We start from the raw sequence: 144179 nt of genomic DNA on the forward strand, positions 1-144179 counted from the left end.
AGAGTCTCCTTATCATTATGGGAGACCCTTAGAGGCAAAGAAGTCATTCGTGTTGACACCTCAGACCAAGTATAATGGCACTTTTGTCAAGGCTATAGTTCCCCTAGAGGATGAAAGTGAAAACAGAGCCATTGTTGCATGGCTTTATAGAGAGGAGACTCTAGTAGACTTAATAGAGCAAGCTCGAGAAATCACTCCTGAGAAATATGGGCTTGGTCTTAAGCTCATGAAGCATTTTGGCGACAAGGTAACTGACCCTATTGGGTGGAATAACAATGGCCTAATTGATCCTATCAAGGCCATAGCTCGAAGCAACACTGATACAACTGGCCTTGGATTTAAGAAGGTTCCTTTCCATTTGGGACCTAATAAATTCATACCAGAACCTAAGAGTTCATCTAGAAATGATTTACAAGCTGAGTTAGACACTCAAGAGGAACAATCTGACGATGACAATCCTTATCCTTATCCTATTCCTCATGATCTCACTAAATTATTTGCTAAGCCAGATGACTTTGTGCCATGTGTTAGCATTGTGGATGATACTAGTGATTCTTCTGAGGACAATACTGAGCACCCTAAAGATCATTCAGAAAAGGGAGAGTGTAGTCAGTCATTACATATTGAGTATCTGTGTAAGAACCTAGATGATGATGGCGAGTATTTCCCTGTCTCTATTGGGGAGTTCTATAGTCTCTCGCCATGTAGCACTAATTCTAAGGAATATGAATTTGACTCTCTTTCAAAAGAAACTATTGATAAAGACATTGACCAAGTTCATGTCTATGAAAACCAAATTGAAGTGGGTGAAACGTCTAGGGTTAGGTTAGATGGGTTTGATCCAAATAGTGTCCTAGAGTCATCAATTGATGATGTTAGTACTCAGAGGTGTTCAAACACATCTATGGATGGAGTCATTGTGGGTCTCAAATTTTTGGTCCAAGCACTTAATGACTATACCGTGAATGCAATTGAACCAGCCACTACTCTTTCACTCACACAGCCTAAGCTTATAGATTGGAACCCTAATGCATCTAATGAAGTCTCCACATTCCAAAATCACTATGCTCTCACCTACTACCTAAATGCTATCAAACCTATAATGTCTTCCACCAATGAATAGAGTGTCAACATGACTAAAGCTGATATCAAATATCTTATTCATACAATTAAAAAGAAAAAAGGCAAAAGGTTTGATGGTGAAAACCACATTGTGGCAGTGTTAAAACCCAAAAAAAGTAAAAACAAAAGACATATCCAAGGGTGAAAACCTCTCTGAGGTGCCTGCAGATGAGATATTTAATGTGCTTCCATGTCCCTTTCAAGAGAGATCATTAGTATTGATAGAACCAACACAGCCAATTAATCTAGGTACAGAAGAACATCCTCATATGATACATCTGGCACAATCATTGTCACCTGAAGAAAAGGAAAATTCATTGCCTTTTTTAGAGAAAAGAAGATAAATTTTTCTTGGACATGTCGGGACTGGATCCTAATCTTATCATGCATCACTTGTCCATAGCACTAGGCATCAAACTACTTAAATAGAAACTTTGGAAAATGCATCCTCACATTGCATTGCTTGTCAAAGCAAAACTGGAGAAGCTTCTAAACACTGGTTTCATCCACACAATTGATCATGTTGAATGGATATCCAATATTGTTCCAGTCTCCAAGCATGATAAATCTATCAGGGTTTATAATGACTTTCATGATCTCAACTTGGCATGTCCTAAGGATGATTTTCCACTTCCCAATATTGATATGATAGTGGACATGATGGCCAACTATGAGATGTACTCACTTATGGATGGGTTTTCTAGGTACAATCAAATAAAAATTGTGCCAGAAGACTAAGAGAAAACTATTTTAACATGTGCATGGGGAACCTTTTGCTGGAATGTAATGCCATTTGGCTTTAAAAATGCTAGCGCAACCTATCAATGAGTAGTAACTACAATTTTCCATGAAATGATGCATAAGACCATGGAGGACTATGTGGATGATACCTTGGTCAAAAGTGCCCAACAAAATACTCATCTGCAAGATTTAGGACCCATCCTAGATCGCATGGAAAAATTCAGCTTGTGGCTCAATCCTAAGAAATGTGCATTTGGTGTCACATCAGGGAAATTGTTGGGGTGCATCGTGTCCACAAAAGGAATTGAGGTGGATCCAAAGAAAGTTCAAGCAATAATGGATATTCCACCACCTCATAACATTAGTCAAATGAGAGGTCTACAAGGAAGACTCCAATCTATTCGTAGGTCTATCTCACAGTTGGCAGATAGATCACAACCCTTCACAAAGACCTTACATAAGGGTGTGAAATTCAATTGGAGCCAAGATTGTGAGCAAAGCTTAACACAGATCAAATAATATCTTGTCAATCTGCTAATCTTGATGCCCCCTATCCATGGGAAGCCTTTTATTTTGTACATTTCAGCAACTGAAACATCTCTGAGAATCCTATTGGCTCAGGAAGATGACGACAATAAAGAGAGAGCTATTTACTACTTGAGTCACACACTGATCTCTTATGAGAGGAACTACAACATCATTGAGAATGCTTTCTTGGAAATTTTCTTTGCTTCCCATAAGTTGAGACACTACATGCTTACCCATACTACATGGGTCATGACTAAAATAGATCCACTAAAGTACTTTCTTAGTAAAGTAGCTCTCATAGAAAGATTGGCTAAGTGGGTTATGATACTCAGTGAGTTTGACATCCAATATGTTAAACAAAAAGCTATCAAGGGACAGGCAATTACATATTAGTTGATTGATGCACCTATGCAGAGTCTCCTACCAATGAACATTTATTTCCCTGATGAGTCAATCCTAACACTCACACACCAAATGTGGGTCATGTTCTTCGATGGGTCCTTCATGCAACAAAGATCTGGTGTCGGATTACTCTTCATAACACCACAGAGATATTAATTGCCCAAAGCGTACAAGATTTTATTTCCTTGTACAAACAACATTGCTGAATATGAGGCTTTGATCAATGGCATGAAAATTGTAGCTAAATGGAGAGTGGATCAGTTAGACATCTTTGGTGACTCTATGCTTGTCATCAATCAAGTTATTGATGTGCACCAAACAAAGGATGAGAAACTAATTTCATACATGACTTGAAGAATTATTTTATGCACATTACCTTCTAGAAAGTTTCACAAGCAAATAATAAATTGGCTAATGCCATGGCTACTTTGGCCTCCCTGCTACAGATGCCTAAAAATGACCTTCAATGTGAGTTCTTGGTGGAAGCGTTACACTACCCAGCCTATGACACCCCTAATTCTAGGATGATCTATTCTATTATAGGACAAGAGTCATCCTGCTACCATCACATCTATTCCTATCTCTATAATCAAACCATTCTAGAATGTCTAACCTAGAATGAGAAATGTTATCTAATATGTAATGCTTCATGTTATGTCATTATTGATGACGATCTATATAGGAGAGATCTTGACGAAACACTCCTTAGGTGTTTAGAACCCAAAGAGGCTAAATGCACACTAATTGATGTTCACAAGAGCATTTGTGGATCTCACTCAAATGGCCTGACACTAGCTTAAAAACTCCTTAGATTTGGTTACTATTGGCCTAAAATGGAGCAAGAAGCTATCAAGTATGCTAGATCCTGCAAGCAATGTCAGCTTCATGTGAATCTAATTCACACTCCAACTAGAGAGTTGATTCCCTCTACTATGACATGGCCATTTCAATAATGGGCCTTTGACTTGGTGGGTTGGATTCACCCAACTTCTTCTAATGGACATAAGTTCATTATCACAGCTATAGATTACTTCATGAAGTGGGTAGAGGAAGTACCTCTCACAGTCGCTAATGGCTAAACTATAGCTCTTTTTATCACATACTACATCATCTATAGATATGGTGTACTATCCTCAATCATTACTGACAATGGAGGACAATTCAAGAATAAATACCTCAAGGAACTATGAAAGAAATTCAAAATCACACAACATTGGTCTTCTATCTATTACCCCCAGGGTAATGGCTAGGTTGAGGCATCCAATAAGGTGATTTTCAAAATTCTTCACTACATAGTTAGCAAATCTGGGAGAGACTAGCACCTCCAAATTAATCTAGCCTTGTGGGCATATAGGACAAGCATCAGGACTCCAACAAGCATGACTCCCTTTGCTTTGGTGTATGGAGAGGATGTTGTGCTTCCAATAGAGGTTGAGATTCCTACCTTGAGAATCTCTATGAAAGGCCTTATTACTGATGATGATTATAGAATAGCTTAGCTTCAAGAGATAGTTTTATTGGATGAATGTCAACAAGTGGAATGTGATCATCTATGAGCCTATCAACAACGAATGTCAAGAAGCTACAATTGGAAGGTAAGGCCACGTGACTTCTAGCTGGGCGATCTCGTCTTGAGAGAGAACCCTAAGAATCAATAGCAATGAGTATAAAAAGGGAAGTTTGAACCAAACTAGCTCAATCCTTACATCATTATTGTAGTATATGGATTTTGCGCCTATCAACTTTCCATAACCGAAGGAGAAGTGCTCAAGGAACCTATCAACACTTTCCACCTAAAGTGATTTTATAGTTGATTTGATATCAGTAGCTCTTTGTACATATCTATATGTCTTGAAAAAAATCATAAAAATCATAGAAAGTCCTAAAAAAAATTGTTACCCTAGTGAAAACCTAGAAATAGGTGCCTTGGTAACACCAAAAAAAATTGAAAAATCCAAAAAATACAAACAAAAAAAAAATCAAGAAAGGAAAAATACAAAAAAATTGAAAAAAAAAAAAAGTGCCATGGTGAAAACCTGGAAACAGGCATCATGGTAGAAAAAAAAATGAAAGCTCTGCCAAGAAGGTGAAAACCTAGTAAATAGGCACCTCTTTTTCCCAATGCTCCATCTAGCAGTGTATCTTCTGGCTCTCTATACAGTTATTTTACTGCTTTTCCTACTTTTTTCTCATGTATCCATGGATTGAGTCTTGTCACAGCTCCGGGGCATCCCCCTTTAGTGTCACTTTTTTTTAAGATTCTCTTCATAGAATCTCTTGTGTGACAATCACCAGTTATTTTGGCTATGTTTGCCTATTGTTGCCAATGTCACTCTTTTCAAGATTCTCCTCATAGAATCTCTTGTGCAATAGTCACTAGTCATTCTAGTTGTGTCTGCCTACTATTACTAAGTATCACTCTTTTCAAGATTCTCCTCATAGAATCTCTTTCACAATAGTCACCAGTTGTTTAAGCTATGTCTTCCTACTATTGCATTGGTCACATCTCTAGATGCTTTTATGGAAGATCTCTCTTGTGTCAATTCCCAGTTGTCCTGGCTGTGTCTGTCTACTATTGCACAATCCTCTTTTGACCTCAGTCACTAGTCATTCTAACTACATCTGCCTATTGCTGTCCCCCTACTGAAGATATTTCTTTCAAAAATGTTCTAGACACTAACACTTGACATCAATCCTATGACACAAAAATAAACTCAAAATGACATACTATTTTGGATATGCTAAGTATTTTCTTTGTTTTCTTTTTTTTCACTTTATCGTGTCCCTTCGAGCAACTCGATGATGTCATTTTTGATTAGAGAAGTAATGAATGGGGGCATGATCTTTTCTTTTCTTTCTATTTATGGTTTAGTTCCAATTAGTTGACAAATTCCTATAAGAGGGGTGTCCACTATAAGAGCCTCCATCTCGTATTAGATGATCAGGTGTACCTGGACTCTTTTTATATGAATACATCAATAATGTTGGTTCCTCTCCTTGTCTATTGGAGTGAACTCTTCATGCTATAGTACATACTAATACTTGTCCTACTAAGTGAATGTACGGGTCACTGTGAGTATACCTAGCACATTTTTGTCTCAGGTTATGAATGTAAGGGTCATTGCGGATAGAATACTTACTAAATACTTAGCATAAGATGGATCTCTTGTTTGTTTGGTGTGTCTTCCATGCAAGAAACATTCTATTCATCCTAACATTTATGTTTTGATGCTTATGTTAACTTGCTACAATAAAAGGGACAAATGTTCTAGTCATTATGGCTTCTTGTGCCTCGAATGCTTACATTTGATCCTGAAAAACTTACAATGTATGTCCTATTCATATTCCCATGATTGCAATGTCACTGGGAATTGTATGACATATGGGATTTCGTCCTATGCTCAGTGATGATAAATGGTCAAGGCTTGGTAGTCAGACCTAGGGTTGCATTGTGCATACTTCATTTTCATAAGCACGTGATTCCATTGCAAATTTGTTTCATCCTTCATGATGAGGGACTGTGGATCTCTACAAATGTACTAGGATTCTCCATGGCTACACAAGCATTTGGTTCTTTGGTTCATATTCACATGCTCCTCGAGGGAGTACCTATTACTGTGAAGTAAAAATATGCAACACTACATGAGATGTCAATTCATTTCTATATGCATCTCATCCATACACTCATATCATCTACACTACATAATCTCATCATATCAAATCAAACATGCATTCATAACATAACACATGCATCTCATAATCATCTCATAAACATCTCAAGTACATCAAAGTAAAGCACAAACATGGACAATGAAATGTACATAAGGATACTCAACTCAAAATCTTGTATATATGTATATAAAAAGTGTGTCAATACAAAAAATGGGCGCTACTTGAGCGCTATCAGTAAAAAATGATACAAAATGGTGCTGGCACACCAATGGATACATAGCTAGAATCAAAATTGGGGTAAGAGCATCAAAAGCTAGTTGTGAGCCACACCATCTCTCCTAGCAACTAGAGGAGAGGGAGGAGGTGGCATATCTGGTCTTGTTGGAGGACATGCACCCACAAAATCTTGGGCATACTAGGAAAATCATGGCACCTTCTAAGCCTCATCAGGCACAACTATAGAGTATGATGAGAAATAATAAGCCGCTCGAGCCATCTACAATCTGACCTCATCCTACAACATCTCTACCCTCCTCTTGGTTGTCTGTACCTACTCCCACAATCTTAGGATCTCTTGATCCCACTCAGCCAGTCATGCATCCCTCATAGCTACTACAATCTATAGCTCTTTGATCTGTCAAGAAGCCTACCAGATTTGCTTCCTCTATCATCGAAACACCTCCTAAGAACCTATGGCAAGTTGCTCTTGCATCTCCTCATCAAGCATCTCAAGTGTCTACTCATTCGGTGCTTGCTCCTCCACCCATGGCCTCTATCACCATCTCTACCCTCTGTTGCTACCCCCATCCCCTGGATCTGATCCCATCTATCATGTAGGGATCTCTACCTGCCTAACCCTTTGCCTCACCTCTAGTAGTGGGCCCTATGGTGCCTGTTGTGGGGGAGCCTACTACTATTGTGTTGGTGCCTACTGTGGGCCTGGCATTGCTCCCCCCAAGGGATCTGTGACCCATTGGAAGGGGTGACCAATAATATATGCCTAGTATGCTAACATTATTGGGACTCAAAATTGCCTTCCCGATTTTGAGTACCATTGAGAAATTGAGCCACATGAATGCTTTTTGATGAGTGTGTACCTGGCTATCAGTCTGAGGTGTAAGAGGTGTTTAATGCTTCTAGCACCTTTCATTTAGTATGCCTACTTTTTCCATGAAGTTAAACTATCATTCTGAGCCATTTCGTGAAGTCTTGTTTCGAGCATTTGTCAAATCTACATTTTCATCGAAGTGTCAAATAGCGACAGGAGGCTATGTTTGCAATTGAATATCTCACACCCAGAAATGTTTCAATACTTGCCACTTTGAGAGTGTTTAGTGTTTATACCAAAGAGCCTATGTTTCAAATTTGAGTTGTTTCGAGTTTGTTTAACTAGGTTTTGAATCCCTCAAAGTTGGTAGTTTATTGTTTTCATGCTCATGCACATTGCACATAATTCTGGGAAGCCCTGTTTGACGAGCTATAATTTTGACCTAGTTGACCAAAATGCTAAAATTCCTTTTGTGTTACATTGTAGATGTAAAAAGAAAATTATTTTTCAAGTTTTAGCTTATGATGAATCCATTTGATCAGTTTTCAAATGTGATTCCAAATGCAATTTCTATCTTTTACTAGTGTCATAAAGTGCAAATTGATTGGAACCCCTATTCATGATGTTATAACTTGATATCCATGTTTTCCTAGATTGAACGGATTGTACCACTATTTTTTCCTCTAAAAATACTCCAAGTGTGCTAATTTTCAAATCTTAATGAATCCATTTGCACACTTTCCCAGGTCCATTCCATTTACAAACAATTGGTTTCCTACCATTGTTTCAATCTATAAAATCCAAGTAGCCCACTTTGACCGTTTGCAATTTGTGCCAAGTTATTTTTCATGAGCCCAAATCATAGATCTATACTCTCCTCATGACAGAGAACCAACGCCCCAATTTTCATTTGCCTAAGTGTTTGTCTACCCAGTTTTCAAAGCCAAATCCAAACCTAGTTTGTTGTTTTATGATTTGTTTACTTGTAGTTGATTCTAAAAGGTCAACTTTGATGGTTAATATATTTTGACCTTGAATTCATTATGAGATGAGATTCAATAAGGTGCAATTATGTGAAACAAAGAGTCAGCGTGCCAATTTTCAAAGCTCGATCAGTTGTTCTGGTCAATTCTTAAGGCCAGTCAAAGGACCTCCTGGCACAAAAATTGGCAGCTTGCAGATAAGTGATAAAGTGAGTTTGAATTGATGGTTTAGTGATTGAACTTGATTCTAATCAGTTTGAGATGATTGGTGGATCAGTTTGACAGTTTAGTTGTTTAGAAACAAAAAAAAATTTAGCTAAACCACTTGGGGCTCGACTAATCACATCAAATTGATAAGACATTGGTGAAGATGTTTTAAAAGACATCAATATTTGAATTCTTTAATTGGAATATCTATAGGTCACTATGCAAACAAGATAATGAATTTTTAACAAATGAGACAACAAAAGAAATTGTGCAAGAACGGAAATCAGGATTTGATATTGTCAAGCAAATAATAGTGCCTGTTGTTCAGAATATTTTATTCTAGGTTTAATGCTTCACTAATGTTGGAAATGTTTTTAAAAAAAAAACAACAAAGGGACAACCATGCTAAGGAATATGCATCAAAGCTTGGAGTGGATGTTTTATGTCCTATAAGCCATACAATATTTAGTCCAAAGGAAATTATCAAAAAGAAACACTGACTCTATTGACACTCATTACCCTTGTTTTTGAAGACATTTCTCAGGAGGATTCTAGTCCTTTTCATGGTGGTGAAATAGAAGCATTAAGGAGATTAAATGAATTCCTACATGATAAGAAATGGGTAGCAGAGTTTGAAAAACCTAAAGGAGATCCAATTGCCTTCTTGAAGCTAGCAATGACTATTTTGTCACCATACTTGAAATTTGGTTGTCTTTCTTCAAGGCTATTTTATAAATGCCTACAAGAAGTGTATGGAAAAGTGAAGAACCACACAAGACCTCCAGTGTCCCTAGAAGGATAGTTGTTATAGAGAGAGTTCTTTTACATTGTGGCATATGGTACACCCAAATTTGAGCGTATGAAAGGGAATCCAATTTGCAAACAAATTCCCTTGAATGATGATGATCACCTTCTTGCTACTTGGAGAAATGCTAAAATTGGTTATCCTTGGATTGATGTTGTCATGGTTCAGCTTCAGAAATGAGGATGGATGCATCATCTTGCTTGCCTTGCAGTTGCATTCTTTTTAACTCATGGTGATTTGTTTGTGCACTGGGAGAAGGGAGGAGATGTCTTTGAAATACTACTTATAGACTCAGATTGGGCAATCAATAATAGCAACTAGATGTGGCTATCATGTTCAGTAGCCTTTTCTCAGTACCATCACATATATTTTCCAATTTCTTTTGCCAAGAAGTACGACCCCAATGGCAATTATATATGACATTTCCTTCTTGTCTTGAAAGATATGCCGAAGAGTATATATATGAACCTTGGTTTGCACCACTTGAAGTTCAAAGGAAAGAAAACTGTCATTGGCAGAGACTATCTTAAACCTTTGGTTGCCCATGTTGAAGCAAGCAAAAAAATGTAAAGAGAGGAGTGACCACATAAGAGAAGACACCATGCAGCATATGAAGAGGAATCTGCACTATAAAAGGAATAGTAGGAAGGTGTGGATGAGGGCGGCATGATAAAAGAGCCACAAAGAAAAAGAAGAGGTCTTTCCATGCGAAGAAGATGCCCACAGCTATAGGGAGATGCCATGTAAAAGAAAGCCCCTATGTTATTGAAGAAAAGGGAACCAACACATGTAAGAAAGGAAGTCTCCCATGGCAGGGTAAGGGGAGTTGATGTTTGAAGGAGCAGAACGAGGTCTAAAGAAGAGAGATGGTATGCTCGAAGAGGGTCCCCACATTTTATAAGGGGTAGCTCGTGTCCAAAGAGGGAATATTCATTCCTAGTGGAAGGTCTACGTCCAAAGCAGAGGCAGTATGTAAAGGAGGCCCAAAATATTAAAGAAAAATTCTTGTACAAAGGAAATTTCACACCCCCAATAGCAAGAAAATGGAAGAATCCGCAGTCATAAAATAAACCATCTAAAGAATGGAAACTACTAATATAAGTGAAGGTCCATGCTATCAATAATAGCCTAAAAATAAAAGAATCTAGTGCAAAGAAGCAATGCAAGTGAAGAACAGTCTAAAAGATATATCCCACATTGGCTAGGAAATGAAACTTTTTATTGTTTAAATACCTTTCCAAACAAAGGTATGTTGTCTAAGAAGACAACACCTTTTTCAAAAGGCAGCACCCATGTGGTGGGGTTGTGGATCATAGTTGGATCCAACTATGCTTAATTTTAAATTATGCCATGTGGCAAGATGAGCAGTGGGCGCATCCCTACAAGATAGACATGCATGAAGGATAAAAAAATGCAGGAATGTGAGACACCACCATGTGGTAGTGGGTCTCGTAGATGGTGAGGTGGCATTGTAGAGTAGGATTAGGTGAGAATTGCTCAGATCGTGACACATGTCACGATCCAATGGTATGTGCAATTTCACAAAACAAAGGTGTAGGGTAGTTAAACAATGTGAGAAAGCAGGCAAGTGCCATGTGGCAATGGGCCTGACTGGCAGTTAGAAGGTAGTGATGATTGAGCAGTGATGTGGCGATCAGATAGGCCAATCATGAAGTGCCACATGGCACTTGGTCAATAGAGAGTTGACCACAAATTTGGAGGAAAGGAAAAAAAATTTAAAGTCATAAAAAATTTATTATCTTAAATACCTTTTCAAATGGGTGCGCGTTCAATCTTTTTAAATTCAAAGGGATAATATTCTAAAGTTCGGACATTTAGAATACTTTTAATTTTTGAATTTTTAAATTCAAATAGTTGCAGATTTGAACTTTATAGCATGGGGGGACTTTTTTCATACTAAGATTCTAGAGGTTTCTAGTAAGCAAATAGAGCAATATTATATATCGCCAAAATTTGGAGAATCTGAATTTTCCAATTATGGAGTTAGTTTCTGCATAGGATGTAGTTTGTTCAAGTTATAAGAGGATTTCTCTCAAGTTTATAATTTGTAACTGTATTCAGGTGAGGAAGTTTAGAACTAATTATTGACATGTTAATGACATTAATGTGGGTAAGAGATAGTAAAAATATAGTTGGGGTCATCTCTAAGTCAGTTAAATGAAGTTTTATCAACATTCTTGATGCGTATCAAATATTTTGGCAATCAAAGGATTTCATCATTCAGCAAAAGATATTTTCAAATCAGTTATAGGATAATGATGAAACCAAATCAAATAAAAATGGGAGAAGGTAGAGAGAGGTTATTTAGTTGCATGAGATGGAATTCTAAGTGGACACATGTCACTCTAAAATTAGATCCGAAAATTCTCTCTTTCCTATATCATTCATTCTTTCTTTCATTTGTGGGGGTTGGCAATTTGCTCTGGGTAATACCAATAGGGTTTGAGTTCTACTATTGAAACTAGGGGTTGTTGATGGTTTTGCTTCCTATCTATTGAGCTGAGTTGTAGCAGTGAAGACCACACACCTGTTTATGTGCAGATTTTCATTTCATTGTCATGTATTGTTATTCTGATGTACTGGAATTTGATACTAGATCATGTGAATTGTTTAGAGTTTCATTTTGCATTACCAGTTTGTGTATTTAGTCTTTCCAAGGATAAATACAAAAAGGGATTTACATGAGTTATCTGAGTTCTCTTGTCATGTCTTCTAATTCTTCATGTGTTATTAACTTTGGGATTAAATGGATAATGTTCATTTGATTTAAGGCAACTTGGATGAGTTGTATGTCAGATCTTTGTTACTTTTGACTCAAGTAGTCAAGTAAATGCTTCATCATTCTAGTAGGGTTTCTAGATGCATGAAGGGGATAGTGCATAAGTATGGGATTTGGGGATTTCAGTTGATAAACTTTGTTGTAATGCAAGAAAGTTAGGTCATCCTACTGGTAATGACTATATGTTTCAATGGATAAGGAAATGATCACTAAATCAGATGCAAGCTGATATGAATGTCATTTGCACAAAATCTTTTAATCAAAATCAATTCAATTTTTCATGTTTTATAGTGGGCTAAAAGGAATTAACCCTCACTCAACTTGTGAATTTCATGGATTTGCATTCAACTACTATAGATCTATGTCATTTCATCAGTTATTAGGATATATAAGGGGTTTTTATTTGTAGTAAATAGATTTAGGGATATGTTTTGCATTGGTATGATATCAATTAAATCTGAGGTCTACCCGACTAGGTCTTGCAGTGCTTGAAGTAGAAGAAGGGTCTAGCCTTATAGTTGGCCCAAGATTGTACTCAAGTGTATCCATCATAAGAATTTGCTAGCCTTAGATGCATTCATCTAGTTCCTTGGTCTTTTTCAAAAAATTTAAATTAGGAGCCAACAAAATAGTGACTTTTCCGGGGAGTCTATGAAGAATTTCATTGGAAGAAGTATTGGAATGTCTGGTATAAATAGCACTGTCATGAAGTGTTTTTCATTATTTTGCTAAAGATTCATGTTCCCCTGTAAAGTTTTATCCATTAGCAGCAATGAATTTGAGGTTGAATATAAATGGTATTGTTAAAAGGTGTTCATCTTCAGTCAATCTAGCCGGTTGTTGTTTTCAAAGTCCTATTGTGATTTCAGAGTCAAGAAAGTTATGTTTTAGCTTTATGTAGAGATTTCAACTTCAAAATAAATTTGAAGAGATGTCTTCTATATGTTGTTGTTTCAAAACAATTTATGGTATCTTTAGGACTAATTCAATTCATGTCTTACTTAATGTGAGTGGCAACTTCAAATCAATCTCTGAATTAGTGTAGTCATATACATGAATTGTGATTAGTTACTACAGGAGGAGAATAGATCTGAACATGTTGAAACATTCAAAACTTTGGTAAGATTTGTGATGTGCTAGTTCAAAAGGTTCAGCAAAGAATTTGTGAGATTTTGGGTCTACTATTGTAAGTAGTGAATAGAGAACTTCTAGCCATTCAAATCTTGAGGTATTTTAGTTTTCATGATGCTATTCTTGTCATAAAAGAAAGTGGTATACGTATGTGTTTTCCATCAAGTGGTTTTTAGCACTAAGGGAAGGAGAATAGTTCGATAAAGTTCCATACACTTCATAACAATAAGTTTTAACTTCTTGTACAAAGTTTTGAAGTGTATTTGAAGAAATTTATTTGGTAGTAGATTGTAAGATTGAAGATAATGTTCTATGACAATTATAAGTCTGTCTTTAATCAGTTTAGTTTTGCAAGTGATGTTGCAAAAAGTTTTAGAATCAAGAATCAATTCATGAAGTGTTTTCTCTTTCCAAGGTCTTATAGATCTGCTACAAATTATGAGTATGAAAAGTTTTCCATATTGAAAGTCTGGTTCAGAATTCATAAATGGTAAATAGTTTTCAAATCTTTTCTCACTAAGTGTGAGTGGCGACTCTGATCTAAATCTCTTTACCAATGCATGTTTTGTCTTAATATTAGAGGTTTTCAGTATTTATGAGCAGATCTAGTTTGTTGGGAAAGAGGAAATATAAGTTTCTTGATTAAGGGTTTATGTGGTTATTTGTATCTGCTGATATAATTGATTTCAAAAGGTGAATCACTATTGTGATTTCATTTTCCTCTTCAAGGAGGTGGCAGCTCTACAAAGGATTCTATCTATGATGTGAAGGGTTTCATGCTTACACCTGTGCCAATCAGCAGATCTGAGGTTTCAGACAGCAACACATAAAGGTATTTCAATTTTCATACATTTGTCTCTCATGAAAATTGAATGAACAAAATGGTCGCCTCCATCTAGTGGTTTCAGCACTAAGAAAAAGAGGTAGGAGTTTTAAAAGTTTAAGATGTATTCTAAGTCTAGGTTTGAAAGTGATGTACCAACTCTTGAAAGTGTTTCTGCAAATATTGCTAGATTAAAAAGAAAGATTCATGATAAGACTGTCTTAATGTTAAGAAGTACGATTGGTGATATCAAGGATTTTAATGGATTCTGAATTTACATGAAGTTTAAGTTAGTACTTATGAATCTTGATGAGTTTTTTAGACCTGAGGAGTCTTCATGGCCAATGGTACTCTTAGAATTTTTTATGCCACATTCAGTTGATTGGCCAACCAAGATAAAATTAGATAAGATGTGTGAAATCCAAGATTTTATCATGGAGTTTGAAAATGTTTTGAAGGCTGATGAGTCTAATGTTAATGAATATAATGAATCTATTGAAGGTGATACTAAATATGAAGAGTCTCAGTTTTATGAATTACAGAATAGTAATCAGCAATTTGATAATGTGCATAATGTGGATTCATCTTTTTATGATGATGATTGTCAAAAAGAGGAAAAGTGTAACAATAGTAATAGTCCTTCTTCTAGTGATGAATGTAAATGTTCTAAGATACTGGTTGTTGAAGTATTGTCTAAGGAAGAAGACTTATGTGATGATCAAAGTTCTGATTTTTTAGAATATATTACTAACAAGTCTGTTGTTACAAATGTATCAAGCTATCCAGATAATGATCATAGCCAAGGGGAAGAAACTAGTAGTGAAATCTTGTTAAGTGTTGATGAGATTTCTAATTTGTTGGTTCATGATTTTGAAAGGTATGCCAACCTATCCAAGGATGCTTGTGCTTTGCCATGTTTTGCATTTCCATATGCTGAAGTCATTTCCCCTAAATTTGATGATGAAGAAGATACAGTTTTAGAATATGCTCTGTCAAGTTTGGGGGGTGTATGTGATGGTAATCTGTATATCAATGCACATGATGACTTTCGTGTTGAGAATGAAAATGCAGGGATAAGGTCTATTGGTGGTTCATGGTTTTCTTTTTTTCATAAGGACAAGATAAATTTAGATAGCTCATGTGATGAGAAAAGAAATACTAATGAAATGGTTTATCCTAGTGAGTTATTTGAGGGAGGATTTGATACGGATCAGCACATTATTAGAATGCAATTTCATGATAATTCTTGTGGCTTGAGATCTAATCATTTGTTGGAATATGAAGAAAATGCAGCATTTGTTCAATCTAATTTATGGTGTACTGATGTTGCAAGTGAGGAGAAATCAGATTTTCCATACTCTTCATATACAGAGGCACAAGGTGAGTTACAATCTGATCCATATAACTTGTTGAATGTAGTAGAATACCAAAATTTTGTGTTTCCAATTGAAGGAATCCATGGTTCAAATAGTAGTGATTAGTTTTAGTTTGATGTCGGTTGTTATGATCATGCCGATTCATTTTTTCATACTGAGCAAGATGAAGAAAGTATGTTTGATTTTTATATGCACTATGGAAGTAATGATAGCAGTTTTGTTTCACCTGACTAGTTCATGGGAAAATTTGATGTATGTGGTGAAACTGATGTAAGTGAGGATTTCAGTTTGCCTCAAGAGAATGTCAATAAAAATCAAGTCTATTATAGAGGTAAGGAGTTTTGAAACTTTTTGGTGGCCTGGGGCCATCACTTTTGCATAGTAGGAGTAGTTGTTTCTCATTTTCAATAAAGCTATTCGAGAGAGTTTTTGAAGTCAGGTGTGTGGTTTGCTTCCCCTAGAGATCTAAAATCTTACCATGCCCACAAGGGACATGCATCCCCAAATAGAGCCATTCTTGGGACTCAAAATTGCCTTCCTAATTTTGACTACCATTGAGAAATTGAGCCCCATGAATTCTTTTTGATGAGTGTGTACCCGCCTATCATTCTGAGGCCTAAGAGGTGTTTAATGTTTCTAGCACCTTTCATTTAGTATGCCTACTTGTTCCATGAAGTTAAACTATCATTCTGAGCCATTTCATGAAGTCTTGTTTTGAGCATTTGTCAAATCTACATTTTCACCTAAGTGTCAAACAACAAGAGGCTGTGTTTGCAATTGAATATCTTGCACCCAAAAATGTTTCATTACTTTCCACTTTGAGAGTGTTCAGTGTTTATACCTGTTGGTTTTTTAAAATGTTGGAGGGTTTTCAATTATCCCACTAAGAAAGTAATATATCTAGGGGTAGCTAACTCCCATTTTCAACATGCCATTTCTAACAACAGGCCAATTATAAGGCACAACCCTTCTTCTACTTCAGGCTCTGCTAAACCTAGGCGGGTAGACCTCAGATTCAAATGGTATTGTACCAGTGCAAAAACATATCCCTAAATCTATTAAGTAGATTAAAACCCTTATTTCTCCTAATGACTCATGAAATGAAACATATCTACAATAGCTAAATGCAAAGCTATGAATCTCATAAGTTAAGAGAGCGTTAAACATTTAGGTCCTTCAACATGAAAGGGAAAGAACATTTGATTATTAATGTTGATTTCAGAAAACCCTCATATATGTAGCAGTAAGTCTTAAATGATCCTATAACTGATCAGTGCCTTAACCATTGGGCAAATCCATGAATCACAAACATATATATGAATATCTGAGACATATGTGTATCTTTAGATATCGAATCTATCTATTCAACTTATAAATAGACATCTATGTTCAATTTAAATCTCATTCTTACCTGATATCCTCCTCAATAAATCTGTAACCCTATTGATTTCTATGAAGCATTTACACAATTCCTTGAATCATCAACAACAATGAAACAACATATAGCCTTAAGGGACTGCAACTATGACCTAGGCTCTTTGTTCAAAGGTCATAAAACATTACAACTCACTAAGAATGGAGACAAAATTCAACTGAAACTCAATCATTTGCTGCTCTTTGCATTTATTTCCTTGCAACAATACAACCAAATGCATGAAATGAAAACAAGAAAACAACTAACAGATCTGAACTATTTGTATATTCCCTCCTACTGCTATTCATACAAGAGAGAATATGTTGAAGAATGAAGGTGGAATCAGAGTTTTGGATCCAAAAAGTGGTTTCACAGAATGACTAAAAGTTTTCATGATGTTTTTTCACTGAATTCTACAAGTGGTGACCTGGAATACCTGATAAAACATACAAAAAAATCAGAGAGACAAAACCTCTTGTAGTGTGTACCAATGAAATCCTATGCAAAAACAAGCTCCAAAAATGGATGGCTCGTCTTTTTTCGATTCCAACGATATATTGGAGCCTATTTTTTAAGTACCAAAAACCCCCAGAATCATAGTTTGAAAATCACTCCTCTGCTATAAAAACTCAAGTGCACAACTTCAGATTTTCAAAAATTTAAAAATATTCCAATGTTTCAACTTTAGAAATAGCCCTCTTTTAATTTAAAATTCTAAACATCACCCATTTTGAAGAACATTTTGAATTCTAGCATTTAAAATATTTTAGTATTTTTCCCTACGCCTTCAAATTCATGGTCAACCCTCTATTGACTGGGTGCCACATGTCATTCTATGATTTGGCTTGCCTACTCTGCATCATCTGCCATGTGTCATTGCCATATCAACCCTCACTATGTCACTAGGGAGTCAATAACCTCAAGAAGCATACCATATCATGGACCTCCACCATGTGTCACTGTCGGATTGGATGCCTTGTTGCTTCGTCATCGCCCTGTCACTACCTACCTCGTCATCGCCATCGAGACCCACTGCCACATGTCATCACTACGTCAATCCTCACCATGTCGCTATGGTAATTTTCATGCAACTTTCTCTTGGTGAGATAGCGAGGACCGTCGAATCGAGAAGCGTGTCAACATCCCCTTCCATCTAAATTCATTTGTCTTCACTAGATTTCTAGATTTTTTCAGTAACTCACTATGTCGCTAGCCAAATTTTTTGGATTTTTTGGCTAGCAACATAGCAACTAGCCGAATTTTGACTTTTTTAATCACCTAGATTTGCTGATGTCATTGGTTTCTCACTTGCATCTTTGTTCAAAATTTGACACTTTCTAACCGACCATGAGCCCACCTTCTCAAGGCGCTGCATTCACAAAAGGCTTCTCTTTAAGCCACCTTCCAATGTGTAAAGATTTGTATTTAAAAACTTAAAAAACCTACCCATGAAGCATGTGGGATTAAACTTCTCCACATTCTCCCTGCGTAAAATGCTCTGCCTTCTTTTAAATCTATGAACTCTCTTCATCGAGCTCCCTTGTTTTTTATGTGGGTTACCCCTGAACAATGATGTCTTCCTATACAACAGCTCCACTTTCTGCTTTAAAATGTTTCCCTCTTCCCACACTTGCGTAGGTTTCCATTTGTGTGTTGGTTTTCTTTGCTAGCATTGACTGCCTACGATACTGCGAATGATCTTTTTGATCAATGGCTTTGCACATTCGCTATTCCTACGTCCCTCTTGCTTGCAGCGACTTCATTGTGCAATCACATGGGAGGTTCTTTTCTGGTCGCAACTAGTGCTTTACGTGGGAGGTTTTTTTTTAGTGATCATGTGGATCTCCCTCTAATGTGAGTTTCACCTCACTGTCAACAGCTTCTAATTTGGCAGCATTCTGTTACTTGTTCTTGGTGGCTCCTTTCAATGGTCTGGGAAGCTCTTTTTACCATGCAAATTTCTAGTATGAGGCTCTGCTTGAGCATGTCCCTTGCCTAGGAGTTTTCTCGTTCCTATGGCACCCTTTATCATTTAAAGTGGCTGCTCTGGACTATAAAATATCATTTTCCTTTACTAAGCGCAGATTCCTCCTTTTGTGTGCATGATCCTTTTAACAGTGGCTTTGGCTTCCTTCCTTATGCCATGGATTCAATGTTTAACAAACTGTGAGCTCTCTTTAAATGGCATGAGACTTTTTCATAAGCCATGCACTATTTCTTATTGCCAACCAGTGTCTCAAATATGGCTCGCTTTGTCTAGTCACTAATGCATCCTTCAAAATTTCAATTAGTGATTCACCTCCCACAACCATATCTAGCCTTTTAGCTGATGTCCACATTTTTTGCAGTGAAAGACTCTTCAAATATACAATGATAAGCACTTCTCACATCTCTTGATATCATAGTTTTGTCTAATGTACTTATAGCCTTTCCTTCATTATTATGAAGGGATTTGGAAAGATTGGTAGCTCTTTTCTGAATAGAAGAGATCAAATCTACAATAAAAAACTCTCTTTTAGTAATCAATTTCTTAGCATCCCTATTCTTATCCATTTTTTTAGGAATATTGCCATCAAAGGAAGCCTTTTCTAGAGTCACAGTTGTCAGAGAAAAGAACACCATGGCGGCTCCCTTTTCATCTTTTATGGCATGGGGTGCTATATAGATGTATGTGGTGAACATCAATATCATTTAAGAACTTTTTCAAATGAATCAACACATCCTTGATGGCTCCATATAGTGTATCATCATCTTTACCAGTCTAATGGAATCAGTCGGACCCCAAAATGGGTCCGGCTAAAAAAAAAAAAAATTGTCTTCAAACAACTGACTTCAAACTGATCTACTAACCTTTTAATATTGATTGGAAATGATTTCGAGCAATAACTTGATCATTAAAACTCATTTGACCACCTTTTGCAAACTGTCAAATTTTATGCCAAGAGGTCCTTTGACTAGCCTGAAGAACTGACGCGAACCTCTAATCAAATTCTGAAAACTGTGGCATTGACTCTCTATTTTACACACTTCTATCTCGTCGAATCTCATCTCATGAAAAATTCCCAATCAAAAGATATTCGATGTCAAAGTTACCTTCTCAGAATTACCTGCAAGAAAACATGTCAGAAAGTAATAAACTAGGTTTGGATTTGGCTTTGAAAACTAGGCAAATGGATACTTGGGAAAATGAAACTCGGGACGTTGGTTCTCTATCATGAGGATATTATGAATTTGGGATTTGGGATCATGATGAATAACATGACACATTTGGAAAACAGTCAAAGTAAGCTACTTGAAATTTGCAGATTGAAAACATTGACAGAAAACACTTTTTTCAAATGGAAATGACCTGGAAAAGTTTGCAAATGGATTTGTCATGACTTAAAAACTAGCACACTTGAAGTGTTTTCAAAGGACAACATAGTGGTACAATCTATTCAATCTCACCAATCACAAATTAGGAGTTATAATGTCACGAACAGGGGTGCTAATCAATCTACAAATGCTGACACCAGTAAAAATTTAGAAATTGTGTTTGGAATTGCATTTGAAAACTGATCAAATGGATTTTTCATAAGCTGAAACTTGAAACATAACAAGTCTTTGATGTCTACAATGCAACGCAAAAGGAATTTCAGTATTTTGTTCAACCATTCAAAAGTTATAACATGTCAAACAGGGCCTCCAAGAATTATGTGCAATGTGCATCAGCATGAAAATAGCAAATGACCAACTTTGAGGGATTCAAAACCTAGTCAAACAGACTCAAAATGACTTGAAATCTAAAACATAGGCTCTTAGGTATGGACACTAGACACTCTCAAAGTAGCCTATCATAAAACATTTCTAGGTGCGAGATATTCAATGACAAACACAGCCTCCGGTCATTGTTTGACACAGGTGAAAATGCAGTTTTGACAAATGTTCAAAATGGGACTTTACAAAATAACTCAGAATCATAGTTTAACTTCATGAAATACTTAGATAGGCTAAATGCAGGGTGTTAGAAACATTAAACACCTTAGGGGCCTCACAGGTATAATTGGGTATAATCTCATCAAAAAGCATTTATAGGGCTCAATTTTTTCATCAGTGCTCAAAATTCAGGCTACAATTTTGAGCACCAATAGTGGCTCTATCTAGGGATACATGTCCCTTGCAGGCATCACAAGATTTCAGATCTCTAGGAGAAGCAAACCATATACACCTAAACTTCAAAAACTTCCTCTTGAATAGCTTTATTGAAAATAGGGAAACTACACCTACTATATACACATGATGACCCCAGGCCACCAAACTTCAGCAAAATTATTTACCTCTGTCATATACCTAATTTTCATTCCTTTCCTCATGAGGTAAACTAAAATTACTTCTCATATCAGTTTCACCGATCAGATACACATCTTGAAACTCAACACTTAGTAAAACTGAATCTTCATTCTTACTTTCATAATACATATAAAAACTTGCTTCATTTTTAAACACTTGCTCATTATGAAAGTTATGATCAGCATGCTTGTACATATTAGACTAAAACTGAAAATGCTCTTCATAGAATGACTCATGCATGCTATCAACTTCAAATATGAATGCATCATATTCAACATGGGGAAAATGACCACTCATACCTTCAAATTGTGTATCCTTTTGCATAACTAGATGATACTCAAATAAACATTCTGATTTGTACTCACATATATCATCAATATCAGCATCTGAAACTAATCCATAATCTTCAAATGATTCTATGAAATCAGCAAGTGGATTAGTCATCACATTAGAATATCCATCATAAAATTCATTACAAGGTGCATGCTGATTTTCAATAACACTTTCATCAAACACCTTGTAATCCATATTGTGAAATGTAACATAACCATCATTTTCACTATCAAATTCGAAATAAGAAAAGTCTGATCCCTCATAGCAATAGGATAAAGTATCAACATTAAATTCATTCTCCTCTAAATCTGAACCATCCATGTGCTCTTCAAACATAGGGTTGATAACTCCATGTAGTGATCCCTTTTGAACATCTTGACAAAAAATGGGCTGATCATCATCAAGATTTTCATCATACAAAGAATTCGTATATACTTTTTAAAAATTACCCATTTTGTCTTCATGGAGATTTTCAGCATGTGAAGAAAAATCAGAACTACATGTGGACTCACTTTCTACTCCATCAATGAAGCATGTAGAATATAAATCAAAGTTACTTTCATTGTCTTCATGTAGTGATTCAAATGTCTTGCAAGAAAATGATCATTTATCTTACCAATAGGTGCTGATGTATTAACCTTAGAATTATTTGTATGTTTATTATCACTCCACTCATTCTCAAGACATTCATCTAGACAATTAGGTAATCTATCTTTATAAACAACCTCTTTATCCTCGTATTGTGTAGACAACTCTTCACAACTTTCAACATCTAGCTAACTTGCATAACTCTAAACTAGAAATTCACTTTTATATTTAGGAACATTACTCATACCTTTACTTGCATAAGAGCAATCACTTTTGTCATTTCTTTCTTGTTCCTAACTTGCATCTGATTCACATGAAGATGAACATACACTATGATTGTCCTCTCCTTGACTCGAGTAACAAATCTCATCATCAGCTTCATATGACACCTCTTGATAATATATTGGATCAACAACTTCATTATCACTTGAAAGATGACTTTCATCTTTATCATACTCATATTGATATGACTGTCTTTCAACTTCAAATCTAATAACACTTTCAACATGATGTAATCTATGAATAACATAAATCATTTCTTGCATATTTGGCTGATCAAGTGAATCCATATTACCATCTATTGCTAAGACATTAGAAATATATGCACTCTATTCTTCTGACTATGACTGAGATAAGTGTGATTCTTCTTCTTCATTTTGTATTACCTTTCCATGGCATGTTGGATCAGCAACATCAAACTCATGATCATGGAGACAACTCTCAGCTTCCTCACTTGCACAAAACTGAGATCTAGGTGTAGCAACTTCATTAGCAAAAGAATCATGTTTACAATCAACATTATAAGAACTTGCTAATGTAACTAATTCTTGATCTAAAATATCAACACATTTCTGAACCCTATCAAAGTTTGAGATACATCCTACTGCAATAGCATCATGAACATGTGTGTCATCATTTGTACCCAAGCTAACCTTACATATACACATATTCTGATCTGAATTTTCCACTTGTTTAAAACCAAAAACAAGGGTATTGATATGCTTATTTGAAACTGAAGCATCAACACCATGTTCAAATTTTCTTTCATGACCATAATACTGGCAATCATTCATAGAAAAATGACCTCTAATGAATCCATACTTCATATTATTCTCAATATCCCTAGCTTTCATAAAAGCCTAATATAATGTCTGTGGTTCTTTATCCCTTAGTAGATAATTTATTTTCTTGTCAAATGCATCAAAATATGTAGCTAAACACATTTGATCATCGAGTCTATAACTCTCAAGGATTTCATTCAAAACTCTTGCAAATTTGATGTTAAATTGAGAGACAAGTTCATCACTCTGAATATGAATCTTCAAGAACTTATCATAAGAATTAGATATGCTTACCCTTTCTCCAAATTACTCCATGAAGGCAAAATGCAACTCACCCCAAGATGAAATAGAACATGCTAGTAGGAAAGAAAACCAGTCTGTAGCATCACCTTCTAAGGTTTGAACAAATAACTTCATGTGAACGTCTTCATGAGAAATCTAATAGTCACCCATTAAATCACTGAACAACTCAACATGATAACTAGCTAAAACAATATGGTTCCTATTAAACTTAGGCAAACTTTTTCTAACATCATTGGGAATGACATTTGGGAAACCATGAATACCATTAAAACTTAATGGCATATACCGCTTGGTAGAAATGGATCTAGGAACTTCACTAACATGTTGCATACTTGATGAAATGAATCTTGACATCCTTTAAACTTAAAGCTCAATCACCAAGATTACTTTTAGTATTCATTAATTGCAGCAGATCTATACCCTACTACCAATCTCAACTTCAAAAACACTTCACAAACTTAAAAAACAACTAACTAAAACTTGATCTAATGAAGTGTATAAAACCTTAAAACTATTCTCCTCTTCTTAGTTTTGAAACTTCACTTGATGGAGAACACATATGTAAAACTTACTTTCTTTCATGACAAGAAAAACATCATGAAAATGAAATAACTCAAGTGTTGCTACATGAAACCACTAATCTATTGATTGGCCTAGTGTTGATCTCAATTCCTCACACCACTGATCATATCCTTTGTAGAGTCACCATCTCCTTCAAGAGAACTAAATGAAATCATAGCTATGATTCATTTTTATCATTCCAAAATCTTATGACAATAGATCAAACAACACTTCGAAACTTATTGGTTAGAAACTTATAAAGATCTCTCTTCTTTCTTAAAACTTAACACAACTTTTAGATCTGCCTATTTCAATTGAAAAATCCTGAAAACATTTATACATAACTGATCTACACTAGTACAGAGATCCTTTAGAGAGTCGCCACTCACAATTGTGAGAAAGATTTTAAAACATGATTCATAACATGACAAGTCTGAACTGGATTGTCAACTTGTAGAACTTTTCAAATCTTTAAACACTATATAGAGAGAAAACACTTTTAAAACAATTCCAACTCTAAATTACAACAGCACCTTGAAAAATAAGAACTAACTGAATTAATTGAAGATAAAACTTAGTGACAACAATCTACATTCAATCTTTCAAAATTTCTGCTGCAAATGGATAAAACTTCATTAGGGTGCATGATTTGGAGTAAAAAAAATAGAAGAACATCAGAGAACTTACTACTGAAACTTTTTAATGCACTTCTCCTGCTGTATTGAATCTCTTCTTTTCAAATTCTCAAGGTTTGTCTTAAATCTGATTCAATATAGTCCCCAGTAGAGTCACCATATTGTTGGTGTTTGAAAATGCTAGAGGGTTTTCAATTATCCCACTGAGAAAGTGACATATCTAGGGGCAGCTAACTCCCATTTTCAACATGTCATTTCTAACAACAAGCCAACTATAAGGCATGACCCTTCTTCTACTTTAGGCTCTACTAAACCTAGGTGGGTAGACCTCAGATTCAAATGATATCGAACCAGTGCAAAAACATATCCCTAAATCTATTAAGCAGATTAAAACCCTTATCTCTCCTAATGAGTCATGAAATGACTTAGATCTACAGTAGCTAAATGCAAAGCTATGAATCTCATAAGCTGAGTGAGGGTTAAACATTTAGGTCCTCCAACATGAAAGGGAAAGAATGCTTCATTATTGATGTTGATTTCAGCAAACCCTCAGATATGCAGCAGTAAGACTTAAATGACCCTGTAACTAATCAGTGCCTTAACCATTGGGCAAATCCATGAATCACAAACATACATATGAATATCTGAGACATATGTGTATCTTCAAATATCTGATCTATCTATTCAACTTGTAAATAAACATCTATGTTCAATTTAAATCTCATTCTTACCTGATATCCTCCTCAATAAATCTGTAACCATGTTGATTTCTATGAAGCATTTACACAATTCCTTGAATCATCAGCAACAATGAAACAACATATATCCTTAAGGGACTGCAACTTATATCCTTAAGGGACTGCAACTATGACCTAGGCTCTTTGTTCAAAGGTCATAAAACATTACAACTCACTGAGAATGGAGACAAAATTCAACTGAAATTCAATCATCTGCTGCTCTTTGTATTTATTTCATTGAAACAATACAACCAAATGCATAAAATAAAAACATGAAACCACCTAACAGATCTGAATTATCTGTATATTCCTTCCTACTATTATTCATACAAGAGAGAATATGTTGAAAAATTAAGGTGGAATCAGAGTTCTAGATCCAAAGAAACGGTCTCACAGAATGACTGAAAATTTCCTCCCAACAATGGTCTCACTGTAACAAAAATTGGAACCCCCATAATGAGAAAGAATGAGAAAGATATAGGTTAAAGGAATTCCCAGATTGAATTTGCAATCAACATGTGTCCCTTCAAGATTCTCCCTCATGAAGTTGAAAATAATCTTTCTACCTTCTCTCCTTAACTGCTAGAATCAAATCTTTTTTTTTGCCTCTCCAAATGCAAAATATCTCAATAAAGACAAATATCTGCTAATGAACCTAGATATGTGCCAATTTACCAAATTGAAGCCAAAAACATCACAAAAACTCAAAATAATCTGATACAATGATTACTGAACATTTTCATGATGTTTTTTTACTGAATTCTACAAGTGGTGACCTGGAATACCTGATAAAACATACAAAACAATCAAAGATACAAAACCTACTATAGCATGTACCAGTGACATCTTGTGCAAAAACAAGCTCCAAAATTGGATAGCTCATCTTTTTCCCATTCCAACGGTATATTGGAGACTATGTTTTGAGTATCGCAAACCCACAAAATCATAGTTTGAAAATCACTCCTCTGCTATAAAAACTCAGCTGCACAACTTCAAATTTTCAAAAATTTAAAAATATTCCAATGTTTCAACTTTAGAAATAGGCTTCTTTTAATTTAAAATTCTAAACATCACCCATTTTGAAGAACATTTTGAATTCTGGCATTTAAAATATTTTATTATTTTTTCCTGCGCCTTCAAATTTGTGGTCAACACTCTGTTGACTGGGTGCCACATGTCATTCTGTGATTTGGCCCTCCTAGTCTGCATCATTTGCCACATGTCATCAGCATATTAACCCTTGCTATGTCACTATGGGAGTTAGCAACTGCCATGTCATAAATGACATAGTGACTTTGCGACACGTGTCGCCCTCTGCAATGTCAGCACCTTAGGAAGCATGCCATATCATGGACCTCCACCACGTGTCACTATCGGATTGGATGCCTTGTTGCTCCGTCATCACCCTGTCACTACCTACCTCATCATCACCATCAAGACCCGCTACCACGTGTCGTCACTGCATCAATCCTCACCATGTTGCTATGGTAATTTTCGTGCAACTTTCGCTTAGTGAGATAGTGAGGACTACCAGATCGAGACACATGTCAACATCCCCTTCCATTTGAATTTGTTTTTCTTCATCGAATTTCTAGATTTTTTCAACGACTTGCTATGTCGCTAGCCAGATTCTTTTGGATTTTTTGGCTAGCGACATAGCAACTAGCCAAATTTTGACTTTTTTGATCACTTGGATTTGTTGGCATCATCAGTTTCTTGCTTTCTCTTTGTTCAAAATTTGACACTTTCTAACCAACCATGGGCCCACCTTCTCAAGGAACTGCCTTCACAAAAGGCTTCTCTTTAAGCCACCTTCCAATGTGTAAAGATTTGTATTTAAAAACTTAAAAAACCTACCCACAAAGCATGTGGGATTAAACTTCTCCACATTCTCCCTGCGTAAAATGATCTGCTTTCTTTTAAAACTGCGAACTCCCTTCATCGAGCTCCCTTTTTTTTTATGTGGGTTGCCCCTGAATAATGACATCTTCCTATATAGCAGCTCCACTATCTGCTTTAAAATGTTTCCCTCTTCCCACACTTGCATAGGTTTCCATTTGTGTGCTAATTTTCTTTGCTAGCATTGACTACCTATGATACTACGGATGATCTTTTTGATCAATGGCTTTGCACATTTGTTGTTCCTGCATCCCTCTTCCTTGCAGCAACTTCATTGTGCAATCACATGGGAGGTTCTTTTCTAGTTGTAATTGGTGCCTTGCGTGAGAGGTTTGTTTTTAGTGATCACATGGATCTTCCTCTAATGTGAGTTTCACCTCACTGTCAACAGCTTCTAATTTGGCAGCATTCTGTTACTTGTTCTTGGTGACTCCTTTCAATGGCTTGGATGGCTCTTTTTAACATGCAAATTTCTAGTATGAGGCTCTGCTTGAGCACATCCCCTACCTGGGAATCTGCTCTTTCCTGTGGCATCCTTTATCATTTAAAATGGCTGCTCTGGACTATAGAATATCATTTTCCTTTACTAAGCACAGATTCCTCCTTTTGTGTCGATGATCCTTTTAACAGTGGCTTTGGGTTCCTTCCTTATGCCATGGATTCAATGTTTAACAAGTTGTGAGCTCTCTTTAAATGGCATGAGACTTTTTCATAAGCCACACACTATTTCTTATTGCCAACCGATGTCTCAAATATGGCTCGCTTTGTCTAGTCACTAATGCATCCTTCAAAATTTCAATTAGTGATTCACCACCCACAACCATATCTGCCCTTTCAGCTGATGTCCACATTTTTTGCAGTGAAAGACTCTTCAAATAAACAATGATAAGCACTTCTCACATCTCCTGATATCATAGTTTTGTCTAATGTATGTATAGCCTTTCCTTCATTATTATGAAGAGATTTGGAAAGATTGGTAGCTTTTTTTTGAATAAAGGAGATCAAATCTACAATAAAAAACTCTCTTTCAGTAATCATTTTCTTAGCATCCCTATTCTTATCCATTTTTTTAGGAATATTGCCATCAAAGGAAGCCTTTTCCAGAGTCACAGTTGTTAGAAAAAAGAGCACCATGGCGGCTCCCTTTTCATCTTTTATGGCATGGGGTACTATATAGATGTACATGGTGAACATCAATATCATTTAAGAACTTTTTCAAATGAATCAACCCATCCTTGATGGCTCCATATAGTGTATCATCATCTTTACCAGTCTGATGGAATCAGCTGGACCCCAAAGTGGGTCAAGCTAAAAAAAAAATTTGTCTTCAAACAACTGACTTCAAACTGATCTATTAACCTTTTAATATTGATTGGAAATGATTTCAAGCACTAACTTGATCATTAAAACTCATTTTCCCACCTTTTGCAAACTGTCAAATTTCATGCTAGGAGGTCCTTTGGCTAGCCTGAAAAACTGACCCGAACATCTAATCGGATTCTAAAAACTGTGGCATTGACTCTCTATTTCACACACTTCTATCTCATTGAATCTCATCTCATGAAAAATTCCCTATCAAAAGATATTCACTATCAAGTTTACCTTCTCAGAATTACTTGCAAGAAAACATGTCAGAAAGTAATAAATTGGGTTTGGATTTGGCTTTGAAAACTAGGCAAATGGACACTTGGAAAAATGAAACTCGGTACATTGGTTCTCTGTCATGAGGACATTATGAATCTGGGATTTAGGCTCATGATGAATAATAGGACACATTTGGCGAACAATCAAAGTAAGCTACTTGGAATTTGCAGATTGAAAACATTGACAGAAAACACTTTTTGCAAATGGAAATGACCTGGAAAAGTGTGCAAATGAATTCATCATGACTTAAAGATTGGCACACTTGAAGTATTTTTAGAGGACAACACAGTGGTACAATCCATTCAATCTCACCAATCACAAGTTAGAAGTTATAACACCACAAACAAGGGTACTGATCAATCTACAAATGCTGACACCAGTAAAACTTTTGAAATTGTGTTTGGAATCACATTTGAAAACTGATAAAACAAATTCATCATAAGTTGAAACTTGAAACATAGCAAGTCTTTGATGTCTAAAATGCAGCGCAAAATGAATTTCAGCATTTTAATCAACTAATCAAAAGTTATAACACGACAAACAGGGCCTCCCTGAATTATTTGCAATGTGCATCAGCATGAAAATAGAAAATGACCAACTTTGAGGCATTCAAAACCTAGTCAAATGGACTCGAAATGACTCAAAATTTGAAACATAAGTTCTTAGCTATGGACACCAGACACTCTCAAAGATGCCTATCATGAAACATTTTTGGGTGCAAGATATTCAATGACAAACACAGCCTCTAGTCGTTGTTTGACACTGGTGAAAATGCATATTTGACAAATGCTCAAAATGGGACTTCACGAAATAACTCTGAATCACAGTTTAACTTCATGAAATACTTAGATAGGCTGAATGCAAGGTGTTAGAAAAATTAAACACCTTAGGGGCCTCACAGGTACAACTGAGTATAATCTCATCAAAAAGTGTTTATAGGGCTCAATTTTCTCATCAATGCTCAAAATTTGGGCTACAATTTTGAGCGCCAACAATACCAAAGAGCCTATGTTTCAAATTCTGATTCGTTTCAAGTCTTTTTGACTATGTTTTGAATCCCTCAAAGTTGGTAGTTTACTATTTTCATGATGATGCACATTGCACATAATTCTGGGAAGCCCTATTTGACGAGCTATAATTTTGACCCAGTTGACCAAACTGCTAAAATTCCTTTTCTGTTGCATTGTAGACATTAAAAACTTCTTATGTTTCAATTTTTAGCTTATGAAAAATCCATTTAATCAGTTTTCAAACGTGATTCCAAACGCAATTTCTATCTTTTGCTGGTGTCATAAAGTGCAAATTGATTGGAACCCCTATTCGTGATGTTATAACTTGATATTCGTGATTACCTAGATCGAATGGATTGTACCACTATGTTTTCCTCTTAAAATACTCCAAGTGTGCTAATTTTCAAATCTTGATGAATCCATTTGCACACTTTCCTAGGTCCATTCCATTTTTTAAAAATTGCTTTCCTGCCATTGTTTCAATCCGTAAAATCCAAGTAGCCCACTTTGACCGTTCGCCATTTGCGCCCAATTATTCTTCATGAGCCCAAATCGTAAATCCATACTCTCCTCATGACAAATAACCAATGCCCCAATTTTCATTTGCCTAAGTGTCCTTCTACCCAATTTCCAAAGCCAAATCCAAACCCAGTTTGTTGTTTTCTAAATTGTTTACTTGCAGGTGATTCTGAAAGGTCAACTTTGATGGTTAATATCTTTTGACCCTAAATTTTTCATGAGATGAGATTCGATAGGGTACAAGTATGTGGAACAAAGAGTTCGCGTACCAATTTTCAAAGCCTGATCAGGTGTTCTGGTCAATATTTAAGGCTAGTCAAAGGACCTCCTGGCGCAAAAATTAGCAGTTTGCAGATAAGTGATAAAGTGAGTTTTAATTGATGGTTCAATGATCAAACTTGATTCTAATCAGTTCGATATGATTGGTGGATCAATTTGATAGTTCAGTTGTTCAAAAATGAAAAAAAAATTAGCTAGACCACTTGGGGCCCGACTAATCACATCAGATTGATAAGACATTGGTGAAGATGTTTTAAAAGATGTCAATATTTGAATGCTTTAGTTGGAATATCTATAGTTCAATATGCAAACAAGATAGTGAATTTTTAACAAATGAGATAGCAAAAGAAATTGTGCAAGAATGGAAATCAAGATTTGATATTGTTAAGCAAATAATAGTGCCTATTGTTCAGAATATTTTATTCTGAGTTTAATGCTTCACTAATGTTGGAAATGTTTTTTTTTTTAAAAACAACAAAGGCACAACTATGTTAAGGAATATGCATCAAAGCTTGGAGTGGATGTTTTCTATCCTATAAGCCATACAATATTTAGTCCAGAGGAAATTATCAAAAAGAAACATTGACTCTACTGACACTCATGGCCCTTGGTCTTGAAGACATTTCTCGGGAGGATTCTAGTCCTTTTCATGGTGGTGAAACAGAAGCATTAAGGAGATTGAATGAATCCCTACATGATAAGAAATGGGTAGCAGAGTTTGAAAAACCTAAAGGAAATCCAATTGCCTTCTTGAAGCCAGCAACGACTATTTTGTCACCATACTTGAAATTTGGTTGTCTTTCTTCAAGGCTATTTTATAAATTCCTACAAGAAGTGTATGGAAAGTGAAGAACCATACAAGACCTCTAGTATCCTTGGAAGGAAAGTTGTTATAGAGAGAGTTCTTTTACATTGTGGCATATGGTACACCCAAATTTGAGCATATGAAAGGGAGTCCAATTTGCAAATAGATTCCCTTGAATGATGATGATCACCTTCTTGCTTCTTGGAGAAATGCTAAAACTGGTTATCCTTGGATTGATGTTGTCATGGTTCAGCTTTGGAAATGGGGATGGATGCATCATCATGCTCGTCATGCAGTTGCACGCTTTTTAACTCGTGGTGATTTATTTGTGCAGCCAATCTGTGCGTCTATCCATATGTGTGGATGAGCTCATCCTAGGTAATGGCTTGTCCAATAGCTAGCTCCCTCTAAAAAATGGCATACAAGGCCTCTATACCTTCTTGGGGCACTATGTCATATGATACTCTCAGCCCATGAAATGGTATGTGTAGGATCCTATATATGTGCTTGGGAGTCATAGTCATCTCTCCCTAAGGAAGGTGGAAGGTGTTCGTTTTTGAATGGAAATGCTCCACCAAGGCAATCAACAGGTCGTGATTCACCAATAATGTTGGGATTCAGCATAAAGAAGTGAGCCCCAGTCTATCAATATGTGTCATGTCTACTGCATCCAAGCTCTACAACAACGCCCCATATGACAGATAATGGGATCTGAATGAGATGTCACCAAATAACTCCTACACATACAAACAACAACAAAAATAAGAAAATGGTCAGTACTCGATCAACAAATTAGAACGACGAAGAAATGAATGCAAAAATCACGTTAAAAATGTAAAAAAATGCAAATTTTCACTACACTACTATCATGGATTTTTGCAGAAGGATGTATTTCTTCACATGAGATTGTGCATCTTCGCGCCAAAAAACATAACTTTGCATGAAGAAACGCACATCCAGGCGAGTGATGAAGACCCCACATGAAGAGAGACTCTCTTGTACAAAGAAATAGATTTTCATATGAAGAGAGAAAGTCTCGCATGAAAGACGACAATCACATATGCAAAATTCTCATGTTCTGCGCATGAGAAGTGGGCATCTCCCATGTGAGAACCCCCAATGATGCACGCAAAGATACGCCAGGTTGGCGAATCTTCGCATGAGAAGAGACTGCCTTCACACGAGAAAGGATAGTCTCATGCGAAGACTGATTGGGACTTCCTAAAAATTTGCTAAAAATACAATAAATATCTCAAAATGCATGAAAATGAAAGTACGAAGGACGGTTATCAATCACTCACTAGTGGTCCATAGTTTGTTCGTCGGTTGTGTTGTCGAGGGTGCTCGAAATGGTGATATCTCAAGTTCACTGCCATCTGCCTCTTAGAGCTCCTATTCATAAATGACAAAAGGTTCAAATGAATTGAAAATGACCCCTTGGGCCCTTATATAGGATTTGACCTAATTTTGTAAAGTACTTTGATTTGCACAAAAATCACCCCCTGGAAAATTTGACCATTCTGAATCCATTTCCGGGCTCAAATTCAAAACCTAACACACCTAAGTAGCCCAAAAACATGTTTTAAAATTTTGGGACCAATGCGATCGAACACTTGTGCAATCCAAATTTTTCTGACACTCACCAATTTTTGAAATCTATTCAACTCAAAATTCTTCAACCTTTCAAAATTTATTTTGGAAAAAGTCAACTGTGGTCAAATATGTTCAACTCTTGGTCAAACATGGTCTTCTAGACCTCAAAATCATGTCGAATTGACTCTAAATTTTCTTTTAATCATTTTGATCTCTTCTACATTCTGTTGAATCTTTGATTTCTTCTATATCTCTCAACATATTGCTTTACATCATATTTCTGGTGTGTCATCTTTCAATTTTGCTCCCAAGGGGGCAAGATGATTACATCATTGAACTGGAATTCCAAATCAATATGAATCCTTATTGCTCGAGGCATGTCATTCCCATCTTATGTCCTCACTCAGACCATCTTGTCACTAGGGGCATCTTGTTCCCCTCTCTCTGGCATCTTTTCCATCTATCACATCTTGTAAAGAATTCGATGGACGGGTATCGAGACAATCTAAACCTCGACTCTTGAGGATCAAGCCTTGTTCTAGGGATGATTCTATGACTCATAATTTTGATCTTGTTGTCTTTTATCAATCTCAGGTATCTAGATGTTCCATCTAGATCCTTAAAGATTAAGCTCCGTTCTGGAGATAGTCTTTTAAATGCTATCAATTTCAGGTATCTAGGTGTTTTATCTAGATCCTTAAAGATTAAGCTCCGTTCTAGAGATAGTCTTTTAAATGCTACCAATCTTAGGTATCTAGATGTTCTATTTGGATCTTTAAAGATTAAGCTTCATTCTAGAGATAGTCTTTTAAATGCTATCAATCTCAGGTATCTAGATGATCTTGTAGACACCTAAATCTAATTATATCAATAAGTAATTTTATTTAGTTTTCTCCTAAGACATTATTGATTAAATATTTACTATTTAATTAATTAATCATCATCCCTTAGTTAATTTATTTATTTAATTAACTATATTTTAATTGATAAAATCAAATGATACCCAAAATCAATTTATCAATTAAATCCCCATTCCTCTATTAAATTGGATAAATCATCAAATCTATTCAATTTAATTTCATGCTCCCATTTTATAGAATAAATAATTTCATAAAATTTCTAAAATCCTAAAACCCTATCCTAAATCCTAATTCAACCCATTCACCCATACTAACCTCACTTAGCCTCCTAACTAACCCATCCCATCAAAGCTAAATCACTTACCCCCTAACCTCCCTTCTAAGCTAATCATAAACCCCCTTCTAATCATGTGCACAACCATAAACATGGGTTAAGACTTGCTAACCCAAACCAAAGTCAACAAATATCTTCTCCCCTCACCCTCTAACATTTATGACTCTTACACCTTTCCCATCCTCACTCATGACTCTTAGATCTATCTTACATACTCAACCACCCTCATGAATCCTTTCACCAACCCATTTCCTATCCTCTCACATGCATTCTCCTTGTCACATTTGTCACCTCCCCATTGGTGCTAAACAAGCACAATCCTTGTGCTCCCTTTTGAGTGCATCTTGACCCTTGCTCAACATCTCATCATCTTTGCATCCTGACCATCCATCTCTCTACCCATTGGCCTATAAATTGAACACTCTTCCTTCACAAAATCATCCACCTTCCATGCAAAGTTATAATGTTATTTTGAGAGCTCATAAACTACCAAAATACCATTATAATGTTGGAATCACTCCATGAATCCATTTTTGAAACTTTGCTTCATTCACTCCATCCATCCATCTAAAGCTTGAGCATATCTTGTGAGCATACACATCTTAAATTAGGGAAAAATCCATTATATCATATGTTATACCATTAGGAGCCTACCATTCTTGGTTTGCTTCCTTTTGTTGTGATAACAATCAGTCCTATCTTAATTTTTTGCTTATTTGGTATTGTTAATATTTTCCTTTGATAGTTAGTATTCATATTACAACACTAAATTAGGTGATATAGTTCTATCTAGATCCTTAAAGATTAAGCTCCGTTCTAGAGATAATCTTTTAAATGCTTATCAATCTCAAGTATCTAGATGTTCTATTTGGATCCTTAAAGGTTAAACTTCATTCTACTAGAAACCTTTAGAATGTTTGTCATTTTGGGTATCTAGGTGCTCTACTTGGATTCCTTGGGATTAATCTTTGTTCTAGGGATAGTCCTTAAAAGCTTATCAATTGGTCTCCATATCATCAAACTTCGAAACCAATCTCAACTTCACATCATGCTTCCTAATTTTATTTGAATTGAATGTGTTGCTTGCACATTCATTCAAAGAGGGGAAAAATGTAATACCCCAAAATTGGCTCATTGCGATGATCACCAATTTTGGTCTATTTTAATCAATCCTAAAGTCCTATCTCATCAGGCAATTCTCATTCTGATTGTTGCTAATTGACTTAATTGTCAAATGTAGAAAACTTCAATCTGCATTAATCATACTCTCTATTTAATTCCTAAAGTATCAACTTGTATTAGTCACATTAAACCTATTGATTAAGATTTAATTCAATTTAAAATGTTCATACTTTTATTAAATTAAATTATCACCTAAGGCTAATGTACTAAGGGATTAAATTTATTTAATTTAATAGTTATGCTTATTTTAATTAATTGAATATGATTATTCAATTAAATAGAAAATGCATTATGAGATCATATCTCACTTTATTAAATTAAATAATATCTTCAAAATCTTCTCTTCAGTTCTAAATGGAAACTTTGAGTGAAATACTTCTCAAAATGGAATCAATCTAGTTAACTCACTCTCACACTTTTGACAAGTTCAATTAACAACTCATCACACTTAGATTTGAAACAATTCACTTCACTTGCACAAGGAAGTTTCCATCTTTGACTGAATCTTTGCTTCAATCTTGACCATCAATCTAAGTTGATCTCAACCATTGATGGATTCCAAGAATTCTATTTAAGAGGCTCATAATTCCTCATTACAAAGGTTGAATTGAATTGCTATTGAATCTCTGTTGGATTACTTACTCATTTTCTTATTATCATTATAGCCTTTTGTTGCTTAGATTCAATATCATATAGTTTGTAATACGCATACGTATAGCTTACTTTGTTTTATATGTTCTTAGATTACTTGCATCTTTCATATAGAAGTAATTGCACATCATTTAGATTCAATTACACTCTAAAACCCTTTGTTCTAGAATGGTCTGATCACCTATACCTCAAATCTGAGAGCATAAGCGGGTAAAATCCTTCTAGATAGAAGGCAACAGGTCATCTTGTAGGTCTCCTCTTGGGTGAACAATTTCATGTTCATTCTAAAATGAATTTGCACATAAAGACTATGTTGAATTGTGTGTGTTAAACAGAGGCCACATTCCATGCATACACAGATCACCTCTGCACAATTTCTAATTGACCCTTCATGATCTAATGTCTCAATGTTGTATCCTTCTCTACATCCTCTATTCTTTTCTAACTAGTTTTGTAATTCACTCTTACTTCTAATGTCACCTTGAATGCTCTGCTAATTGTCTTGTTCACTCTTCCAATTCATTCATTTACCTCTTGTAATTTATATAGAGTTTATGGTTGCACCCTCCTTAAGAAGACTCTGGTGGCTTAGGGTTAGGTATGAATCTATGATTGAGATTCATCCATTTTGCTACTTAAACCTTCCCATTATTTGATTGGTTGCATGTAATTACATAGGGAATCCAAATATAGATTCATCCTTATCTCCAAAAGATCATAATCTAGCCTTAAGTCGGCTCACAAATGGTTTACATAGTTGTTTGTGCCATTTCAAACAAATATGTCAAAATAGTGTCACTCAGCATATGAAGTCATTGATGTCTGGCATGCACCATATTTATACTTTTGACTCAGCACCTACATTACTCAGCATCCACTATTTACTCGGCTCCTGAATCACTTGGCATGGTCTATCTACTCAACACTTGAGTGACTCGGCACTCATTGCAACTTGACATGGTCTAATATTTACATGTTGTGCTTGGCATGTATTACTAGTTCAGCATGAACTAAGTAAATAGCTTAAGTGTGTTGACACTCACTTGTCAAAACCAATCTGAGATCAACAATCTACCCCTTTGAAATGAGTGTCAAAAAAACTTGAATATACATAATCAATCTTAATCTTCTCAAGCATAACATATCCATGACTCGACTTATATAAAAAACTTTCAAAATTTCAAAATTTTGTAATAACCTACATACCTAAAAATTGATAACTCCCCCTAAGTTAATGTGTCTAATTTGTATCCAAAATCTGTGTTGCTCTCTAACTTCAATGCATTATATCCAATATGCTCTGTTTTGGCTAATATTTGTATCTATTTACTACTTTACTCTCCAAAAATGTATATCACCCCAATGATATAACTCTACTAGTATGCTCCCCCTTTGTTCATACTCCCCCAAATATGTTTCTCATATTATATATCTCCTTTTCTTTTATTTTCCCCATTGTATATTTCTCCTTATTCTCTTTATTCTCCTTCTTTTTTTATTCTCCCCCTTTTTTACACTTATGTCAAATGGGCTATACACTTATAGTGCGTTTGTACAAAAAGGAATTATGGACCTCCATTATGATTTTGAGGGCTACATCCCAATTTTCATATGCAACATCCAATGACTTGATTTGGATTGCAAGCTCGACAGCAAGGTGCACTAGGCCATGTAAGGTAGAAAGATTGGGGTCTTTCTTCAGTAGAGTCTCAACATAACCTAGTTCCTTGTACAACATCTCCATGTGTGGGGTAAGGGATGCTTGTATACATGTCAATTTGGTTCTTATGCTAGCCTCATCTATTTTTAGTAAAACTAATTGACTTTGTGTCTAAAGTAATGTTCCAAAATGCTTCTCACTTTGAGCTAGGTTCTGAGATAGCTTAGTACCTGATATGTTAAGGTTTCTCTCCAGACTCGAGATATGGCTCGTGCTCTCTTGAGTGAAGAGTTTAGGATCACATAGCTTTGTGTACAATGAGGATATATTCTCAAGTACCTTCTTCACATCTTCAACCTTAGTTGCCAATGCAACGTGAGTTAGTGTTATTTCACTTGATATTTTCTCATTCACCTTTCCCTAGAACTTCTTCTCAGACCATTCTAAAAGTTTTGCAGTAGTATCAAGGTCTTCATTACTAACCTTTTCTACTATATCTATGAGTTTCTCTATAAATGGATTGGTCTCTTCAATATTCGATAGGTTGAATGCATCTAAAAATATGTCTTTAGTATTTTGGAGTGCTTGTTTCTACCTATGTTCTCTCCTGACCATTTCTTGATGCTTTTTATTTTCTAAGGCCTGTTGCAAAATGCCTATTTGTTCCAATGTCATGGTGTCATAGTAAAAATTTGGAATTACAATTTCTTCATCAAGGCTTATATCTCCATAGTGAATTACCTTATCAACCTTTGATGAACTAGGGTTTAGCACTGAGATTTGCAATGGTATGGCTTCTATGCTCGGCTTCTTGAGCACCTATGTAGAAGGATTTCCAGATGTTGGTAGAGTTACCAATGCTTAGATGGCTTCCTATTCCTTCACCTTAAGTGTTTTCTCATGTTCTTCAAGCTTTCCCTAATCTATTACTATGACTTGAATAGCACCTTGTTCATGTGCTTTAGGTACAGATGAATCTATCTGTCCTATTTTCTATTGTCCTATAATATATTTTTCTTTTGCTTGCTTCTTCTCAATACTATCAATTTTAACATGTGTATCAACCTTAGTATATGTGCCCACTATTGTTTGAATTGAAGGTTTCATACTAGTAACTGAAGGTATGATAGAAGGTGGTTCTTGTGTATTCATTTTTTCCCTTGTGACCTTAGTTACTACCTTTTGTGATTCTTCTACACTAACCAAAATTGGATTTTTGAAGAGTTTTGCTTGGAGTGTAGATTGATCTAGAATCTTTTTTAGATCTTCTATAGTAAGTGGATTTATGTTTTAAACTGAAGCATCAAAGACATCCTTTATAGTTATGTTCTTTGTAGTTTCACTTGTGTCATGAGAGGGATTGACACTCAGCACTTGTATGTCATGCACACTCTGTTCATCTTACTACTATTTAGTTGTCGTCTTGTCATCAGTTTTCTTTTCAGTTTCCTCCCCAACTGTATCATCTTTTTCTTTTTCATCATCATTTTCATCATCTTTATCATCAATTTTACCCTCTGAAGGGTCAGCTTCTCCTTGTTTCATAGTGGTCAACCCATGATTTCTTGACCACATCTTCAATATTATTTTGAAGAATTTTGAAGTCTTTATATTTAGGTGTAAACCTAGCAGCATATCTTTTAACAATCTTAGCAATTTGTCCCTTTCTTAGCTCTGGCATCACTTGAGCTAATGTGGTTTCTCCAATATGCTTTTACAAATTCAAATAGTAATGACACTTTTTCTCAACAATATCATATAAACCTTTTGGTTTTGTGTTGGAAAACTCTAGTGGAGTGTTCTTAAACTTAGACATTATGGCATATAATGACTCTTCCACTTGATTCTTTTCTTCTTTTCCAAGTTTGTCAAAATCAATGTGTTTCAAACCATATAAATCTACATTTCTTTTAATATTTTCACTCAAATTTCCAAGATCAAATAGGGGATTATGACTTACCAATTTAAATTGGTTAGTTTTTTTTGCCTTTGTCACTGGTTATGTCTTAGCATTCCTCTTATTTGGCTAAGTAGGAATAGATGCTTCCTCGGATTCTTCTCCCTTGACACCTTGTGTTTCCTCCTCTTCCTTATCCTCTCCTATGCCTTGAGTCAATGCAAGAGGTTCTTGTGCTTGTGCTTATTCTTCCTTTTCATCCTCTTCTTCTTCTTCTTCCTCCTTTGCACCTTCTCCAAATTTGACCTTTCATTTCTTCACTAACATATCCTTCTTCTTGAGTGTAGAGGTTGTTTTCAATTCCATGGTAATCTTTGATTTTACCATCTCATAATTTCCAAATATCTTTGCACTTTTATCAATTTCCTCTACTAGGAGTGTTGTTATGGTTTTTGAAGCTTCATCAACATTAATTTCATACCCAAGTTTCCTTAACCATCTAACCCTTGGTGTGGCAGCTTGCACAAAAGTGTAATCAGCATCAATAAGAAAGCATATATCTTTATAATGTTGTTCAACAAAATAAAATGGTATCCTCATTCTTTCTTTCATTGATTTATTAAAATGGGGTTGCAAGCTTTGGGTTTAACCATGGAGGAAACTTTGTAGTTAAGCGTGCTCAAGCTGGAGTAGTACTGGGATGGGTGACCTCCCGAGAAGTCCCAATTCTTCACCCTATGAGCATCACCTAGATCCAATGAGTGCTAAGTGTTACATTTATTCTCATGAGAGATGGGTTCATGTTGAATCACTACTCATGAAACATGGGTCAATGAGTTTGACTCAAAATCACAAGTTAAATCCTGATAGCAATATCACAATTCTTAAAATCTTTAAAATAACTTGTCATCAAAGTCTCAAAATTTTCTCCCATTTTCTCAATGAATTCATTGATCTACACTGCAATTGACCTATTGATCTTCCACCCTACAGTGCCAAAAGAGGGAAATGTGTTATGTACATAGAAAAATATGCAAACTAGAATTGAACCAAATGTACATTGTGCACTCTTTGTTTTCCTAAAAGCTCAAAGATTTTCCATTAGTTGTTGTAGTTATAGCTCTACCAAATCATAAGTATGATCTTTCTTTACAATCTTGTAGCCAACATCCATAGCTATGTGAAGTACACTATTAATCTACTAGATTGATAGAATTTATGAGAGATTACCCTTATAGCAAAGTTTAGCAATGGATCAATGATAGTGTCTATAGTCATACCTCTTTTATTCCAAACTGCTCCAGTGTTCTTCTTAATTACTTCCTTGGAGTCACTTCTTATTGTCTTTGGTTGATCTAGGTTTGGATAACTAGCAACCATATGAATTATTCTCTTTGTGATCTTGATAGGTTCTCCTTCCAACCATAAGAAACCATCATGAATTCTGCTTAGAACAATTTGTATCCACTTAGTTTTAAACACATTTCAAAATTCTAGGGCTCATGTCAAACCCTTTTTCTCAATGATTTTGTATTCCTCCTTTAAAACACCATTCTCACACAATCTATCATATGCATCTCTAGTATCCATATCTCCTATACTTCCTATTTTGCAATTGTAGCACTTTCTACCATCTTGTACCATGATAACATTTGGTGGGACTGTTGATAATGCACCAAAAGGATCTTTTTTATAGGCAATGCTAGGAATGGCCTTAAATATTGGTTGTTTCACTTCATCACTAACAAGCTAGACATTCAAAACATCTTTCCCTTCTACATTTTTTTAACTAGATGCCATTTTGTCAAACTAGGGTTTGTGCAAAAGTAAATTGTGTAGCTCGACTTATGATAAATAGCTTGTGAAATATTATGCTAGTATGAGATCATTGCTAAAATCTTTTCAAATGCTTTGGATAGGTTTTTGAATCAACTTCTTCTCTGCTTGCTATTGCTCGAATTCAAAATGATGAATAATGAGAAAACATCGATCATATACCTTTAAAAAACCTTGCATTTAATGCTTAGTGCTTGCACAATTGTAAGCTCGGCATCAATTATTTTCAGGTTCACTCAACATCTATTGGATGTTTCCATCACTTGGTTAGCATACAAAGGAAACATTTTATGCTTGGAAACAACATAAAAAACTTAGAATTTTAACGTGAACTTTCAAGAACATCTTGCATCTTTATTCATGCTAATGTGGTCTTTTTAGTACTATCTCCTTATGGAGCTGATGTATGATATAACACTTGAATATTAGTTCCTCAGACCTCTTGATTGTCTAGTTTGATGAGGTGTGATCACTTGACCCATTGGGTGAAGTGATCCCTTTTCCATTTGATGTGCTACAAACATCTTTCTTTTTCCATGTCTTGTTCATCTCATCTCCGATGTGTTCAACATCTACCTTGTCTTTGCCTTTATCAAATTCACAACTTGGTGCCTTTGACCTAGTTGGACAATGCTTACTGATGTGACTAGTCTTGAAATAGCTAAAACATGTAGTTTGACTCAACCACATTTTTTAGTTACCATTGAAGTGTGTCCTAATACAATTCTCAGGAATGTGTCCATATTCTTAAAACATTGACAACTATATCTTGTATTATAATCCCAATTATAAAAGTTTCCATTGTTTCTTACCTATGTTGGCTTCTTTGATGACCGCATGAATTTGGATCTACATTCAAAAGTTCTATGTCCATACTTCTAATAGTTGTAGCAATATCCTTCAAATATTTGTGTATGCATGGTCCTAGTTCTGCATTCATGTGCCTAATGACCTTGCTTATTGTACTTATGACAATGAATCATGTTCTTAAGCTTGACATTCTAATTTTTATTCTTGCTCCTACACAATTAGCAACACATCCTTTCTTACCATAATTATGACAAGTAGGTTTGGAATTCTTACCTTTGATGTTCTTTTCTTTAGCAACCTTGGATAATTCTCCTTCTTCAGTGCTTATGTAGCCTAGTCCTGATGTATTATTATTGGATCTAGGGGATCTCAGCAATTGCTCAAAGTATTTGATGGCCTCATTTGGTTTGTTGAGACTTTCAGAAAATTCTTTTTCTCTTTTTAGATCACTCTATAATTTTACATTTTGCAACTTCAGTGTAGTTATCTCAATGTCCTTGACATTTAGTTCATAGTTGGCATTCATCATTTGACTTAGAGTATCCAATTGCATGTTAAAAATCTTAGTTAGCTCTATTGACTTTTCTTTCAATCTATTTATCAAAATTATTTTGTCTTCTTCAATCATGGCTTTCTTCTTTTATTCAATCACCTCACATAGCAGTATAGCTTGTGATTCTTGCTCTAACTTGAGATTTTTTATTTCCTCAGCTTGGATTCTATTCTTTTCCATTAAATCTGCAATTGCTACATCAAATTCATTAAAATTACCATTTACAAATAGTTTGGTGGTGTCTATCTCTTTTTATAGTGTTTCAACCTCTACAATAGCAATCTCTTTCCTTCTCTTCAAAGATTTATTTAGTTCCTATCTTGCCTCATTCAATTGATGTAGTATGAGATGTATTTCAATCTCTTGGTTCTCAATAGTCTTTCCTAGCTTGTAGACTTCCATTTAAAGATGGTGAATCAGGAGTTTAAAGTTGGACCCATAAAACTTTCACCATTCATTCATCACATGCATTATCAAATAAGCTGAAATAACATTTAAAGCGTATGCATCTAAATCATGTAAACATGTAATCAATCACACACATAACACCATATATGATTATCCAAAAACCCTCCAAGTGAGAAGGTGAAACTAGGTTGGGGATGACACCCACAAATCTTCACTGTTGTACTAATAAAGTGTATCCAATGAAGGTTACAATGATTTGACCATGAATCATGGTCTGCCCTATTAAAGGCTTACAGAGACTATTAATTCCCACATTGTTAGAGGATTTCAACACCCTGTTAGAAGTGTGCATGGTTAGAGGACTTCAACTTATAATTAAGTAAGCAACCTATTAAAGGATGTCATACAACCTATTAGGACTACTCTATTAAGAGATTTAACTGAAATCACCTATTAAAATGTCTCAGCATAGATCCTATGATTGGAACTTGCTTGCTTGATAATAGATCACCTCTACACAATCTCTAATTGACCCTTCATGATCTTATGTCTCAATGTTGTAGCCTTCTCTCTATCCTTTGTTCTTCTCTAACTGGTTCTGCAATTCACTCTTACTTCTAAGTCACCTTGAATGCTCTGCAAACTATCTTGTTCACTCTTCCAATTCATTCATTTACTCCTTGTAATTTATATAGAGTTTATGGCTTTGTCCTCCTTAAGAAGACTCTAGTGGCTTAGGGTTAGGCATGAATCTATGGCTGAGATTCATCTATTTTGCCACTTAAACCTTTCTATTTTCTGATTGGCTACATGTAATTACATAGGGAATTCAAATATAGATTTTTCCTTATCTCCAAAATATCATAATCTTACCTTAATTTGGCTCAAAAATGGTTTACATAGTTGTTTGTGCCATCGATGCTCGACATGCACTGTATTTCTGCTTCTAACTCAACACCTATATTACTTGGCATCCATTGTTTACTTAGCTCTTGAATCATTCAGCATGGTCTATCTACTCGGCACTTGAGTGACCTAGCACATGAGTGACTCGACACTCATTGCAACTCAACATGGTCTAATATTTACATGTTGTGTTTCACATATATTACTAGTTCAGCATGAACTAAGTAAATAGCTTAAGTGTGTTGACACTCAATTGTCAAAACCAATCTGAAATCAATGATTTTTGTATAAATAATGAAAAATATTATTAATAATCTAATTATAATAAATTTAATTGATTAAAATAAATATTTTTTATTTAATAAAAAAATTATTTAAGATATGATATTTTTATTGATTGATAATTGATAAGCTTGGGCACTCTTCCTCTCTATTAATATATCAAAAAATGTACATCATTTTGCATGGTTATCTTGTTGCCAAATCTTAATAAAATGACTAGGAAACACCATCTATCTACCCTATTTATTGATCCCATGGAAACAAAATGGAGTTAACTCTCAAACTATTGATTTTTCTTATTAACTTTTTATATTACCATATATGCCTACTCCATAAAAAATAATAGAGAAAAAGGTACAAAAATTAATCTATAAACTATATCTAGAGACATGTTAGTCTATCGGTATTGTGAGTAACCTTCCATTCCCATTTTTGTCTTTGATGAGTTTCTTCAACCCTTAGAATCATATTGATGCCTAGAATTACTCCCAAGTGATTGACCTTATAGGAAGTTCAATGGATTTGAGACCTATGTGTTCTAGTTGAATGACCTCTAGAATTTAGAAGCAAACTCTTAATTTTATGGGAAAAGGATAAATAAATCTTACTTGAAAATATCAAGGCAAAATGCTAATCTTTTAGACTACTTTAAAATTCACAAAATCCCTCATATAGTGAAATATCAAGATAACCCTTTAAACCTTTTAAACTATATAAATAATAGTCAAAGATTTATGCACAACTATTTAAGCATCAGACATACAAAGAAAAACATCAAATGGTGACCATATACATAAAATCCCAACGTGGACTACTTAGAAGTAGTCAAAATTGCAAATGATGAAGTCACAAAAAGCACATAAAATATTCATGGAAGACAATAAATCCTAAAAAAAAAAGAACTAAAAAAAGGCATATATGATCATTTCATTGATTCAAAATGGCCATTACAATTTTGAGGCTTTCCTATAATAACCTCTTTTTACAATACTGAAATTCCTCCCTCAAAATACAAAAAAATTGGCAATATATACTAGCTAGGAAGTGGTGTCGTAAAATCACTAAAAATGGGGATAGATAGCACATAATGTGTTCATCTCTACAAGAACTAAGAATTTGAGATCTCTATCGTTGGTTCCAAAAAAAATGATAGCTATCCCTAGATCCACTAATAAAATTGGGTCCTCCATCATTATGCTCAACCACCACCCCTCTATAAATATCATAGCTCAACTACCATATCCTCCACAATCATGGTGATAGATCTATTGGAAGCTAAGTTGAAACTTTAAAAAAATGAAATTGTGGAGATGGATACATGAAAAGTAAATGTGAAGTTTCTCATGTTTTAAAACTTTAGTCTTATAATTCTCTTTGAGAGGCCCACATGTACATCTTTAAAATATCTTGGGACCTACCAATAGAAAGAACTTGGCATGGAAAGAGTGGGAAATATGACATTAAGGTGTTGAAAGTTACAGTCAAAGAAACATGAATGCCCTCATATGAAAGAACATAAATAAAATAAGTAACTCTAATGACATACATGCAAACAATTGATGATGTGGTAAATGAGATGAGAAGACTTGGTGGAACACTAGAAGAAAATGATGTGGTTTAAAGATACTCAAAACCTTTGCAAAATCTTATAGCTATAAAGTCTCTATCATTAAGGAAAATCATATATTGATTTCATACTGTGGTGAATAGATGTATGGTGCACTTATTGGATTTGAGATGAGAGAATTTGTTACTACCAATGCAAGCCAAAAAAAACTATTTTAAAAGTTATGAAACTAAAAATGGAGGAAGAATCAAACATGAAGATAGTTTAGATGAGAGAAAAGTTCAAACTTTGTAAGAAAGAGGAGCACCAAAATATATAGAGGTAATTTTTACTTTTCAAATTTTTCATGAATATTAAAAAATAGATCATTATTCATCTAGGTGTCTGAAAAAAAAATCATAGCAAAAGATCAAGGAATAAAAAAGGATAGTTCAGTAGAAAAGCTTAGTATTTTAGAGAAGATGCCAACATTTTTTTATGATGGGTCTGATTATGAAGAAAATGACCAATGTTTACTTTTGGAAATGAACGAAAAATGGATGACCCTTACTGCCAAAATTTTAAGTATTCCAAAAGTAAACACATGAAAAGGTATTGAAACTTTCAATTCTACCTTACATGTAAAAAATGACAAATTTAATGGATTATTGAGAGTGGTTGTTTGATTTATATGACTGGTGATGAAACTTGAAAAATATAATGGATTCTTTGATACATTTGGAGGAGATTAAGGAGATACAATAGTTGGAATCATCTCTATAAATTTTGATGGAAAACATAATACTAACAATGTTTAGTAAGTGAACGAACTATCATAATCTCTTGAGTGTTGGACACATGCATAAGAATGGATATAACCTGGTACTATAGGAAAAAGTTGGTGAAATAAGGAAGATATTCAAAACTATAATTTTTGCAAGAAAAAAGACCATGGAAAATATTTAACAATTAAAGACTGCTAGTGGATACTATTTGATGTCTCATATCAATGAGAGTTGGTTGTAGCACTAGAGAATGTGTCATATCTAGTTTGACAATACGATGATGACCAATTTGTTATATGTTAGTAAGAGATATATCAAAGATAAAAAGACCTAGTAATATCAATTGTAAAGAATGTCAGTTTGATAAATAGACAATGACAACTTTCAAGGAAAAGAGAAAATATTACCATTGGAATATTAGAATTGGTACACATTAATTGATGCAGACTTACCAAAATCAAAAGTATAAAAAGAGAAAGGTATTTTATGCTCTTGATTGATGTTTATTCTAGAATGACTTGGGTTACTTTCTTAATAGAAAAAACTTAACCATTAGAAAATTTTAATATATTAAAGGAAATGGTTGAGAATGAGCTAGATAGAAGAATCAAATGCTTGAGATCTATTATAGGAGGATAATTTAATCTAGATGAGTTCAAGATTTCTTTTGAAAATCATATAATTAGGATCCATTTGTCCACTCCTAGAACAACACAATAGAATGGTGTAGTTTAGAGGGTGAATAGAAAAATAATAGGAAGCATTAAGTGTTGACAAGTGATTGAAAAAGATCATTTGAGTAAGAAATATTGTTATTGTTGTAAGAAATGTTTTTGATAATTGTTTTGTCACTGATGTCAAACTTGTTATATGTTGGTAAGAAAATTACTTATATGTTTCAAGCAATATCACTTAGTTGATTGATGAAAAGGATTTGATCAACAAAATGTAACAAAAGTACCTAGAGGAAAGGTTGAGTTATGATTATGTATTGAAGTGCAAGAATCAATTAAGATAGTGATAACATAATGTATTGATGATCTACTTGAGGTTACGAAATGTTTGGCTCCACTTAGAAAGATTAGATGAAAATGGTTGGACAAAGTTCATTTGTTAAGCTTGATTGAGTTGATAGAAGGTGCCAAGTAAAGTTAGTGCAAGCCGAGTAAAAAGTCAATTGGAGCCGAGTGAAAGCAATTTCTAATGGATGTTGAGCAAACTAATAGGTGCCAAGCAAGTTAGTAGATGTCGAGTGATTTTTAGTATATGTTTGGCACTAGTAAAATATAGATGATGTTGAGTGATTTTACAGTAGATGCCAAGTAACATAGTATGTGTCAAACATCAATAAATTGATAATGTCAAGTTGTTGCATTATGAAAAAGATCAAAGATTTGCCAAATAATAGCCAACAAGTTTGTTTTCTTGGAACTTGTGAATCAGAAGGAAGATAAGATTAATGAGCTAGAGGCACAAAATCTTATGTAAACCATTTTGGAGGTGAATTCAAATGAATTCTAGAAGAAGTTTCTAGAGAAGACAAGATATGGGATAGATACATTGTATCCTACCTAATCCATCGAAAACCTTAATTCTTGAGATGGATAATGAAAAGGAAAAAGAGTTCTAATTCCTTATATCTAGGGATGCTTGGTCATGAAGCAAAGGTTGAGAGGTCAAAGAGTTTTTGGATGAAAAAATTTGACAAGGTGAAGAAAGAGGGTTTGCTTCATCAAGTGACCAAAGAGGAGAAGTCTGCAATGGTGAGCTAAGAAAGAAGGCTAGAGAAGGATGAATTCTTGAAGGGTGGACAAGCTATCAAAATTACAAAGATAGGAAGCCAAGTAGAGTTAAGGAATGAATAGTGATCTAAAATATGCAAATAAAGTTGTAAGTTGTATCAGATCAAACTCTACTATTACTCTCTAACAATTGCATTAGATTAGGGTAAAATCCTTTGGAGAAAGGTTGACTTAGCGATCATTAGAAAATACTTTAACAAGGTGGCATTCCAAGTGAATGGCATAAAGTCCTCTAACAAGGCTCACTTTTTAACAGGGTGATTGAAATCCCTTAACCAAGTCACATTTAATAGTGTGTGTTGTAACCTTTAATAGGGTTGGCCTTTAACAGGGCATCACTTCAGAAGAGTGAGAAAGGAGTAGCATGTTACTAGTGGTTTTTCCCAAATTGGGTTTCCATGTTAAATTATTATGTCAAGTGTATTGATAGATGTGTGTTTTATGTTTTACATTTCTGCATGTTAGTTTAATAGTAACATATCAGTTTTGGTTTACACACAATGAATGCATGCATGGTTAAGAATGTCATGAGGGTTCACTAAATTGTGGAAAAGTTTATTTAGACATCTGGACCTTTATTACCTGATTCACCCCCACCCTAGTTAATCTAAAAGAATTCCAAAAATTTGTATCAAAGTGCAGTTGCTTAGGAGAATTAGTTTCAAGGTACTAAAAGCATAAAGATCAAGATGTCAAAGAGAGAGATACCCAAGTTGAATAGAGATAACTTTCCTGCATGGAAAATTTTGATGAAGCTACACTTTGGAGGACTTGGAGATTATGCACAAATTTGCATTACAATAGAACATGTTGATCTGGCAAGAGCCCTAACTACTAAAGATTTGAAGAAAAAGAAGCACAATCAAGCTATGTTGGAGATTGTCTCTGCCCTAAGCTATATTGAATTCGATGACATCAAGGAACTTAAAAATGCAAACAAGATGTGGGATGCCTTAAACACCATCTATGGGAGGAGACAAAAATTTTGAAAGAGCCAAGTCAAAAAGTGTAAGAGGTAAGTTTTGTTGGCACTCAAAATTGCATTCTCATTTTGAGCATTTATTTGAAATTTTGAGTCAAATCAAGCCCCATAAATGCATTTGTACCCAGCTATAACTTTGAGCCCCATGAGGTGTTTAATGCTTCTAGCACCTTCCATTCAGCATATCCACATGTTCCATGATGATAAATTATCATTCTGAGCCATTCCATGAAGTCTCATTTTGAGCAATTTCTAAATCTGCATTTTCACCAAAGTGTCAAACAGTGATAGAAGGTTGTGTTTGCAACTGAATATCGCACACCCAATAATGTTTCATGACTTACCACTTTGAGAATTTATAGTTTCCATAACTAAGAACCTATGTTTTAGATTTTGAGTTGTTTCAAGTTCGTCTGACTAGGTTTTGAATCCCTCAATGTTGGCCAGTTACTGTTGTCATGCTGATGCAAATTTGTTCTAAATTTTGGGAAGCCCTGTTTGATGAGTTATAACTTTGACCCAGTTGACCAAAATGCTAAAATTCCTTTTGCATTTCATTTTAGATGTCAGAGATTTGTTATTTTTCAAGTTTCAATTCATGACAAATCTGTTCGATCAGTTTTCAAACGTGATTCCAAATGCAATTTCTATCTTTTTACTGGTGTCAACATTTGCAGATTTGTCAGGACCCATGTTCATGATGTTATAACTCCTAATCTATGATTAGTGAGATTGAATGGATTGTACCACTGTGTTGTCCTCCGAAAATTCTTTAAGTGTGCCAATTTTCAAGTCTTGACGAATCTATATGCACACTTTTCTAGGTCAATTCCATTTGAAAAAACTACTCTTCTATTAGTGTTTTCAGTCAGCAAATCCAAGTAGCTCACTTTGGAAGCTCGCCATTTGTACCCTGTTATTCTTCATGAGCTCAAATCACAAATCTATGCTATCCTCATGACAGAGAACCAATATCCCAATTTTTGTTTCCCCATGTGCTCATTTGCCTAGTTTTCAAAGCCAAATCCAAACGAGATTTAGCATTTTCTAACATGTTTACTTGCAGGTAGTTCTGAAAGGTCAACTTTGACAATGAATATCTTTTGACCTTGAATTTTTCATGAGAAGAGATTTGACATGGTACAAGTGTGCAAAACTGAGAATCAGTGGGTTAGTTTCCAGAGCCTGCTTAGGTGTTTGGGTCAATTTTTAAGGCCAATTAAAGGACCTCCTGACGCAAAGTTGATAGTTTGCAAAATAGATGTAAAGTGAGCTTCGAATTCATTTTCAGTGGTCAAATATATTTTCAAGTTAATGCTAGAAGGTGAATGAGTCAGTTTTGCATTTCAAGTGTCCGAAAATGAAAAAAAATTAGCCGAACCCACTTTTGGGCCTGACTAATTTTTACCAAATTGATAAGATGAAGAGTAAAATGTTTAATAATGAATTATGAGGAATAATGAGTGGATCAAGAGCTGAATATGTAGATGAGAGACACCATGGTCAACACTCAGGATGTGCTTCTAGTTTTCAAAGTGGACCTCTAGACTGGCCTAGTACTGGACATATAGGCTTCAGTGATATGTGTGCTCCTCAACGGGAAGGGTTGATGTCCTATGAACAATTCATACAAGAGAGGGTGGAGGGAAAATCTATTTCTAGCATGACAAGAGGATTTATGGATAAGAATCACCTATTAGAGACAAATGAGGTAAAATATCAGGAGGCTTTATCAGATACAGAAGAAAAGCAAAGTATCATCCATAATGATGGGGAAACTTGTGGTCTAAATGATCAGACTCAAGTGAAGCAAGAGATTACAATTTTTTAAGAGTCGTGGGGAACAAGGACTACATCTAATCCACTTGTCACATTAGAATACCATGAAGAAGGTGAGGGTCATCTTCATTTGGAGACTTCCAAAACTCTAGCCTTATCATTTGTGTCTCATACTACTACATTTATTACTACGCACCCAAAGGATTTATCCTTTTCTGCGCATTGGAGGAAAATTGAACCATTATTAACAAGGATGGCACTTGCAAAACCCAGCTAGCATTTAAAAAAGAAGATTATTGCAAGGAATGCCATGATCAGGAAGTTGACTGGATAAAAGTAAAAAGAACAGGTTGTGGTATGATGGAAGACAATAAAATAAAAGGAGACCATCATAGAGAGAGCAGAGAAGCATATTGAAAGAGCAACCCATGTCTTGAAGAAGAGGGTGGCATAACAGGTAAACGAGGAAATCTGCAGCTAGAAGGAGAGGTCAGCGTGAAGTTAGAGGAATGACGCCAAGGCATAGAGCATATTAAAAGACATCCACGTAGTTGAAAGGGGTGTACACATTGAAGAAGGATTTTGTCACGCAATGGGCAGGGGAAGAAGCCTGCACAAATGAAGAAAAGGAGGCACTAAAGAGAAAACCACCATCTCAGAAGGAAAGCGCCATGCTAAAAAATGCCAAATTAGGAGAAGCGCAAGCAATCTGCGCCATGAGCAAGGTGTAGGGAAGAAATGTGTCAAAATGTTATATCCCACATTGTTTAAGTGGCAAGTTTTATAATGTTTAAATAGCATCGTACTTGATAGCCTTCTCGTCTAAAAGCCACAGACTTTTGAAGCCGCAGGCTTAGGTTGTGGGGTCCACTCATGGTTGGCATGTGAGTTGAAATGTTCTAGTGAAAGAAATAAGTGGTTTAGAGGGAAGCCATGTGGTGGTTCATGTGTATGGGCGTAAGAGCAAGCCATGCATATGAGCATAAGGTCACACCCAACATAAGAGCAGAGAGAAAAATCCAAGGCTCCACGAGGTCACGCTCACACGTATGGGTGGAAGTTGATATGTTGAGGCTTTTCGATGCTATGGGAAAAGTTGCCCGTATAGACGTAAATCAAATTTTTGAAAGTTCTGGGGTTATTCTTAGGCATGAGAACATAAAGAGCATTGGTTAGCATATGGTCATGAATGAAAATTTCAAAGAGCCCGATCTTACGCTGAGGTCGTAAAGACGTAAAAGAAGCCTCTCGTATGAGCATAAGGGCTCGAAACGTAAGAACGTAAAGATCAATTCAAAGGCCTTCGGTGCTACGAGGAACAAATTAAGGAAATTAATTGATGTTAAAATATTAATTAATTTTAAAATTTCTCAAGATATTGCACAGCAAATCAGGAGTTGGCAAGTGGCGAATTGGCAGATAATATTGAGTATAAAAATGAAAGTTCAAAAAAGGTTTCAAATGCATGAAATTTCAAAATGAAAAATTTGAATGATTTTAAATTTTTAAACATTTCAGACTATATAATTTTTTAAATTTTTCATTTTTAAAAGCTCTGATATAGTCCAGACCTAAGTTTTTCAAATGGCCATAACAAGGGCTTTTTTGTCCGAAATATGCCTTATCATATACCATTGGAATTGGGGGAAGTTGAATTTTCCAAATTTTTGATCAGTTTTTGCATAGCAATCCACCAGTTCAAGTTATAAGTAGTTTTACAAATTTTGGGGCATTCTCAGTAAAAGGGGCAGAATTCATCATGAAGCATCAGAGTTTGTTACAAGGCAATTTTGAAGGCTTGGTAAAGTCTGGATGTGAAGAAAATCAGTTATAGATTGTTTCCTTGGCTTTTAGAAGTTATTTTTTAAACTGATTTTCATTTTACCGTGAGTAAAAATCAGGAATCAAATCAGTTGTTGGTTCAATCATACATTTCAGATATTTGATGCTTTTGGAGCCATAACTAATTGAAGATTTGATTCAGCAGTTGAGGGAAAAGGTTAGAAAGATTTTATAACCTATTGAGAAGGTTTTCCAAGTGGATAGATGTCATGTTCAGATTAGATCCAAGAATGAACTCTTCTCTTATATCTTTCTTTTTCTCATCTATTGTAAGGGTACCAGGTTTTGGATCTAGTTTTGATGTGTTCCCATACTATGATACCACATATTTTTCAGTAGAATTCTCTTGTATGAATAGTAGTAGGAAGGAATATAAAGATAGTTCATATCTATTAGGTCTTTTCATGTTTTCATTTCATGCATTTGGTTGTATTGTTTCAAGGAAATAATACAAAGGAGCAAGGATTTCATTAGTTTCATTCTAATTCTCGTCTCCATTTTAGTGAATTTTTGATGTTTTATGATCTTTGAACAAAGAGCTTAGGTCATAGTTGTAGCCCCTTAAGGCTATATGTTGTTCTATTGTTGCTTATGACTCAAGTAGTTATGTAAATGCTTCAGGGAATCAACAAGGTTGCAGGTTCATTTAGAAGGATATCATGTAAGAATGAGGTTTGGATTGAGCACCGATGTTTATTTACAAGGTAAATAGATAGATCATTTATCTAAATATATACATAAGTATCAGATATCCATATGTATTTGATTCATGGATTTTCCCAATGGATGAAGCACTAGTCAGCTATAGGATCATTAAAGTCTTACTGCTGCATATCTGAGGGTTTGTTGAATTCAACATTATTAATCAAATGTTCTTTCCCTTTCATGTTGAAAGACCTAAATGTTTAACCCTCACTCAGCTTATGAGATTCATAGCTTTGCATTTAGCTACTATAGATCTATGTCATTTCATGAGTCATTAGGAGAAATAAGGGTAAAATCTACTTAATAGATTCAGGGATATGTTTTTGCACTGGTACGATATCATTTGAATCTGAGGTCTACCTGCCTAGGTTTAGTAGAGCCTGAAATAGAAGAAGGGTCATGCCTTATAGTTGGCCTATTGTTAGAAATGGCATGTTGAAAATGGGAGTTAGCTACCCTTAGATATGTCAGTTTCTCAGTGGGATAATTGAAAACCTGGTAACATTTTCAAACACCAACAAGTTTGATGACATGAGAATGGAAGAAGGTCAAAACATTGCTCAATATGTTGCTAAAATAAAAGAGGTTATTAGTGCTATAAAAGGTGCAACTGGTAAAATACATGATGAAACTATGATAAGTAAAGTCTTGATAACATTGTTGCCTATGTATGTCATTAGAGCATTTGTAATTCAAGAGTTAAGATGTATACCAGAAAATGATCTGACCCTTGAAGGTATAATGGGTAGACTCATTGCTTTTGAGTTATCTAATTTTGACAACTACAGACTAGAGCATATTGAATCAGCTTTTAAAGCCAAATTGTTACTAAAATATTTTAAGGAGGTGAAGAGAAAGAAGAAGAAAAGAAAGATAAAGTATGCATATAGTGACAGCAGTACATATGAGGAAGACATTGAACAATAGGAAGCATTGCTGGCCAAAAGATTCCACAACAGAAAAGGTAAATTGCCTATCATTTATTTTAATTGTAATGAAGTTGGCCATATTGTAGCAAGATGTACACAGAAGAAGAACTTCAAAGAAGGGAACAAGTATAAAAATAGAAGAGAAGATGATGGAAGAGACTACAAAGATAAAGGTAAGAAGTCATGTTGAAAATAACTCTAATGAAAATATGATGAAGTGGTATATGTTTTAATGAAGGATGAATCAGATGACGATGAAGCTACTACACTTATGACTTGTGTGAACAAGAGTGACAAATGGATCATAGATAGTAGATGCTCAAATCACACAACTGGAGACAAAAGTAAGTTCATTACCTTAACTTGTTGTGATGGAAATGTTGTAAGATGTGGTAATGATGCACTATGTTCAATAAAAGGAAAAGGGTTTATTAAGCTTACAAACAAGATCTCATGTGACAATGCTTATTATGCTGAAGGATTGAATTATAACTTGTTAAGTGTGTCACAATTGAATAATCTAAGGTGCAAAATTCAGTTTGAAATGATACAAATGGAAACTTGACTGGAAAAGGTGATCAAACTAGGAGTAATCTATTCTATTTGGATATAGAAGATGCTACTTGTCTTATTGTAAAATTTGATGATGTATGGCTTTGGCACAAGAGATTATGTCATGTTAACTTTGATAATCTGATTAGTATGAGTAACATGAAAAGAGTTAGAGGTTTTCCTAAACTGAAGAAACCAGAAAATGTAATGTGCAAACAATGTCATCTAGGCAAGATGGCAAAGTCAAGCTTTAAAAGTAAAGCCTATACCTCTAAGGAAATACTTGAAATTGTTCATACCGACTTGTGTGGACCTATCGAGGTGCAACGCTACAAAGGAGACAAGTACATTATGCTACTTGTTAATGATTACTCTAGGATGATGACTATCAAGTTTCTATAATAGAAATCAGATGCTTTTCAAATGTTTAAATGGTACTTCGCAAGAGTTGAGAAGGAAATAGGTAAGATCTTGAAATGTTTGAGATAAGACAAAGGAGGTGAATTCACTTCACATATTTTTGAAGTGTTCTGTAATGACAGACGAATCAAGAGATAGACATCAACACCAAGAACCCCCTCACAATATGGAATTGTTGAAAGAAGAAACAAATCTATAATGGACTATGCTAGAACACTAATGATGGAGAAAAATGTTTCCCTAACATACTAGAGAGAAGTTGTAAGTACTGTAGTATACACTTTGAACTGTGTGTAAGTAAAGAAAGGTACTCACTCAACACCTTTTGAACTGTGGTATGGTCATCCACCTAATGTGAAATATTTTAAGATATTTGGAACCAAATGCTATATTCTCAAAGATGTTAGGAGTGGAAATTTTGATGCAAAGAGAAAAGAAAGTATATTCCTTGGTTACTCCACAAGAAGTAAATCTTACAAGTGTTTAATTACTAACACTAACAAAATTGTGGAAAGTACAAATGTGAATTTTGATGAGTTTACAAAAGCACATGAAGCTAAACTTGTAAAAGAACTAGAAGACTACAAGACATTTGCATACTACTATGAAGGAATGCCTACTGAAGAAGATATTATAAATCATGCAGCAAGTCAACAACAAGTTTCAACTACTGGGTCACATCTTGTGAATGTCAAGTTGCATTCAAATGCCAAGTTGTAAAATGAGGAAAATACATAATCTGACTCTGAGATTGGCACACATGAAAGAGATGTTGAAATACCTGACAAAGTTGCACATAGTGATATTGAAGCTGAGAGATAGGATGTAGCCACAAGAAATGAGCCTAGACTATCGAAATATGTTAAAAGACACCATCCTGCAGATTAGATCATTGGAGACAAAGATGCAAGGCCAATGACAAGAAATAGGTTGAGAAGTGAATCATGTTTGTTAAGCATGAAAGAACCTAAGATAGTGAGAGATGCATTGGAAGATGATAATGATACAAGGCTATGGAAGAAGAGATTCAACAGATAGAAAAGAACAAGACTTGGAGCCTAGTTCGTAGACCAAAAGACAAGAATGTGATTGGCACAAAATGGGTATTCAAGAACAAGCTAGATGAGAATGGTGAAGTAACAAGAAACAAAGCAAGACTAGTTTGCAAAGGATATGCTCAAGAAGAAGGAATTGACTCTGGTGAAACATTTGCCCCTATTGCAAGAATGGAAGGAGTAAGAATTCTACTTGCTTATGCTGCTTACAAAATTTTCAAAGTTTATCAGATGGATATCAAGTCTACATTTTCGAATGGAATATTAGAAGAAGAGGTCTACATAGAATAGCCATAAGGATTTTTTGATAAGAACAATAAGAACATGGTATATAGACTGTACAAAGCACTGTATGGATTGAAACAAGCACCAAGAGCATGGTATGAGAGACTTCATACTTATCTTGTCAAGATTGGATTTGAAAGGATAGATGATAACAATAATTTGTACATGAAGAATGAAAAAAGAAAATAGTATACTATTATCTAAAAAATTTTTTGATGACATTATATTTGGAGGACAAGATGTTTTATGTAAAGATTTTGCAAATCAGATGAAGTAAGAGTTTGAAATGTCAATGTTTGGTGAGATCAAATTCTTTGTGGGACTACAAGTATATCAAATGAAATATGGTGTATATATCACATAGTCAAAATATATCAAGGAGATATTGAAGACTTTTGGACTTGAGGACTCAAAATCGGTAAGTACACCTATGGTAGCAGCACTCAAACTATCAAAGAATGATGAATCAACTAAGGTCAATCAAATATTATATAGATCCATGATTGGAAAATTGAAAATATGTAGTACACAATATACCTGATATTGCATTAGTTGTGGGGATAGTTGCTAGATTATCTGCTAATCCTAGAGAGAATCACCTGATGGTAGTGAGAAGGACAATGAGGTACTTGAAAGGAACAGAAGAGTATGGCTTACACTACAAGAAGAATGAAAAGTTTGAGTGAAAAGCCTACACTGATGTTGATTGGGCTAGAAATATTGATGATAGGAAGAGCACCAATGAAGAAGCTCTCTTCTTAGGTAGAAGACTTATTACATGGACAAGCAAAAAGTAGATTTGTACTTCCCAATCCACTGTTGAAGCAAAGTATGTTGTTGTTGCTATCAATTGCACAAACATTGTATGGATCAAACAACTACTAAAGGGAATAAAGGAAGAATTCATTGAACCAGTGACACTTTATTGTGATAATATAAGTGTTATAAATATATCAAAGAATCATGTCATGCATACAAAGACAAAGAACATTGCAATAAAGTATCATTATGTAAGGGAGTTGGTTCAAGACAAAGAGGTAAAGATGGAATATATCAACACAAAGCAGCAAATTGTTGATATCTTCACAAAAGCATTACCTAAAGATATTTATGAGTATCTAAGAGATAAATTAGGGGTGATACCCCTATCAAAGGCTATGTAAAAGATAGAGGGAGTACCTTGCATCTATTAAGCTAACATTCATTTCATACAAATTGATGCAATGGATCTTACTTTAGCAAGTTGTCTAAAGTAATTACAGAGCTGGAATTTCAAATTAGTCACAAGCAAGGTGATAGAAGGAGAAAAATTGAAGAGCCTACAAAAGCCTATGTCTTCATATATAAATATGCCAAGTGTTGTGTATATGTTTTTGGCATTGTGTCAAAGAGGGAGAATATGAAGTAAACTGATCAAATGCATATTGATCAAAGAGGGAGATGATAAAAGTAGAAAATCAAGTCAAAGGGAGCAAGTACATTGGATGAAAGTATAGTGTATAAGAGGAGCAATGAAGTGAGAATACATCATCACAAGATCAGAAAACTAAAAGAAAGAAAGAAAGAGGAAGGAAGTAGAAAAACAAAAAAGGGAGATATTCTAATATTCTATTGATCCATGACAGAAGAGAATGTTATATTTTGTAACCTAAGAGGGATTTGTTGATAGAGGGAGAAGTCTTATTTGCAAGCTTTCTTTTTGGTATTGCCTTACTATTTTAACCTAGTTAGTTCATCATTTGTTTGACTGGTTGATCAGTTTGGTTTGCCATCAATGCCAAAGAGAGAGATTGTTGACAAATGATTGAAAAATATTATTTGAGTAAGAAAGATTGTTATTGTTGTAAGAAGTGTTTTCAATCATTATTTTGTCACTGATGTCAAACCTACTATATGTTGGTAAGATAATTGCTTATGTGTTTCAAGCACTATCAATTAGTTGATTGATGAAGAGGATTTGATCAACATTATTTGTTTGACTAGTTGATCAATTTGGTTTGCCATCAAGGCCAAAGAGAGAGATTGTTGACAGATGATTGAAAAAGATCATTTGATTAAGAAAGATTGTTATTGTTGTAAGAAGTGTTTTCAATCATTTTTTGTCACTGATGTCAAACCTGCTATATGTTGGTAAAAAAATTACTTATATGTTTCAAGCATTATCAGTTAGTTGATTGATGAAGAGGATTTGATCAACAAGATGTAAAAAAAGTACCTAGAAGAAAGGTTGACTTATGATTATGTATTGAAGTGTAAGAATCAGTTAAGACAGTGATAACATAATGTATTGATGATCTACTTGATGTTACAAAATGTTTGGCTACACTTAGAAAGATCAAATGAAAAAGGTTGGACAAAGTTCATTTGTTAAGCTTGATTGAGTTGATAGAAGGTGCCGAGTAAAGTTAGTGCAAGCAGAGAAAAAAGTCAGTTAGAGCAGAGTGAAAGCAATTTCTAATGGATGTCAAGTAAAATAATAGGTGCCAAGAAAGTTAGTAGATGCAAAGTGATTTTCAATATATGTCAAGCACCAATAAAATCTAGATGATGTCGAGTGATTTTACAATAGATGTTGAGTAACACAGTATGTGTCGAGCATTAGTAAATTGATAATGTTGAGCTGTTGCATTATAAAAAAGATTGAAGATTCACTAAAAAAAAGCCCACAAGTTTATTTTCTTGGAAATTATGAATCAGGAGGAAGATAAGATTGATGAGTTGCAGGCACAAAATCTTATGTAAACATTTTTGGAGGCAAATTCAAATGAATTCTAGGAGAAGTTTCTAGAGAAGATAAGATATGGGGTAGATACATTGTATCCTACCTAATCCATAAAAAACCCTAATTTTTGAGATGGATAATGAGCAGGAAAAAGAGTTCTAATTCCCTATATGTAGGGATGCTTGGTCATGAAGAAAAATTTGAGAGGTCAGAGAGTTTTTGGATGCAAAAATCTGACAAGGTGAAGGAAGAGGGTTTGCTTCATCAAGTGACCAAAGAGGAGAAGTCTACAACGGTGAGCTAAGCAAGAAGGCTAGAGAATGATGAATGCTTGAAGGGTGAACAAGCTGTCAGAACTACAAAGATAGGAAGCCAAGCAGAGTTAAGGATTGAGTAGTGATCTGTAATCTACAAGAAAGGTTATAAGTTGTATCAGATCAAACTCTACTGTTACTCTCTAACAATTTATCACATTAGGATAAAATCCTTTGGAGAAAGGTTGACTTAATAGTCATTGGAAAATCCTTTAATAGGGTGGCATTCCAAGCGAATGGCTTAAAGTCCTCTAACAAGGCTCACTTTTAACAAGGTGATTGACATCTCTTAACCAGGTCACATTTAACAGTGTGTGTTGTAACCTTTAACAGGGCATCACTTTAGAAGAGTGAGAAAGAAGTAGCATGTTACTAGTGGTTTTTCCCAAATTGGGTTTTCACATTAAATCAGTGTGTCAATTGTACTGATGGATGTGTTGTGTTTTATATTTTACATTTCTGCATGTTAGTTTAACTATAACATATCAATTTTGGTTAACACACAATGAATGCATGCATGGTTAAGAATGTCATATGGGTTCATTGAATTGTGAAAAAGTTTATTTAGACATCTTGAACTTGATTACCTAATTCCCCCCCCCTCCCCCAAGTTAATCTAAAAGAATTCCAACATTAAGAACCATGAACAATGAAGAAAATCTACTGGAAATAAGTATTGACTTTAACATACACTTTTAGTAGAGTTCAAATTAGAAAGAATTTTAGAAAAACATCATGTGAGGAATGATGTTGAATAAATGCCCTATAAAATATTTTTTACAGTAATTGGAAGAAAATATTACATTAGAAGAGACCTAGAGATGAAGAGAATCTAGGAGAATTCTGTTGCTAGTTGTCATATACCTGTTTTAAGATAGTATTTTAATAATAATAAGATAAGTATCAAATAAATAGTGATAATAAAGTTATATTAAAACTAATACTAAAATATAAAAAATAGGAAATTATTATTATTTAATCTATATTATCAAATAAATAATATTTAGTAGGGTATTTTAAATAATTAAAAAATAATAGAATAACAATGAATAAATAAAGAAATTAAATTAAATTATACAAGAGACAATATTGTAAAAAGTAACTTTCTAAATAGAATTTAATAATACATAATAATAAACACAAATAAGTTAGTAAATAAATAATATAACATAGAATAATATAAACTAACTAAAGCTAATGAAAAGTCAAGAGATATTTAACAAATAGACATGACTCCTTAAAATTAAGATATAAAAGGGAGGAGAGTTTATTTTAGAGAGAGGGAAAAAAGAAGAGGAGAAGACAGGAGTTCTAAAAGGAAAAATGGAAGAGGAAAGTAATATGAAGCAAATAAGGAAGTGACTTTCTAAAAAGGTATCAATGATATTGAAAGGATGTGAACCTTCGAAGGCCCCATAATTATGAATAGTTGTGACTCTTCAAAAATGTTGTTATTATAAAGTATTGGGAAATTTCCAAAGGATTTTAGTTATGAAGTGTTGTGACTTTTTGAAAGGATTATAACTATAAAGTGTTGTGACTTTTCAAAGGATTTGTATTGAGAAAGTTTGTTGGAAAAGAAAGAAACAAAAAAGTATATTTTATCCTTTCCTTATAATTAGAAAAGGGAGAATTTTAGAAAGTAAATATAGATTTGAGATAATATAGAAGGAATAATTCATTGAAGGGTCAACTAATGATAGAGCTACATGGACCAAGAAAAAAGGAAGGTAGGGAAGGTATGTTTATGGATTATATTTGTTTGATTATGTTTATGAATTTATTTATATTAATAAATCAAACATGTGGATAATTTATGCATATACATATGTATCTGTAAAGATGGAATTTGAAATGGATAACACCCATGACTTAATGGTTAAAGATTTAATATCAAGAGAGTCCCTTTTTAGGGAAGAGAGTGGTCTTAATATGGTTTATGATTTAAGATCAAGAGAGTCCACTTGGGAAAAGAGTGATCTTAATGTGGTTATAAGGCCAGAATATTCTATAGATGTTAACATATGCATATGTGTCAAGGGCCCTAGATAGAGAATGTCTCTTCTAGGAAGGACCTTAAAGGGAGCATTTCATAGAAGACAAAGAATTAATCAAGGATCTAAGAATCCTTAAGAGGGTAATTAATCTTGATGTTGAGATGTCTTTAAGGTTGGCTTAGGATAGAGGGTAGAATAGTGAAATATATTTTATTGTTGTATAAATTCTAACATTGGTTTTACAAGTATTATTGTCCTCCCTAGTGGGGACATTACATGACTGTAGATAAAGGAATATTTCTTGGATATTCTACAAAGACTAAAACTTATGGATTCTATTAAAAAAAAGATATGAAGGATAGTTTAAAGTGTTGGCCCCAACCAATATTAAGTGGGGGGGTGAATCAGTAACCACTTCAAAACTACTTATTCCTTTAGCCTCTTTAACTATGCTTGATAAGCCACTTTACAACTAAAACTAACATAAATGCAGTGAACTAGAAACAAGTAAGTTCACAAACAAAAGCATTCATCAAGTTTGTGCATAAAGATTTTTATACATGGAAATACTTGGTTAGAGGGTGAAAATCGTAGGGATAATATACCCACTAGCCCTTATAATGCATGTAAGGGGTTTCCTTGTTAAGAGCTACACATAATTATCCTAAAAATGCATCTTGTTAGGAATGTCTATAACCTTTCAGGGTTACAAAATATTTTGAAAGCTACCTTGTTAGAGGATTTACAAATATCCTTCTAAGAGACACCTTGTTAGAGGATTTTACAATATGCTTACTAATGAAGCTTTCCTTATTAATAGCTACAAATAAATGCAATGGTAAGAATGCTTACTTCTAGATTTAGATCTTAGATGTGGCACTGGCCCTCCGTGTAGATCTTTGCTCTATATCTTTGAAGATGGATTGATCTTCTCATTCACCTAATGAGTGCTCTTATCTAACCTCTTTTATTGGTTGTTTGTAATAGCCTAACATTGTATTATCTAATTTTGCAACTTCTATCCTTTCGAGATCTTGGATGTTTGTGGTCTTTTAAACAAACGTTCTTCTTTCTCTCTCTATTATCTTCTCAATGACAACTTATTTCTTTAGCAACAACAATAGCTACAACATTCTCCTTTTTTATCACTTGTATTCATTTTGCATTGGTATGGCATAGTTATCCATAATCAAATTATTCTACACAATTTCAAATCCAAACTTAGAATTCCATTGGTTGGTCCTATTGGGACTCAAAATCAAAACCTTGATTTTGAGTACCATTGAGAAAATTAACCCTTATAAACGCTTTTTAATGCATATGTACTTGATTGTACTATTGAACCCCAAGAGGTATTTAGTGTTTCTAACACCATGTATTCAATATGTCTATGTATCCCATGAAGATAAATCACCATTTTGAGCCATTTCGTGAAGTCTTGTTTTGAGCAATTTCCAAATTTACATTTTTGCCTAAGTGTCAAATAGCGATAGGAGGCCTTGTTTGTAATTGAATATCTTGCACCCAATAATGTTTCATGACTCACCACTTTGCAAGTATTTAGTGTCCATATGAGAGAGCCTATGTTTTAGATTTTGAGTTGCTTCAAATCTGAATGACTATGTTTTGAATACCTCAAAGTGGATCATTTATTGTTGTCATGTTCATGCAAAATATTTAGAATTTTGGGAAACCCTATTTGACTTGTTATAATTTTGACCTTGTTGATTGAATTGAGAAAATTCCTTTTATGTTGCACTTTAAAGGTCAGAGACTTGCTATGTTTCAATTTTGAGTTTATGATGAATCCATTTGATCAGTTTTCAAATGTGATTCCAAATACAATTTCTAACCTTTTACTAGTGTCAAGAAAGGTAGATTGGTCAGTACCCCTATTCATGATGTCATATCTTGAAATCTGTGATAGGTGAGATTGAATGGATTATACCACTATATTTTCCTCTAAAAATACTTTACATTTGCCAATTTTCAAATCTTGACGAATCCATCTGCACACATTCTGTAATGGACACCCTTGGATGTCCCAACTAACTAAACCAAATTGCTGAAAGGAATTATGTCAAACAGTTTGCATTCAACTTCTTAAAACCTCTTATAACTCTGGAAATCAAACGTTTATTTGTTTGTTGTGTTTCGTGCATGGAATTGGTATCATACAACATAAACAAGAAATAAACTACAATAATATGCAAAGTGGAAATGAACTGCTGCTAATAAAATGTTATTTTCAGAATTCATAAAACCAAATACATAGCAGATTTATCAACTCACTAATTACTTCAACAATATTGTCATAATACTCCAGCCCATGCTTACAAACTTGCTGCTACAATACTTTGTCCTCCAATCAGTCCACTACCTTCATAATACCATTCCCTCCAAGTGGCATAAGCGTCGGACAAGTAGTGAAGAAGATATGAGCAAAATATCAAATCTGCCTGTAGCTGGAAATGCAACTAAACTGCCTGATAATGAAGCCAATAAGAAAGAATTCCAAAGGCCAAACCCCAAGGGAATGACATCTAGAATGTTACAAAAGAGGATAGATGTCCTCAAATGCCAAGAACAAAGCTGCAACTCACACACCAATTTCTTCTCATATTCAACCTGCCTAATGAAGCCACAAATGCTTCCTTTTATTCTATTCCCACGGGTCCCCTCAACTAATATGGGCAATGTGGGATAAAAGATGTGTAATATAAAACATATATTAAAATACCCCTTATGTCTCCCTTGGGTACACATCACCATAAAATATATATTAAAGTAACACTTTAATATTTTACAATTAAATTAGACGTTACTTTAATAAAACTTCAGGCATTAAAATGTATTAGCAATCGGACTCCGAATAATGCGAGTGATAGCTCATCGGAAAACTCTCACCGAGGAGTATCGAGTCCCATCACCAAAATTGACCTGCACTGTGTCCTGCCGACTTACTAAAAATAGTAAGTATGCCTGAAACTAAGTAAATCAACTTCGTTTTGGCCCAAACTGGAAATGACTAGGCCAAAACACTCCAAGATCCCATTAAACCCTTCGTTAGCCCTCGGGACCATGTAGAACAAGGCTAACGCTCACACACTTGGTCAACTACTAAAATGGGGACATTACAGTTCGCCCCCCTTGAAATTGCTTGTCCTCAAGCAACCTCAGTCCAGCCTGCTGAATAACCTGCTCACTCTCCCATGTAGAATCTTCCTCCGGCAGGTCTTTCCATTTGACCAAATACTCCTTCACTATCCTGTTTCTAAGCTTCCTCTCTCTGGTATCCACAATAGCCTCAAGTACTAACACAAGCTTCCCCTCCTCATCCAAAGGGGGTAAATCTGCAGAAGGCACTACACTCTGACCAATGGCTTTCTTAAGCCTAGACACATGAAACACAGTGTGCACTCGATTGCCCTCTGGAAGCTCAAGCTCATAGGCGACTTTGCCCACTTTGCGAATCACCCTGTAGGGACCATAAAATCTAGGTTTCAACTTTTCAGCTTCGCTCTTCTTGAGCGATGACTGTCTATATGGTTGTAGCCTCAAGTAAACCATATCCCCTACCTCGAAGCTACGCTCTATTCGGTGCTGATCAGCATACAATTTCTGTTGATTCTGGGCCTGTTGTATATTCTCTTTGAGCACTTTCAGGATGTCCTGACTATCCTGCAATAAGTTTTTGGCTTTGGGCACTCTACTGTCCCCCAAAACTAAATCCATGAAGCTAGGTGCTTCATAACCATAGAGTGCCATGAAAGGAGTCATCTTGATGGACATATGATAAGTGGTGTTATAACAATACTCTCCCATATGCAACCATCTGATCCAAGCCTTTTGTTGTGTAGTTACATAGTTCCTCAAATATCCTTCCACCCATTTATTCACAATCTCTGTTTGCCCATCTGTTTGCGGATGATAACTAGTGCTAGGTGTAAGATCTGTACCACACAACCTAAACAACTCTTGCCAAAAAACACTCATAAACTTACTATCCCGGTCGCTGACAATGAATCTAGGCAGCCCATGTAACCTGAATATCTCTTTAAAGAAAAGATCTGCCACCTGTGCTGCTGTGTAAGTGGACGGAATAGCAAAGAAGTGAGCAAACTTCGTCAAGCGGTCCACCACCACATAGATGCAATCCCTTCCCTGCACTCGTGGTAAACCAGTGATGAAGTCCATCGAAATACTTTCCCATTTCCTATCAGGAATGGGCAAGGGCTGTAATAAACCTGCAGGAAATGTGTGTTCTCCCTTATTCTGTTGACAAACCATACACTCCCTGACATACCTCTGAACATCATCCTTGAGCCCTTTCCATGAAAACCGCTCTCAGATCTGCCTGTAGGTCTTGAAGACCCCCGGATGTCCTGCTGTGGGTGCATCATGAAATGCCTTCAATATCGCCTCTCTCAAATGTGATGACGGAATCAAATAAACCCTGTCTTGAACTCTGATCAATCCATCTATCACCTCATAGCGATCATCCTGTATGGTACCTGAAATCAATCCAGAAGCCCAAGCATCTCCGACATACTCTGCTATAATTCGATCTCTCCAATCTCCTGAAATCTCTGCCAGAGCACATAAGTGAGGTCTCCGAGATAAGGCATCAGCCACCACATTTTTCTTACCTTTGACAAACTCTATGTCAAAGTCATAAGCCTGCAATTTAGTCACCCATTTTTGTTGCCGGTCATTAAGATCACGCTGGCTCATGAAGTATTTAATACTGTTGTGATCAGTCTTGATCACAAAATGTCCACCTACCAAATATGATCGAAATTTGGCCAATGCATGCATTATGGCCAACATCTCCCGGTCATAGACAGAATAACTTTTCTCAACTCCTCGGAGCTTCCTACTCTCGAATGCAATGGGATGCTTCTCCTGCATCAATACTGCTCCAATCCCATCACCTGATGTATCACAATGAAGCTCAAAAGGCTTTGTGAAATCCGGTAGAGCTAGAACTGGACATGAAGACATTACCTGCTTGAAATGCTCAAAACACCTCTGTGTTGCCCCTGTCCACACGAAGGCTCCTTTCCTGGTAAGATCTGTCAAGGGTGTAGCAATCTGTGAGAATCCCTTAACAAACCTTCTATAAAAACCACATAAACCAAAGAATCCCTTAAGCTGTGTAAGGTTTGTGGGAGTAGGCCACTCTACAATAGCTCTAATCTTTTCGGGATCAACCTGAACGCCATCTGCACTAATGATATGCCCCAGGTAAAGGAGCTCAGTCATGCCAAACTCACATTTAGATTCCTTGGCATACAATGACTCTCTCTCCAGAATAGATAACACCTCCTCCAGATGATGTAAGTGCTCCTCCCAGGTCTTACTGAAGACCAAGATGTCATCAAAGAAGATCAAGACAAATCTCTTCAGCTGCTTCCTGAATACCTGGTTCATAAAACTTTGAAATGTAGCAGGTGCATTGGTTAGACCAAATGGCATAACCATGAACTCAAAGTGGCCATAGTGACATCGAAAGGCTGTTTTCTCAATGTCCTTTGCTCTCATCCTGATCTGATGGTATCCGGATCGCAAATCAATTTTGGTGAAGAAGCATGCCCCATGCAACTCATCAATCAGCTCATCAATCCTAGGAATGGGATACCTGTTTTTAATTGTTTTCTTATTCAGTGCCCTGTAATCGATGCACATGCGCATTGTCCCATCCTTCTTCTTTACCAATACTACTACTGAAGCAAAAGGGCTCTTACTTGGCCTGATATGCCCCATCTCCAACAAATCCTTAATTGCCTTCTCTATCTCATCCTTGTGTTTCTTAGGATGACGATAGGGAGTAATCATAACTGGTTTGGCTCCCTCCTCGAGCTCAATAACATGTTCCATCCCTCTGTCAGGAGGAACCCCATGAGGAATATCGCTAAATACTTTAGCGTGTCTATCAAGTATCTTCTGGACATCTAGTGGATGACTCTTTTCTTGTGGCTCTGGTGAAGTTGGCATAATGTGGCACTCTGCCGCCCACTCTATGTCATCATGACGAAAAAGTCTCTGCATTCTCCTCAAGGACACTATTCTGCAACCTCCATCTGAAAGCCCTCTAAGTACCACAGTTCTCCCCTCATGCTGGAATCTCATCTCTAATTTCGCTAGATTGAGTGTGAACTCAACTAGTGAAGCCATCCATGTCATGCCGAGGATGACATCATAATCTCCCATGTCCACAACATAGAACTCATCTTCCAACTCGTAGCCATCTCCAAACCTGATGCGAAGATTAGATATCTTCCGAGTGCATAATAACTTATCACCGTTAGCCACCATGACTCTAAACCCATCATGCTCCTCTGTCTGTAACCCTCTCCTGGCTACCAACTGTGCATCTATGAAGTTATGTGTAGCCCCAGTGTCAATAAGAGATATCACTTTCTGCCCCTGGATAGTACCCCTGACCTTAAATGTGATTGCCTTTTGGGCCCCTGTCAAGCATGCCAACGATCTATCATCCTTAGGAATGTTGCTCTCCTCTATAGTGTTACCCTCATCTGAATCGGAGTGCTGATCCTCCCCTTCTGACTCTGACTCTTCTGCTGAAAAATACTCCATTTGATTTGCCTTAGCCTTGAGAGAACATTTATGAGATAAGTCCCAAGGCTCTCTACAATGGAAGCACAGCTTCTTCTTTCGAAGTTCATTCAAGGTTTCATTGTCTAGTCCTTTTGATCCTTCTTTGGGTTTGCTATACTCTTTCTGAAATGATTTTTTGTCTTTGTCCTTGTGGTAGGAAGAATCTGTTGAATGGGTTTTTCCTTTGTATACCGAAGGGGCTAAATCTCGTGCCTTTTTAGTTGCTTCAGCTAACGTGAGTGGATCATGTCCCTTCACCCAACCTCGTAATGGATCAGCAAGACCATCACAAAATAACACCACCAATCTCCTAGGAGAGATATCAGTAACAAGTACAGACAAGCGCTGAAACTCGGCAATGTAAGCATCCACAGAACCTGACTGTTTTAACTGTGCTAGCTCCTTGAAATGTAACTCGGGATCCTTAGTGTCAAATCTCCCAATCAATGTTTCGGTGAATTCCTCATAAGATGTAATCTGATTATGCCCCAAAGTCACCATGCCATGATGCCACCATTCATGTGCAACACCATCCAAGTGCATAGCCGCATACTTGATAACCTCCTCCTCAGGCATAGGATTAAGCTGCAAGTATGTATCTACCTTCTGCACCCAAGCTCGTGCAGTCATCTTCCCTGAAGCATCATAATAAGGTAAAGAAAGTTTTCCAACTTTCTTCCTTAGCTCAAAGTTTTGATTCCTCCCTCCTACTTTAGGCATGTGTCTCATCCTCAAGTCCATATAATCTCTAAGAGAAATATCCACCTGAAACTCTGGTCCACTAGCCTCCCAGTCCCTCCTAAACTGATCCTGTAACTCGGTAATCTGCGGTTCATTTACTGGATGAACCAGATCTCTGGGTGGAAAAGTGGGTAGAAGAGGTCTCGAGCTCACAGTCCGTGCTGGGCATGCAACGTGTCTAAAGTTATCAGCCTCATTCCCATTGTTGCCGTGTCCATTATTACCATTAATGTTATTCTCAGGACCATTGTTGTTGCCTTGGCCTTCATGGTTATTGTTTCCCCCGTTGTTATTGTTTCCCTCATTGTTATTGTTTCTGTTGTTGGCATCACCTGGATTAATATTGACACCCATCTGTCTAGCCATGAGCTACAACATCATGTCCATTCGCCTATTCTACTCCTGCTGCATACGCTGCCCCTGCTCTAATGTATCCAGTAACTGTCAGAACAGTACCTCCCCTTGATCTGGACCAGCATTTCTGCCTCCGCCTAATCCTGTATTCCTGTCATCTCGATCACCCATATTATTGTCCTGATCACAGAATATCTCCTCTATGTCTGTATGGTTGAATTCAATGTCCCCCTGCACGGATGTACTAGACTGTTTGCTTTGCAAGTCTGAAATCCTATTTTGTCTTGCTCTGGTATCGCGGAAATTATAAGACCCCTGTCGCATGCTCAAACATAAATGCTTAGCCTGTGTTTTTTTTACTTACTTTTTCCCTCTATCCGGCTGTTCCAAATTCCCTATAAGACCTCCACAGGATGGCAGGACTTATAGCTCTGATACCACTGTAATGGACACCCTTGGATGTCCCAACTAACTAAACCAAATTGCTGAAAGGAATTATGTCAAACAGTTTGCATTCAACTTCTTAAAACCTCTTATAACTCTGGAAATCAAACGTTTATTTGTTTGTTGTGTTTCGTGCATGGAATTGGTATCATACAACATAAACAAGAAATAAACTACAATAATATGCAAAGTGGAAATGAACTGCTGCTAATAAAATGTTATTTTCAGAATTCATAAAACCAAATACATAGCAGATTTATCAACTCACTAATTACTTCAACAATATTGTCATAATACTCCAGCCCATGCTTACAAACTTGCTGCTACAATACTTTGTACTCCAATCAGTCCACTACCTTCATAATACCATTCCCTCCAAATGGCATAAGCGTCGGACAAGTAGTGAAGAAGATATGAGCAAAATATCAAATCTGCCTGTAGCTGGAAATGCAACTAAACTGCCTGATAATGAAGCCAATAAGAAAGAATTCCAAAGGCCAAACCCCAAGGGAATGACGTCTAGAATGTTACAAAAGAGGATAGACGTCCTCAAATGCCAAGAACAAAGCTGCAACTCACACACCAATTTCTTCTCATATTCAACCTGCCTAATGAAGCCACAAATGCTTCCTTTTATTCTATTCCCACGGGTCCCCTCAACTCATATGGGCAATGTGGGATAAAAGATGTGTAATATAAAACATATATTAAAATACCCCTTATGTCTCCCTTGGGTACACATCACCATAAAATATATATTAAAGTAACACTTTAATATTTTACAATTAAATTAGACGTTACTTTAATAAAACTTCAGGCATTAAAATGTATTAGCAATCGGACTCCGAATAATGCGAGTGATAGCTCATCGGAAAGCTCTCACCGAGGAGTATCGAGTCCCATCACCAAAATTGACCTGCACTGTGTCCTGCCGACTTACTAAAAATAGTAAGTATGCCTGAAACTAAGTAAATCAACTTCGTTTTGGCCCAAACTGGAAATGACTAGGCCAAAACACTCCAAGATCCCATTAAACCCTTCGTTAGCCCTCGGGACCATGTAGAACAAGGCTAACGCTCACACACTTGGTCAACTGCTAAAATGGGGACATTACACATTCCCAAGTCCATTCCATTTGAGAAAAATAATTTTCTACCATTGTTTCTAGTCTACAAATTTTGAGTAGCCCAATTTGACCACTCGCCAAATGTGTCATGTTATTCTTCATGATCCCTAATCATAGATCCATATTTTCCTCATGACAGAGAATCAACACCCTAGTTTTCATTCTCCCAAGTGTCAATTTACCTACTTTTCAAAGCCAAATTTGAACACGATTTATTGTTTTCTGACATGTTTTCTTGGAAACGATTCTAAGAGGGCAACTTTGATAGTCAATATTTTTTGACTAGGAATTTTTCATGAGACAAGATTTTTCAAGGTAAGAGTATGAAAAACAAAGAATCGGTATGTCTAATTTTAAAGCCCGGACAAGTGTTAGTGTCAGTTTTTAAAGCCAGCCAAAGGACCTCCTAGCACAAAGTAGACAAGTTGCAAGAAAGTGATAAAATGAACTTTTAATAATAGAGCAATGCTCAAATTTATTTTGACATAGTATTAGGCAATTAGTGGACCAATTTGAAGTATTAGTTGTTTGGAAATGAAAATTTGTTTTTTAGTCAGACCCACTTTGGGGCCCGACTGAATGGTATCATACTAATAAGGTATATTGGAGATTAAAAATCTTCTAAAGGAGAGGGTTATAGTGATTGTAATCACTATAAATTCCAATATGGGTGCACATCATTCATGAAGTATATGAAGAAGAGAGTAGGAGATAGGTTTTAACCTTGCAGGAAAATAGTCTAATAACCACAACATTTGAACAAAAATCTATTGAAGTGTGAGCTATTGCTTGTCACTATCTAACTAATATCTCTCGCTCTATAAAGAATCTTTGCACTAGTCATACAAATGAAAATGTTTTTTTTCCTTTGTTCAAGTTGTTAGATAATGAGACTACATCAGTTTAGATAGAAACTTTGGGTGCTATTAGCAATATTGTGTTAGATTTTACTCCTCATAAAAAGATTATCTTGAAGTGTGGTCATGTGAGCTAGCTTATTCAACTAGCTAAGTCAATGGACCCCATGCACTTTGAGAAATTTGATGTACTTGGCTAATATGCCTATAAATTAGAAGTTGATGATTGAGCGTACAACTTCTACATTGACAAGCTTGATTCATGATCATGAAGAACTTGTTTAGGAGCAAGCATTGGCATTTGTATGCAACCTGGTACATGGAAGTGTTGAACCTCTTCAACTAGTCTTTGTTGAAGATGGGGGATCTTAAACTTAGTTTTGAGCTTACTTGAGAGTGTGACAAGACCAGAATTCTGTATGCAGGGGACATACGTTGAAAGAGCAACCCATGCCAAAAGGGAGTTTTAGTTGAAGTTGCGGCATGCAAGGATGTGGCATTGAAAAGAAAGATAAAAAGGAGATGCCATCTATAGGGGAAGACCACCACAACTAAGATGGAAGTAGAGGCAGCATTAGAGAAGCCAGACTTAATGCAAAACAAGGGAGATCCACATTGGAAGAAAAGGGAGGAAGGTCACTGCATGAAAAGAAGGTAGTCAACGGCCTAAATGGAGGAGGATTGAAAGGCCATGTCAAAAGGGCAAGGAAGCCCACAAGCAGAGGAGCTCACACTGAAGTAGATGAAATATTTATATGCTTATGTGGTAGGGGTCCATAGAAGCAGCATTAGAGGAGTTGAAACACATGGCACAGCTGCATGCTTAAGAGGCAAACCATGCTTATTGATGATACAATTCCTAACGCAACTATTAAAAAAAGGGAGCAATGAATATGAGGACTATGTTAAGGGTAGCGAATGGAAGAGGAAGCCATAGTATTAAGAAGGAGTGACTTATAGCCATGGGGTGGCTAAGACTTGGGGGGCAATAGGTTAAGGAAGATACCAGTCAAAGAGGAGATCCCTATGTTAAAAGACTAAGCCATAGCTTATGAGAAAAGCAAGCAATCGATGTGTGAAGAGTAGAAGCCATGGAAGGAGGAAAACCAATGGGGAGGCATCATTTGCCTTGATTGAATCTACAACATGAAAGAACTTCATGCATGTCTGAAGAGGGAAAAAGTGCCCAAAGAAGTAAAGAACTTATCCCACATCCACCGAGTTTGGGAAAACTCAAAGTGTTTAAATATAAACCCATATATATCATAGGTTTTCTAACAAGAAACCACTTTTTTGAGAGCCACTGACCCACATGGAGGAGCCCACCCGAATAGATGAAGACATCAAAAAAATTGAAACAAATCGACGAGCATGATGACATGGCAGGATCAGATCCAAATGCACAGGATTGTGCCACGTGGCCGCATCCAATGGTGGGTGCTTCCCCACTTCAAGAAGTTGCTCGAAAGATAAGCAAAGAGAGGAAGCACCTAAGCACCATGTGGCAGCAGGCCCAGTCCTTGATGACTTGGCAGGTGCATGACAGGGTGCTAATTGGATAGTTCAGGCAACCAATCAGAAGCTACCATGTGGCAGTTCCTGGCAAGCCAATTAGAGGTCACCACATGGTGCCTAGTGGCAAATGAGTGTGCAAATGTTAGCTAATCAGATGCTGCCATGTGGCAGCCCAGTCAAGGAAAGATTGACCCGAATGGCATAATGAGGGCAAAAATAAAATATTTTTAAAATGTCATTTTTAATTATTTTCTCCAAAGGTAACGTACATGTTTTAAATTGAAAAATGGTTTATGCTAAAGTTTAAACTTTGGAATATTTTAACTTTTTGAAAATTCAAAAGTGCAAACTAGAGGCCATGCTAGGGGCACATTTTTCAAATTGAGATTCAGGGGGTTTTCGATAAGTGAACATAGGCATATTATATATTGCCAGAACTAGGAGAAGATGAATTTTCTGATTATGGAGTTTGTTTTTGCATATGAATTCACTGGTTTGAGTTATAGGCATAAATTTAAAATTTGGTCCTTCTGAGTGCAATGGGAAAAAATTGAAAATGCAGTTACAAGCTTGGTAAAACCTATTCAAAATGTAGTTAGGGTTGAATTTGGTTACCTTCAATCAGTTTAAAATCAAGTTTTTACTAGCATTTCATGAGGTTTTCAAATTTTTGGCAAAAAGAATGGTTTTCATCATTGAACAAGAGATATATCAAGTCAGATACAGAATATTGATGAGAACTAAATCAGATCTCAGGGGTAGAAAGATGAAAAGAGGTTTTACAATAGCAAAGGATGGAATTTCAAGTGGACACATGTCATTCTCAGATCAAATCCAAGAATTCTCTCCTTCTGTATCTTCTTATTTCTTATCCATTGTAAGGGTTGGTTGCATTTTTTCACTGTGAGACCATTGTTGGTTGGTAATTTTCAGTATGACACCACTTTTTTGGATCTAGAACTATGATTCCACCATTATTATGTAGCATATTTTCTCTTGTATGACAGTAGTAGTGAAGATAATATAGAAAGTTTAGATCTATTAGGTGTTTTGTATGTTTTGATTTCATGCATCTAAATATATTGTTTCAAAGAAATGAATACAAATGAGTAGAATTTCCTTAGTTCTATTTTGATTCTCATCTCCCATCTCAGTAATTTGTAGTCTTATGTGGTCTAGGGGCAAAGAACTAAGGCCAATTTTCATCCTTTTAAGGTTGTATGTCATATATGTTTTGTTGTTGGAGAAAAGGGCCAAGTAAATGCTTGATGTGTTTGACAAGGTTGATGGTTATTTTGAGAAGGATATCTCATGAGAATGAGGTCTTTATGAACACTAATGTCTGATTCACAAAGTGATATGATAGATCTGATGTCTGGGAAGATGAAAAATTTCCTTGATATCATAGATATATGCATTTGATTCATGGGATTGCCCAAAAGATAAGGCACTGATCAGCTACAAGATCATTTGTTCTTATTGTTGCATATTTGGGGTTTTTGTTGAAATCAACATCATTAATCAAATATTTTTCCCCTTTCATGTTGAAGAGCTGAAAAGGATGCCCTCACTCAGCTTGTGAATTTCATAGAGTTGCAACTTGCTATTGCATATCTTTGTTATTGCATAAGTATTAGGAGATATAAGGGTTCTATTTGCTTTGTTAGATTCAAGAATATGTTTAGCACTGGTACCATATTAATTGAATCTAAGGTCCACCCACCTAAGTTTTGCAGAGCCTAAAGTAGAAGAAGGGTTTAGCCTTATAGTTGGCCCACTGTCTGAAATGATATGTTGAAGATGGGAGTTAGCTGCCCCTTAATGTATTTTGTTCTCATCAGGGTAATTTGAAACTTGTAGCATTTCAAAACACCATCAAAATGGTGACTCTAGTGGGGAGTCTATGAAGAAATTCATTGTTAGAAGTACTAGAATCTCTGGTATAAATAGCATTTTTAGAATCTGTATGATTGACAAACCTTGAGAATATGAAAAGATTCAATATAGTAAGAAGAATTTGCTATAACAACAATGTCATGAAGTGATTTCCATTTCTTTGTTGAAGATTCATGTTCCCTAGTTAAACTTTATCCATTTGCAGTAGTAACTTTGAGGTTGAATGTAAATTGTATTGCTAAAAGATGTTCATCTTCAGTCAATTTAGCCAATTGTTGTTTTCAAAGTACTATTGTATTTTCAAAGTTAGAATTGATCAAAAGTGGTTTCTCTCTTTGAAGTGTTTAAAGATTTGCAAATCCCATAAGTTGAAAGTCTTGTTCAAATTTATCATGCTATGAATCATGCTTTAAATCTTTCTCACAATTGTGAGTGGCAACTCTCTAAAGGATCTATGTGCTAGTGCAGATTGGTTATATATAAATGTTTGCAGGACCTTTCAATTGAGTTGTGCAGATGTGAAAGTTATATTAAGGTATAAGGAAGAAGAAATAATATATGGATTCTTGATTGATAGAGTTTTGAAGTGTTGTATGTGATCTATTGTCATAAAAAAAAAATTGAGTGTAAGAATGAATCACAATAGTGATTTCATTTGGTTTTCCTCAAAGAGATGGTGGCTCTATAAGGATTTGATCAATGGTGTAAAGAATTGAAGTTTAGACAATGCCAAAATAGTAGATCAATGGTTTCATGCAACAACACTAAAGGTATTTTTTCACTTTCATGATACTTCTTATCCATGAAAGTAAGTTCTACATGTGTTCTCCTTCAAGTGGTAATTTCAACACTAAGTAGGAGATTGGTTTGATTTATCTCAGTATACTTTATCAAGAATAGATTCAACAAGTATTTTGTATTTTGAAGTATGCTCGGAGTTGAAATTGGTAGAAAGAATTTTAGATCTACTACAAGTAATGAATTCTGAAAGTAATTATGGTGAATGAATTTTACACTTGTTAGAAATGTCAAATTTCCCTTCACCTGATATGCAGTCCATGGATAAGAATTATAAATATGTTTCTACCAAGAGATATATGCCATTAAATTTCAATGGCATTCATGGTTTTCCAAACCCTATGTCATATAATCTCATAAAGTATTTGCCTAAGTTTAGTGGAAACCACAGAAATTCAGCCAATCATCATGTTCAGATGTTCAATGACTTGATTGGTGATTTTGAAATTGCTCATGAAGACGTTCATGTGAAATTGTTTGTTCAAACTTTAGAAGGTGATGCTAGGGATTGGTTTTCCTTTCTACCAGCATATTAAATGTCATCTTGGGATGAATTAATTTCATCCTTCATGAAGCATTTCAGGGAAAGAGTAAGCATCTCTAATTATTTTGATAAGTTCTTGAAGATCCAAATCAGGAATGGTGAACTAGTTCCTGAATTTAATATCAGATTTGCAAAGGTTTTAAATGAAATTCCTGCAAAGTATAAGCCAAATGATCAAGTGTGTTTAGTGGTTTATCTTGATGCATTTGATAAAAGGATGAGTTACCTATTGAGAGATAAAGAACCTAAGACTTTACATCAAGCATTCATTACAAAAATAGAGATTGAGAATAACATAAAGTACAGATTAACCAAGAGTCACTTCTCTAGGAATATTTTTCGGCAAGATGAGGTGCAAAAGACAAATCAATCTCACAAAGAGTATTTGATTCCAAATCAGAAAATAGATATGATTGCTGTTGTATGTCATTTTGTTGAAAATTCAAAATTAAAGACATGTGAAGATGAAGTTTCTTTGTTGTAAAGAAGATACTATTCCATTCTTTCTGAATTGAATGCACATGTTTGTAGTATTACAATAGTAGATGACAGAGTTAGTTTACTTGATCAATTAGATATGCAAGATATAAATTTAGTCATTCCTTCTCCTATTGGTGATTTTCATTTTGTTGAAAACATAACTGATCATGAAGTTGAAAGGTGTTCATCACAGTATGAGGATGAAGAAGCATCATGTGAAGACAATGATAAGAGTTGTTACTCAAGTCAAGAAGAGGACAGTGATAGTACATGTTTGTCTTCATATGAATCTGATGTAAATTGGGAAGAAGAAAGCAATGGCAGAAGTGAGTGCTCTTATGCAAGTAAAGATATGAGTTCTTTTTCTGAATCTGAAAGTGAAATTCCATTTCAAAATTGTGCAAATCAGCTAGAGGTTGAAAATTTTGAAGAAGATTTTTCTACACAATATGAGGACAAAGAGATTATTTGTAAGGATAGATTACCAAATTGTGTACATCAATATCTTAAAGATGAGTGCAGTGATAATCAGCATACAAGTGATCCAAAGGTTAATGCATCAACACCTATGGATAAAATAAAAGATGATTGGTTTGCAAGACATTTGAATCACCTTAATGGAGACAATGCAAGTAATATTGATTTATATTCTACATGCTTTGTTGATGGAGTAGAAAGTGAGTTTTCATATAGTTATGATTTTTCTTCATATGCTAAAAATCTCCATGAAGATGAAATGGGTAGTGATTTTAAAGTGTATACTAATGTCTTATATGATGAAGATCTTGATGATGATCAGCCTATATTTTGTCAAGATGTTCAAAAAGGATCATTACATGGAGTTATCAATCCATTGTTTGAAGAGGACATGGAATGTTCAGATTTAGTTGAGGATGAATTTGAATGTGATACATTATCCTACTGCTATAAGAGATCAGATTGTTCCTCTTTCGAATGTGATAGTTATGATGATGATGTTACACCTCATGATGTGGATAACAAGGTGTTTGACGAAGTTATTAATGAAAATCAGCATGCACCTTGTAATGTGTTTTATGATGAATACTCTGACCTGATGACTAATTCATTTGCTGATTTTAAAAGACCATTTGAAGATTCTAGATTAGTTTCAAATGCTAACATTGATGACATGTGTGCGTACAAATATGATTGCTCATGTGAATACTCTCTGGTTATGCATAAGGATACACAATTTCAAGGTATATGCGATCATTTTCCCCATGTTGAATATGAAGCTTTCATAATCAAAACTAATAGCATGCATGATTCATTTGTTGGAGAAGATTTCTAGTTTGAACCTAATATTTTTGAGCATGTTGATTAGAACTTTCATAATGAGCAAGTTATTGAAGAAAGTGAATCTAGTTTTTATATGTGTTATGAAAGTGAAGATGTAGATTCAGTTTGGCCAAGTGAGTTAATTCATAATGCTAACTTGATTTTTTCTCAATGGTACTCAAAATTGGGGTTTCAATTTTGAGTCCCAACAATGGCTCTAATTGGGGATGCATGTCTCTTGTGGGCATGGCAAGGATTCAAATCTCTAGAAGAAGTAGACCACACACTTGATAGCAAAAGCTTCTCTTGAACAGCTTTATTGAAAGCAAGAAACAACTACTCTTACTATGTACAAGAGATGGCCCTAGGCCACCAAACTTTAGCTTGTACATAGTAGGAGTAGTTGTTTCTTGCTTTCAATAAAGCTGTTCGAGAGAATATTTTGCTACCAAGTGTGTGATCTGCTTCTTCTAGAGATTTGAATCCTTGCCATGCCCACAAGAGACATGCATCCCCAATTAGAGCCATTGTTGGGACTCAAAATCAAAACCCCAATTTTGAGTACCATTGAGAAAATCAAGCCCTATAAATGCTTTTTAATGCATATGTACCCGACTATACTTTTGAGCCCCAAGAGGTGTTTAATGTTTCTAACACCATGCATTTAGTACGTCTATGCATCCCATGAAGATAAACTATCATTTTGAGCCATTTTGTGAAGTCTTGTTTTGAGTAATTACCAAATTTGCATTTTTGCCTAAGTGTCAAATAGTGACAGGAGACCTTGTTTGCAATTGAATATCTCGCACCCAATAATATTTCATGACTCTATTTTAGGAGTGTTTAATTTCCATACCAGAGAGCCTATGTTTCATATTTTGAGTTGTTTCGAATCTGTTTGACTAGGTTTTGAATCCCTCAAAGTGGGTCATTTATTGTTGTCATGCTGATGCAAAATGTTCAAAATTCTGGGAAGCCCTATTTGACTTGTTATAATTTTGACCCAGTTGAGTGAATTGAGAAAAATCCTTTTATGTTGCATTTTAAAGGTTAGATATTTGCTATGTTTCAATTTTGAGCTTATGACAAACCCGTTTGATCAGTTTTCAAACGTGATTCCAAATGCAATTTCTAACCTTTTATTGGTGTCAAGAAAGGCAGATTGGTCAGTACCCCTAGTCATGATGTCATATCTTGAAATCTATGATAGGTGAGATCGAATGGATTGTACCACTATATTATCCTCTGAAAATACTTTAAATGTGCCAATTTTTAAATCTTAACAAATCCATCTGCACACATTCCCAAGTCCATTCCATTTGAGAAAAATGCTTTTCTACCATTATTTCCAGTCTGCAAATTCTAAGTAGCCCACTTTGACCACTTGCCAAATGTGTCCTATTATTTTTCATGAGCCTTAATCGTATATCCATATTATACTCATGACCCCAATTTTCATTCTCCCAAGTGTTAGTTTACCTAGTTTCCAATGTCAAATCTGAAGGCAATTTATTGTGTTCTGACATATTTTCTTGTAGGCAATTCTAAGAGGGCAACTTTGACAGTCAATATCTTTTGACTGGGAATTCTTCATGAGACAAGATTTGACATGGTAAGAGTATGTGGAACAAAGAATTAGTATGTCTGATTTTAGAGCCCGGTCAAGTGTTAGTGTCAATTTTTAAAGTCAGCCAAAGGACCTCCTAGCACAAAGTAGATAAGTTGTAAGAAAGTGATAAAATGAGCTTTTAATAACAGAGCAACACTCAAATTTGTTTCAAATCAGTATCAAGAAATCAATGGACTAGTTTGGAGCATTAGTTGTTTGGAAACAATTTTTTTTTTTTAGTGAGATCCACTTTGGGGCCTGACTGAATGGTATCATACTAAAAAGGTATATTGGAGATTAAAAATCTTCTAAAGGAGAGGGTTATAATGATTGTAATCATTATAAATTTAAATATGGGCGCATGTCATTCATGAAGTATATGAAGAAGAGAGTAGGAGACAGGTTTTAACCTTGTAGGCAAAAAGTCTAATAACCATAGCATTTGAACACAAATCTATTGAAGTGTGAGTTGCTACTTGTCACTGTCTAACAAATATCTATTGCTCTGTAAAGAATCTCTACACCAATCTTAAAAATGAAAATGTTGTTTGTCCTTTTGCTCAAGTTGTTAAATGATGAGACTACAAAAGTTTAGGTAGCAGCTTTGGGTGCTATTAGCTATATTGTGTTAAATTTTACTCCTTGTAAAAAGATTTTCTTGAAGTGTGGTCATGTGAGCCAGCTTATTCAACTAGCTAAGTCAATGGACCCCATGGTAAGGTTGCATGCAATGGGGGCTTTGAGAAATTTGATGTACCTGGCTGATATGTATGTAAATAAAAAGTTGATTATGGAGCTTACAACTTCTACATTGACAAGCTTGATTCATGATCATGAAGAACTTGTTCAAGAACAAGAATTGGCATTTGTACGCAACCTGGTACATGGAAGTGTTGAATCTCTTCAACTATTCTTTTTTGAAGATGGGGGATATTCAACTCAAGATAGACCAGAAGTCTATATGCAAGGGACATAGGTTGAAAGAGCATCCCACGCCAAAAGGGAGTTTTAGTTGAAGTCGCGGCATGCAAGGATGAGGCGTTATTCAAAGAAAGATAAAAAGGAGATTCCATCTACAAGGGAAGACCACCATGGCTAAGATGGAAGTAGAGGCAGTGTTAGAGAATCCACAGAATGGAGAAGTCAGACTTCGTGCAAAACAAGGGAGGTCCACATTGGAAGAAAAGGAAAGAAGGTCACTGCATGAAAAGAAGGTAGTCAATGGCCAAAATGAAGGAGGATTGAGAGACCACGTCAAAAGGAGTAAACCATAGTAAAAAGGCAAGGAAGCTCACAAGTAGAGGAGCCCACGCTAAAGCAAATGAAATATCTATATGTTTATGTGGCAGGGGTCCATAGAAGCACCATTAGAGGAGTTGAAACACATGGCATAGCCGCATGCTTAAGAGGTAGACCATACTTATTGTTGATACAATTCCTGACACAACTGTTAAAAAAAGGGAGCAATGAATATGAGGACTATGTTAAGGGTAGCAAATGGAAGAGGAAGCCACAATATTAAATAAGAGAGGCTTATAAGCATGGGACGGCTAAGACTTGGAGGGCGGTAGGTTAAGGAAGATGCCAATCAAAGAGGAGATCCTTGTGTTAAAAGACTAAGCCACAACTTATGAGAAGAGCAAGAAACTAGCATGTGTAGAGCAGACACCATGGAAAGAGGAAAACCAAGGGGAGGCATCATTTCCCTTGATTGAATCTGCAACATGAAAGAGCTTCACGCATGTCTAAAGAGGGCAAAGGTGCCCAAAGCACTAAAGAGTTTATCCCACATGCACTGGGTTTGGGAAACTCAAAATGTTTAAATATAAACCCATATATATCATAGGTTGTCTAACAAGACACAACTTTTTTGAGAGCCACTGTCCCACATAGAGGGGCCCACCCGACTGGATGAAGAAGTCAAAAAAATTTAAACAAATCGACAAGCATGATGACATGATAGGCTCAAATCCAAATGCATAGGATTGCACCATGTGGCCGCATCCAATGGTGGGCACTTCCCCACTTTGGGAAGTTGCTCGAAATATAAGCAAAGTAAGAAAGTGCCTAAGCACCACGTGGCAGTGGGCCTAGTCCTTGATGATGTGGTAGGTGCGTGACAAGGTGTTGATTGGATAGTTCAAGCAACCAATCAAAAGCTACCACATGGCAATTCTTGGTAGGCCAATTAGAGGTCGCCAAGTGGTAGCCCGATCAAGGGAAGGTTGACCCAAATGGCATAATGAGGGCAAAAATAAAATATTTTTAAAATTTCATTTTTAATTATTTTCTCCAAAGGTCATATACATGTTTTAAATTGAAAAATCGTTTATACTAAAGTTGAAACTTTGGAATATTTTAAATTTTGTAAAATTCAAAAGTGCAAACCAGAGGCCATGTCAGGGGCACATTTTTCAAACTGAGATTTAAGGGGTTTTTGGTAAGTGAACATAGTCATATTATATATCACCAGAACTAGGAGAAGATGAACTTTCTGATTATGGAGTTTGTTTCTAACAAGAATTCACTAGTTTGAGTTATAGGCAGAAATGTAAAATTTGGGCCTTCTCAGTGAAATGAGAAAAAATTGAAAATGCAGTTACAAGCTTCGTAAAACTTGGTCAAAATGCAGTTAGGGTCAATTTTGTTACCTTCAATTAGTTTAAAATTAGATTTTTACCAGCATTTCATGAGGCTTTCAAATTTTTGGCAAACAAAATGGTTTTTGTGATTGAATAGGAGATATTTCAAATTAGCTACAAAATATTGATCAGAACTAAATCAGATCTTAGGGATAGAAAGATGAAAAGAGGTTTTACAATAGCAAAGGATGAAATTTCAAGTGGACACATGTCATTCTCAGATCAGATCTAAGAATTCTCTCCTTCTATATCTTCTTCTTTCTTATCCATTGTAAGGGTTGGTTCCAGTTTTTCACTGTGATACCATTGTTGGTTGGTAATTTTCAGTATAAGACCACTTTGTTGGATCCAGAGCTGTGATTCCACCATTATTCTATAGCATATTTTCTCTTATATGACAGTAGTAGTGAAGATAATATAGAAAGTTTAGATCTATTAGGTGTTTTTTATGTTTTGATTTCATGCATTTGAATGTATTGTTTCAATGAAATGAATACAAATGAGCATAATTTTCTTAGTATTCTAATTCTTGTCTCCTATCTTAGTAATCTACAGTCTTATGTGGTCAAGGGGCAAAGAACTAAGACCCATTTGCATTATTTTAAGGTTGTAAGTCATATATATTTTGTTGTTGAAACAAAGGGCCAAGTAAATGCCTGATGTGTTTGACAGGGTTGCTGGTTATTTTGAGAAGGATATCTCATGAGAATGAAGTCTTTATGAACACTGATGTCTAATTCACAAAGTGATAGGATAGATCTGATATCTAGGTGTATGAAATATGTCCTTGATATCATAGATGTATGCATTTAATTCATGGGATTGCCCAATAGATAAGGAACTAATCAACTACAGGATCATTTGTTCTTATTGCTGCATATTTGGAGTTTTTGCTAAAATCGATATCATTAATCAAATGTTTTTTTCCCTTTCATGTTGAAGAGCTGAAAAGGATGCCCTCACTCAACTTATGAATTTCATAAAGTTGCAACTTGCTACTGCATATCTTTGTTATTGCATAAGTATTAGGAGATATAAGGCTTATATCTACTTTGTTAGATTCAAGAATATGTTTAGCATTGGTACCATATTAATTGAATCTGGGGTCCACCACCTAGGTTTTGCAAACCCTGAAGTAGAAGAAGAGTCTAGCCTTATAGTTGGTCTGGTGTTTGAAATGGTATGTTGAAGATGGGAGTTAGCTACGCCTAGATGTATTTTGTTCTCATCATGGTAATTTGAAAACTGTAGCATTTCAAAACACCAACAAGTCCATTTGTAAGAAACCTATGACCCCTACTCCTAGGATCAAGACTAGTAGCCCCTTCTAGTCTATCTATGAACCAATGACAGCCTTTGTCCTTTCTTGTGTGCATCATTTTTATATTTGCACATGTCACATCCACTCTACCCATTACTCACATGTCACATCCATGGTGACTCACTTCATTGGTGACCTAGTTTAGACAACTTATATGTACTTGTCTTCCTGTGTTGACATGATGCATGTGAGTGCGTACTAGTTTTCTACCAATAACCTCGGCTTCTTTTTTCTTTGTCTTCCTTCGACCATTTGTCAAATATTTTTCTAATTAATGACATTGGTCATAATGACAAAACTCCTTACAACATATTTCTTACAACCTTTATGCCAAAGAGACTTGGAAGGTCAAAATGAAGTGCAAATATGAAAGTTCATGAACATATTCTGAAGAACATAGAAATAGAATTTATCTATGAATTAGATGAATCTATTGGTAAACATAGGAGGAAAAGGTTTGAGATTTTTTTTTAAAAAAATTGACGAGAAAGTTGTTCTGACAACTAATCCTAAGACTCCTAAATGTATACACTGAAATCATTCAAAGAACAAGATATTTGGAAACAAGAATAAGGGAGTAATAACAAGAAGAATAGATAATAAACAATGCTTGATAAATGAGATGAATGTTCAGTACTACATAACTACAGATGAACCAATTGTTGGCATCTTTAACAAGGAACCACCTTAGGATGCTTTTGAGTATCTGGGAGATAGGTTGGGTGTGACTTCCCCTCATCATCAAAATGAAATGCTTAAGGCCCGTTTGGTTGCTCGAATAGGAATAGGAAATTAGGAATATATTTTCTATTTTCCATTTGGTGTGTTGTTTGGAATAGGGAATAGAAATACATATTCTCATTTTGTCCCCAAAATGAGCTTATTTACATTCCAAAAAATCGTTGTTATTGGAATAGCCATTCCTATTCCCAATATGCATTCCTCATCTCAATTCCTATGCTTGCAACCAAACGAGCCCTTATGGATGTACACTAGTTCAATAATTTCAATGCATATTTTTCACTTTGGACTAATGATTTTGGATATTTCTCAGGGGGGACTATTTATTATTTTGAGTTGACTTGTATATCTTAGGAGGAGCTAAGAAGACTGAGTGATCTATCTGCATATTTGACCTTTTTCTTTGATGTCAAAGGGGCAGAATTTTGAAATTACTAACAAGATTATTGGTATGTATACATATATGTGTACATAAATACGTGTGTGTGTATACATATACATATATGTATATACATGTACATATACATGTGTGTGTGTGTGTACATGTGTGTGTGTACTTGTGTATCGTTCTGTAAGAAATGCATGCTTCACATTTCTCATTGTGATAGTTTTGGATGATGTAGTTTTAGAAATGAACTATTAATGCTCTTAACTTCATTTATTTTAGATGGTAGAAGATGTTTTGTTTCATAGACTTGGTTTGAAAGTTAAAGGATATTCTTGCTCTAGGTTTGGAAGATCTCAGGTGTTTACACTTTGTTGGATTTGAGTTTCATATATATATATATTGGTAGTGGTTTTGCAAGACATGCATACTTCACATTTTTTAGTGTGATAGTTATGGATGACGTAGTTTTAGAAATGAACCATTAATGCTCTTAACTATATTTATTTTAGAGGTAGAAGATGTTTTTTTTAAGAGATTTGGTTTGTAAGTTAAGGATATTCTTGCTGTAGGGTTGGAAGATCTCGGCTGTTTACTTTTTGTTGGATTTGAGTTTTTACATTTCTTTAAATATCTATTTATTATTATCATTCTTCAATAGTATGTTGATTTCAAGTTAATAAGATTAGATAAAAATAATACATATTTCAACAATTTGAACTAAAGATTGAACTTACATCAAATCTTGAAGGGTAGAACTTTGTTGGATTTGGGAAAATATCAGAATCATAATGAAGACCCCAATGATTAAGGGAAAGAATCCAGTCTTTTTGAATAGTAAAACCTGTGAAATCCATAAATATATATTTATTTTTTACTAGAGGTAGCAACTTCATATCATAGCTACTAGGATATGCTTATTTATGATTAATTTTGATCCATCTAATGAATAAAATTCAAATCTACCTTGCAGAGAAAAGTCTTGAAGAACGGTGCGAGTACTCCATTGAACTGGGTTTGACATTCTTAATGTCTCTAATATAACCTGTACAATTGTGAAAAAAATAAGTTCCAAATTTTATTTATTAATTAAAAAGTTTTTAAAATAAAGTGAAAAATAGGACCTGTAATTATTTGCAAAATATGTGCAACCATGAAAAAGGCCCATATACCTTTGTAGTGTAGGGCATTTGGTGAATGTCATTCCATGTCAATTTAGTCACATCTGATCCAATCTTGTTCTCCTCAATCCTCTTGTACTCTTCCTGATATTTGGGCAAACAAAAAAAATGTCTTTAATCAATTAAATAAATATGAATTCTCAAATAGAGATTCTTCCATGTATATAAGGATACCATGAGTTTTTCTCTAGCACAAGGATTTTCTTCTAGAAATTTCATTGACCACATGAGAGCTGCTCCTGTTGTGGCAAATCCTGCAATAAGAAGAGCAAGACAATTGTCTTTGATTTGCATGTCAGTCAATCGCTCTTCTTCAGGAAGCCCATCTTTAGAAATCATTAATTGAATGAAATCTTCCTTAGTTTCCAGTCCCTTTCTTCTCCTATCCATAATGTTTTGCAGCAGCCGCATAAAATTATCTCTGGCCTGCAAATCAGAGTACCAATTTGGCATAATAATATAAGCGTCCACTTTCACTAGAAGGATGTCTTGTACTCTTCAAGAATTATAAGGTTATGTATGTGTTTATAATTATATACACACCATATATACCTTCTATGGAAACTATTATAGATTAATTTTGATATGAAAATATACAAACATGTATCAGGTTATCAAAGTACCTTGCATCCTTTGTAATAACTTGTTCCTGGCACTCTAATGGCAAAGCTGGTTGTTGCATCCAAAATATAAAGGAAATTTTTGTGCATCTCAGATAATTCTGGTCCTCTTTCCATGCTTGCAATTATGTGGCCTATAACCTCAAAGGCAAACTATAAAACTCCAAAATCAGGATACATCTCTCTGTATTTTATGTTAATTTTAATTTTAATTTTAATTCTGAAAGAAAATAAGTAGAAAATAGAAATAGACAATGCTGAATAGAGAATGTGTTGTTTTTGAATTTTTTCATATGTCTGATTTTAGTATCAATCTTTTGGATTGCATTCTATTGACTCTCTTCACTCAGATAATGGATAATAGAATGTGATTTGAAATATCGATGTTAAAGATTCCATTCATTATTTTTATTCTGATAATAGATTATAGAACATAATTTAAAGATACTAATCTTACACACAATTGAATCAAAAAACAAGATTTTCTTTCTATAACACATTATAGAAATATCTTTACACTAAGTGTTAGATATTTATTCATTAAGATAAAATTTAACTAATATAAGAAACATAAACCAAGAAGTTCAAAAAAATCAATCAAATGAACAACACAAAATGCTTTGTATTGATACACTCAAGCAATAATACTGTCCAAAGTAGAATCTAAATTACTTACACTTGAAGTACCATCTATTGCAGAGACAGTTTTCCCTGACCATCCATTAAGTATCTCAAGACAAATGGTTTCAATTCTCTCAAAATTCTTCTTTAGATTATCTCCTGAGACTGGTTCTCCCACTAACCTTCTCAACTTCCTATGAAGATCTGGTGCTACATAAGAGACATTGTTACCCCCTAACATCTCTTTAGCAGCTTTGCTGCCTCCAAAGCAGAGCAAGTTGTTGTTCTCTGATGAGAAAACAAACTTCGCTACATCTCTGGTGGATGTAAACACCCAAGTTCTCCCAAGAATGTTTGTAAAAAAGATTCTACCATACCTGCAATGCCAACAGCACATAATATTGTTCACAGGTCCATTTAGTAAAAATAGATTAAGAATATGATGGGGATTTTAGAATCAAGTTCACATGAAAACTACTATCCGGATAACACCATGGTATACCACAAATAAAGACAACTTAAAAACTATAGATCAAAAATAGTTCATAGCATTTGTTTTACGCTTGGAAACAAACTATTTTCCAATCCACCTCATAGGGTGACAATCCCTTTAAAGGATTATTAAATCTGTTGAAAAGTGTGAGTCTACATAATCATAATAGTTTACAGAGTAAAATAGATTATAAATAAAAGATAAAATAATAGAATAGAATATCATTTCACAAAATAAGGATTTATGCAGTAAACTTTGACAGCATATCATGTAAAAGCTTATAGAAAGACCTGAATATTCTAAAGGAAAAATTAGATTATTCACAGAGGTTCCATTACAAATTGATTTTCCTTTCAAGAAAGGTTAAATTAGTTTTTATCCGTATCCTATTTCTATAGAACCCATTTTACAAAAGAAACTATTATCCCAGTCCACCTTACGAGTGTGACAATCTCTTACGTCTATTTGATATATGTATTTGGAAAAAGGCATTTAAACTAAAATTGAACTATCAAATAGCATTAAATAAGATATGAATTTATATGGTGAAACTTTGATGATATACCAAAGAAACATTTATGAGGCAAAGATGTCAGTATTCTAATTACATTCAAGCTTAAAAATTACAATCTTTACATGATTTGATTTTTCTTTAAATACAACAAAGATGGAGATAATATCTTCCATATAACAGGCATTATCATTTTAGAGCTTGAGTATAATTGATTAAAATGTTGAGTTTTCATTGTGGAGAGCTAAATTTAATTTTCCATAAAGATATCTAATTTAGAATTCTAGGTTGCCTATTCATCTTCCATAGTTGACTTCTAATATGGAGGTGGTTAATGTGAAGAAATTTCCATGATTCATCATTTAGAACAATACAATTGTTTCTGAATTTTTATTGTGTACAACATTTTTACATCAAAGTTTCCAATCACACTCAGACTCCATAATCTATCATCAGAAAAGAGTTTCTGTAAGGAGCCTTGATCTTCTTTAAATGATTTCAGACTGGTTTACTCATAAAAAACATATATTGATTCTATAATAATATTCAAAAAATAAAAATAAAAAAATAAAAGTCTGTATATAATTAAAAAAATAATCACAACCACCAAACATTAAAAAAAAAAAAAAAAGATTTTTGATTATCTCTAACGATCCAGCCAGAAACCACCCAACCTCTTGGCACGGCTCTCTGTGAAGCTTTGAACTCCCAGAGGATTTTTGAAGGATGCAAAGAAGGAAAAGGTTTCACCAACTATGGGAAGACCCATGTTTCCTGGAACAACTCCTGAACCCACATCTCCTTTTGCTCTTCTTCTCAAATTGAACAAGACACAGAAAACAATAATACATGTTAGAGTAAAAATTATCTGCAATAAAATGAACTTCCACATTTCTGCCATTTTCACTTGTTCTGCAGATTTCACTCTGCACACATACGTACTAAATATGTAAGGTAATCAATTATAAGCTTCTGTGAATGATTTCATTCATATAAGACATATTCAGCATTTCTAAGTTCTACGGCCAGTTGATACCAACATGACAGTTTTTGGTTTATTCTTTTTCTTTTTGCAATACTACTGATTTAAAATACATATATTATTCAGTAGCATCTCAAGGCTTTGTATTGAGCTTAAGAAACAAAGGCTAAGAAACAGTTGAAATTGTCAGATTTAGATAGAACTATGAAATCATCAATACATTGAGAAAAGTACATCAAGAAAACACATATTTTACAATTATCAATGTATACAAAACATATTTTATAATTATTTCTGATAAACAATTGAATGAACCCACACTAAGTGAGGAATTATTTGCTTGTTTATTTTTTCCTTTGAACTAATCAAAGCATTACTGCCTCGATCAATATCACAATCATAGTTATCCTAATCATGGGAAAAGAAATGGCTGTTAGCTCATCGATGAGGCATTTTACCAGTAACATATTCAAATTAAGTAATTTAGATGATTAGGACTTTATAAAATATATTGTATAGTATATATAAAATTTGTTTTAAAATCATTTTCACATTATTGATGATTATAGAACCATGAACATAAACAAATAATATTTGATTTAGCGTGTCATAAAGAAAAAAATAAAAAGTGAACTGTAGATTAAAACAGCAATAAAATAAAATAGTCTGAAAGGCTTCTAAGCTCAAAAAGACATAATACTATCAATAATACAACGACAATGCAGATAGGGAAATGTTAAAAGACAGGTGTTACCAGTATTTATTATTTTTAATGGGCACGTTCTGTATGACATACGGTTATAGTTTACTCTCACAGTATAATATCAATGGCATTACTGGTTGTAATTTGTAGTAATAATATAAATACTAATTAGTTCAAGAAAAAGTTGGCCTTAGGAACATAACATCAAATGACATCACGAATGACTGAAGTGGTTGTTAAATTTTATATTAAAATAGATAAAATGAACATATTTATAAAAGAAAAAAAAATTGATTTTTTTTAAAAAAGTCAATAAGTATAGAGTAATACTATCTATGATTTATGTATTGAATTATATTTAAAAATTGAATATTATATTTATTTATTTTTATTTTTTTTTACTCTTTTAATGCGCCGGGTAATCTATGATTTATGTATTGAATTATATTTAAAAACTGAATATTATATTTTTATTTTTTTATTTTTTTTTACTCTTTTAATGCGCCGGGTAAACTTTTTAACGTGACCGGTAGCACTAGCGCGACACACCCACTGGTACCACGGGGACAGAGAAGACTAGAACCCGTGACCAACCCCCTACAACAGAGAAGATTTAGCCAATCGAGCTAGGGCCCCCACCCCTAAATATTATATTAACTTTTTATATTTAAAAAAAATTGTATATTTTTATTTTTAAATATTTTATATTTAAAAATTATTTCTAATTGAATTTTTAATTTTATTTTTTTAAATTAGATATAAGAAAAAGTCGACTTCTTCAAAATAAATGGCTTAAAAACTAATGTTATGAATGATGAAATTTTAAAAAGTAAATTTACTTATGACCTATGCCTAAGTAGTGAGATAAGGCACATATTGAGGTTGTAATATCATAAGGATTTAATAATGGGTCAAAGGTTAAGTATGCTATGGGGTCACAACTTACAACTTATTATTAAAAATAAAAAATTATATAAAAATTAGAGTAACTAAATATATTATTTAGCTTAAAATTGATTTGACCTTATTGATTGGATTGCTAGTTGTTGGACATAGTTTGTGTGGGTTTTTGGAAATCTTCTACAGTCAATTTTGGATTGGGGTTTTTTATTGTTTGCATGGTAGGGCCTGGGATTTCTTCTGCATTGGTGAGAACAGATGGTTCTTCTCCAACTATGCATGCAATGCGATCTGAATCGTTTTATTCAAGGGAGAGCTCCAAGTTGAAAAAAGTTAATGGTTGTTTTCCGCGTAGCCATGATCGCCCTGTTCTGGTTATTCCTCCAACGGCTGTAATAGAGGACATTGAATATTGGACCAAGCATGCTTTGATATGCAAATTTCTTGAAATCTGAATTTTCCTATCCACTCTTGAGGCATGGATCCACCGCTCATGGCAGGTGGAAGGCGATATGGAGATTATGTTGGTAGGGAATAGTTATTTTTTTGTTGTATTCTCTTGCATGTCTGATTGTGATCGTGTTTTTGAAGGAGGCCCTTATTTCTACAACCATGTGGGGTTATTTGTCAAACCCTGGCATTCAAGATTTAATTCTGCTGAGGATCTCCCTTCAACAGTGCTAGGTTGGGTTCACTTGCCTCGCCTTCCCTTGGAATTTTGGCGTGAAGACATCCTTCAACAAATTGCTACTTTGTTGGGGAAGCCGGCTGCGATCACACATCAATCCCTTGATAAAAAGGTTATTTCTTATGCTAGAATTTGTGTTGAAATTAATTTGAATAACCCATTACCAGATTCTTTGGAAATTTGTCTTGGGGCTTCTTCTTGGGTGTAGTAGTTAGATTATGAATCCCTCCCTTTCCGCTGTCGGATTTTTCATGAGTATGGTCATTTACAGCGTCAGTGCCCCCATATCTTGACTTTCAAAGGAGTGAATGGTTCTACAGCTGGCAATGCTCGTGGTTTGGCAAATACTACAGGGAAAGGACAATCTCAAATGGATAATACTACCAAGGGGATGAATCTGCAAGATGCTACAGGTAAGGGTAATGCTCAAATGCAGGATAAGGATGGATTTACCCCTGTTTGCCCTTGAGCTAAGGGACGTGGTCAAAAGAGGCCTTTGAAAGAAAGATTATCTTATTCAGGTTTTAATCGCTTTGAGGTGCTGGATAGTATGGTTCCAGAGGAGGGTATTCCTCCTCCTATCTCTTTTGATCCAGTTTGCCCAGATGAGGGATCTGTTCCTAATGATGCTTGTGGGGCATCCCAAGTTGTAGTATATCAGAACTATGAGGTCCCTGTAGCTCCTGTGACAGAGGCTCTGGTGACTCCTGTGGTGTTGGAGGATAATTATGTTGTTCTGGCTGACTTGGTTAAGGATGTGCTACCATCAGGTAAGGGCAAGGGATCTCCTCTCCCCTTGGGGTTGATGCCTCAACCCTTTAAGCGGGTTTCTTTTACTCCTCCTCTAAGGAGTGAGCGTAAAACAGACCAAGAGAAGATTAAACTCACAGGAGATATATTGATTGAGTCTAGTTCAGTGAAACTTTTGGATTCTCATTTTCCCAATTCTACCCAATGATGATTATTCTCTCATGGAATGTTAGGGGGTTGAATAGCATCCCTAGACAAAAGGCTATTCATAACTTGGTGGTTGATCATAGTCCTGATTTTTTTGTATCCAAGAGACTAAGCTCTCTGTAGAGTCTATGGTCCAACATGCCTCTAGTATTTGGTCTTGTGGCCAATGCCAATGTGTTGGGGCAACAGGCAGTGTTGGTGGTTTAGCTATATTTTGGGATCCTCAAAAAATTTCTCCCCTTGGTTGGGTGTCTTCTCGCTCATCTCTCTCTATGGTTGCTTCTGCTCTAGACTTAGGAGAGGTAATCATGGTTACTAATGTGTATGCACCTGTTGATCTTGCGGGAAAGCAGGAACTTTGGAAACATATTCAATATGTTAGAAATTTTCATCCTTATCACCCTTGGGTGTTAGCAGGGGACTTCAATTCAGTTTTAAGTCTGGAGGAGAAGCATGGTGGTTTGGCTAGATTGGGGCATTTTTCTGCTCTTCTTTGGCAACACATATCTCTTTTGCATCTATCGGATGTTGAGCCTTCTAATGGTCTCTATACTTGGAATAATCGCAGGACTGGTGTTGCTCCTATCTTAGAACGTCTGGATAGATTTCTTTTTTCTTGCTTCTGGGTTAGTGTCACCCTTACTATCTCTTCAGAAATCCTTGGTTGGAGGGGGTTCAGATCATTGGCCAATCAAATTTTCTACTATAGGGGCTTGTGTTCCAAAGCATCCTCCTTTTAAGTTCCAGTTGATGTGGCTTCCTGACTCCTCTCTTCGTGATTTTGTTTTCTGTTGGTGGAAAGATAGTGCTCTTGCATATGGTACTGCAATGTTCTCATTTTCTAAAAGGCTTCAATATGTTAAAAGGCAGCTCAGGATATGGAATAGGCAATGCTTTGGGAACCTTCACTTTATGAAGAGGCTTGCTCAAGAAGATCTTGATGTCATCACAAGGGAGATTAGAGATCGAGGTTTCTCAGAGGATCTTGGCAAGGCTGAATCCCTTGCTTCTAGAGCTTTAGAAGAATGGGAAATTCGAGAGGAAATTTTTTGGAAGCAAAAGGCTAGAGTTGATTGGCTCTAGGAAGGTGATTGAAACACTGCCTTTTTCCATAAAACAGTGCAATCTCGTCAAAATCAGAGCATTATCTCTTCTTTGGTTAATTCTCAAGGTATCCAACTGAATTCCTTGCCAGCTTTGTTCCAAGAGGCTACTTGGTACTTCTCTACCCTCTTCTCTGAGGACTCTCCTCCTGCTGATATTGAAGAAAATATTATTTTGTCCTGTATTCCTTCCCTTATCACTCAGGAAATGAATGATTATCTCATGCGTCCAATCTATTTGGAAGAACTAAAGGAGGTGGTCTTTGGCATGCCTAAGGGGAAGGCTCCTAGTCCTGATGGCTTTCTAGTTGAATTCTTTCAAGAATTTTGGGACATCATTAATCATGATTTGTTGGAGGTGGTTAAGGAATCCTATGCTAGCAAGCAGATGCTTTGAGCTTTGAATTCTACATTCTTAACTCTTATTCCTAAGATAGAGGGTGCTAATCAATTGGAGTTTTTTAGACCAATTGCCTTATGTAATGTGGTTTACAAAGTTATTACTAAGTTGATTGCTGAGAGACTGAAAAGATGGCTTCCCATTATTATATCATAAGAACAAGGTGGTTTTGTTGCTGGCAGACAAATTTTGGATGGGGTGGTTATTACTACTGAGGCTATTCACTCTATGGCTACTTCAAGAGAGAGAGCAATGTTTGTTAAGCTGGATATGGCTAAGGCCTACGATAGAGTTAAATGGAGTTTCCTAAGGAGTATTCTTCTTTCTTTTAGATTTAGCTCTGACTAGGTGAGTTGGACTATGAGTTGTGTTACTTCGGCCTCTTTTTCTGTTCTTATTAATGGTCAACCTTCTCAACTATTTGGTGCTTCTAGAGGCCTCTGCCAGGGTGACCCTCTCTCCCCATATCTATTCATCATCATGGCTGAAGGCTTGGGCAAATTCATTAAGTATCAGGTGTCCCAGAATTCTATTCAAGGCTGGTGGTTGGGTAATGGCTTACCTTCTCTTTCCCATCTTCAATTTGTTGATGATTTTGCTCTTACGGGTCTTGCTAGGATCAAGGAAGCTGAAGCCTTTCGACATGCTTTGGACGTTTATTTGGCAACTTCAGGCCAGAAAGTTAATGAGCACAAATCTTCCATTTACCTTTTTAACACTCCTGATTCTATTCAGCATACGATTGTTGGTATCCTACAGTTTTAGATTGGGTCACTTCCTTTGACTTATCTTAGCATTCCTATTGTTGTTTCTAGGCAGCCACGTCTCTTCTAGCAAAATTTGATTACCAAGCTTCGGGATAAGGTAAATCATTGGACTCATAGATGGCTTTCTACTACTGCCCAGGTTACTCTTCTTCAAGCTATTATCCAAGCTCTTCCTACTTATAGAAGCATGGTTCAGGCTACTCCTATTTACTTTCTCAAGGAGTTTGATGCTCTTTCTCGACAATTCCTTTGGAGTGGTAATTTGCGTAGTACTAAATGGAGCTTGGTTAATTGGGCAACTGTTTGTAGGCCTAAAAAGGAGGGTGGTCTTGGTCTTCAATTTTCTCTCTTGAGTAGTCAAGCTTTGGCTGCTAAACTTTATTGGCAATGGTGCTTTGGACAACATCAACTTTGGGCTCGTATTATCACTCATAAATATTTTCATGGTGCTGATCCTTGCTCTGTTTTTGCACTTCCTCTTGAAGGTTGTGGCTCAATGGTTTGGCATACTTTGATGACAGGTGCGATGTTGGTGAAGAGGGGTCTGTTCTGGATATGCAAAGGAGGTTCTCAGGCTTTATTTTGGTCTGATCCTTGGGATGGATTCCCTTCCATTTTATCCATGTACCCTCATCTTCAGTCTCTTTCTGACTCTTTTCTTGTCGGTGGATGGGATAAAGTGGCTCATTACAAGACTCCTTATCAATTGGGACCTGTTGTTGGTTATAGATGGAAGCATTCTTCTGATTGGCCTCCTGGAGGTACAGACAGGGATCATCAGGAGCTTTCTCAAATTCTAGCCTCTAGAGAGTGTTCCTCTTTGCTTGGTCCAAATGTTTTTGCTTGGGGTGGTACCTTGTCTGGTAAATATCATGTCTCTGTTGGGTATCAGGAGATAACTAGACAATTATTTGGGGATGTTGAGGTCCCTTGGTGGAAGAAAGTTTGGAATAAATTTTCTTGGTCCAAGTGCAATATTTTCATGTGGCTAGTGGCTCGGAACTGTTGTCTTACCTGGGATAATCTTTGTAAATGAGGATTTCAGGGCCCCTCTTATTGTGTTTTGTGTGGTAATGGAGAGGAGTCTATCTCTCATCTATTTTTCCATTGCTCCTATTCTACTTAGATATGGCACCTTTGGTGGAGCGCTTGGGGTTGCTCTTGTAGGCATGCTTCCTCTTTGCCTGAGTTCTGGGCTCGTTTGGGCAGTGCTCCCTCCAAGTCTTCTTCTCTCCATGCCACTTGGATTGTTGGCCCATCTTTCATGCTTTGGCATAGTTGGTTGGAGAGGAATCGTCATATATTCCAAGATGTTAGGCTTGGTGTTTTGCATCTTTGGTGGAAGATATCACATTCTCTTCAAGAAACTATTCATGTGAAGTGTGAGTTTGATGGGGGTATGGATCTGGTTGATCTTGCTTTCTGTAATCGCCTCAATTTTCATCTTTAGGATGGGTCTGCAACTCAAAGGTTTCCTTCAGCTTCACCATCAAAGGAAGGGTCAGGTTAACCGGGATGGGCATTGGACTCCTCCTTGTGGAGTTCTGAAAATTAACAATGATGGTTCTTCCCATGGGAATCCTGGCCCTGCTGGTATTGGGGGAGTGGCTCATTGTAGTTCTGGGGATGTTAAATTTTTCTTCTCAGTTCATAAGGGTGATTACACTAACAATCTCATGGAAGCTCAGGCTATTTTATATGTTGTGGAACAGTGTTTCTTGCAGGGATGGAGTAAGATTATCTGTGAGTCTAATTCCCAGGTGGTGGTGAACATGCTTTCTTCCCAGGAGCTTGAGGATGTTAGTTGGTAGCTGGCCACTGTTGTTAAGCAGATTATTCTCTTCTCTACCTCCTTTCAGTTCATTAGGTTCACGTATATTCTTCGTGAATGGAACAGAGCTGCTAATTGTTTAGCGAAATGGGCTTCTACTCATGGTTCGGGTTGGAATATTAGGGATAGGAGGCAACTGTCCTTTGAGATGGTGCAAGAATTTGATGATCTTGTTCCTTAGAATCAAGCTCCTTGTTGAGCTCTCCTTGTTGTATTCCTTTCTGTCTTAATAAATTTTTACCCCTCTTTTCTCAAATTGATTTGAGATTTATATATTTAATTTGACAAAATATGGTTTTATTTAATTTGTTTGATATAATCTTATTTTTTAGTTGACACAAGTTCATTTGAAATAGTTTATAGTTTAAATAATATAAATTAGTTAGATTATTATTTTTTGTAAAATAAGATTTTGAAAAGTCAATTTAATACACTGGAAAACTATTTCAGATAGTCAATACTATATTTTTTATATTATTTTTTAGAAAGTAATAGTTTAATCTTCTATTTATTTAACATATTACTAGAACAATTATATCTTGTAACTATGAAGAATCAAAATTTAAAAAGGTGTCTTTGAATTGCATTGTAGTCATAAAAACATTGTCATAATTGGGGGAAAAAAAATTAAATTAAATTAAATATTTCAAAACATAACGTATAAAGTATAAAACCCACTTTTGTTTAAACTATAAGAACCTTGTCCAACTTAAATTTTGCCACATCATCACATTGCGGAAAATGTGAAAGAGAACCAATCAAAACATTGTGAAAAAGTCAAACTATTTATCCATTAACAATTAGTTAATTCACATAACAAAAACATCATGGTGTTGAATCTGCAATTACACATCTTAAAGTATTCAAATAATGTTCAGAAATTACATCATGACACATCTTAAAGTATTCAAATAATGTTCAAAAATTACATCATGACAGTGATGATAACTAATCACATAATATGTCAGAAAATTTGATTAACACATAAGACCTAGTTGCTGGTCCAACATACATCATTTACAGAGATTAAACATTTACATCAATTTATGGAATTTACATTGTTCTCATTTACAATTTACACAATTCAGTTCATCTCAAGGATGAAACAATACAATAAGAATTAAGTTAACCTTTCATATTGTGTTCTTCAACGCAACCTATCTCCAAAGTCGTAGGATGTCGTCCATCTACTATCTGAAATGGGAGTGTGTCCCAAGCGCTTTTACCTCGCCAAACACGAAGTGACTACTCCCCCTCTATCTACTATCTGAGATGGGAGTGTGGCCCAAGCGCTTTTACCTCGCCAAACACAAAGTGATTACTCCCCCGAGATTCTTCCTGACATGAAGAATACCTCGACCCTGGCATGAGAAGCCTAGCTTCCCAGAACAAGATGGATTAGTAGCCTAATCACAAAATGTAGCAGGGAATAAAAATAAAACTTCACATCTGCACATATGTAGTAAAACCAAATAAGCATAGTCACATACACACATATGCATTATTTGGGAAATCAAGTGGCTTGGCCAAGCACTTATAAAGCCATATTTAATGGTAGAAGAAACAAGAATAGCATGTATCCATTCTAGAAAACTAGCAGATAGAAGAAACTAAACATGAAGTATCCATTCTATCTTTCCCAATATCGCTACATTACACTCAGCCATAAAGGAAAATGCACGCCTATGTACACTAACTACAACAAGATGTTCAACTAAATCTGATTTATATCTAAATAACGCATATGTTCATTCCCTCTTTAAGGCACAACCAATCACAGTAATACTGGAATGAATTCTTTTGCATAGGAAAAATAAATAACACATATGTCCATTCTTTTCTATGGTTTGGCCAATCACAAAAATGCTAGAATGAAACTATTGTAGAATTCATAAGATCAATATATTCGTATGGTTCAGTCAAACATATCAATGCTAAATTTAAGCTTCATACAACCAATAGCAATGTATTTAATGCTTGTGTAAGAACAAAGAAATGGAAATAACCATAATGTACTAAACATTAAAATATACTGAAATTCATTGGTGAATTCATAACACTGACAGCAGTACATTGTGAAAGCTGAAATTATTCAGAACAACAATAGTTTTCCATTTTACTTCTAATTACTATTTATCTTTCAAACCTTACCAGTACTCTGTATTCAGATATCATATTTCATCAAGGAAAACAATAAATATTGTTTTTTATACCCTAAAAGAAACTCAATTTTTCTGTATTAAAAGAAGAGTTTTGGATGGAAGGAAAATCAATTGTCTAGAATGGTTTCATTTTCTATTATAACACGCCTTTATTTGGGTAAATGGAAAGATTGTGAAAATATTCGGACATACAGTTCAAAATTTGAGGGATATCCCTCCAAACAACATACTCTTGCTCTATTAAAACATTTTTGTTTGCATCCCAGCAAGCAATTAGGCAAATATAGAATATATAGTAAAAAGGAACCTGCAGGTTCTTCTAATCTACGCAACAATAACAAATATGTTTATGTTTTTTTGTAATTCAATTACCATTTCTCCCGGTTGGCAACCTACGGCTGAGCAAGGGTTTATTAGAGAATGAACACATTCCTTATGGCTCCAAAACAATGGCATAAAAGGTTTGTTCAATTTGTAAAAAATCTATTGTTCAACTATCACTTCCCTTTTCCTCCTTGATTCTCATGACCAGGACAGATTCTAAGCGATTTGGTAATTGATTGGCAAGATGTAATTACACGAGTATAGAATTACCAACAGCAGGGTTTCAAATTCAGTAGTACATTCTAGTAACAAATTCGAAACCAAAGTTATATATTTCAAACAACAGGATTTCTTTCAAACAAGAAGATTACTTCCTATCAGCAAGAATCGAAATTCCAAAAACATTTACAGAAGAAAGGAACATTTAACAGTTCTAGCCAAGTTCTCACATCAGGAACCCTATGTTTCCTGTTGCCGGCAAAGAGAGGTAAGATCTGAGCATTTCCAATTTCAACCCCTCCCCTCTGTTTTTGGTAGGTTTTGAATACAACAACCTTGATAATTATACAAAACTTAATGTAACAAATTCTTCCAAATACTAAGGAAAACAAAACGTGCCCTTCATCGCCAAGATTGGGCAGACAAGGTAGTAATATTGCAAAAGAAATGGTAGCAGAATTGTAAAGGCATATGCTTAATAGTATGGATGATGCCTACCTTCATTTTAGTGGCAATAACCTTGATGAGAGAGAGATACCCCTCACAGGCTAGCTATCTCCCGTCCACCACTGATTTTACAGAACACTTAGCCCCCACATTTAAATAGTAATCCCCAAAACAAAAAGAAATAACTGACCTAAAAATTCATGCACAATGGCCTCCTCTATGATCTATTTAATTTACCCCTTTTTTTAAGTTTTAAAAGAAGGCAACATTTTTAAGCAATTTTTGTTTTACAAGCAAGTATATAAATGTTAACTCAAAACTTTATCTTAAGTTCCCATTTACAAAAGCTAAATAGAACTTTTATTTATATATATCAAAATCAAACATCAAGACTCATTGTTCATGATTTAATATAATAAAACAATTCTTTCCATCTATCTTTTATAATAATAAAAAATTACAACCTCTATATTTCATTTAAACTTTCAAAATTAACTTAGTAAGTGTAACAAAAAAACATAAACAATCAACATGAAATTCTACATGATGTGTGTGTGGTAGCACGGCATCTAATACATCCCCTTCCAAGAGGCTAGCCCTCTCTACCTCAACCACACTCTCGTTGTGATGATCCCTAAATCCACTCAAACACTTGCAACCAAAAATGAGTTAGTATCCATCATAATCAATATATCACCTCTTAATTACATCATCATTAAGAAATAAAATATTAGCATAATCAAATTGCTATTAAATTGCGACATTTAAGAATATATCTTATGGCATCTTCATCATATAATAAATAATTCATTTAATTTTGGTATAATCTAAGATGTTAACTTTCATTTATCTTAAATTAAGATTAATCCATCTTTGACCAAGTCAACATTTGAATATTCGTCACATAAGCAAGAAAAAAAAATGATTCTAGGGCAAGACGTGACATCCTTCCCCACTAGGAAAAAGGCATCGTCTCGATGTCTTTCACAACAAAATTAGCATACATATAACAAAACTGATCAATATCCAACTGAAATAAACAGTTATACAAAAAGATGAGGAAAAGATTTCTGCAAATCCTCCACATCCTCCCAAGTGGCACTATCCACGCCAAATTGGTCTCATTGGACCTTATACTAAAGAACATCCCTATCTCATACCCTGAGGGTATGGTACTCAATGATTTGGGTGGGCTGAACTGCCATCACCCCTGGATCTCATACCTACAACGCATGCCAGTCAAGAACATGAGATATCTCAGGATGATAGGGCTTAAGCAAAGACACATGGAAGATGTTATGAATTCGGGCCGAAGCAAGCAGCAGAGCAAGCCAATAAGAAACTAGGTTGATAACTTCTTAGACCTCAAACGGACCAACAAATCTTAGGGGAAGCTTTGAACTCTTTCCGAACAAGATTGAACTTTTTCGCGGTCTAAACCTCAGAAACACTTTATCCCCAATTTGGAATTGATGGAAGGTGCAGTTTTTGTCTGCATAACTCTTATGTCGATCCGCTGCCTCTTTTAGTTGACTATGGATTAAGATCACCTATTCTTCTATCTCTCTTAGCATCTCAGGACCCACAATAACCCTATCCCGGCTGATAGGAGTCTGACATTTACGTCCGTAGAGAGCCTCAAATGGAACCATACCCAAAGAAGAATGATAGGAGTTATTATAGGTAAACTCCACCAATGGAAAATACTCCTCCCATTTGTATTGTTGATCCATGCAGTACATGTTTAACAAATCTTCTAGCACCTGATTCATTGTTTATGTCTATCCATTAGTCTCAAGGTGGCATGTTATACTAAAATTTAGACGTGTACCCAAAGCGGAGTTCAAGGTTGTCCAAAACCTTGAAGTCATTTGAGTGTCCCTATTAGAATAATGGTCTCTAGAATACCCTACAGTCAAAAAATCTCCTAGACAAACTTTCTTGCTAACACTAGAGATCCGTCCTTCAAACTACCAAGAATGAAGTGGGCAACTTTGGTTAATTTGTCAACTACGACCAAGATGACATCATGCCTGTGTTGAATCATGGGTAAACCCTATATAAAATCCATGCTAATAACCTACCATTTATACTGTGGAATCTCATGTGGGTATAGAAGACCTATCGGATGGGCATGCTCAGCCTTGACACACTAACATTCCAAACACTAGGCCACATATTCTGTCACATCTCATTTGAGTCCTAGCCATAAGTATAAAGGTCTCAAATTAGCCATCATTCTATTTACCCCTAGGTGCCCTAGAAATGGAGTGCAATGCATCTCCTCAATAACAACTTTCCACAACCCTTCACAGTTGGGAACATAGATCTTGTTCTAGTATTTAAGCACACCATCTTCATCAAAAGAATAATCATCAAATCATGAGTTAGAGGCATCCATGTCTAGGATTGACTTCACTTATTCATAATGGGTATCTCCAGGAAGGTACTAAAGAATATACTCTCTCATACGAGTTCAAGATGAAGAGATAGCAGCAATATATCTCCTGCGACTAAGTGCATCAGCTACCCTATTCTATTTAACTTTAATATACTCTATGCCAAAATCATATTCACTAAGAAATTCAAGCCGTTGTCTCTATCGTGCATTTAAATTAGGTTGAGTGAAAATGTACCTCAACCCCATATGATCAGTCTTGAGTTTAAATGTCTTTCCCAATAAGTAATTCTACCACATCTGCAAGGCATGTACTATCACAGCCAACTCTAAATCATGAGGATCATAATTTACTTCATGTGATTTGAGTTTCTTGGACTCATAGGTAACAACCTTACCATCCTACATTAGTACACCCCCAAGCCCATCTCCAAAAGCATTTGTGTTGACAACAAAATGTCCATTTGGGTCTAGTATAATCAATATAGGAGTTGTAGTAAGCTTTTTCTTAAGTAACTGGAAAGCTTTCTCACACGCTTCTATCCACTCAAATATTTTACCCTTCTGCTGAAGAGATGTAATTGGTGCTGCTATGTGAGCAAATCCTTCAACGAATTTCCTGTAATACCTGGCAAGACCCATAAAACTCTTAACTACACTTGCATTCTATGGAGTTGGCCATTCAAGGATGGTTTTTGTCTTTTTGAGGTCCACTACTATGCCTTTTTTTGATAAAATGTGTCCCAAGTAATGGATCTTTGTTTGATAAAAGCAGCACCTAGAGAGTTTTCCATATAATTTCATGTCTCTCAAATGCTACCTAGGATGACATCTTATGAGCCCAAAGATACTACATACAAGTTGACCTCTATTCGAAAGATTCAGAGTTCCAACTCACTATAAGAATTTCTCTACCCTACACTCAGCCCTATTACCATACTCTATAGTCCAAGGTTCAGCCATAAAACTAGCCCTAACAGGTATCTTGGCTACAATCTTATGATCTACAAAATATTTAGTAGCACCAGTATCTATAAGGGTAGAAATAGGGTAACCAAAAAGTGTACCAGTCATCTGTATAGGAGTGGCTGGATAATCTACCAATCTATGATCAACTACAGCATGAATGTAATGTTGCAAAGGAAAGTCCCTCTTATCAGCTCATCGTGGGCACTTAGCAGCAAAACGGTTACCACCACATACAAAACATCCTATCTTAAGGCCTCTTCTATCGTCACTCCTGTTCTAATCACCTCAATTGTTTCCATTCCTTCCACTTCCATTTCTAGGATTTTTATTTCTATTGTTGTTCCAATTTTCCTCGTTCCCATTCATGTCCCTTATCCTTCATGTTTCTAATTTGTTGCTTCTTTCCATTTCCCTTTGGCCTGTCATCCTAATAACCCTTGTTATCCTAATATAACCTATTATCCTAGAACTTCCTCTTATATTTTTGGTTGGAGAATTTATATGAAGAAGCATCCTTCAACCTCTATTCCTGCTTAAGGGCCTTTTATAGTGCAAAATCCATGGTCTCAGGCTCTTGCATCTCGACCTCACTATAGATCTTTGGTCACAAACCCATTACAAATTTTTGAGTTCTAAATAATGCATCATGTTGATATTGAGGAACATACTTCACCAAATGAAAAAATTATTCATGATACTATGTAACATTCATGTTCTCCTGAACTAGTTTGTAGAAGTCTATTATTTTTTTTGTCATAGAATAGCTGAGGTAACCAATGTTTGGAAAAAAGCTGCAAGAATTCTTCCTAGGTTACCTCCCCATTTTGGAGCTTCTTTTCAGCCATAACATTTTCCCACCAAGTAGCTACCTCACCCATTAGCTGATAGGTGGCCCAAACTACTTTAGATTTCCCCATATAGTTTTGAACTAGGAAGTACTTCTCCATACTGGTAATCCATGCCTCATCATCTTCCCCAGAAGCTCTACCATGAAACCTAGGTGGAGTCACCTTCTTGAGATCTTTTCTCAAGTTAGTTGCTATCTGAATCCTGTTAGAATTAAGGAGAGCACTCTAATGGTCAGCTTTTGCCTTCTATTCCATCTCAGATCTTCTAAGAGCCTCAGCCAACTACTCATCCTCATGTTTCTTCCTCAATTTCTCTTCCTATTTACATAGGGATTCAGAGTGTTGATCTTCATCATGCTTCCTTTCCTCTTCTTCAGTATATCTACCTCGAGCTTCATGCTCTAGGTTATCCATTCTTTGGCCTTGTTGTTGTAATATAGCCCCTTGTTGGGTCAACAATTCCATTATCTGATCTAACCTCTCATTAGGTTCCTCAGCCTGTGCACCACTGTTGGACCCACTTTTTCGTTTAGCTCTTGTGGCCATGATGATAACTCAAACACCTAACAAACATTAGCACAAGTTTGCACAGTAGCCCAAGGGCCTAGGTTTAAACCATGCTCTGATACCATATGTAAGAACCTTGTCCAACTTAGATTTTGCCACATCATCACATTGCAAAAAATGTAGAAGAGAACCAATCAAAACATTATGGAAAAGTCAAATTATTTATCCATTAATAATTAGTTAATTCACATAACAAAAACATCATGGTGTTGAATCTACAATTACACATCTTAAAATATTCAAATAACATTTAAAAAATTCACCATAACAGTGATGATAACTCATCACATAATATGTCAAAAAATTTGATTAACACATAAGACCTAGTTGCGGGTCTAACATACATCATTTACAAAGATTAAACATTTACATTAGTTTCTAGAATTTACATTGTTCTCATTTATAGTTTACATAATTCAGTTCAGCTCAAGGATGAAACAATACAATAATAATTAAGTTAACCTTTCCTATTGTTTTCTTCAACGTAACCTATCTCCAAAGCCATATGGCATCGTCCATTTACTATCTGAGATGGGAGTGTGGCTTGGGAACTTTTACCTTGCCAACCACAGAGTGATTACTCCCTCTGGATTCTTCCTGACATGAAGAATACCCCAACCCTGGCATGAGAAGCCTAGCTTCCTAGAACAAGATGGATTAGATGGATCTACTGCAGCTGTGAAACATAGTACATGCAACCATGCGTCTAGTAGCCTAATCACAGAATGTAGCAGGGAATAAAAATAAAACTACACATCTATACATATGTAGTAAAACCAAATAAGCATAGTCACATACCACATATGCAAATTATCTGGAAAATCAAATGGCTTGGCCAAGCACTTATAAAGCTAGATTTAACAATAGAAGAAGTAAGAATAGCATGTATCCACTCTATAGAACTAGTAGATAGAAGAAACTAAACATTAAGTATCCATTCTATCTTTCCCAATATCACTACATTACACCTAGCCATGAAGAAAAATGCACACCTATACACTAACTACAACAAGATGTTCAACTAAATCTAATTTACATCTAAATAATGCATATGTTCATTCCCTCTTTAAGGCACAACAAATCACAGTAATACTAGAAAGAATTCTTTTGCATAGGAAAAATATGTAACACATATGTGATGGGGACACAACCCAAGCACAGAATGGACACAATAGGAAAGGGAAAAAAAATATTAACTATGAAAATATGCTAGTACACTTAGTGCAAAGAAACAGACTCCAAAACATGCCCTATGGGCTTACAATAGCATAAATCTGGAGATAAATTCTTCTCCCAGTACCTTCTCTCAAACTCCACTCCGAACTGCCTTTTTCAATGCCAAAAATATCCTTAAATAGACCCCAAAGGGTTAAAGATTAAGAATACATTCTAGAAAGTGCTAGTTGGCATCCACCAACCAAATAGAAGGCTCTAGAAGCCACATTAGAAGTTGATGCAAAACTAGAAGAATCCAAAAATGGTAACCGAACTTCCGAGAGGCATAACTTTTGAACCGTAGCTCCGATTGACGAACCGTTTACATTTTCAGAAAGCTCTCGAAGTGCTCTATAGCCCTATGGACCACCTTTGCTAATCCCTCATTTTTTGTCCCTATAAAAGGTCATTTAATGCCCCTAACTTGACTTTGAAGCATTCTTAGGAGGTCTCCAAAAATTGAAAAACTGCAATAACTTTCAAACCGTGGGGCCTTTTGACCCAATTCTTTTTCTGGAATGCTCTAAATTACATTACATTCATCTGGCCAATTTAAACCCTATAATTTACCAAAATTATTGCTCAATTATAAACTCCTATTTTTTTGGCATTTACACGTATCCCAAGGTGTTCAAATACTCTAACCTAGAACACTGATAGTGGAACTGTGAGAGTTGGAACCTTTATTTGACCCAAGTAGGTATCCAGAAATGAAAACACATGAAATAGAAACTAAGTCTAAGTACATTTTTTTAGGTGACATAGGATTGCCCTTATACCTCTGGATGCTCTTGCATCAATATGTCCATTCTTTTATATGGTTTGGCCAATCACAAAAATGCTAGAATGAAACTATTGTAGAATACATGAGATCACTATTTTCGTATGGTTCAGTCGAACATATCAATGATGAATTTAAGCTTCATACAACCAACAACAATGTATTTAACGCTCATGTGTAAGAACAAAGAAATGGAAATATTCATAATGGATTAAACCTTAAAATATACTAAAATTCACTGGTGAATTCATAACACTAATAGCAATACAATGTGAAAGTTGAAATTATTTGGAACAACAACAGTTTGCCAAAGTAAATTTATTTTACTTCTAATTACTATTTATCTTTCAAACCTTAATAGTATTCTATATTCACATATCATATTTCATCAAGGAAAACAATAAATATTGTTGGTTATACCCCAAAAGAAACTCAATTTTTTTGTATTAAAAAAAGAGTTTTGGATGGAAGGAAAATCAATTGTCTAGAATGGTTTCATTTCCTATTATAACATGCATAGTTTAGCCTTTTTTTAGCTAAATGGAAAGATTGTGAAAATATTTGGACATACAATTCAACATTTGAGGAATATCCCTCCAAACAACATACTCTTGCTCTCTTAAAACATTGTTGTTTGTAGCCTAGCAAGCAATTAGGCAAAGATAGAATACATAGTAAAAAGGTACCTGTGGGTTCTTCTAATCTAAGCAACAATAACAAATATGTTTATGGTTTTTTTGTAATTCAATCACCATTTCTCCTAGTTGGCAACCTACAGCTAAGCAAGGGTTTTATTAGAGGAGAATGAACACATTCCTTATGGCTCCAAAACAACGGCATAAAAGCTTTGTTCAATTTGTAAAAAAAAATGTTATTCAACTATAATTTCCCTTTTTCCTCCTTGATTCTCATGACCAGGATATATTCTAAGTGATTTGGTAATTGATTGGCAAGATGTGATTACATGGTAGGGTTTCAAATTCAGTAGTACATTCTAGTAACAAATTTGAATCCAAAGTTAAAACAAGAAGATTACTTCCTATCAACAAGAATCAAAACTCCAAGAACATTTACAAAAGAAAGGAACATTTAACATTTCTAGCCAAGTTCTCATGCCAGGATCCCTATGTTTCTTGTTATGGACAAAGAGAGGTAAGATCCGAGCATTTCCAATTTTAACCCCTCCCCTCTATTTTTGGAAGGTTTCGAATACAGTAACCTTGATAATTATACAAAACTTAATTTAAAAAATTCTTCCAAATACTAAGGAAAACGTGCCCTTCATCACCAAGATTTGGCAGACAAGGTAGTAATATTGCAAAAAAAATGGTAGCAGAATTGTAAAGGCATATGCTTAATAGTATGGATGATGCCTACCTCTATTTTTGTGGCAATAGCCTTGATGAGAGAGAGATACCCCTCACAGGTTGCGCAAGACCTCCACAACCCTAGCTATCTCTCATCCAGTGCTAATTTTACAAAACCCTCAGCCCCCACTTTTAAATATTAATTCCCAAAACAAAAAGAAATAGCTAACCTAAAAATTCATGCCTGATGGCCTCCTCCATGGTCTACTTAATTTACCCCTTTTTCAAGTTTTAAAAAAAGGCAACATTTTTAAAAACCTAAATAGAACTTTTATTTATATATATCAAAATCAAACATCAAAACTCATCATTCATGATTTAATATGATAAAACAATTATTTCCATCTGTCTTTCATAAAAAAATTTAAATTGCAACCTCTATATTTCATTTAAACTTTCAAAATTAACTTCGTAAGAGTAATAAAAAACATAAAAAATCAACATGAAATTCTATGTGATGTGTGTGTGGCAACACAACATCTGATGCATCCCCTTCCAAGAGGCTAGCCCTCTCTACCTCAACCACACTCTCATTGTGACAATCCCTGCATCTACTCAGACACTTGCAACCAAAAATGAGTCAGTATCCATCATAATCAATATATCAACTCTTAATTACATCATCATTAAGAAATAAAATATTAGCATAATCACATTGCTATTAAATCACAACATTTAAGAATACATCTTATGGCATCTTCATCATATAATAAATAATTCATTTAATTTCGGTATAATCTAAGATGTTAACTTTCATTTATCTTAAATTAAGATTAATCCATCTTTGACCAAGTCAACATTTGGATATTCATTGCATAAGCAAGAAAAAAATGATTCTAGGGCAAGACGTGACATAAAGAAACTATTAATAAAATACCAAAGTTAAAAGTGTAAATTTTGTATTAAAATCATCATTTTCTTAAGCTTAATTTATTTCATAAAGTGTGACATTTAAAGGCTCCCTCATTTCCTTAGTTCATACATTTTATGGGAAAATGACTAAAGGCAAGATTTGTAATATTTATAAGGTACTTTTAATGGCATTTGAATCTAAAAGCTACTATGTCATCTTTTTTTTTCATTGTTACATTATGTTGAAGTTGATGAAAGATCAACCCCATAGCTCCCATGAATCACACGTATGCAAACACCTATCACAAAAAGAGAGAAGCAAAAGCTATGGAGGCTGGAATTCCCAAATCCATAAATGAGACATTCTTGATGAGCAAAAAGAGATTTTTTTAATATCAAAAGTGAATGAATAAATTACAAAAAGATCAGTCCTTATAAAAGGAGATCAAAATCCTAATAGGAATCTAACTTAGGTTGCATGATAATAATTAATAAAAGAATTAATTATTATATGTCTAAAGTTTAGCTTAAGTAAACTAGAGATAATAAGTGACTTAATAATTAAATAAAAATGATTTAATTAATAAGAAAATATTGTATTACACTAACACCCCCCTTAAGATAAACTTAGGGAGTGGCTAAAAACCTAGAAACTACTGCTGAAAGTAAATTTGGGTCCTAACAACAAAGCTTGATGAGGTACCCAAGCACAACCAAATCTTTGAAAAGAGGAGTAATAGAGAAAACCACATGGGAAAAACCCTACTCCAAAAAGAGATGGAACTTGAATGTTTCAGAAGATAGGAACAAAAGGATGCTCATGAAGAACACCACTGAAGCATGAAGCTGCAAACACTATCAAACTGTTGATCTGAAGAACTTCTACTTCATAGAACATGACTAGGTAAAGAAGACTAAGTTTGAAGAGTTGATCAATCAAATATGGAAGGTATCTTCATGGCCTCCAAAAACAAGAATGAAAGAATGTCTATATGGTAAATGATCCATTTCACCGAAAGGATAGGTACCCAACTATTGGAATCACCTAGTACATAGGATCAAATACTAAATACATAGTGAATAGAAATAAAATAAGGTTTCCTTTATTAACCCTATTTTCTATGTGATGATCCAAATTGATTAAGCACAAGAAATTGACCAATGCATAAATGGATCATGTGATAGAGAATAGGGAGAAAGGAGGTTATATAATCATTCTATTATAGGGGGGGGTATGTCCTTAAATCCTAAAATAGATAAAAGACAAATACTAACCTTGAATTTGGAAAATGCTAATTTTTGATGTTTGTGTACAGTTTCAGGGAATTCAAAAATCTATTCCACACTAGAAATGTCAAGATGGAGAAAACCTAGAAATCTTTTGTCCTCTTAAAGGGAGCTCAACCTTGACCCTGTTTACAGGGCACAATCTTACCTTGAGGCACAATTGTACCTCAAAAAGTTGATCTTGACTTGCACTGCTCCAATGAAATTTATATTCATGGATCTCACAAGTTCAATGAGAAGGGTATCCAACTTTGCTCTCCAATTCGTTGTTCCACACCTGTATCTGCAAGAAAATGGTTTTTTTGTTGGATGGGGGGTTCACCTTAGTAAAACCCCAATATGGAATTAACTTTGAAATATAATTGAAATAATATATGCATAAACATATTAAATGGAACTATTCACCTTGTTTATGTGCAAATCCTTGTGATAGATTTGAATCCTTGAATCCACAAGTATGGATGCTCCAAATGTTTGTAAAATAGATGTAGAATGTCTCAAATCAATGTCATTAGATCTTCAACACCAATCTTGAATGTCTCTTTGCATAGAAGAAGGCTTGGATGAATATAGATAAAGAAATATTTAACAAGAGGGCTCCATAGAGATTGAATGCTCTAATGGCTAACAATGGACCTCCTTGATGAATTGGATGCTTGAATAGTTGAATGCTTGAATTCTAGTATATCTTCACTTTATAGAATAATGAATGCACTTCATAAAGGGTAGCTCCTAGTTCATAGAAAGTAGATGTCAAAATGAGGGAAGAAGGCTTCCTTATATAAAGATCTAGGGCACAAACTCCTAGAGAAGGCTGACATAGGAGCATTAAATCTCATTTAACCTTAACCCCTAGGAATGGACCTAGATTAAATGTAATTTAAGAGTCTACCACTCCAACACCCAAAATAGCCGACCTAGAAGCGAGAAAAGAAACTTTCCAAAGCCCAAGATCCCAAAACTTTTTAAATTTGAAAATGGGACCCAGGGTCGAGGATGAAATCAACCCTAACCTAAGTTAGGGTCGAGGTCATCCTTGACCTAGGTCGGGGTCGAGGTTCACCTAGACCCAAAAGGTCATCCTTAACCTAGAGGCCAAAGTCCTCAATTTCATAGAGCAATTTGTCAGAAATAGGTTAGAAATGGAGAGAGAGAGAGAGAGAGAAGTAGAACAGGGGGGAAATGGCCAAATCTATGCAAAAACACATTCAAGGTTCTTGACATGACCCCAAACCACTTACTCAAAGGGCTAAAGGCTCTTAACATGAAAGTGCTTCCATTTTACTACGAGATGCCCCTAGATGAAGATAAATCAAGGGAAATAGTACATAAACATACAGAGAACACAGAAGGGATCTACCTACTATGGGGTCAGTATGATCATAAGATAATATATATATGATATTATTGCAAATGAATTGACATCATTCCCCAAAGAAAGTAAAACTACAATCATAAAGGAGGAAAGATCACATAAGAAATAATAAGAAGAATCTTTTCGGACAATGACCTAGAGACCAAAAAGAATCAATGCTACCAAGTCATGGATCTAAGTAGATTACAGAAGGAAACATGTACGAACAATAGCACAAGTACAACATAACACGAAACAAAATATGTAAGAATAGAGATACATAGAGGAATAATACAACAGGTTCAATTCTTTTATCCTTGCACCAACAGAGCAACAAACATCGTATAAAAGAATCTAATAACATTTAGAAAACATATAACAAGAGAAATACAATACAAAAAACAAACATACAAAAGGCTACCATGAAGGACTAGCCAATCAAGTGCATCACCTACTCTCCCCATCTCATTTTTTTTAATTTAGGGAAGGTGGGTAACTCGCAAGAGGGACTATATCCAACATAGTAGGAATGATAGCAAGTTCCAAACAAGGATCCTCTTGAGAATCACAATGTTCAATACTAGGTGTAAGTGGCAATTGTGAGGAAATCATATTAGGTAAATCAATGTTAATATTAATAGTTTCATATTCATCATTAACATCATCAAGAGTATCTTCTTCATCTAAATTAATCAAGGATCTAAGATACAAATAGAATCATCAAAATTATGCAACTTTTAATCATTTTGAGTAACAACTTCTTCTAACACATCATGCATAGTTGTATCTAGAGAAGATAAAGATTTTTGAAGAATAGAATTACGAGTTTTAGCTTGAGCACAGTGCTTCTTATGATGTTCATTAGCAGATCGGGTTATGTTTTTCCTTTCTTGAAATGTATTGAGAACTAGGAGGAACAATTATTGAATCCTTCATAGGTTCTATAGGAGGATTAACAGGATTAATAGAAGACTGAAAAGCAATAGGAGGAGCTTGATTAACAGATGTAGAATCCATAGATAAAGGAGGTACGGAAGGTGTAGGCAAAAGATCATGGTTAATACCCATAGGAGCTAAGCTTAACTCAAGAATCTTTCATTGGTTATAGACTTGATATGAACTTATCATCTTTTCTATTCATATCGAGTCTATAAGAAATGAAATATTCTTGAGTTAATCTTACCTCTTATGGGTCTTAACCATGGTATTTTTCCTACACCTTCCATACCTCCTTTATCTATGGCTTCTACATTTTTTAATCAAGCTCCTCATGTTGCTTGTTAGTCTCTTGTTAATCCTATTAATACTCCTATAGAACCTATGAAGGATTTAGTAATTGTTCCTCGTAGTTCTCAACACATTTCAAGTAAGTCAAAACATAACTGATCTACTAAGAAATTTCATAAGAAGTATCGTGCTCAAGCTAAAGCTTGTAATTCTTTTCTTCGAAAATCTTTATCTTCTTTAGATACAACTATGCATGATGCATTAGAAGAAGATGTTACTAATAATGATAATAAGTTGCATGATTTTGATGATTCTATTTGTATCTTAGATCATATTTTAATTAATTTTGATGATGAAGATGCTTTTGATGATGTTGATGATGTTAATGATGAAAATGAAAATATTGATATTGATATTGATTTACCTAATATGCTTTCCTCATAAGTGACACTTACACCTAGTATTAAACATTGTGATTCTCAAGAGGATCCTTGTTTGGAACTAGCTATCATTCCTACTATGTTGGATATAGTCCCTCTCACGAGTTACCCAACCTCCCTAAATGATAAAAAAACAAGATGGGGAGAGTGTTGAGCTATCATTTTACATGCTGATTAATGGCAGGAATCCTTTCGAACTCCTCTCTTGAAAAGTTGATTTAGGATCATCTCCAAGGTTCTAGGAAATCCTGTGACCTACTGGAATCTTTACAATTGAAGATAAATGGCTTTGTTCACAAAGTTGCCTTTGTTGGTTTGTACCAATTTCGAATAAGATGATCAATCTACTTGTTGTTTCAAAATAAACCATAAAAAGAAATATATTTTTGTATTTTCTATTTTTAAATGAATGCAATCTAACAATGCAACTATATGAATTCCTAATTTAGCCAAAGGTTAGAAAAGCAAATAACAAATATAAGGTAAAAAGAGATCAAATTAAATAGCATGAAATGGAAATTCTTGATGGACATAAAGCATGGTAACAACACATTTGCGAGTTAAATCATTGAAAAGATTGGGTAGGAAACCAATGAAAGTAGTCCAGCATTGCTTCCTTAAATCCACTAATGCAATCATTGATGGAAACTTAGTAAAACTAAAAGATGTTTCACTTCTTATCAAATTGCAAGGCCATGGAAAGTGTGCTCATCTGAGATGAGAAGCTATGTAGGAACAAAAAGGGTGATCTCTTCTCCAAATCTATATGTTAGTGAAATTCGTCAACACACGACAAACACCAAAACTAAAAATATTGCATGATTAAATCAACACAACAAAACTATTGGCTCCATTATTATCATGAACAAGAATCCATGAAAATAACACACTTTGACAAGAATAACTACACTCAAAATGAGAGCACAAAAATTATATATTATTGCGTCAAAATAATCACCTAGAATACATGTTACATTCCTCAATTTATAAGAAATCATCTCCTCAATTTGTGTTGAGAGTGAGAGATCTCAACATGCAAAAAATATTCTTAAAACTAATAAAATAAATCTATTTATGTACAAACTGACTCTCTAAATGGTGCTAAAATAGGACTCCACCCTTGTTTATATCAATTAATGGGTGCATGAGCCTTTATATGTCTTTAAAAAAAATTAGTACATAAAAATAAGGATGCTACAAGAGGATCTAGGAGTCACTAGAAGCTCTAAAAATGGAAGCTTGGCCTTCTCTAAATGTTTCTATGAGTTAAACTATCATCAAAATGTGTTTGAATTTGGAACTGGTAGTTAACTATTAGTGCACCTCTGACTTTTTTTAAAAATTCCAGCGCACCTTTGGAATAGCACACCTGCATACAAAAAATCCAAAATTTTCCCAAGTGCAGAAACTAAATTTCTAGCTTATGGGTTTTCTTCCCCTTTATACTAGAGTGATGTCTGGATGTTTACTCTTGAATTTCTCTATAATCTCCATCACTTGGGAAGCATCTGGAAAATTGAAAGCCTCATATTTATGCCTGACTATTTGTTGATAATTACTAATATCCATTCAAGTTTTCGTAAAATCATCTAGTCTACCATCAAGTCTCAACAATACCTCTTCAGTCTTGAATGCTTGCCTGATATCTTCATCAAATGAAGCATCCTCAAAAGTTCTTCAGAATTGTTCAACTACTGCATGTACTAACTTGAGCTTTGTCTTTGACTCATCTTCAAAAATCTAAAGGGAAATGGCATCATAATACATCTCTGCTTCCAAAACTTTCTCTTAAGACTGGCCCTTTAACTTCTAAATATTGTCATGAAGTCCTTCCATGACCTTATTTCTAGCAGCTATCTTCTCAATCCAATCCTCAAGTTTATCAATCTCATGTATTGTATACACTTTCATGAGTGTATGATACCTTTGACCTTTTATTGTTTGGAATGCTTGAAGGTCTTTTGCCCAAGTATGTACCTCATCCATAAGCACAAAATCTTGGTCTACTATAGATACAAGTTTCTGTGCACTAGAATGAACATTATGTAATAGCTTTAAATTGGATTGTATTATTTCAACACCCTTCTACTCAAAATTGTCACACCATTGCTGACATGCTCCCAAAAATGAATCAACTTGAACACTCCCCTTATCACCTATTTCTAGTGTCAAAATTAGAGTAACCTCTGGATGATCTTGATCTAATGGACCTACAATTCCATACAGATATCATCTTAGTAACTCATTTTCTTTGTGCAACTTTATTAATTCACTTTCATTATCATCAAAATGTCTAAACACCTCCCCAATGCCAGTAGTGATCATTACTTTGGCTAAATCTATTTTGGGCTTTCCTAAGAGGACTTTTGTAATCTAATAGTCCTTAGGAGTCAAATCTTTGGTCTCACCATGTAGAGGAGGAATGGCTATTTGAGCAAGTGGGCCCAAATATCTATTCTTCATTATGAAGGTCAATTGTTTTCTATCACCCATAGGTGGCTCAGGCCTCTTGATGGCTTGTACTAGTGCAACCATACTCTCCTCTTCATTCAGGTTTAGTTGTTTCTTTTTTTGGACCATAATTTCTCTCTTCAACTAGGCTAGAGAAGTGCCCATAGGAGATAAGTATTTGGTTTAAGAAGAGGTTTTCCTAGTAGGCCCTTTTCCCTTACCACTCCTTTATGGAGTCTTCTCCTTCTATGAGAGATCTAAAATTGGTGTCCCTACATCTATTGTATCCAAAGTCCCAGCCTCTATATCCTGAGAAATTTGTTGAGGTTCTTCAAATATCTTTCCTTGCTTGGATACTTCATCGGTTGGTCTTTGTTCAATATCTTCTTCATGCATCATTCTCTCTTCTTCAGTGACAGGAGAGAGGGGAGTGGCTGATCCTTTGTCCAAATATGAAAAATCCTGAAATGGTGATGGTGAAGTACCTAGAGATCCTTGTGGTAGAGGTGGAATTTGATTCATATCCTCTCCCAAAGGTTGGTTCATGGGTTATCTCATATTTTATCACCCACCATTTTAGTCTATATTGGCATGAAATTGAAATTAGATATTTTGAAGATATTTGTTCCTTGCCCCTCTTGCTCATCTATCCACTATTGCAACTCATCCTCTAAAGTTATAACCTCAATAGGTTGCCTGCGAATAGATGGAGGCATGATGCTGGAGCTCCTCCTCTTCTCTTTTTGGGTAGCCCTTGCCAAGCATGTCTTTTGACTCAATGGGAGGTTGTCTTCATCATCTTCTTCATCCTCTTCAAGGATGGTTTCTAGGACTAGAGGGATAGGTATAACCTTTTGGATATAATTGATTAATTGTGTGTTGTCTTTGATGTTACACAAATGTCATAATCATTATCAGTCAGTATATGTCAAGCTCAATTAGGTAGTGAAGATAGTTCTCAGTGTCTACCAAGTGTTCCTATGTTTTCCTAGTTCAAAAGGCATTGTTTATTGAGTTTACTTAGGCATTGAAAGAAAATTTGCAGAAAGTGAGTGTTAGCCGAGCTCACTCAAGCATCGAAGGAAAGTTGGATGGAGCCAATGCTAACTGAGCTCACTCAGTTGCCAAAGGATTTTTGTAAGTTTTTAATGTTAGCCAAGCTTTTGTTGGTTAACAAAGGAAATCATTTTAGAGTTAGTTTCTACCGAGCAAGGTCAGCTAACAAAGGATTTTCTTATTTTGTTGTATTAAGCTCAATTGACTTATCTATTTGATTCTAACTGACTAAGGTGATGAATATTGATTATTTTAGGTTGTATTTGAGTCGACTTGACAAAATAGAAGGTATAAGTATAAGGTCAAGTTGTGATTTCAAGTGTGTGAAAAAAAAGTGCAAGAGAATGTGTGAATTATGATGTGATTGAAGATCTATTAATGAGCAATGGAAGTGAATTTGAAGGATAAGCAAAATATCCTTGTGGTGCAGCAAAGACATATTCAATCAAGAAAGATCAAGTACAAGCCAAAATAGAAATCTAAAATTAGAAAATTGGTTGCAGTCAAATCAGGTCATCTCATTGTTACTCTCTAACCATTGTAGCAGTGACTTAGTTCTCTTACCAGAGTTGGCTTAATAGCTAATTGAAAATCCTCTAACAAGGTGGCAATTCCATTGAATTTTTCTCAAGACCTCTAACCAGGCCACTCCTAACAAGCTAATTAAATCCTTTAATAGGGTCACACCTAATAGTGTGTCATGTAACCTTTAACAGGGTTGGCTCCTAATAGGGCTCACTTCAAAAGAGTGAAAATTAGTAACTAGTTGCTATTGGTGGTTTTTCCCAAATTGGGTTTCCATGTTAAATCCTAATGTCAAATGTGTTCATGCTATTTTCTTTATGTGTTTGCAACTAAGTTAAAGTAATGATAATCATAGATAACATCTAATGGTTTATATGTTAATCTTTTACTGAGCTAATCCAGTTATTATCGAGTTACAACATTTTGTGTGTTTATTGAGCTTCAGTAGTATTTAGTTATCTATTTGCATTTTGTATTGACATCAAAGGGATCTGAGATTTATTATTGTAGTAAATAATTCATCCCTCCCCTCTTAGTTACTCCTCTTATATTTCCAACAATTGGTATCAGATCATTTGGTGCTTGTAGAAAAGATTTCGAGGACCTAAGCTAAAAGATCAAGATGTCTTACAAAAGAGAGATTCCCAAGTTGAACAGAGACAATTTTGCAGCATGGCAAGAACTTATGAGATTACATCTAGCTACCATCAGTGATTTAGGTTGCAAGCATCTTGATGCTAAATATAAGACTCCCACTAGTACATTATCAATTGAAGACATTGTTGAAAAGAAGAATCATAATATCATGATGATTGATATTGCTTCTACTCCCAATTATGTTAAATTTGATGAGGTAAAAGATTGCAAAACTACTTTTGCAATGTGGAACAAACTAAAATATATCTATGGAGGAGATGATAATGTAAGAAGAGCCAAAGTAGAAAGCCTTAGGGGAAAATTTGATCAAATGAGAACAAGAGAAGATGAAAACATTGAAAAATATGTGGAAAGGATCAAGGCTAGTGTAAGTGCAATCAAAGCATCTAGAGGAGACATCAAGGAGGAAATTGTTGTAAATAAAGTGCTCATAACTCTTCTTCCCATTTATTCAATTAGAGTATCTACTATTGAAGAAATGAGATGTGATCCAACTAATAAGATAGGGTTGGATGCTCTAGTTGGAAGATTAATAGCTTTTGAGTTGGACAATTATGATAACTATGTTCCTGCTTCAAAGAATATTGAATCTACATTTAAAGTTAGACTCTCACTCAAAGAAAAGGGTAAAAAGTTAAAATCTAGTCAATCAGGAAGTGAAGAAGATGGATCATCAGAAGAAAGTTTAGATAGTGATCTTGAAGTTGTTGAAGCCCTGCTTGCTAGGAAGTATTCAAAAGGAAGAGGGAAGTACAAAGGTAAAGTTCCTCTGATTTGATTTTTTTGTAAAGAAATTGGTCACATTACTACTAGGTTTCTCAACAAGAAAATGAAGGCTGAGAAGAAAATAAATAAGCATAAAGGCAAGAAGGACTCCAAGAACTACAAGAACTTCAAGGAAAAAGGTAAGAAATCTTGTTTCATAGCTAAAGATTCTAATAACAGTGAAGATGAAATGGTTTATATAGTTGTGAAAGATGAATTTGATGATGAAGGAGATCAGATGGCACTTATCTCTCATGATAGAAAAAATGATGTATGGATTATTGATAGGGGTTGATCACATCATATGACTGGTGATAGAAAAAAAATTGAGCATATGGAATATTATGATGGAGGTAGTGTAAGATTTGGAAACAATGAACCTTGTAACATAAAAAGAAAAGGATGTATCTTGTTAACTAAAGAACTTGTGTGTGATAATTCTTATTGGATTGAAGGACTAAAGCATAATCTACTAAGTGTGGCACAACTAAATAACATTGAATTCAAGGTAGAATTCATGAATAGACAGGCCAAATTGTTGGATGGGAAAGGAAATTTGGTTGGTTCTAGCAAGCAAACAAAAGGTAATCTATTTTATCTTGATCTTAGTGATTGTTCATGTTTCATTGCTCAAGTAGAGGAAAGTTGGTTATGGCACAAAAGGCTATGTCATGTGAACTTTGATAATCTAGTTAAGATAAGCAAACATAAAAGAGTAAGAGATATTCTTACTTTGAAGAAGCGTGACATGGGTTTATGCAAGAATTGCCAAATTGGTAAGATGGGAAAGACAAGCTTCAAAAGCAAAGACTATCAATCAAAAGAAGTCTTGGAAATTGTTCATACACACTTATGTGGACCTATTCGAATAGAAATTTATAGTGGAGAAAAGATTTTCATTCTCTTTGTTAATGACTACTCTAGAATGATGATAGTAATGTAGCTAAAAGAAAAATTAGAAGCCTTTCAAAAATTCAAGTGGTATCTGCCAAGAGTAGAAAAAGAAACTGGAAAGAAGTTGAAATTCCTAAGATCAGATAGAGGTGGTGAATTCATCTCCTATGAATTCAATAATTTTTACATTGAAAGAGGAATCAAAAGACAAGTATCTATCGTTGGTACACCACAGCAAAATGGTATAGTAGAAAGAAGAAATAGATCTATAATGGATTGTGCAAGAACTCTGATGATTGAAAAGAATGTTGCTCTCAAATACAAGAAGGAAACTATTAGTACTATAGTTCATACCTTGAATAGGGTTTAGTTGAAGAAAGATTCAAACAAGACACCTTATCAGCTATAATATGGCTACAAACCTAATGTAAGTTACTTGAAAGTATTTGGTAGCAAATGTTACATATTGAAAGAATATAGAAAAGGAAAATTTAATGTAAAATGTGATGAAGGTATATTTCTAGGATACTCCTACAGAAGTAAAGCATACAGATGTTTGAATTTATCTACTCACAAAATTATAGAAATTACACATGTCAAAATTGATAAATTTGCATAAAAGAGTGAAGAAGAAAGCAACAAGGAACTTGAAGATTATAGAAGATTTGTTTACTATGAACCTAATACTCTACCAAATCTATCTGAAAGAAAAGAAGCTTCATCTCCCAAGTCCCTAGAAACTCCAATAGCTACCGAGTTGCAAACAGAGCAACCTAAGTTGCAAGGATCTAAGTCACAATCAAAGGCTATCAAGCTAGTTCAAACCGAGCCTGATGGACCCAAGTCACAGATAGAAGGACTTGAGCTTGAAACTAAAATTAAAGAAGAAGATGATGGAAATCATTCAAAGACCAAGGAGCTAGTGTTAGCAAGATATGTCAGAAGACATCATGCACTTGATCAGATCATTAGAGACAAATTAGATGGAACAATAACAAGAAGCAAATTAAAAGGTATATGTTTACTTACTGAATTTGATCCTAGAAGTGTTAAAGATGCTCTAGAAAATGAAAGTTGGATTGAAGCAATGAATGAAGAGATAGAAAAGATAGAAAAGAAAAAAACTTGGGCTTTTGTTCCTAGACCCAAGGATAAAAATTTAATTGGTACAAAATGGGTATTTAGAAATAAGTTGAATGAAGATAGAAAGATATCAAGAAATAAAGCAAGATTGGTATGCAAAGGTTACTCTCAACAAGAAGGTATTGACTATGGTGAGAATTTTACTCCTATAGAAAGACTTGAAGGTGTTAGAACTTTACTAGCATATCCAACACATAGAAGATTTAAAGTATACCAAATGGATGTTAAATTTACTTTCTTGAATGGAATTCTCAATGAGGAAGTCTACATTGAACAACCATAAGGTTTTGTAGATCCTATAAAAGGAGACATGGTTTGGGAACTACACAAAGCTTTATATGGTCTCAAGAAAGGTCCCAGAGCTTGGTATGAAAGACTCCATAATTACTTGGTACAGATTGGTTTTCAAAGAACTAATGATAACAATAGTCTATATATCAAGGAAGGACCAAATAAGAATATTGTGTTAGCAAAAATATTTGTTGATGATACTTTATTTATAGGAAATGATGGTTTATGAAAAGCATTCTCAGAAGAAATCGGTAAAGAATTTGAGATGTCCATGTTTGGTGAAATAAAATTCTTTATTGGATTGCAAATATAGTAGAACAAGAATGGTATTTACATCACTCAATCTAAGTATATCAAGGAGATACTAAAGACTTTTGGAATGGAAGATTCAAGACTAGTTGGAACACCTATGTCTACTGGACATAAGCTTTCCAAAATTGATGATTCCAAAGAAGTAGATAAGACCACTTATAGATTAATGATTGGAAAATTGCAGTATGTAGTTCACAGAAAGCCTAATAATGCTCTAGCAGTTGTAATAGTGGCAAGATTCTCAGCAAATCCTCAGGAAAATCACATGATGGAAATCAAGAGAATCATGAGGTATTCAAAAGGTACTAAAGGCTATAGTTTATGGTATAAACTTGGAGGAAATTTGGACTTGAAAGTATTTACTGATATTGATTGGGCAGGAAGTCTTGATGATAGGAAAAGCACTATTGGTGGAGCATTCTTTCTTGGTAAAAGACTAATATCTTGGACAAGAAAGAAGCAAAATTATACTTCTCAATCTACGACAAAGGCAGAATATGTAGCAGTAGCAGTCAATTGCTCTAACATTGTTTGGTTCAAACAATTGTTACAAGGAATGAAGGTAGAAATCAAAGATCCAGTTGTCATATATTGTGATAACACTAGTGCAATCAACATATCAAAGAATCTAGTAATGCATTCCAAAACAAAGCATATTGCTATAAAATATCACTTCTTAAGAGAGTTGGTGCAAGATAAAGAAGTTAAATTAGAATATGTGAATACAAAGGAATAGATTGCAAACATATTCACCAAGCCATTACATAAGGATGCATTTCTGTATCTAAGAGGTAAGCTAGGGGTCATTCTCCTATCTGAAATTCACTAAATGAAGTTTAGTGAATGCATCAACCAGAACCTATTCAAGATTAATCAGTTGGTGCAAAATTGGCAAGGGCATATTGCACATGAATCATTGCTTAAGGTACATTGGTATTTACAAAGTTATTTTCTTTGGCATGTGTTTTCAAAGGGGAGAATTTTACTCTCATATCTCTAAGAAATTTATGGAACCAAAATAAAGTTTGGAACCAAAGAGGGAGAAGTCTTCTAATGATGAAGTATGCTAAAAGAGGGAGGATGTTCTAAATGAACTTGGTATCAGCCATTGTAGATAGAATTATGTGAAAGGAAGAGCTCATACTGACAGAAGGCATTCTCAAATAAAATGTCTAGAAAATTTATTGTGCTATGACATGTTGTGTTGCCATCAATGCCAAAGAGGGAGATTGTTGGATACAATTGATTAATTGTGTGTTGTCTTTGATATTACACAAATCTCATAATCATTATCAGTTAGTATATGCCAAGCTCACTTAGGTAGTGAAGATAGTTCTCAATATCTATTGAGCATTCCTATGTTTGCCTAGTTCAGAAGGAAGTGTCTAATGAGCTCACATGAGCATCGAAGGAAAAGTTGCAGAAAGTGAATGTTAACCAAGCTCACTCAAGCATCGAAGGAAATTTGGATGGAACCAATGCTAACTAAGCTCACTTGATTGCCAAAGGATTTTCATAAGTTTGCAGTGTTAACCAAGCTTCTATTGGTTAACAAAGGAAATTGTTTCAGAGTTAGTTTCTACTAAGTAGGGTTGGCTAATGAAGGATTTTCTTATTTTTTTGTATTAAGCTTGATTTATTTATCTATTTGATTCCAGCCGACTAAGGTGATGAATATTGATTATTGTAAGTTGTATTTGAGCCAACTTGACAAAATAGAAGGTATAAGTATAAGGTCAAGTTTTGATTTCAAGCGTGTAAAAAAAGAGTGCAAGAGAATGTGTGAATTATGATGTGATTGAAGATCTATTAATGAGCAGAGGAAGTGAATTTGAAGGATAAGAAAAATATCCTTGTGGTGGAACAAAGCCATATTCAATCAAGAAGGATCAAGTACAAGGAAAAACAAAGATCTAAAATCAGCAAATTAGTTGTACTCAAATCAAGTCATCTCATTGTTACTCTCTAACCATTGTAGCAGTGATTTAAATGTCTTAATAGAGTTGGCTTAACAGTTATTTGCAAATCCTCTAACAAGATGGCAATTTCATTGAATTGTTCTCAAGACCTCTAACCAGACCACTCCTAATAAGGTGATCAAATCCTTTAATAGGGTCACACCTAATAGTGTGTTTTGTAACCTTTAACAAGGTTGGCTCCTAATAGGGCTCACTTCAAAAGAATGAAAATCAGTAACTAGTTGCTATTGGTGGTTTTTCCCAAATTGGGTTTCCACATTAAATCTTGATGTCAAATGTGTTCATGCTATTTTCTTTATGTGTTTTCAACTACATAGATAACATCTAATGGTTTATATGTTAATCTTTTATCGAGCTAATCTAGTTATTGTCGATTTATAGCATTCTGTGTGTTTACCAAGCTTCAAAAGTATTCAGTTATCTATTTGCATTTTGTACTAGCATCAAAGGGATCTAGGATTTTTTTTTATAGTAATTGATTCACCCCTCCCTTCTTAGTTACTCCTCTTATATTTCCAACAATAACCCTTCTTTGTATCTGATGCCTCCTAGTCTCTTTGACCATAGGTCCAACTGTAGCTTTCTCAACAGGTAAAGGAGAGGCTTGTTCCTCTTGAGTAGGTGGTGACACCTCCTATGCTTCTTGTTCTGGTACTTGTTCTTGTTCCTATTCTGGCAGAGTCACTTGTAGAATATCTTGAACTTAAGTTGCCCCTTCATTTTGAGGTTCTTGGTTCTTAGGTGCTTGAGCTACCTCTTGGGCCTGAGTCACCTCTTCTTGTTGAGGTTCTTTAGCTTCTTACTCAGCTTTCTTGGGAGAATCTCTTTTCCTCTTATCCTTCCCTTGGTTAGCTCTAAAGTATCCAACATCTTTTTCATGCTTATATACCATTTCTGGCCTGACTGGAGATTGTGCAGGGAAAGTTGGTACTATTTCTTTTGCACCTTTACCCTTAACTGGGTGTATTGTAGCTTGGAAGGTGATTGTCTAAGGAACTAGCTCTAGCTTAAAGGGGTTCTTGATCTAGTCCTTTTTCAATTTAATTATATGTCTCACCCTATGATTGATATCTACATTTTCTTCCTTTTCCACCTCTACATTCATAATTGGTCTATCAAATATCTTATCTCGATTGTACAAAGGATCTAAGACCTCTTGAGTGTCTTATTGGATGGCCTTTAGTGGGATCTTTATCTTCAAGGTACTTCTTTCTAGATATAGAGTCATCCTACAATAATCCCTAATTTAGATATCATAGTCATCTATCGCATTCATCCAGTGATCCTCTATTGCATCTTCATGAACAAATTATTTTCCTGCCAAAAGTTGAGCTCTACCAATATTTTCAAAAATTGAACAAGGAGAGTTGTAATCTTCCAAGGGATATTGATCCTATTCTACATCAAAAGTCATGATATCTTGTTTCCTTTATACTTCAAATGGACCTATAGTGATGGGCCATACCTAGGTCTTCTTGTGTTGCTTCCTCACTCTATCATATGCAGATGTGAGTTGTCTTGCAATCTCCAATAAAATGAGCTTATTTGATGGATATCTCAAGATTTTTTTCATATTCATAGTTGTTCCCACTACCCTTAGGTAGATGAATGTCTTGAACTGGATGTAATAGGCACCCATCTCTACAATCCTTATTGCTACCTCTACTAATATCCTCTTGGCATAATCACCCCTAATGAATTGAATGATTGCAAAAATGAAAGCATCATTGACTATTATGTATTCTTTTCTTTGATTTGAGAGCTTCTTCTTCACAGTTGGGGATATACCATGTAAGGCTAAGCATTAGCATCTTGCATGCTTCGATTCTTATACAATCTTGGATAGTTAATTGTCCTTTCCACCAGTAAATATACCAAGTATGATGTCATGTATAACTTTGGGTTGGATTTAACTCCTACCAATTACTCATCTAAGTTTTCACTTAGTATTGTAGCCCAATCAATTGGAATTTTAGTTGTTATGATGGTCTCGAAGAAATGTTGCATCTTGATATTCAGGTGCCCAACTCCCGATAAACCCATAATCCTACTTAGAAGCACAATGGAGTATCTAATATCATCCTTCATGTATCCTCTAGTCATATCTACCTTGCCTAGTCTCCATCCTACCAGTGTTCTAATAATCAAGAATGATGATTATATGACCTCTTTAGCTTCCTTTTAATGTTTCCTATACCATCTTTCTACTTGATGATAAGTAATTTTTACATATTGATCCACTCTCAAAAGATTGAAGACTTTCTCAATGTTCCTAGGTATTAAATCCAAGACTATCTCCCTTGTTATACTCTTCACAACTCTTTCTTCTGAAACATAGTTCTCTATCAATGCCATGATAAGCTCTAAAAATTCCACTGATATAGGATGTGAGGCTACATTAACTAAGCCTGATATGATAAGTGTTGAGATCATCAGGGACCTCTCCTTAGGCTTGTTGTAAAGTCCCAAGAATGTGTTCCAATCAATATGTCCCAATTTTGTATCTCTAATCTTTAAATGTGCATCCTAGAAGTGTGACTTCTTAGGTGCACCTTGAAATTTGAAAACATCTTTTGGAGTCATTTTCTTTGCAAGTGAGGATGATGAGGAAGCCATTTTATTTGCACAAAATGTAAATACATTAGTCCGAAGAGGTGAAAATTAAACCCTAACAAAACCCTAACTGCTAAAAAATTAGAACCCTCACAAAACTAGTTAAATCCCCCTTTAAACTTTGTTTATTCTATTTAGTGCACCAGCACACCTTAATAGGTGTGCTAGGTGCACAAAATGACTCAAGTGCAGTCCTTAAGCTCAGTTATGCACCTATGTAGGTGCACACCTAGATAGGGTGCACACATGTGCATGTGCACTACTACACACGTTTCATGTGTAATGGGACTTGGTTGGCTTTATGAGGTTTAAGGGTGCGCACTTATGCACCTTAATGGGGTGTGCATGTGTGTACCCTTACCTGTGTTTTGGTTGAAAGGTCCAAAAATGGTACACATATGCACACCTTGACTAGGTGCACATATGTGCACTATTAGCTAGGTTCTTAGTTTAGGTTTTGTGAAATGTACGCACCTACGCACCTTGTATAGGTGCATACGTGCACACCTTTCCCTTATGAGTTAGCATTTTTAAAGTTTTTTAAGATACAAATAAATGTTTGCACATGCACACCTTGGATAGGTGCATAGTTGCACACCTTTCTTATGTTTTTTACTATGGTGTGCATAGGAGAAGAGGAATTTAGCTCACCTCTATAGGTGCGAAGGTGTGCTTGCAAATTTTTAGTGGAGAAACTTAAATAAGGGTAGGGAAATCTCAGGTATTTATAGACCCGGGACCATGTGCACCTCTATGGATGTGTGCAAGTGCACAAATGTGCACCTTCAAAGGGTGTGCATGTACATTTGTGCATCTAGCATAGTTGTACACCCATGATAAGTGTTCATGTGCACTAGGTGTGCTAGTGTATACCTTAACCTTTTAAAAAAATTCTAGTCCAAATTACTTAAATCTGACAACTAGATTTTTCAATCAGGGTTCTAGACAAGACATAGACTATAGGTAGAGTCCCAAAAAAAAGAAAAAAATTTACTAGGGGTTCCCCATTTCAAGAAGAAATGGGGCGTGCATTGTGAAACCACAACAGAGAGTAGGCAACACACTTGATTGCCTAGTCCTTCACAATAGCCTTTTGTGTGTGTGTCTATTGTACTGTATTACACCTATGATATAATTTCTAAAAATTGTTAGATTATTCTATACAATCTTTGTTGCTCTGTTAGTCCAAGGTGATAAAAGAATCAAACCTTTCATATTATTCCTCTATATGTATCTCTATTCTTCCATATTTTGTTTCATGTTATGTTGTACTTGTGTTATTGTTCGTACATGTTTCCTTGTATAATATGCTTGGATCCATGACTTGGTAGCACTAATTCTTTTTGGTCTCTAGGTCATGGTCTGAAAAGATTCTTTTTTGTATTTCTTATGTGATCTTTCCTCCTTTGTGATTGTAGTTATACTTTCTTTGGGGAATGATGTCAATTTATTTGCAATAATATCATATATATATATATATATATATATATATATATATTGTGATCATATTGACCCCATAATATGTAGATCCCTTCTATTTTCTATGTATGTCTATGTACTATTTCCCTTAATTTGTCTTCATCTAGGGGCATCTTGTAGTGAAAATGTAATCATTAGAGTTGTTTATGTTTCTGCCAAAGCTATTGCTGCTATTAAAGTGTTAGTATTGACTTTAATGTGGGGGCATATGCTTTGCTCACTTATTGCACACACACACTTTTCAATAAATATATATTATTTTTTAAGATAAGTTTTCTCCCTTTTTGGATTAGTGACTAATCCTAAAATTATGGATATATATTTTAGGATCCCTTGATCCTTCTAGTTTTAAATATTTTTGATCACTTAAGGTTAAAGGTGTCCTTAAGATTAGATCTCTTTTGCTTTTTGTTTTTACTCTTATAGAATAGAATATTCTTAAGAGTGAATCCTTGATGGGTTGAATAGTGAGTAGCCACATTCACTACGCAGTTTAATTCCATCTTTCTAGTTGCATAGTTGCCTTGTGTGGTTCACAATGGGACATAAGTTTTCATTGGGCAAGAGAATCACATTCTTTTTCTCTTTTTCTATAGATGTCTCTCTTATTGTGATCTTGGATTTGATGAAGGATTAAGTCTCTAGGGGCTTGAGGATCTCTTTGTCTCTTTGATTTTAATAAGATTATCTTTTCATTACAATCTACTTTACCAAGAGTTTACATTGAGTCCATACTCTTACTAAAGTGGGGCTAAATGTATCATCTTAAAATGGAAGCACTTCCCTGTTAAGAGTGTTTAGCCCTTTGAGTAAGTGGTCTAGGGTCATGTCAAGAACCTTGAATGGCTCTTTGCATAAATCTAATAGTTTTCCCCCTGTTCTACTTCTCTCTCTCTATTTCCAGCCTATTTTTGACAACCTACTTTGTGAAACTAAGGACTTTGACTTCTGGGTCAAGGATGACCTAGTGGGTCAAGGTTGACCTCAACCCTAACCGAGGTCATGGAAAACCTTCACCTTGACCTAGGGTAGGGTCGACCTCACCTCTAAGCCCAAGTCCCATTTTTAATTTCTAAAAGTTTTGGGATCTAGGGCTTTAGAAAGTTTCTTTTCCCGCTTCTGGGTTGGTTTATTCAAGTTTTAGAATGGTAAACTCTTAAATTATATTTAATCTAGGTCCATTCTTAGGGGTTACGGTTAAATGGGATTTAATGCTCCTATGCTATCCTTCTCTGTGAGTTTGTGTCCTAGATCTCTATATAAGGAAGCCTTCTTCCCTCATTTTGACATCTACTTTCTACGAACTAGGAGCTACCCTTTATGAAGTGCATTCATTATTCTATGAAGTGAAGATCTACTAGCATTCAAGCATTCAAGTGTACAAGCATCCAATTCATCAAGGAGGTCCATTGTTAGCCATTGAAGGATTCAATCTTTATGGAGCCCTCTTGTTGAAGGTTTCTCTATCCCTATTCATTCAAGCCTTCTTCTATGCAAAGATATATTCAAGATTTTTGTTGAATATCTAATGACATTGATTTGAGACAACCTACATACCTTTCTCCATTCATTTTGAGCATCTTTACTTGTAGATTCAAGGATTCAAATCCTCTATAAGGATTTCCACATAAGCAAGGTGAATATTTCCATTTACTTTGTTTATGCATAGATTATTGCAATTATATTTCAATGTTAATTTCAAAACTAGGGTTTGACTGAGGCAAACCCCCTATCCAAACAAAAAAACTATTTTTCTTGTAGATATAGGTGTGCAAAATTGAATTTAAGAGTAGATTTGGATACCCTTTTTGTCGAACTTGTGAGATCCACAAACAAAAATTTCATCAGAGCTGTGCAAGTCAATATTGACTTTTCAAGGTACAGTTGTGCCCCAGGGTAAGATTGTGCCCCATGAATAGGGTCAAGGTTGACCTCCCTTCAAAAAAGTATTTTTCTATAGATTTCTCTCTTAATGTGATCTTAAAGTCCATATGCTCCAAAAGTATAGAATTGAATCCTTGTGGAGGATTCAAATCCTTGAATCCATATGAATGCTCCAAATGTCTATAGGATGTATATAGGATGTCTCAAATCAATGTCATTAGATCTTCAACACCAATCTTGAATGTATCTTTCCATAGAAGAAGGCTTGGATGAATATGGATAGAGAAATATTCAACATGAAGCTTCGATAGAGATTGAATCCTTCAATGGCTAACAATGGACCTCCTTGATGAATTGGATGCTTGAACACTTGAATGCTTGAATGCTAGTAGATCTTCACTTCATAGAATAATGAATGTACTTCATAAAGTCTAGCTCCTAGTTCATAGAAAGTAAATATCAAAATGAGAGAAGAAGGCTTCTTTATATAAAGATATAAGGCACAAACTCCTAGAGAAGGCTAACATAGGAGCATTAAATCCCATTTAACCTTAACCCCTAGGAATGGACCTGGATTAAATTTAATTTAAGAGTACTATTCCAAAAACCAAAACAACCGACCCAAAAGTGGGAAAAGAATTTTTCTAAAGATCAAGATCCCAAAACTTCCAAAATTTGAAAATAGGACCTAGGGTCAAGGATGAGGTCGACCCTGCCTAGGTCAAGGTTAAGGTCATCCTTGACCTAGGTCAAGGTCGAGGTTGACCTTGACCCAAAAGGTCATCCTTGACCCAAAGGCTAAAGTCCTCAATTTTACAGAGTAGTTTGTCAAAAATAAGCTAGAAATGGTAAGAGAGAGAGAGAGAAGTAGAATAGGAGAAAACAACCAAATCCATGCAAAACCCTATTCAAGGCACTTGACATTATCCTAGAGCACTTACTCAAAGTTATAAATGCTTGTAAAATGGAAGTGCTTCCATTTTAAGATGATACACATAACTCACTCCATCAATCCAAGAAAGCAATAGAACTAACATAACCCACCTATAATGTTGAGAGATAAGACATGAACATTGAAACTAAATGCAATATATCCTGCACAAAGAAGAAAAAGGAGCATCAAGAGTGCAAAAGAGGTACAAACACCTATAATGGCATGTGTCATCAACACATCATGAAGCTAATGTTCTAGAAGAAACACTGACTTGACAAAGAAAGATGGTGAATATGGCAAACGTAAAACCCCCCAAGGCACTTTATAATGTAGTGCAAGTACAATAAAACACAAAGATGTGCAAGATCTTGAAATGAAATAGAGTGACACTTTATCTTAGTGCGCTTGCAAAAATACTACAAAAAGATGTCAACAAAGATCAAGAGAGACATAAGGCTGATATAAGAGATAGTACAACCCATGAAAAATTATCTGAAATAATAAATTTGATCTTTAGACTTGACACAACCAAGATATCCTTCAGAATGTAAAAAAGCAAAACACTAACTAGGATGTGCCTGGAGAAAATTTGTTCAAAAAACCACATGTAGGTCAAAAAAAGTGCTAGAAGAGCAAAAAAAAAAAGTTATTGCCTCAAAATCTATGCCAAAGGTCTCGAAAAATGTGCCCACTAGTACCAAAAGTTACGTCAAGAAGTGTGTCAATTTGTAACATAATTATCTTTGTATACATTCCAAAAAATTTGGACCAATACCAAAAATCTCAAATTACGTGTAAAAAATCTTGATTTATGTGTCAACAATATTGATTTGTGCACCAAAAAATCTCGATTTGTACTTCAAGAAATCTTGATTTATGTTCGCAACAATCTTGATTTCTATGTTGAAAACATAAAATCATTGCCTCAAGAAATGTGCCCAATCTAGAAACAATATTAGTTTGCCTCAGATTCCAACTGTGTCCAAATTGGATAATTTTTATACAAAAAAAGGGGGTTTTGGGTGTTTTTAGCTCAACAATGAGATCTATTTGAGTCAATACAAAATAACTTTGAAAAATGAAACTCTCTAAAAGAAAACAAACACATAGATCTGAAAGCCAAGCCAAAATTCTCATAAACATAATAGGGCCATGAAGATATAGAACTTTGATACCATGTTGAAGCTGATGAAAGATCAACCCCACAACTCCTATGAATCACTTGCATGCAAATATCTATTACAAAAAGAGAGAAGCAAAAGTTATGAAGGCTAAAATTCCCAGATCCATAGATGAGACATTCTTGAAGAGTAAAAAGAGAGATTGCTATTATCAGAAGTGAATGAATAAATTACAAAGAGATCAATCATTATAAAAGGAGATCAAAACCCTAATAGATAGCTAACCTAGGTTGCATGATAATAATTAATAAAATAGTTAATTATTATATGTCCAAAGTTTAGCTTAAGTAAATTAGAGATCATAAGTGACTTAATAATTAAATCAATATAATTTAAGTAATAAGAAAATACTTTATTACTCTAACACATTCTTCTTTAGTTTCACTATATCCTTGGAAATCCTTGACATCAGAAATATCCACAACCTTAGCATAATTAAAAATATTCAAGTATAAGCCCATTACTTGATGATTGTATAAGACCAATTTTTCTATCCATAATCATCTATAGTAGTCCCATTAAATTGTCTACATCTTTAAATCAAGTAGTCAATTTGGCATAATTTTATGGTCATCCTTAAACATTACACATTAACGAAGAGATTAAGTTTGCAAAAATAAATCAACTTTGACTATTTAACACTCCTAGTATAGGAATCAAGCCTTAGTGTGTGATGTTAAATATTGGAAATACAATAAGGGAAAGTAAACTCTAAGAGGGGGGGTGAATCAGTCCTTCAAAACTTTAACCATTAAAATATTCATCACACATCCATCTCACAATTTGCATGTAAATTGAAATACCAAACTAAGCATATTCATCCATAGCATGAAAACAAATAAATATTCCACACATATGACACGAGATATTTGGTTACCCAAAAACCCTCCAATGAGAAGGTAAAATTGGGGTGGGGATGACACCCACAAATCTTCATTACTATAGTTATAAAGTGTATCCGATGAAGGTTATAATGTTTGATCATAAACTATGATCTACCCTATGAAATATTTTCCCTACTAAAGGCTTGCAAAGATTGTTAGATCTTACCCTGTTAAAGGATTTTAACACCTTGTTAGAAGTGTGCTTGGTTAAAGGACTCCAACTTACAATGAAGTAAGCACCTTTTTAAAGGATTTACAAAAGCAAGCCCGCTAGGATTACTCAATTTCGAGATTTTATTGATTCACTTGTTAGAATGTCTCAGCCTTGATCCTTTGGTTAGCACCTCTTTGCTAGAAATTATATCACCTCTTTCTTGTTGTATGCTTGATCCTCTATGATCAAATGTATCACTTATGTCCTCTCTCTTCTTTTCATTGTTCTCTCTAACTTATTCTACAATTCATATCTCAATCACAACTCCTTAGTCACCATGAATGCTTTGTCTGTGCATGCAAACTTCTTTCTTCACTCCTTAAAATCTTTAGGGTTTGTACTCCTTAAGAAGACCTAGGTGACTTAGGGTAAGGTAGGAATCAACAATTGTGATTCACCCATTTTTCTTCTTAGAACATCCTTCAATCTGATTGGTTGCATGTTCTATATAGGGATTCTCAATATAGATTCATTTTTATCATCTAGAATCACAAAATAATCCTTAAGTTGGCCCAAAAATGGTTTACATAGGATTTTGTGTCATTACAAACAACTATGTCCAAAAATGTTTACTCGGCACTTGAATCCTTTGATGCTCAACATCCACTATATCTTCAATGTTGTAGCTTGGCCTATGAATGACTTGACATTCACTATTCACTCAGCATCTGAATCACTCAGCATATACTAACTTGCTCATCATTGGAGTGACTCGGCACTAACTATCTACTCGACACATACTAGTGCTCGGCATGCATTATATATCTTATTCGACATGCATTATCTAGAAACTTATACTCACCATACACTACTTGATTGGCATGAACTTTGTGAATATGACTAAGTGTATAGTCGCTCATATGTCAAAACCAATCCAAGATTAACAATCTCCCCCTTTGACACGAGTGGAAAAAACACTTTTTCATGCATATATAACCTTAACTTAAGCATAGCATAACTCGGATAATCTATAATCTTTACTCGACTCACATACAAAATTTCAAAACTTCAAAATTTTGCAAAATTAATGACTTGTTAGTCATACCTAAAAACTTCATCACTCCCCCTAAGTTGATTATTCAGTGTTGTATCTGAATCTAATACTCTTGCCAAGTAAATTTGCTTCAACTGTTGGCTTACTCTATTTTTGCATTTTACTCCCCCTTTGGGTAATCTCTCATTTTCTTCAATATCTTCAATATTTCCTTTCATTCAATATCCCCCTTTCTAATATTCCCCATTTTTTGACACTTTTGTCATGGGTGGTACAGGAATAGTGTGTTTGTCCAAAAATGTTTGATGGACCTCCAATATAATTATAAGTGCTACATCCCAATTGTTTCACACTACCTCTAGAGATTGAATTTGAACATCTAGCTTGGTAGCAAGGTCTACTAAGCCTTCAAGAGTAGAAAGATGAGAATCCTTCTTCATTATTTTTTCTACAAAGGCTATTTCCTTGCGCAACACCTCCATGTGTGGGGTCAACATGGCTTGAATATTTATCAAGGTAGCCTTAGTATTTGCATCTTGTGCTTGTAATGCAACTAGTTGACCTTGAGTAGATAACAATCTTTGAAAATGAGTGTAACTATGACCAAGAGACAACTTAAGAATATTACCTATTGTCTTAAACCTCAATGCAATCGGTCAATAGCCCTCTGTGCTTCTTGTGTGAATAAATTCACATCAGAAAGCTTTGCGTATAGAGAAAATATATTATCTAACACCTTTACATCTTTCATCTTGGTTGCTAAGTGAACCTATCTTAGTGCAATGGCACTCGAAATCTTTTCATCAACCTTCATTTGAAACCTCTTCTCAAACCATTCTAAAAGTTTAGTGTTTGTGACCAGGTCTACATCACTAATCTTGTCCACTAAATTCATCAATTTCTCAATAATAGGTTTATCTTCAATTGGTTTTGGGAGGCTAAAAGCATCAAGAAATATGTCTTTGATGTCATATATCACTTCTCTTTGCTTGTGCTCCCTTTTGAGTAACTCTTTATTCTTCTTCCTTGCTAGAGCTTTTTGTAATATGCTCATATGTTCCATGGTGATTGTTGCTAGATCAAACTTTGGAAGTTCAATCGCCTCATCTAAGTTGACATCTCCATAAGATGTGACTTCTCCAACCTTAGATGTATTAGGACTAGGCCTTGATGACTGCAATGGTGTAGAATCTACAACCGGCCTATGAAGAGTTTGACTAGAAATAGGAGATGCAAAGATTGGTAGGGCAACCAATGTTTAAATTTCTATTTGTTCCTCTAGTTTCATAGTCAAAAATAACTCTTCAATCCTATCCTTCTCCTTCTTTTTTTTGGATTCTTCACCTTGTGATTGTGAGTTAGGTGCAGGACTGCCTTCTTGGCCTACATGGATTTGTGTCCCATCCTACTCAACTGTCAATACTACTTGCACTAAAGAATTTAGCACCAACGTGTTGACATTTGATGTTATTGTGTCCTTTCTCTGATATACCACAATGGACATTGAAACATGAGTGTCAGTGGTGACACCTAGTTGTGCTTCTAGACCTCTTATCTCTATGGATGTAAGGGGCACACTAGATGTGTTAGTGTTATGTTTCTCCCCCATTGATACCTTGTCAATCTCAGCTATACTAATTAATACAAGATTGGTGTATAGTTTAGTAGCAAAATCTAAATCCTATAGCATCCTTTTCAAATCATTCTTTATCAAAGGATTGATGTTATGCACTGTGTTATCAAAAATATCCTTTATCTTGATAGTTTCTTGTTGACTTCATTGGTCTACATGAGGGGGACTGGCACTCAACATATGTTTCTTAGGTATATTTTGATCTTGTTGTTGCTCTTCTTTAGTTGTCACCTCTACATCTACTTCCTTCTCTATACCTCCTTCATGTCCATCTTTGACAGTTCCATCCTTTGTAATCTCTATTATCTCTTGATCATCTTTGTCCTCACCTACCTCCTCAGATGCTTTCTCAATTGCCTTTTCTGTTTACAACCCATAGATAACTTTCCATATCTGGGTGCTCTATTTGATAACTTCCTCAATGTTATTCTGCAAAATATTGAAAGCTCTATATTTGGGAGCAAATCTCCCCTTGTATTTTTAGATGGCCTTAGTCATATATGACTTGTCCAATTATGGCATTACTCTAGCTAGAGTAGTCTCCCTTATATTCCTTTTAGTTGTTAAATAGTATTGCCATCTTTGCTCAACTCTGTCATATAGACTTTTGGGTAGAGAGTTGGCAAGCTCAATAGAAGTATTCTTGAATTTGGTCATCATCTTGTATATAGATTCCTCAACATTATTCATTTCTACCTTTCCAAGTTTGTCAAAATCAACATGTGTGAACCTTGACAAATTTGCACTGTTCTTGATATTGTCACACAAGTTGTCTAAATCAAATGAGGGATTGTGGCTTACCACTTGGAATTGATTTTTTTCATCTAATTTGGTCCTCTACTCATCTAATTCATCTAGAGCTATATAATCCTCCTCTTTGATTGATCTTGCTGACTCTGCTATATAGTAGCAATAGTTCTTTTGCCTTTGGCTTTGTCAACTTCTTGTGTCTTCTTTGCAGTTGCCCTTATGCTAGCCTTAGTAATAGGTATTATTGGATTTTTTTGTGTTGGCTTCACAACCTTCTTTGGTTTCCTCACTGCAAGCTCCTTGGCTTTTCTTTTCTTCTTCTCTGTAGGTTTAGGTGCTTCATTGACTTCTTCTTCCTTTGCACCTTCATCATTTTCCACTTCTTGGTGGTCCTCTCCTTGACCTTATGTTAGTGCAAGAGGTTCTTTAGATGGTTGCTCATCTTCTTCATCCTCATCATCATCATCTTCTTCTTCCTCTTCTCCTCCTTCACCAAATCTTTCCTTAAGCTTCTTCACAATTTTGTTCTTCTTTCTCACCATAGAAGTTGTCTTCAAATCTATTATGAATCTTGATTTGGCTTCCTCATAATTATGATATGAGGTTACACTCTTGTCTACTTCCTCTACTAATAGTGGTGTGATGATTTCATAGGGCAACGGCATAAGCCATCTAACCCTAGGAACAACTATTTGTACATAAGAATATTCATCATCAACTAGAAAATAAACATCATCATAATATTTCTCTACTAGTGACACTAGTATCCTTAATCTCTAGTTCATAGATTTCTTAACGTCTTCAAAATAGCTTGTCATGACCGACTCAAAATTGTCCCCAAGTTGCTCTATGAATTCTCCAATTTGAACTGTAATAGACCTATTGGTCTTCCAAGCAACTTTTCCAAATGAAGGAAATGTTTTCTACACATAAAATAATATGCAAACTAGTAATGAACCAAATTTGCATTGTGCACTCTTTGTTTTTCTTTTGCCTCCCAAGCTTTCTCATAACTATTGGAGTTGTAACTTGGCAAGGTCATAAGAGTGATGCTTCTTCACTATTGTGTAGCCTAAATCCATAGCCATACAAGATACACTATTCAATTTTCTAGATTGAAAGAACTTGTGAGCAATAATTCTCACTACAAATGTAATTAGGGGATCTGAAATTGTGTCAATAGTCATCCCTCCTTTGCTCCATACAACCCCTATATTCTTCTTAATTACCTCATTTGTATCACTTTGCATGGTCTTGGGTCTACCTAGGGTAGGGTACCCTGTTACATGTTGAATGATCCTTTACGATCTTGGTAGGGCCATTTTCCAACCATACTGAGTGATCATGTATTCTGCTCAACACTATCTTAATCCATTCTGTTTTGAATACATTTGGAAAATCTTGGGCACAGGTTAACCCTTTTCTCTCTACAATTTTATTTTCCTCCTTCAAGACTCTATCAACACGTAATTTTCCATACAAATCTTTGATTTCTATGTCTCTGATACTCCCAACCTTACAAGTGTAACAACATCTTACATCTTCTATAATGAAAACCTATGGTGGTATCATCAATAATGCTCTAGTTGGATCTCCCTTGTATGAAATCTTAGGAATAGCTTAGAAGGGTGGTTATTTAATCTCATTGACTATCAATTGAACATTCAAAACCTCTTTTCATTCCTTCCTAATAGAAATAGAAGAACTAGACTCCATATCAAAAAATTAGGGTTTGCAATCATTTAGATAATGTATCTCAGCATACGATAAATACCTTATTAATCTAATGATTGGTGACAAATAGAATTTGAATCTAGTTTACAAACACTTGAATCCTTTCCCTTAATTTTCCTTATGCTCTTCATGCTCTCTTCGGTCTTGAATGAATGCAAATGAGCTAAAAATTGACCATATAACCCTTGAAACTTTACAATAAATGCTTAGTACTTACATAGCTATAAGCTCAACTATCATAGCAATTTCAACTCACTCAAATTACACATGATTTCTTTCATGCTCAGCAACCAAAACAAGCTCAACCAATACTATCACCTTTAATAGCTCAGTATAACAGAAATTTCATTTTCACTCGACGACAACATGAAACTTTTCATGCTCAACAACAACATGAAAACTAACAAAACTTATAGATTTCTTCTAGGTTATGAACAATACATTGCATCTTATTTCATGCATATATAATCTTTTCAGCACTTAGATTCTTAGAACTAATGTAAAATATGGCATTGAAATATTAGTCCCATATACCTTTTGATTTCCTACTTGGGGGTGATGTGATCATCTGATCCATTGGATGAAATGACCTCATTTGAACTTGATGTGCTACAATCTTCCTTTTTCTTCCATGTCTTGTTCATTTTCAATTTGAATTTCTCAATATCAATCTTCGCTTTGCCTTGTTTGAATTCACTACTAGGTACTTTTGACCTTGTTGGATAGTTCCTGCTAATTTGACCAGTCTTCAAATAGCTAAAACATGTGGTTTGACTCAACCATCTACCGTAGTCACTTTTGAAATGTGTTCTAATGCAATTTTTAGCAACATTTCCATATTCTTGATAATAGTGGCAACTATACCTTGTATTGTAATCCCAATTGTAGGGTTTTCCATTGTGTTGTCCCTTTGTCTACTTGTTTGATGTTCACTAGGCATTAGATATGCATTCATATGCTTTGTGTCCATACTTCTAAAAATTGTGGCAATATCCTTCAAATCTTTTTGTGTTTGTATTCTTAGTCATGCATTCATGTTCTTGATGTCCTTACTTGTCACACTTATAATAGAAACCTATGAAATTTTGCTTAGGGTTCTAATTTCCATTGTTGCTCCTACGAACATTTGTTGTATGACCTAACTTTTCATAATTATGACAAGTAGGTTTGTAGTGCTTACCTTCATTGCTTCTTTGTTCACCACTTTTAGATAATTCTCCTTCCTTAGTACTAGTGTATCCCAATCCAGTAGTATCATTGTTAGATCTAGGAGATCTCATAAATTTCTCAAAATACTTGATGGCTTCACTTGGCTTGTTAAAAAAAATTAAAAATTATTTTTCTCTTCTGAGATCATTTCTTAGTTGTTTATTTTGTAACTTTAGGGTTGTGATCTCAATGTTCTTACCATTCAATTCATGATTGGCAATCATCACTTGATTCATTTTTTCTAGTTGCATGTTAGTAATCCTTTATACCTCTGATGTCTTCTCTTCCAATATGTTGGTCAGTATCCTTTTTCATTTTCAATCATGATTTTGTCTTTCTCAACTTTCATTTTCTACTCAGCCACCTCACATAGCAATATTGATTGGACTTCTTGTTCTATCTTAAGATTTCTAACCTCTTTAGTTAGGGCACCATTCTTTTCCATTAGATTTGCAACTACTGCATCAAATTCACTTGAGTTTCCATCTACAAATAATTCAGTAGTGTCGTCCTCTTGGTAATGTGTGTCATTCTCCTCAATAGCTATCTCTTTCCTTCTCTTTAATGAACACTTCAACTCATCTCTTACTTCATTTAGCTGATGTAGGGAAAGCTAGATTTCAATCTTCTGGTTCTCAATGACTTTTTCCAACTTGTAGACTTCCATATTCAAGAACTCTCCTCAAAGCTACAAATCTTTCCTTTCTAGACAACTCAACTTTGATACTAATTGTTGGAAATACAATAGGGAAAGTAAACTCTGCGGGGGGGGGGTGGGGGTTGTGTTCAATCAATCCTTCAAAACTTTATCCATTGAAATATTCACCACATGTCCATCTCATAATTTTCATGTAAATTGAAACACCAAACTAAGCATATTCATCCATAGCATGAAAACAAATAAATATTCCACATATATGGCACAAGATATTTGGTTATCCAAAAACCCTCCAATGAGAAGGTAAAACTGGGGTGGGGATGACACCCACAAATCTTTGTAGTTGTAAAGTGTATTCGATGAAGGTTATAATGTTTGACCATAAACTATGATCTACCCTGTGAAAGGTCTTCCCTACTAAAGGCTTACAAAGATTGTTAGATCTTACCCTGTTAAAGGATTTCAACACCCTGTTAGAAGTTTTCCTAGTTAAAGGAATTCAACTTACAATGAAGTAAGAACCCTATTAAAGGATTTACAAAAGCTTGCTAGGACTACTCGGTTAAGATATTTTACTGATTCACCTATTAGAATGTCTCAACCTTGATCCTTTGGTTAGCACCTCTCTGCTAGATATTAGATCACCTCTTTCCTGATGTATGCTTGATCCTGATCAAATGTATCACTTATGTCCTCTCTTTGTTGAAAAGATCATTATTGAAAAAGGGAAATTGTTGCAATGAGGGAGATTGTTGATAAAGAATGTTTTCAATCATTGTTTTATCACTGATGTTAAAGCTGCTATTTTTTGGAATGACAATTTCTTACAAGATCCAAGTACTATCACTTAGTTGGTTAATGAAGAGGATTTAATCAATAAGATGTAACAAAAGCACCTAAGGGAAAGGTTGGGTTATAGTTTTGTAATGAAGTACAAGAATTAGTTAAGACAATGGTAAAATGATGTATTGATAATGTACTTGAAGATATAGAGGTTGGATACACTTAGAAGAATAAGTTGTATCAAAGTTGTCTACAAAGCTTGACTAAGTTCATCACTGGGTGCCGAGCAAGCTAGTTCATGCTGAGTAGATTATCAGTAAGAGCCAAGCAAATGCAAATTCTAGTATGTGTCAAGTGAAATAGAAGAAGTTGAGCAATTTTAGGTGTTGAGCAAGTAATAGGTGTCGAGCATCTATAAAAACTTAGTTGATATTGAGTGAATCCATAGTAGGTGTCGAGCATCAATAAAACATAGTAGGTGTCGAGTAACACAATATGTGCCAAGCATCAAATTGTCAATAGTGTCGAGCTGCTGCATTATTTGAAAAGTCAAAGATTCACTAGATCTGAGCTGACAAGTTTGTTACCTTGAATTTTGTGAACTAGATGGAGGATAAGGATCATGAGCTAGTGGCACAGAATTTTAGGTAAACCATTTTTGGGTGAATACAGGTGGATTCTTCATGATGTTTCTGGAAGAAACAAGATTAAGGGTAGATTCATTGAATCTTACCTAATCCATTCAAACTGAAATTAAAAGTGGGAAGATTAAAGCAAGAAAAGTATTCCAGACTTCTATTTAAGGAGTTATAGGTTAAGAAGCAAGAGTTTCCAAGTTGAGTGGTTAGTTGGATGTTAAGGTGAAGGCATTGAGAGGGAGGAATAGAGTACAGAGACTCTACTTCAATAAGTGACCACAGAGGTGATTGCACTGGTACATTGAGCATGGAGACTCAAGGAGACGAAGCTTGAAAGGAGGACAAGTTGTTAGAGATGTAAAGATTGAAAGCCAAGAAAATTTGTGAGCTGAATCAAGATCTAAAATCTAAAAGATATGTTGTGAGTTGTATCAGAATGAAAGCCCTTGTTGTTACTCTCTAACAATTGTATCAGTTAGGGTAAAATCCTATGGACTTAGGTTGGTTTAATAGCCATTTGTAAATCCTTTAGTAGGGTGGCATTCCAAGTGAATTTTTTAAAGTCCTCTAACCAAGCTTACTTCTAACAAGGTGGTCAAAATCCTTTAACCAGGTCACATTTAACAATGTGTTGTAGCCTTTAACAAGGTAGGCCTTTCACAGGGCATCACAGAAGAGTGAGAATTGAGTAGCATGTTATTGGTGGTTTTTCTCAAAATTGGATTTCCACGTAAATCACTGTGTTATGTGTTGATCTTTTATGTTTTATTCCTACATGTTGAGTTTTAGTAACTTGCTAAGTAGAATGTTTAGTTTAGATGCATGATTAGTTAAATGGGCTCACTATAATTAGTGAAAAAGGTTTATCAAGACATTTGGACCTTGAATAACTAATTCACCCCCCCCCCCCCCCAACCTCTCAGTTATTCTAAAGCATTTTTAACAATTGGTAGCAGAGCCATCTACTAATTTGGTTAAAGGTACTAGAAGTAGGAAGATCAAGATGTCCAAGAGAGAAGTTCCCAAGCTCAATAGAGATAACTTCACTGAATGGCAAAGTTTAATGAAGTTGCACCTTGGATCAATAAGTGATCATGTACAAACCTCAATTGAAGTGGAACATGTTGATCCAGTTGTCCCTACTGCAGAAGATATGAAGAAAAATAAGGAGCACAATCAAGCAATGTTGGAGATTGTCGTTGCCCTCAACTATGTTGAATTTAATGACATCAAGGGATGTGACTTTGTATTCAAGATGTGGAAAGCCTTGGTAGATATTTATGGAGGAGATCATAATGTCCAAAGAGAGAAAAGAGAAAGCCTCGAAGGAAAGTTTGATGACATGAGAATGGAGGAAGGTGAGAACATTGGTCAATATGCCTTTGGAATAAAGGAAGTAGTAAGTGCACTAAGAAGTTTGGGTGGTCAATTTGATGATGAAACTGTCAATAGAAAATTCTTAAGAACCTTGCTCCCCATCTATGCTATTAGAGTTTCAGCCATCCAAGAGTTAAGATATGTACCAAGAAACAAGCTAACTCTTGAAGGTATAGTGGGAAGACTCGTTGTATTTGAGTTATCCAACTTTGATAACTACAAACTTGAGAATCTTGAATCTTCTTTAAAGGTCAAGTTGTTGTTGAAAGAAACTAAAGAGATGAAACCAAAGAAGAAGAAGAAGAAAAAGGTAAAATATGCATCCAATGATAGTAGCAGAGATGACGAAGATGTGGAACAATTGGAAGCATTGTTGGCTAGAAGATTTTACAGAGGCAAAGGTAAATTCAAAGGTAAGCTATCTATCATATGTTTCATTTGCAATTAAGTAGGACATATTGCTGAAAGATGCACACAGAAAAAGAACTACAGAGAAGGAAACAAGAACAAGAACATAAGAGAAGATGATAACAGAGATTACAAAGATAAAGGCAAAAAGTGCTACATTGTTGAAGAAGAGGATTCTGATGAAAATGATGATGAGGTAGTCCATGTAGCCATGAAGGATGAGTCAGATGAAGATGAGGCAACAACACTAGTAACCTGTGAACAAGAATGACAGGTGGATCATAGACAATGGATGCTCACATCACATGACGGGAGATAAAAGTAAGTTTTTTATCTTTACTCAATATGATGGAAATAGTGTTAGATTTGGAAATGATGCTCCATGTCTAATCAAAGGAAAAGGTTCCATTAAGCTTACAGAGAAAATTTCATGTGATAATGCATACTATGTTGAAGGATTGAACTGCAACCTGCTTAGTGTGTCACAGTTAGGCAATATAGGATGCAAAGTAGAATTTGGAAATAAATCTACCAAAATCTATGACACTAATGGAAATCTGACAAGAAAAGGAGAACAAATTAGGAGTAATCTATTTTACCTAGATATGGAAGATGCAACCTGTCTTATTATTAGATTTGATGATGTGTGGCTATGGCATAAAAAGCTATGTCATGTCAACTTTGATAATTTGATTAGCATCAAA

General features: G+C 35.1%; 1 protein-coding gene, 1 long non-coding RNA gene and 2 pseudogenes across 2 annotated transcripts; 2 read left to right on the top strand and 2 right to left on the bottom strand.

The window, feature by feature from the left end:
- Positions 1–9071: 9071 nt before the first annotated feature.
- Positions 9072–10078, top strand: LOC149550130 ((6-4)DNA photolyase pseudogene; annotated as a pseudogene).
- Positions 10079–14696: 4618 nt separating this feature from the next.
- On the top strand, positions 14697–32122 carry LOC149550131 ((6-4)DNA photolyase pseudogene; annotated as a pseudogene).
- A 687-nt stretch (positions 32123–32809) lies between these two features.
- On the bottom strand, positions 32810–90142 carry LOC149550132 (abscisic acid 8'-hydroxylase 3-like). The gene is made up of 7 exons (XM_089794431.1): positions 89916–90142; positions 88293–88614; positions 87620–87769; positions 87171–87422; positions 86988–87080; positions 86782–86860; positions 32810–32976 (listed from the first exon to the last, which is right to left on the bottom strand). The coding sequence occupies exons 1-7, from the start codon at positions 90140–90142 to the stop codon at positions 32810–32812; spliced, it is 1290 nt and encodes a 429-aa protein (XP_089650557.1).
- An 8303-nt stretch (positions 90143–98445) lies between these two features.
- On the bottom strand, positions 98446–101015 carry LOC149550133 (uncharacterized). Its single transcript, XR_016354508.1, has 2 exons — positions 100776–101015; positions 98446–98947 (listed from the first exon to the last, which is right to left on the bottom strand). It is a non-coding gene; the product is annotated as an uncharacterized LOC149550133 (long non-coding RNA).
- Between the last annotated feature and the right edge of the window lie 43164 nt (positions 101016–144179).

The sequence above is a fragment of the Cupressus sempervirens genome, chromosome 7 (assembly GCF_028749045.1).
Source record: "Cupressus sempervirens isolate cs-2001-9-10 chromosome 7, ASM2874904v1, whole genome shotgun sequence".
Classification (NCBI taxonomy): domain Eukaryota; kingdom Viridiplantae; phylum Streptophyta; class Pinopsida; order Cupressales; family Cupressaceae; genus Cupressus; species Cupressus sempervirens.

Bases quoted from the DNA above. Each gene is read 5' to 3' on its own strand.
- LOC149550132 (XM_089794431.1), bottom strand. From the start codon at position 90,142: ATGGCAGAAATGTGGAAGTTCATTTTATTGCAGATAATTTTTACTCTA. The intron at 87,423-87,619 runs GTACTTTGATAA...TCTGATTTGCAG, and splicing joins GTTATTACAAAGGATGCAAG to GCCAGAGATAATTTTATGCG. The intron at 32,977-86,781 runs GTAGATTTGAAT...GCAAATTTTTAG, and splicing joins TCAAGACTTTTCTCTGCAAG to GAAGTCCCAATCAGTCTTCG.